This window comes from Coregonus lavaretus, assembly GCF_964263955.1.
Source record: "Coregonus lavaretus genome assembly, chromosome: 34".
NCBI classification, from domain to species: domain Eukaryota; kingdom Metazoa; phylum Chordata; class Actinopteri; order Salmoniformes; family Salmonidae; genus Coregonus; species Coregonus lavaretus.
In genome coordinates, this window is record NC_140021.1 from 14,384,776 (window position 1) to 14,514,096 (window position 129,321).

General features: G+C 43.4%; 5 protein-coding genes and 1 pseudogene across 8 annotated transcripts; 4 read left to right on the plus strand and 2 right to left on the minus strand.

Annotated features, from left to right (window-relative positions):
• Positions 1-4,246: 4,246 nt before the first annotated feature.
• LOC311109385 (E3 ubiquitin-protein ligase MARCHF6-like) lies at positions 4,247-31,552 on the plus strand. The gene is made up of 26 exons (XM_084152240.1): positions 4,247-4,611; positions 9,156-9,255; positions 10,987-11,060; positions 11,389-11,532; positions 15,039-15,111; positions 15,372-15,543; positions 15,635-15,827; positions 15,933-15,994; positions 16,110-16,142; positions 16,828-16,879; positions 17,008-17,066; positions 19,094-19,174; positions 19,735-19,803; positions 20,469-20,543; positions 21,648-21,782; positions 22,127-22,246; positions 22,510-22,610; positions 22,774-22,911; positions 28,405-28,588; positions 28,738-28,807; positions 29,170-29,351; positions 29,552-29,686; positions 29,785-29,874; positions 30,634-30,766; positions 30,851-30,986; positions 31,233-31,552. The coding sequence occupies exons 1-26, from the start codon at positions 4,593-4,595 to the stop codon at positions 31,318-31,320; spliced, it is 2,718 nt and encodes a 905-aa protein (XP_084008366.1). The 5' UTR covers positions 4,247-4,592; the 3' UTR covers positions 31,321-31,552.
• A 99-nt stretch (positions 31,553-31,651) lies between these two features.
• LOC311109391 (arylamine N-acetyltransferase, pineal gland isozyme NAT-10-like) lies at positions 31,652-32,432 on the minus strand (annotated as a pseudogene). The gene has a single exon. The product of its transcript is annotated as an arylamine N-acetyltransferase, pineal gland isozyme NAT-10-like (transcript).
• A 6,184-nt stretch (positions 32,433-38,616) lies between these two features.
• LOC311109388 (palmitoyltransferase ZDHHC20-B-like) lies at positions 38,617-49,373 on the plus strand. The gene is made up of 13 exons (XM_084152245.1): positions 38,617-38,754; positions 39,421-39,447; positions 39,750-39,844; positions 40,085-40,205; positions 40,348-40,417; positions 40,543-40,575; positions 40,678-40,798; positions 44,354-44,486; positions 44,629-44,755; positions 45,225-45,314; positions 45,509-45,609; positions 45,714-45,761; positions 45,882-49,373. Exons 1-12 carry the CDS (start codon positions 38,637-38,639, stop codon positions 45,755-45,757), a joined length of 1,080 nt encoding a protein of 359 aa, XP_084008371.1. The 5' UTR covers positions 38,617-38,636; the 3' UTR covers positions 45,758-45,761; positions 45,882-49,373.
• A 15,201-nt stretch (positions 49,374-64,574) lies between these two features.
• On the plus strand, positions 64,575-71,000 carry LOC311109390 (organic solute transporter subunit alpha-like). The gene is made up of 8 exons (XM_084152247.1): positions 64,575-64,955; positions 68,180-68,331; positions 68,546-68,619; positions 69,027-69,185; positions 69,525-69,636; positions 69,810-69,956; positions 70,201-70,306; positions 70,452-71,000. The coding sequence occupies exons 1-8, from the start codon at positions 64,886-64,888 to the stop codon at positions 70,595-70,597; spliced, it is 966 nt and encodes a 321-aa protein (XP_084008373.1). The 5' UTR covers positions 64,575-64,885; the 3' UTR covers positions 70,598-71,000.
• A 104-nt stretch (positions 71,001-71,104) lies between these two features.
• Positions 71,105-84,048, plus strand: pdk3a (pyruvate dehydrogenase kinase, isozyme 3a). The gene is made up of 11 exons (XM_084152241.1): positions 71,105-72,387; positions 75,847-75,988; positions 76,261-76,332; positions 76,725-76,909; positions 77,104-77,193; positions 78,777-78,854; positions 79,246-79,325; positions 79,405-79,506; positions 79,678-79,788; positions 79,994-80,107; positions 80,270-84,048. The coding sequence occupies exons 1-11, from the start codon at positions 72,288-72,290 to the stop codon at positions 80,417-80,419; spliced, it is 1,224 nt and encodes a 407-aa protein (XP_084008367.1). The 5' UTR covers positions 71,105-72,287; the 3' UTR covers positions 80,420-84,048.
• Positions 84,049-84,079: 31 nt separating this feature from the next.
• On the minus strand, positions 84,080-97,791 carry LOC311109387 (choline-phosphate cytidylyltransferase B-like; the record flags this gene model as incomplete). Of its 3 annotated transcripts, none has more annotated exons than XM_084152243.1 (8): positions 84,080-86,169; positions 86,357-86,545; positions 87,285-87,427; positions 87,533-87,611; positions 87,878-88,029; positions 89,534-89,650; positions 89,860-89,959; positions 94,576-94,774. In XM_084152243.1, 8 exons carry the CDS (start codon positions 94,612-94,614, stop codon positions 85,954-85,956), a joined length of 1,035 nt encoding a protein of 344 aa, XP_084008369.1. The 3 variants fall into 3 exon arrangements, with proteins under 3 accessions (XP_084008369.1, XP_084008370.1, XP_084008368.1); XM_084152244.1 differs by lacking the exon at positions 94,576-94,774 and adding an exon at positions 95,830-97,791 and having other exon boundaries at positions 85,954-86,169; XM_084152242.1 differs by having other exon boundaries at positions 85,954-86,169; positions 87,285-87,611; positions 94,576-94,614.
• Between the last annotated feature and the right edge of the window lie 31,530 nt (positions 97,792-129,321).

Consider the following 129,321-nt stretch of genomic DNA (forward strand, 5'->3'; position numbering starts at 1 on the left):
ACTCAACCCTGCACCTTAGAGGCTGCTGCCCTATATACATAGACATGGAATCACTGGCCACTTTAATAATGTTTACATACTGCTTTACTCATCTCATATGCATATACTGTATTCTATTCTACTGTATTTTAGTCAATGCCACTCTGACATTGCTCGTCCTAATATTTATATATTTCTTAATTCCATTCTTTTACTTTTAGATTTGTGTGAATTGTTAGATACTACTGCAGTGTTGGAGCAAGGAACACAAGCATTTCTCTACACCCGCAATAACATCTGCTAAATATGTGTAAGTGACCAACAAAATTTGATTTGATTTCGACAAACCATTTTTGTATGGACCTCACTTTGTGCACGGGTGCATTGTCATGCTGAAACAGGAAAGGGTCTTCCCCAAACTGTTGCCACAAAGTTGGAAGCACAGAATCGTCTAGAATGTCATAGTATGCTGTAGTGTTAAGATTTCCCTTTGTTGGAACTAAGGGGCCTAGCCCATTGGCACTATGCATTGGGGCAGGTAGTGTTCTCCTGGCATCTGCCAAACCCAGATTCGTCCGTCAGACTGCCAGATGGTGAAGCGTGATTTATCACTCCAGAGAATGCGTTTCCACTGCTTCAGAGTCGCAATCGTGGCGAGCTTTACACCACACCAGCGGACACTTGGCATTGCACATGATGATCTTAGGCTTGTTTGCGGCTGCTCGGCCATGGAAACCCATTTCATGAAGCTCCCGACGAACAGTTCTTGTGCTGACGTTGCTTCCAGAGGCAGTTTGGAACTCGGTAGTGAGTGTTGCAACCGAGGACAGACGATTTTTATGCGCTACGTGCTTCAGCACTCGGCGGTCCCATTCTGTGAGCTTGTGTGGCTTGCCACTTCGCGGCTGAGCCGTTGTTGCTCCTAGACGTTTCCACTTCACAATAACAGCACTTACAGTTGACAGGGGCAGCTCTAGCAGGGCAGAAATTTGACGAACTGACTTGTTGAAAAGGTGGCATCCTACGATGGTGCCACATTGAAAGTCACTGAGCTCTTCAGTAAGACCAATCTAATGCCTATGTTTGTCTATGGAGATTGCATGGCTGTTACTCGATTTTATACACCTGTCAGCAATGGTTGTGGCTGAAATAGCCGAATCCACTAATTAGAAGGGGTGTCCACATACTTTTGTATATATAGTGTATTTATCAGAGTTATTGACCTCACAATAAGCCATATTCGAATAATTTACATAACCTCTATTACTATGAAGTGGCAGCCGCGGAGATGGACAGTTCATGAGTGCTGAAAGTAGGCTAATTCGAGAAGGCCTAATTTATTTAAACATTCTTCATTTTAATTTGACTTTAGGCTACTAACAACAAGATAACTTTGTGTTGGAGCCTATTTCTTCATATTCAAGAAAGAAGAGGTAGGGCTACCTGTTTGACAGATGCAATTATAATCTACTATCCATAGATTTTGTCAGCCAATTCCTTCAGTTACCATGCACTTCTTAAATAGCTCCGTGTCAGTGAAGGGTTTGGTGTGTTAAGGTAAAAACAGGGCTCGAATTGAGGGGGTATGTGAGGGAATTGTGGCTTTTGCTAAAGAAAATGGCTAAAAGCATAGGCCTACCCCTTGTTTGCTTAAAAATATATATATATGCATGGACCTGATTTTATATAACGCAATCTATAATTACGCTTTAGTCCGCAATGCTTTATGCAAAAAAAAAGCTGTAATATGTTGGGGAAAGACCTGACCAATTGAAATGTTGACCTTCAACATTTCAACAGGCTATTAAATAACATACTAACTCTAAATCAGTCAGGAGCAAGCCAGGTAGCCTAAGAAGGCACGAAAATGAATTATTTTGGCTATAATATTATTATTATTTCAAGGCTATAGCCTGCCATTTAAGTAATACATTGTGAAGCATTTGTGACATGCTAAAGGCAGGCAGGAGCAACAACACATCAACAACAGGACTTCAACAACATGCCTATACATTTTGCATTTAGGCTTTATAAAATTGTAATTAAAATAATTAAATACTTACAATTAAATAATAATTAAACTAAAAATGCCATATTAGGCTATACAGTCATTATACAGTGCCTTTGAATTCACTTTTAGAAACACTAGTTTTGCCAGTCTTTGGTTTGAGGATCAAGCGGTGAGCTATTCATGCCAATTTTGTTGACTTAGCCTAGCAGATGCTCTTATATTCCCATGCCCTAATCACAGTCAACATAAATATATTGTGTAACAGCAATATCATGGAATAAAATATAATAAATTAGAAAATGATAGTTTCCCAGCTGAAAAAAGTTGCTATGTGGCTGCTGTGTTAAAAAATGAATGGCTTTTCAGATACTTCAGTTGTAACTGGTTCTGTTGCACAACATTTTTACAGTTGATAGACAACTTTAGCACTGTTGGAAACTTAGATTATCCTATTTTTTAACAATAGCCTGTATAGAAATAAAAATGTCTCTGCTGCTGCAGCATGTGCTCATTCGTTGTCATGCTCTGTTGGGGTATTATAAAATATTCTGCATTGGAAAAATACCTACTGCGTCAATACTGCAATGCGGGTTGGATTGAATTGAGCCACTAATCTTCATTTTCAATAAATGAGAATATACATTTCAACGTTTTTTTTAGCGCCACGTGGGGGATTCGAACTGACACTGCAAGTGGCAATAGATATCCGGAACTCGGCGCCTTACCAATATCAGCAAACTGTACAGAGATATTTTTTCGCGATGGAAATTATTTTATTATCAGAGCGTGCCAGTGAACTTCTGGTAAATACGCTTTAGTGAGAAAGCGTTGGGATCAGGTACAACTACGTTTACCTACCTCCAAAATGTATATTTATGACTGATAATAAGATGTTCCGACCAGATTCCAACCAGTAAAATACATATTTATCACTTCAAATGCCCACTGCGCAGTCATGATGTTTTCATCTGATTGTCAGACGATCACTTCAGAGGGCTCCTTTACTAAGCAGACCGCGCATGTTCACCCACCTGCAACATATTTCCAGCCTCCAAACAGTTGTGAATGGAAAGACACATCTGTTACACAAAACACCAAAAAGTGTAATGACATTTGGCGATTGTCATTAGGCCCGAATTAATGAGTCCACTGCTGTCCGCGCGCGTCTCGGAAGTCAGTGTTTTCGTCGAACCACATCGCATTTAGCGTAGGTAGGCTATACAACCCGTTTTCAAGTCCATTCGCTAATTTTTCATCCCTCTGACATGCGGTAATGATAAACAAGTGGTGTAATAGCCTACCGTTTTCTTGACATTTTGTTTTTAATTATTGTGATAGGCTCATGCTTTACTGGTACAGTACCCACACTATTTATTTTGCCGGGATGCCGTACCAGACCGTACCGCTTACTTTCACCCGTTTATGAGCAATTCCCCCCACCCACAACTTCTCACCTGAATGCATTTTTTATTTGAATGGCTTAGGGAATGGCTAAAATTGGGGTTTGAGAGTTACCATTTATTAAATTGAACACTTATTTGGCCACTTTATTGTTATTTTTGGCTAAAACTCTGAAACGGGGACTTTGCAGAAGAAAATGTATATTTGTTCCCTTCGCGGTTATAGTTCAGTTTAGTTTCCTTCTGCGGCTAAAGAGAATCATGTGAATGGCCAACCTGGTCACCGGCTGACTGCAAGGAACGCCCTGTTCAAATAGCCTGAGTTACGTTCGTTCCCACCCAGTCCGAAGTTCATTCCAACCAAAATGGATCTGCTTAAAATCCGCTTTTTGAGTGTAGAAAATGCAAACGTGTAATAGTCATGCAAGTCGCCTCTATCCTGTTTCAGCTGGGACACTTCCGAAGTGTACTAACCCACTGTCCCAAAAAAGGCACTGCTGAGATTCGAACTCAGGATCTCCTGTTTACTAGACAGGCGCTTTAACCAACTAAGCCACAGCGCCCGTGATGTAATCGGCTCGAAATAAGTTACTCATACTTGACCTTTGGTAATGTGAGAATTTGTTGTAAAGTATACTGTGTGCAGTTACTACATTAGATTCCGATATTAACTGTAAAGACCAGAACGGGGTAAAGTGGTGGAACAGACATTAATCTAAAGGAAAATGGGATTCAGTCACAGACATATTGGTATGATGTAGTAACATCGAAATACCTCAGGATGTCACTATCTACACGTGTCAGAAAACACACATAATATATGTAACATTACGTTACCAAACCGGAAGCTGTGACCGCGTCCAGAAAGCGGCGCACACTGTCAATGTTGTGACGGGTCAAAGAGATCTAACTAGGTACTTAATCGACGCCTTGATCGTGTTGAATTCAAAAGGTAGAGGTAACAAGCTATTGATCTCCGTTTGACAACCGCTACAACAGTGAAAAGGAACATCGATCGTGTTCTTACTGCGCGTGTCACGAAACAAGTAAAGACTGGGATTCTAGTTTTCATCAAAGTGGACACCATTTTATCAAGGATAGCTAGCTAGCCTAATCGGCTAAAAACACTGGCCTTCGCGTTCTGAATGGGTTTGCAATAGCAAACTATTGCTACAGAAGAGGGGAGAGCGTCATCCAGTAAAATGGAAACGGCAGATGAAGGTAAATGTAATTTTACACTTGAAAAATAAAAGGAGAGCCGCACACTCTAGGAGCTCAGATGCAATAATTTAATAACCTAATAACCAACGTTTCGACAGACAAGCTGTCTTCATCAGGGTATAATGACAAACACTGCGGGTCACTAGTTTATATAGTGTCAAGGACACACGCAGGTGTCTGTAATCATGGCCGGGTGTGGCCTGATAGCGTTGGTAAATTCACAGATAAACAGAACATACAAAAAACATGAATAGATAGCATACGATCATAGATACAACTTGGCTACATAGTCCCACAAACATTTACAATGAATAGCAAAATCACAAGAATGGCTTCAAATCAAAGTCTACGTTGAGACCGAAGGGAGCAAGGGTCTTTAAATTAAAGATCCAGGCAGCCTCTCGTTTTAACAATAAGTTGTCGAGGTCTCCTCCCCTCCTAGGGAGGGTGACATGTTCGATGCCGATAAAAACGTAGGGATGAAATCGAGTGTTTCGCTTCCAAAAAGTGGGCAGCGACTGGGTATGTCGAGTTTTTGCACCTAATGGTGTTACGATGCTCCGAGATTCGTACTTTTAATTCGCGCTTTAATTTTACAGTCAGTCTAATGTTACTAACGTTGCGTTAGCTAGCTAGACTACTGTTCGAGACTACCTTTTGGAGACTTTGTGGGTAACGTTAGTTTACCTTGCCAACTTCAGCACAACACATTTTTCGTCGACAGACACCCAAACAGTGACATCAGCCATCGATAATAAAATAAGTTACGAGTAGTTAGCTAACTAGATTGTTATCTAACACATTTCCCCAGTACAGAGATGAATGATGCTGCTAGCACTGACATGCTAGTTAAGCTAACTGGAGCTAGCTAGGGAGTTACTAGTTAAGTAATCAATTAAACGTAGCTAGCTATTAGCCTCCTGATGTGCTCTCATGGCATCAGTGTCAAAGCAGATGTTGCCATTTATCCTGGCAGTGTAAGGCCAGCTGAAATTAACTATCCATATGGTGCAAATTGGTTGCTACCACAGGAGGCAGTTCTTATGTGTAGGAAGCTAAGCCAGGAGCAAATCCTGTATATATATGTAGATGTGTGTGTGAATATACACTACCGTTCAAAAGTTTGGGGTCACTTAGTCCTTGTTTTCCATGAAAACATACATGAAATGAGTTTGAATAGGAAATATAGCAAAATGCATAGGAAATGTAGTCATTGACAAGGTTAGAAATAATGATTTTTAATGGAAATTATAATTGTGTCCTTCAAACTTTGCTTTCGTCAAATAATCCTCCATTTGCAGCCTTGCAGACCTTTGGCATTCTAGTTGTCAATTTGATGAGGTAATCTGAAGAGATTTCACCCCATGCTTCCTGAAGCACCTCCCACAAGTTGGATTGGCTTGATGGGCACTTCTTACATACCATATGGTCAAGCTGCTCCCACAACAGACTGTGCTGGCCACTCCATTATAGACAGAATACCAGCTGACCGCTTCTTCCCTAAATAGTTATTGTATAGTTTGGAGCTGTGCTTTGGGTCATTGTCCTGTTGTAGGAGGAAATTGGCTCCAATCAAGCGCCGTCCACAGGGTATGGCATAGCGTTGCAAAATGGAGTGATAGCCTTCCTTCTTCAAGATCCCTTTTACCCTGTACAAATCTCCCACTTTACCACCACCAAAGCACCCCCAGACCATCACATTGCCTCAACCATGCTTGACAGATGGCATCAAGCACTCCTCCAGCATCTTTTCATTTGGTCTGCGTCTCACAAATGTTCTTCTTTGTGATCCAAACACCTCAAACTTCAATTAGTCTGTCCATAACACTTTTTTCCAATCTTCCTCTGTCCAGTGTCTGTGTTCTTCTCCCATCTTTTATTTTTATTGGCCAGGCTGAGATATGTATTTTTCTTTGCAACTCTGCCTAGAAGGTCAGCATCCCGGAGTCGCCTCATAATATAATAATATGCCATTTAGAAGACTCTTTTATCCAAAGCGACTTACAGTCATGCGTGCATAATTTTTTTTGTGTATGGGTGGTCCCAAGGATCGAACCCACTACCCTGGCGTTACAAGCGCCGTGCTGTACCAGCTGAGCTACAGAGGACCACTGTTGACGTTGAGACTGGTGTTTTGCGGGTACTATTTAATGAAGCTGCCAGTTGAGGACCTGTGAGGTGTCTGTTTCTCAAACTAGACACTAATGTATTTGTCCTCTTGCTCAGTTGTGCACCGGGGCCTCCCACTCCTCTTTCTATTCTGGTTAGAGCCAGTTTGCGCTGTTCAGTGAAGGGAGTAGTACACAGCGTTGTACGAGATCTTCAGTTTCTTGGCAATTTCTCGCATGGAATAGCCTTCATTTCTCAGAACAAGAATAGACTGACGAGTTTCAGAAGAAAGTTATTTGTTTCTTGCCATTTTGATTCTGTAATTGAACCCACAATTGCTGATGCTCCAGATACTCAACTAGTCTCAAGAAGGCCAGTTTTATTGCTTCTTTAATCAGCACAACAGTTTTCAGCTGTGCTAACATAATTGCAAAAGGTTTTTTTAATGATCAATTAGCCTTTTAAAATGATAAACTTGGATTAGCAAACAACGTGCCATTGGAACACAGGACTGATGGTTGCTGATAATGGGCCTCTGTATGCCTATGTAGATATTCCATAAAAAAATCATCTGTTTCCAGCTACAATAGCCGTTTACAACATTAACAATGTCTACACTGTATTTCTGATCAATTTGATGTTATTTTAATGGACAAAAAAACAAGGACATTTCTAAGTGACCCCAAACTTTTTAACGGTAGTATGTATATACAGTGGGGAGAACAAGTATTTGATACACTGCCGATTTTGCAGGTTTTCCTACTTACAAAGCATGTAGAGGTCTGTAATTTGTATCATAGGTACACTTCAACTGTGAGAGACGGAATCTAAAACAAAAATCCAGAAAATCACATTGTATGATTTTTAAGTAATTAATTTGCATTTTATTGCATGACATAAGTATTTGATACATCAGAAAAGCAGAACATAATATTTGGTACAGAAACCTTTGTTTGCAATTACAGAGATCATACGTTTCCTGTAGGTCTTGACCCGGTTTGCACACACTGCAGCAGGGATTTTGGCCCACTCCTCCATACAGACCTTCTCCAGATCCTTCAGGTTTCGGGGCTGTCGCTGGGCAATACGGACTTTCAGCTCCTTCCAAAGATTTTCTATTGGGTTCAGGTCTGGAGACTGGCTAGGCCACTTCAGGACCTTGAGATGCTTCTTACGGAGCCACTCCTTAGTTGCCCTGGCTGTGTGTTTCGGGTTGTTGTCATGCTGGAAGAACCAGCCACGACCCATCTTCAATGCTCTTACTGAGGGAAGGAGGTTGTTGGCCAAGATCTCGCGATACATGGCCCCATCCATCCTCCCCTCAATACGGTGCAGTCATCCTGTCCCCTTTGCAGAAAAGCATCCCCAAAGAATGATGATTCCACCTCTATGCTTCACGGTTGGGACGTGTTCTTGGGGTTGTACTCATCCTTCTTCTTCCTCCAAACACGGCGAGTGGAGTTTAGACCAAAAAGCTCTATTTTTGTCTCATCAGACCACATGACCTTCTCCCATTCCTCCTCTGGATCATCCAGGTGGTCATTGGCAAACTTCAGACGGGCCTGGACATGCGCTGGCTTGAGCAGGGGGACCTTGCGTGCGCTGCAGGATTTTAATCCATGACGGCGTAGTGTGTTACTAATGGTTTTCTTTGAGACTGTGGTCCCAGCTCTCTTCAGGTCATTGACCAGGTCCTGCCGTGTAGTTCTGGGGTGATCCCTCACCTTCCTCATGATCATTGATGCCCCACGAGGTGAGATCTTGCATGGAGCCCGAGACCGAGGGTGATTGACCGTCATCTTGAACTTCTTCCATTTTCTAATAATTGCGCCAAACAGTTGTTGCCTTCTCACCAAGCTGCTTGCCTATTGTCCTGTAGCCATTCCCAGCCTTGTGCAGGTCTACAATTGTATCCATGATGTCCTTACACAGCTCTCTGGTCTTGGCCATTGTGGAGAGGTTGGAGTCTGTTTGAGTGTGTGGACAGGTGTCTTTTATACAGGTAACGAGTTCAAATAGGTGCAGTTAATACAGGTAATGAGTGGAGAACAGGAGGGCTTCTTAAAGAAAAACTAACAGGTCTGTGAGAGCCGGAATTCTTACTGGTTGGTAGGTGATCAAATACTTATGTCATGCAATAAAATGCAAATGAATTACTTAAAAATCATACAATGTGATTTTCTGGATTTTTGTTTTAGATTCCGTCTCTCACAGTTGAAGTGTACCTATGATAAAAATTACAGACCTCTACATGCTTTGTAATAAACCTACCATTTAAAATTATAGACTGATCATGTCTTTGTCAGTGGGCAAACGTACAAAATCAGCAGGGGATCAAATACTTTTTTCCCTCACTGTATATATATGTGTGTGTGTGTGTGTTTTGTTTCTCTGAACAAATGGACTAATATCTTCCTCTTTTGTCTGTTTTGTAGCAGATATATGTCGTGTGTGTCGTTCGGAGGGGACCCCAGACAAGCCCCTGTACCACCCCTGTGTCTGCACCGGCAGTATCAAGTTCATCCATCAGGAATGGTGAGTGGCTCTCTCTTTGTCTGACTCGATCACACTGTGAACTCATGTTCTGAGGAATGACATGGCTTGGGAGCATGCAGTCATCAGGAGCAATTGCAAAGAATGTAATTGAGTTGGGACCTCAAGATTGTTTTATTTATCAGGAGTCAACTTTATATAGGCCTAATATTTATAGTCCGACTATACCCCCCAACACCAGCAATAGAGAAACCTACTCACTCCTCCTCTGGCATAATGGCCATAGAAAAATAACATTTGAGTCAGTAGGAGGAAGTAACGTTAATTTGGATATATGGATATAGCATAGGGCCTAGCTTACCTAAGACTGTCCTGAGGTGATGGTTTTGGCCTGCATCCAAGTGATCACCCCACATTTTTCTCTGCTATCACAGCTGGTTTCTCTGCTATCACAGCTGGTTTCCCTGCCATGTGGGTTTAACAAAGGAAAAACAATTAGCTAGGTGTGCTGAAATAGCGCAAAGGATAGCAGGCAGTAATTTAGACTATTTTAGACTGAAGTCTAAAATAACAATGTATTTTTCCATTGAGTGAGAATGTGTAGGCTTAGCCTCGAGGCCTGCTAGTGTAATTACACACACACACACACACACACACACAGTGTGGCAACAGCTAGGGCGTAATTATTGACTTACATAACCAAGTAGTTAATTGTACAGAGCTGGGTAGTTAATGCCATGCTGCTGGTACATTTATTGGGTTGTGTGTGTGTGGCATGGCTCTGGCAAGGCTGGTTCGGGACTTAGGAGTAGAGGAATAATAATACTGTCACTATCTCACTTTCCAACCAAGGGTGCCCGAACAGAGGAGCAAACTGAAGATGTGAAAAACATTTAGGCCTAGCAATGCTTTTTGGATGACAATCAAATTGGCCTTCTAAAATAGCCTGCTTCACTGTTATTAAAATGAGAACCTGAGGGACAGAGGAGTGAAAGTTGCTGATTTGTCGTTTAGGCTATTAGCTATGAGACACAGATTAGTGATGATAAGCAGTCGGAACACTCTTGAACTACTGTGATGTGGTTTACTGCTACAGGCCCAGGTTTTGAAACGTGATAAGCCTTCAGGTTACTGCAGTCGTGGTCAAATACACACACTTAGCTTCTCTAGGTACAGATGTGCATTGAAGCACTGTGTCATCAACATCATCCCTTTTCTGAGAATATCTGCTCTGTCATTATATCACTGATCTCTAATAGCCCATGTTGGGTCAGAGTACTGGGTCACACACTATTGATTAAGCTGGATATATAGATACCATGTTACCTAGGCATAGTTAGTTACACTTGGATTTCATGGTGTTATTAACATGTAGGCCTAACTGGGCACACTGTGTGTGTGTGTGTGTCGTAAAATTTGATTCACATTACAGTTCAAACTAGTACCACAGAATCATGAATGCTAGACAGCTCAGGGTTACAGTAGCAAGTGTTGTACTCAGTCTTATAGAAGGCATTATAGGATGTTAGGCTTATGAATGAATGGACTGAGGTGTATGTATGAAAGAGTCTTGTGGTCGGTTCAGTGTGGGCTGTTCTCTCTGTCTCACTCGCGTTCAGACACGCACCACACCCCACATACCACACACACATCGCCCCATGTGAGTTGGACTGAGTTGCCCTACTTGAGTGAGAAAGCCAGTATTCCATGCCTGCTCTTGCACATGTTAATTCCTCCCCTAAAACACACCTCTCTTACCATTGTTGTTTACAGTTTGGTCCAGTGGCTGAAGCACAGCAGGAAGGAGTATTGTGAATTATGCAAGCACAGATTTGCTTTCACACCAAGTAAGTACCCGTCCGTGGCATTGACCTGTCAGTCTAAACATGTGCTCCGTTGCAAGGGGTTGACTTCAGACTGGGAAGCTCTGCCATTGAATAGTCTTAGAAAACAGGTTTCAAACTGGAACCCAAAAGGGTTATACCTGGAGCCCAAAAGGGTTATTCAAATGGTTCTCCTATGGGGACAGACGAAGAACCCTTTTAGGTTCTACATACTTTTTTTGTTGTTCTTGATAAGTAATGTCTCAACCTTATATTCTCTCTCTAAGTAAGTTTGTAACTTTGAACATGAAGTGTCTCATCCCTCTCTCTGTCCCTGCTGTCTGTGCTCCAGTCTACTCCCCAGACATGCCCCCACGCCTGCCCATCCAGGACATCTGTGCTGGCCTGCTGACCAGTGTGGGCACGGCCATACGATACTGGTTCCACTACACACTGGTGGCCTTTGCATGGCTGGGGGTGGTCCCCCTCACTGCATGTGAGTAGACTGATACACACCAAGGTGTCAACACTTTACTCTTAAGTACAGTATCACTCACATAAAAACCTGTAGACACACATTTACAGGATCAGGAGAATTAGAAGTAGACCAGTGTTGTACTCCAGTCACCCAAGTCATAGACTGTTCTCTCTGCTACCGCACGGCAAGCGGTACCGGAGCGTCAAGTCTAGGTCCAAAAGGCTCCTTAACAGCTTCTACCCCCAAGCCATAAGACTGCTGAACAAATACTAAAATGGCCACCCGGACTATTTACATTGACCCCCCCCCTTTTGTTTTTACACTGCTGCTACTCGCTGTTTATTATCTATGCATAGTCACTTTACCCCTACCTACAGTCCCAGTCAAAAGTTTGGACACACCTACTCATTGAAGGGTTTTTCTTTATTTTTACTATTTTCTACATTGTAGAATAATAGTGAAGACATCAAAACTATGAAATAACACAAATGGAATCATGTATTAACCAAAAAAGTGTTAAACTAATCAAAATATGTTATATTTTAGATTCTTCAAAGTAGCCACCCTTTGCCTTGATGACAGCTTTGCACACTCTTGGCATTCTCTCAACCAGCTTCATGATGAATGCTTTTCCAACAGTCTTGAAGGAGTTCCCACATATACTGAGCACTTGTTGGCTGCTTTTCCTTCACTCTGCGGTCCGACTCATCCCAAACCATCTCAATTCGGTTGAGGGCGGGAGATTGTGGAGGCCAGGTCATCTGATGCAGCACTCCATCACTCTCCTTCTTGGTCAAATAGCCCTTACACAGCCTGGAGGTGTGTTTTGGGTCATTGTCCTGTTGAAAAACAAATGATAGTCCTACTAAGCGCAGACCAGATGGGATGGCGTATCGCTGCAGAATGCTGTGGTAGCCATGCTGGTTAAGTGTGCCTTGAATTCTAAATACATCACTGACAGTGTCACCAGCAAAGCACCATCACACCACCACCTCCATGCTTCACGGTGGGAACCACACATGCAGAGATCATCCGTTCACCTACTCTGCGTCTCACAAAGACACAGCGGTTGGAACCAAAAATCTCACATTTGGACTCATCAGACCAAAGCACAGATTTTCACCGGTCTAATGTCCATTGCGTGTGTTTCTTGGTCCAAGCAAGTCTCTTCTTCTTATTGGTGACCTTTTAGTAGTGGTTTCTTTGCAGCAATTCGACCATGAATGCCTGATTCACACTGTCTCCTCTGAACAGTTGATGTTGATGTGTCTGTTACTTGAACTCTGTAAAGCATTTATTTGGGCTCCAATCTGAGGTGCAGTTGACTCGAATGAACTTATCCTCTGCAGCAGAGGTAACTCTGGGTCATCCTTTCCTGTGGCGGTCCTCATGAGAGCCAGTTTCATCATAGCGCTTGATGGTTTTTGCAACTGCACTTGAAGAAACTTTCAAAGTTCTTGAAAAGTTCTGTGTCTAAAAATAATGGTAGTTTCTCTTTGCTTATTTGAGCTGTTCTTGCCATAATATGGGCTATCTTCTGTATACCCCCCCCCCCTACCTTGTCACAACACAACTGATTGGATCAAACGCAATAAGAAGGAAAGTAATTCCACAAATTAACTTTTAAGAAGGCACACCTGTTAATTGAAATGCATTCCAGGTGACTACCTCATGAAGCTGGTTGAGAGAATGCCAAGAGTGTGCAATGCTGTCATCTAGGCAAAGGGTGGCTATTTTTTGGTTACTACATCATTCCATATGTGTTATTTCATAGTTTTGATGTCTTCACTATTATTCTACCATGTAGAAAATAAAGAAAACCCCTTGAATGAGTAGGGGTGTCCAAACATTTTGACTGGTACTGTATATGTACAAATTACCTCGACTAACCTGTACCCCCGCACATTGACTCGGTACCTGTACCCCCTGTATATAGCCTCGTTATTTTATTGTGTTACTTTTTATTTTACTTTTATTTTATTTAGTAAATATTTTCTTAACTCTATTTCTTGAACTGCATTGTTGGTTAAGGGCTCGTAAGTAAGCATTTCACTGTAAGGTCTACACCTGTTGTATTCGGCGCATGTGACAAATAAAATGTCATTTGTATTACAATCTGTTGTCATTTCCCAGTTCGGTAAATTCCACTGGTGTGTTTGATTATTTGTACCAAGCTTGTCATGATACAAAAATGTAACAAACGATATGATGCCAGGCTAAGTATCACAATACCGAGTAGTATCGCGATACCGCGGTGGAAAATAATCTGTGGCCTAGCATTCTGTTCGCCCTGTCCCCTGGATGCTTGTTCACGTTTTCTAAACGTTCTCCAAAAAACCTGTCATTGAAATTCACACTTCTAGTCAATTCAACACATTGAATTGAACTTCACACTGTTCAGTGTATAGTAGAATACTGCATAGAATGGCTGATTTTGCTCCTACCTGTGATTTGGCTGGAGGAATGGGAGGAAGGAATATACATCGGTGGAGGCTGCTGAAGGGAGGACGGCTCATAATAGCGTCTGGAACGGGACAAATGGAATGGCATCAAACACATAGAAACCATGTGTTTGAGACCATTCTGCTCCAGCCATTACCACAAGCATGTCCTCCCCAATTAAGGTGCCACCAACCTCCTGTGATATACATGCATAATGATCTGCATGTCATTGTGACAGTAAGAGGAAAACACTGCATGAAACCTTCTTTACTCCTCAGTTAACAGACACACACACCACTCTCTATCTCTCCCACGAACACACATACACCAATTTGTACACTATCCACTCTATTAGGACTGTGAGGAAAACATACAGGGTTACAATATCAGGGTTTCCCATACAATTATTTAGGCTGCCCCCGCCTAAACACATTTGGCTTCAGTTGTCAGTGAAGGATTTTTTTTTTTTTACCCCTTTTTCTCCCCAATTTCGTGATATCCAATTGGTAGGTAGTTTTGTCCCATTGCTGCAACTCCTGTACGGACTCGGGAGAGGCGATGGTCGAGAGCCATGCGTCCTCCGAAACACGACCCTGCCAAGCCGCACTGCTTCTTGACACACTGCTTGCTAAATCCGGAAGCCAGCCGCACCAATGTGTCGGAGGAAACACCGTACAGCTGGTGACCGTAGTCAGCGTGTATGTGCCCGGCCGCCACAAGGAGTCGCTAGAGCACGATGGGACAAGGATATCACAGCTGGCCCAACCCTCCCCTAACCTGGACGACGCTGGGCCAATTGTGCACCGCCTCAGGGGTCTCCCGGTTTGCGGGCGGCTGCGACACAGCCCGGGATGGAACCCGGATCTGTAGTGACGCCTCTAGCACTGTGATGCAGTGCCTTAGACCGCTGCACCACTCGGGAGGCCCGTCAGTTAATGTTTCATGTGTTCAAATGATTCTAAGAGGGAACTTTGCTCCTAACCAAGACTGGATTGTGGTAATTTATGTACATCTCTCTTCAGTGTGTCTTCCAATGGTGAGATGATGTCCATAGCTCCTCTCTGTCTCCCTCTTCTCTTCAGGTCGAATCTACAAGTGTCTGTTTACCGGCTCCGTGAGCTCGCTCCTGACGCTGCCATTGGACATGCTTTCCACGTGAGTTCTGATGTCATATCCTCCTCGTTCGCCATTCAGACTCTGTAACTCCTCACCCACTCCTCATATGAGATGTATTCTCCATTTCCAGTATTGTAGGTCATCAAAGAAAAACTTGCACACTGCTCTTGCTGGTATCACTTGTTTAAGCTCTCAGGGCTTTTTGATATTTTCGCATTATTCCTACCCACCTACAACAAGAACTCAGATGTGAGTGCATTTTTTAATCACATCTCTCTCTCTCCTCCCCCTCCTTGTAGAGAGAACCTGCTGGCGGACTGTCTACAGGGCTGTTTCGTAGTGACGTGTACACTGTGTGCGTTCATCAGCCTGGTGTGGCTTAGAGAGCAGATCGTCCATGGTGGCCCCCCCCTGTGGCTGGAGCACCATCAGCAGCCCCAGCCCAACGCAGCTGGACAGCAGCCCAATGAGGTAACACACACACACACACACACACACACACACAAGGTAACACGTACACACACGCACACTTACAGCCCCTGCATCCACATTCCTCCCCCAGGCTGCAGGTGTAGGTCAGGGAGCAGCTGATGACCCCCCTGCAGCCCCCCCTGCACCCGCCGCCCCCCCAGCTCACAACGAGGCAGAGCCAGAACCCCCAGACGGCCTCCCAGAACAGGGGGAGGAGCCAGAACCAAACAATGAGGAAGAGGGGGCAGCGGGTGAAGATGCGGAAGCCAACAACGGAGCTCAAGGTAGGAGACTAGGGCCAGCCCTCAGCTGATAGGTAACATATGGCAACGGCAATACTAAGTTCTATAATATGATGTCTCTATCAATCTCTCTCTGTGTGTGTGTAGATGATATGAACTGGAATGCTCTAGAATGGGACAGAGCAGCAGAGGAGCTCACCTGGGAGAGGGTAAGACTGGTTTAGTTTCAGCAATCTCCAACACATCTGTCGTGACTCAACTTCATGACACAACACTATCCATGACTATATCGATCACCTTGTAATGTCTCACTCTACCTCCCAGATGCTTGGACTGGATGGCTCCTTGGTGTTCTTAGTAAGTATTTATTTACACACCAGGCATAGAGTATTATTAACACACCTGGCATAGAGTGTTGACACCTGCTATAGGTTATTAATTACACACATTGTATAGGGTATTATTAACACACCTGGTATGGTGTATTATTGACACCTGGTGTGGGGTATTATTGACACACCTGGTATGGGGTATTAATGACACACCTGGTATGGGGCATGATTAACACACCTGGTATGGGTTATTATTAACGCACCTGGTATGGTGTATTATTGACACACCTGGTATGGGGTATTAATGACACACCTGGTATGGTGTATTATTGACACACCTGGTATGGGGTATTAATGACACACCTGGTATGGTGTATTATTAACACACCTGGTATGGTGTATTATTGACACACCTGGTATGGGGTATTAATGACACACCTGGTATGGTGTATTATTGACACACCTGGTGTGGGGTATTAATGACACACCTGGTATGGGGTATTAATGACACACCTGGTATGGGGTATTATTAATACACCTTGTATAGAGTATTATTAACACACCTGGTATATGGTATCATTAACACACCTGGTATAGAGTAGTAATACACTTAAGATGCGGTATTATTGCAGTGAAGGGGTTGTCTGTTTTTTAAGCAGTAGCACTAGAAAGTAGTGAGGTGACATTTTGCGTTGTGTGTCGTCTTCCAGGAGCATGTGTTCTGGGTTGTGTCTCTGAACACTCTCTTCATCCTGGTGTTTGGTAAGTACACTAACTTACACAAACTCCTTCTAACGTAGTACCCTTCTGAAAACGAACTAGCCTGCTACGGTGGTAGGGCTTGGTATAAGCCTGGGAGCTTTGATGAATCTTCTTGTTCTCTCTTCCAGCATTCTGTCCATACCACATTGGTCACTTCTCTGTCGTGGGACTTGGCTTTGAGGAATATGTAAGCAACAGTTTTAATCATACCTCGCCTGCCTTTCTGACAAAACGTAGAGTAATCATGATATGGAATTGTTGTGGAAAATTAGATCCCAAGATTAAGGCAGAGACTATTTAATTGTATAATAGAAAAATCTTTAATCAAGCAGCTGCAAGGGAGATCTCTGATTTAACAGGGAAAAACTCAAAGGGTAAATGGTTACATGCCCCTTATACAGTGGGGGAAAAAAGTATTTAGTCAGTCACCAATTGCAAGTTCTCCCACTTAAAAAGATGAGAGAGGCCTTTAATTTTCATCATAGGTACATGTCAACTATGACAGACAAATTGAGAAAAAAAATCCAGAAAATCACATAGGATTTTTTATGAATTTATTTGCAAATTATGGTGGAAAATAAGTATTTGGTCACCTACAAACAAGCAAGATTTCTGGCTCTCACAGACCTGTAACTTCTTCTTTAAGAGGCTCCTCTGTCCTCCACTCGTTACCTGTATTAATGGCACCTGTTTGAACTTGTTATCAGTATAAAAGACACCTGTCCACAACCTCAAAAAGTCACACTCCAAACTCCACTATGGCCAAGACCAAAGAGCTGTCAAAGGACACCAGAAACAAAATTGTAGACCTGCACCAGGCTGGGAAGACTGAATCTGCAATAGGTAAGCAGCTTGGTTTGAAGAAATCAACTGTGGGAGCAATTATTAGGAAATGGAAGACATACGAGACCACTGATAATCTCCCTCGATCTGGGGCTTCACGCAAGATCTCACCCCATGGGGTCAAAATGATCACAAGAACGGTGAGCAAAAATCCCAGAACCACACGGGGGGACCTAGTGAATGACCTGCAGAGAGCTGGGACCAAAGTAACAAAGCCTACCATCAGTAACACACTATGCCGCCAGGGACTCAAATCCTGCAGTGCCAGACGTGTCCCCCTGCTTAAGCCAGTACATGTCCAGGCCCGTCTGAAGTTTGCTAGAGTGCATTTGGATGATCCAGAAGAGGATTGGGAGAATGTCATATGGTCAGATGAAACCAAAATAGAACTTTTTGGTAAAAACTCAACTCGTCGTGTTTGGAGGACAAAGAATGCTGAGTTGCATCCAAAGAACACCATACCTACTGTGAAGCATGGGGGTGGAAACATCATGCTTTGGGGCTGTTTTTCTGCAAAGGGACCAGGACGACTGATCCGTGTAAAGGAAAGAATGAATGGGGCCATGTATCGTGAGATTTTTAGTGAAAACCTCCTTCCATCAGCAAGGGCATTGAAGATGAAACGTGGCTGGGTCTTTCGGCATGACAATGATCCCAAACACACCGCCCGGGCAACGAAGGAGTGGCTTCGTAAGAAGCATTTCAAGGTCCTGGAGTGGCCTAGCCAGTCTCCAGATCTCAACCCCATAGAAAATCTTTGGAGGGAGTTGAAAGACCGTGTTGCCCAGCGACAGCCCCAAAACATCACTGCTCTAGAGGAGATCTGCATGGAGGAATGGGCCAAAATACCAGCAACAGTGTGTGAAAACCTTGTGAAGACTTACAGAAAACGTTTGACCTGTGTCATTGCCAACAAAGGGTATTTAACAAAGTATTGAGAAACTTTTGTTATTGACCAAATACTTATTTTCCACCATAATTTGCTAATAAATTTTTAAAAAATCCTACAATGTGATTTTCTGGATTTATTTTTCTCATTTTGTCTGTCATAGTTGACGTGTACCTGTGATGAAAATTACAGGCCTCATCTTTTTAAGTGGGAGAACTTGCACAATTGGTGGCTGACTAAATACTTTTTCCCCCCACTGTATAGTGAGAGGTGACAATACAATCATATTGTTTACACTACGGTTATTTTATACAAGCAACCGTTCTAGAACACAATGGCCTTGTGTTATTGTGCAGACATACCAGGAGTCTATGAAAGGCAAAAAATCACAGTCCAACACAGAACATATCCCTTGAAGTTACAACAGCTCACCCCAAATTGTGCCACCACAGAATTATATTGAATATGTGTGTCTTCTCTAGGTTCAAGCTTCCCATTTCGAGGGCCTGATCATGACCATCGTGGGGTACATCCTGCTGGCCGTGACACTCATCCTCTGTCACGTATCCTTCCGTCTACTGATGGGGATCACTTCCTGTGACCATGCAGTGTTTCCATGGAGATCTTTCCATTGTTTTTGTGTATACAAGTATGTGTTTTAGAGGTTGGCACGGGAGTGAAAATATATTCCTGTCTTGTCCTGTAATCTTTTTTCTTGTACTTTCCCGATCCAACCACAGTTGTATAACCCCGACAACTTTCCTGTCCTGTCCCGATTTAAAAAGCACTCCTGTCCCGTGCTAATTTTAACGAGCAGAAATCAGAAATAACTTCCTCCATTAGCTGCTCGTCCTGCGTGTGAGTTTCCATAGCAAAGGCCCCATTTTTGGCTGGGTGTGCAGTGCTCAAGAAATGTAAAGGAGAACTGTTAGCTAGCTACTTTTCCTTGCCTGTCCAGATAAAGGCCTATTAGAATGTTTTAAATAGTGATTTGAAGACTGAAGAAGGTGTCTTACTGTTGGGAGGAGGGGTAGGGACTGTTGATCCTGTCCCGAACTTGACTAGAATTTCACTCCTGTTCCCGTGTCAACCTCGGTGTTTGTCCTTAAATGGTGTCTCTCAGGGATTCGCTGCTCTCGTCAGGTTCCAGAGGTCCCGCCGTCTACTAGGGGTCTGCTATATCGTTGTCAAGGTAAAATTTCGGTTTTAAATTTTGGCTTTAAATGTATTACTGTAAATCCCTCTGAAATATACACTGAGTGTACAAAACATTAGGAACACCTGCTCTTTCTATGACAGACTGACCAGGTGAAAGCTATGATCCTGTTCAATCCACTTCAGTCAGTGTGGAGGGGAGGAGACAGTTTGAAGAATGATTTTTAAGCCTTGAGACATTGATTGTGTATGTGTGCCATTCAGAGGGTGAATGGGCAAACCAGCTAGTGTCAAGAACTGCAACGCTGCTGGGTTTTTCCGTGCTCAACAGGTTCCCATGTTTATCAAGAATGGTCCACCACCCAAAGGACATCCAGACAACTTGACACAACTGTGGGAAGCATTGGAGTGAATATGGGCCAGCATCCCTGTGGAACGCTTTCAATACCTTGTAGAGTCCATGCCCTGATGAATTGAGGCTGTTCTGAGGGCAAACGGGGTGCAATTCAATATTAGGAAGGTGTTCTTAATGGTTTGTACACTCCATGTAGAACGACTTGACTTGAAGAGGAAAACTAAATGAAGGATGTAGCTCAACTTTTTAATGTAAATCTCCCTTTGACATCAATGCATGATTTATGAATTGCCTGAGTTTTCCTGCATAGTCCCTGTTGTCATGTGTGTGTTTAATTTGTTTTCCAGGTCTCTTTGCTGGTCATCGTGGAGATAGGAGTTTTCCCCCTCATCTGTGGCTGGTGGCTCGACATCTGCTCTTTAGTACTTAGACATACCTCTTTCTTTCTAATCCCTCTATCTCTTCCCCCTCTCTCTCCCCCGGTCTCTCTCCCCCCGTCTCTCTCCATCTCTCTCCCCCTGTCTCTCTCCATCTCTCTCCCCCTGTCTCTCTCCGTCTCTCTCCCCCCTGTCTCCCCCTGTCTCTCTCCCCCGTCTCTCTCCCCCCTGTCTCTCTCCCCCCTGTCTCTCTCCATCTCTCTCCCCCTCTCTCTCTCTCTATCTCTCTCCCCCTCTCTCTCTCTCTCCATCTCTCTCCCCCTCTCTCTCTCTCTCCATCTCTCTCCCCCCTCTCTCTCTCCCCCCCTCTCTCTCTCCCCCCTCTCTCTCCATCTCTCTCCCCCCTCTCTCTCTCTCTCTCCCCCCTCTCTCTCTCTCTCCCCCCTCTCTCTCTCTCTCTCTCTCTCCCCCCTCTCTCTCCATCTCTCTCCCCCTCTCGCTCTCCATCTCTCTCCCCTCTCTCCATCTCCTCCCCCCTGCCCTGTCTCTCTCCATCTCTCTCCCCCCTCTCTCTCTCCATCTCTCTCCTCCCCGTCTCTCTCATCTCTCTCCTCCCAGTCTCTCTTCATCTCTCTCCCCCGGTCTCTCTCCATCTCTCTCCCCCCTGTCTCTCTCCCCCCTGTCTCTCTCCTCTGTCTCTCTCCCCCCTGTCTCTCTCCATCTCTCTCCCCCCGTCTCTCTCCATCTCTCTCCCCCCGTCTCTCTCCTCTGTCTCTCTCTCCATCTCTCTCCCCCTCTCTCTCTCCCCCCTCTCTCCATCTCTCTCCCCCTCTCTCTCTCCCCCCTCTCTCTCTCTCTCCCCCCTCTCTCTCTCCATCTCTATCCCCCCTCTCCATCTCTCTCTCTCCCTCTCTCTCCCCCCTCTCTCTCTCCATCTCTCTCTCGCTCAATCTCTCATCTCTCTCTCCCCTCTCTCCATCTCCTCCCCCCTGCCCTGTCTCTCCATCTCTCTCTCCCCGTCTCTCTCCTCCCCGTCTCTCTCCATCTATCTCCCCCCTGTCTCTCTCCATCTCTCTCCCTTTTTATCACTCAATCGCTCCTACCTGCTTTCTTAAATAAAAACATGTATTTCTTCCATCCGTTCTGCAGGAGATGTTTGATGCGTCTCTAAAGGACAGAGAGCTGAGTTTTAAGTCTGCTCCAGGCACCACCATGTTCCTCCACTGGCTGGTGGGAATGGTCTACGTCTTCTACTTTGCATCCTTTATCCTCCTACTGAGAGAGGTAGGGAACAGGGCGACCACCCAAATGACACTCACTTCCCTTTATTGTTCAGTACGTTTGACCAGGGCCCATAGGGTTAGTGCTGCGGATCCTGGCACATGTACAGCCTAGTGCTAACAGAGTCGGCATGGGTTAGAATTCTACCATTGTTCTTCTAACTCGCAAACTCTCCTACCTTTCCTGTCTCCTCTTCACTATCCTATCTTAATAAAATACATAAACCCCCTAAAACATGTATTATTTAAAAAACAAGTAGTACACTATATAGGGAATAGGGTGACATTTCAGACATTCTCATTGGCTGCTTTGTTATAGTGTGTTGATGTGGTGCTGTATTGGGTCAGGTACTGAGGCCTGGGGTCCTGTGGTTTCTGAGAAACCTGAACGATCCAGACTTCAACCCAGTCCAGGAGATGATCCACCTACCCATCTACAGACACATCCGCAGGTTCATCCTGTCTGTGGTACGTACATCTACAGACACCTCCGCAGGTTCATCCTGTCTGTGGTACGTACATCTACAGACACCTCTGCAGGTTCATCCTGTCTGTGGTACGTACATCTACAGACACCTCCGCAGGTTCATCCTGTCTGTGGTACGATACATTGAGCACTTGGTGAACACTAAATTCCCTACATTGTTCCTAAAGAGTAGTTACATTCAGCTAGGGCTCTGCTTTGTGTGCTGATTATTGAAGGTGTATGATCTCTCCTCTCGTCCTCCTAGGTGGTGTTTGGTTCTATCGTCCTCCTGATGCTGTGGCTGCCCATCAGGATGATGAAGCTCTTCCTCCCTGCCTTCCTCCCATACAACGTCCTCCTCTACAGGTACACCCACATGGCTCAACTGTGGCCAGCAGTGGTTGCCAACCCTGGTCCTGGAGAGCTGCAGTGTGTATAAGTGTTGTATTTGGATGCAAGTGTTTCTTAACACCCTCCAGTCTCCTCTCCTCCCCCCTCCTCTATCCTCCTCCTCTCCTCTCATCTCCAGTGATGCCCCAGTCAGTGAGCTGTCTCTGGAGCTGTTGCTGCTGCAGGTGGTTCTGCCAGCTCTCCTAGAGCAGGGTCACACACGCCAGTGGCTCAAAGGTCTGGTCAGGACCTGGACTGTTATCGCTGGATACCTACTGTAAGTCTATACATGCTCCTATACAAACATATACACACTTAGACACTACTTCAGGGTTCCCCAACTGGCGGTGATTTTACATCATTGTAAAAAAATATATATATACACTGCTCAAAAAAATAAAGGGAACACTAAAATAACACATCCTAGATCTGAATGAATGAAATAAACGTATTAAATACTTTTTTCTTTACATAGTTGAATGTGCTGACAACAAAATCACACACAAATTATCAATGGAAATCAAATTTATTCAATCCATGGAGGTCTGGATTTTGAGTCACCCTCAAAATTAAAGTGGAAAACCATACTACAGGCTGATCCAACTTTGATGTAATGTCCTTAAAACAAGTCAAAATGAGGCTCCGTAGTGTGTGTGGCATCCACGTGCCTGTATGACCTCCCTACAACGCCTGGGCATGCTCCTGATGAGGTGGCGGATGGTCTCCTGAGGGATCTCCTCCCAGACCTGGACTAAAGCATCCCCCAACTCCTGGACAGTTTGTGGTGCAACGTGGCGTTGGTGGATGGAGCGAGACATGATGTCCCAGATGTGCTCAATTGGATTCAGGTCTGGGGAACGGGCGGGCCAGTCCATATCATCAATGCCTTCCTCTTGCAGGAACTGCTGACACACTCCAGCCACATGAGGTCTAGCATTGTCTTGCATTAGGAGGAACCCAGGGCCAACCGCACCAGCATATGGTCTCGCAAGGGGTCTGAGGATCTCATCTCGGTACCTAATGGCAGTCAGCCTACCTCTGGCGAGCACATGGTGGGCTGTGCGGCCCCCCAAAGAAATGCCACCCCACACCATGACTGACCCACCGCCAAACCGTTCATGCTGGAAGATGTTGCAGGCAGCAGAACGTTCTCCACGGCGTCTCCAGACTCTGTCACATCTGTCACGTGCTCAGTGTGAACCTGCTTTCATCTGTGAAGAGCACAGGGCGCCATTGGCGAATTTGCCAATCTTGGTGTTCTCTGGCAAATGCCAAACGTCCTGCACGGTGTTGGGCTGTAAGCACAACCCCCACCTGTGGACGTCGGGCCCTCATACCACCCTCATGGAGTCTGTTTCTGACCGTTTGAGCAGACACATGCACATTTGTAACCTGCTGGAGGTCATTTTGCAGGGCTCTGGCAGTGCTCCTCCTGCTCCTCCTTGCACAAAGGCGGAGGTAGCAGTCCTGCTGCTGGGTTGTTGCCCTCCTACGGCCTCCTCCACGTCTCCTGATGTACTGGCCTGTCTCCTGGTAGCGCCTCCATGCTCTGGACACTACGCTGACAGACACAGCAAACCTTCTTGCCACAGCTCGCATTGATGTGCCATCCTGGATGAGCTGCACTACCTGAGCCACTTGTGTGGGTTGTAGACTCCGTCTCATGCTACCACTAGAGTGAAAGCACCACCAGCATTCAAAAGTGACCAAAACATCAGCCAGGAAGCATAGGAACTGAGAAGTGGTCTGTGGTCACCAACTGCAAAACCAGTCCTTTATTGGGGGTGTCTTGCTAATTGCCTATAATTTCCTCCTGTTGTCTATTCCAGTTGCACAACAGCATGTGAAATGTATTGTCAATCAGTGTTGCTTCCTAAGTGGACAGTTTGATTTCACAGAAGTGTGATTGACTTGGAGTTACATTGTGTTGTTTAAGTGTTCCCTTTATTTTTTTGAGCATTGTGTGTGTGTGTGTATATATATATATATATATATATATATATATATATATATATATATATATATATATATATATATATATATATATATATATATATATATATATATATATATATATATATATATAAATAAATAAATAAATAAATAAATAAATAAATAAATAAATAAATAAATAAATAAATAAATAAATAAATTTGGACATACAGTGGGGAAAAAAAGTATTTAGTCAGCCACCAATTGTGCAAGTTCTCCCACTTAAAAAGATGAGAGAGGCCTGTAATTTTCATCATAGGTACACGTCAACTATGACAGACAAATTGAGATTTTTTCCCCCAGAAAATCACATTGTAGGATTTTTAATGAATTTATTTGCAAATTATGGTGGAAAATAAGTATTTGGTCACCTACAAACAAGCAAGATTTCTGGCTCTCACAGACCTGTAACTTCTTTTTTAAGAGGCTCCTCTGTCCTCCACTCGTTACCTGTATTAATGGCACCTGTTTGAACTTGTTATCAGTATAAAAGACACCTGTCCACAACCTCAAACAGTCACACTCCAAACTCCACTATGGCCAAGACCAAAGACCTGTCAAAGGACACCAGAAACAAAATTGTAGACCTGCACCAGGCTGGGAAGACTGAATCTGCAATAGGTAAGCAGCTTGGTTTGAAGAAATCAACTGTGGGAGCAAGTATTAGGAAATGGAAGACATACAAGACCACTGATAATCTCCCTCGATCTGGGGCTCCACACAAGATCTCACCCCATGGGGTCAAAATGATCACAAGAACGGTGAGCAAAAATCCCAGAACCACACGGGGGGACCTAGTGAATGACCTGCAGAGAGCTGGGACCAAAGTAACAAAGCCTACCATCAGTAACACACTACGCCACCAGGGACTCAAATCCTGCAGTGCCAGACGTGTCCCCCTGCTTAAGCCAGTACATGTCCAGGCCCGTCTGAAGTTTGCTAGAGTGCATTTGGATGATCCAGAAGAGGATTGGGAGAATGTCATATGGTCAGATGAAACCAAAATAGAACTTTTTGGTAAAAACTCAACTCGTCGTGTTTGGAGGACAAAGAATGCTGAGTTGCATCCAAAGAACACCATACCTACTGTGAAGCATGGGGGTGGAAACATCATGCTTTGGGGCTGTTTTTCTGCAAAGGGACCAGGACGACTGATCCGTGTAAAGGAGAATGAATGGGGCCACGTATTGTGAGATTTTGAGTGAAAACCTCTTTCCATCAGCAAGGGCATTGAAGATGAAACGTGGCTGGGTCTTTCAGCATGACGAGTTGATGACCCCACACACACCGCACGGGCAACGAAGGAGTGGCTTCGTAAGAAGCATTTCAAGGTCCTGGAGTGGCCCAGCCAGTCTCCAGATCTCAACCCCATAGAAAATCTTTGGAGGGAGTTGAAAGTCCGTGTGAAGACTTACAGAAATGTTTGACCTGTGTCATTGCCAACAAAGGGTATATAACAAAGTATTGAGAAACATTTGTTATTGACCAAATACTTATTTTCCACCATAATTTGCTAATAAATTCATTAAAAATCCTACAATGTGATTTTCTGGATTTGTTTTTCTCATTTTGTCTGTAATAGTTGATGTTTACCTATGATGAAAATTACAGGCCTCTCTCATCTTTTTAAGTGGGAGAACTTGCACAATTGGTGGCTGACTAAATACTTTTTTCCCCCACTGTAAAAGACTGTAAAAACACCAGCGAATCAGCTCCAAGTGATTTTAATTTAGGATACCTGTTCTAAAGTAATCCCACGCATAATAGAGAGAGATATATGTGATCGTTTTAGTGAAATATTATATCAGTTTGGGCTTCTTGCAGTCAATTTGCAGTCTACAAATTATTTTGAATTATGTTCTGGCCCCCTGACCATCCGCTCAAGAAAGAATCGGACCACGGCTGAATCTAGTTGATGATCCCTGCACTGCTTATTCACACTTATACACACACCCCCAAAGGGCTTTCTCATTATAGCTACAATCCATAACATGAACTACAGTGAGGGGAAAAAAGTATTTGATCCCCTGCTCATTTTGTACGTTTGCCCACTGACAAAGAAATGATCAGTCTATAATTTTAATGGTAGGTTTATTTGAACAGTGAGAGACAGAATAACAACAAAAAAGTCAAAAACAACATGTCAAGAATGTTATAAATTGATTTCATTTTAATGAGGGAAATAAGTATTTGACCCCTCTGCAAAACATGACTTAGTACTTGGTGGCAAAACCCTTGTTGGCAATCACAGAGGTCAGACGTTTCTTGTAGTTGGCCACCAGGTTTGCACACATCTCAGGAGGGATTTTGTCCCACTCCTCTTTGCAGATCTTCTCCAAGTCATTAAGGTTTCGAGGCTGACGTTTGGCAACTCGAACCTTCAGTTCCCTCCACAGGTTTTCTATGGGATTAAGGTCTGGAGACTGGCTAGGCCACTCCAGGACCTTAATGTGCTTCTTCTTGAGCCACTCCTTTGTTGCCTTGGCCGTGTGTTTTGGGTCATTGTCATGCTGGAATACCCATCCACGACCCATTTTCAATGCCCTGGCTGAGGGAAGGAGGTTCTCACCCAAGATTTGACGGTACATGGCCCCGTCCATCGTCCCTTTGATGCAGTGAAGTTGTCCTGTCCCCTTAGCAGAAAAACACCCCCAAAGCATAATGTTTCCACCTCCATGTTTAACGGTGGGGATGGTGTTCTTGGGGTCATAGACAGCATTCCTCCTCCAAACACGGTGAGTTGAGTTGATGCCATAGAGCTCCATTTTGGTCTCATCTGACCACAACACTTTCACCCAGTTCTCCTCTGAATCATTCAGATGTTCATTGGCAAACTTCAGATGGGCATGTATTTGTGCTTTCTTGAGCAGGGGGACCTTGCGGGCGCTGCAGGATTTCAGTCCTTCACGGCGTAGTGTGTTACCAATTGTTTTCTTGGTGACTATGGTCCCAGCTGCCTTGAGATCATTGACAAGATCCTCCTGTGTAGTTCTGGGCTGATTCCTCACCGTTCTCATGATCATTGCAACTCCACGAGGTGAGATCTTGCATGGAGCCCCAGGCTGAGGGAGATCCTGAGGGAGTTATTTTGTGTTTCTTCCATTTGCGAATAATCGCACCAACTGTTGTCACCTTCTCACCAAGCTGCTTGGCGACGGTCTTGTAGCCCATTTCAGCCTTGTGTAGGTCTACAATATTGTCCCTGACATCCTTGGAGAGCTCTTTGGTCTTGGCCATGGTGGGGAGTTTGGAATCTGATTGATTGCTTCTGTGGACAGTTGTCTTTTATACAGGTAACAAGCTGAGATTAGGAGCACTCCCTTTAAAAGTGTGCTCCTAATCTCAGCTCGTTACCTGTATAAAAGACACCTGGGAGCCAGAAATCTTTCTGATTGAGAGGGGGTCAAATACTTATTTCCCTCATTAAAATGCAAATCAATGTAGAATATTTTTTACATGCGTTTTTCTGGATTTTTTTGTTGTTATTCTGTCTCTCTCTGTTCAAATAAACCAACCATTAAAATTATAGACTGATCATATCTTTGTCAGTGGGCAAACGTACAAAATCAGCAGGGGATCAAATACTTTTTTCCCTCAATGTATATATTTATTAACTCTCTCTACCTCCTTCCCCTCTTCCTCCTCCCACTCTCCTGTCCGCCTCCCCCCACTCCAACACTCTCCTCCTCTCCCACTCCTACCCCTCTCCTCCTCTCCCTCTACTGTACTCCTACCCCTCTCCTGTCCCCCCCCCCCCACTCCTACCCCACTCCTCAAGAGACCTCCACTCTTACCTGCTGGGTGAACAGGAAGAGAATGAGGCCAACCAGCCTGTCAACAACAACAACAACCCTGCCCCTGTTGTGGGTGAGGGGCTTCATGCAGCCCATCAGGCCATATTACAGCAAGGTGGACCTATAGGCTTCCAACCCTACCAACGCCCTCTACGCTTCCCCTTCAGGGTGAGTTACACTACACACTTAACCCCTATACACTCCACCAACAGGGTGAGTTACACTACACATTACAGCAGGTGGACCTATAGGCTTCCAGCCCTACCACTTCAGGATAAGTCACCCCCTATAATATGTCTCTCTCCTCCTGTCTGTAGATTGTCTTGCTGATAGGCTTTATGTGTGTCACTCTGCTGGTGGCCAGCCTGGTGTGTTTGACGTTACCAGGTGAGACATGGTCATGGACATGCTCCATTTCATTGTCTATTATTTTAAAACATTTTTTGCATACAAATCGACTTAAAGGAGCAATTAGGGTTAAGTGTTTTGCTCAGGGGCACATCGACAGATGTTTCACCTTGTCGGCTTGGGGATTCAAACCAGCGACCTTTCGGTTAATGGCCCAACGCACCTAACCACTAGGCTACATGCCACACTTAACATGTTTCTTAATTTAAAAAAAAATTAGTATAATTTGATTAATCTCCATCTTTAGGAAATGTATTGTATACCTTTTTTCTAGAAGAAAGAATTACATGATAGGTATAAATCTGTTTCATAGGTACCTAAAGCCCATCTGTGTGTTGTAGTGTTTGTGGGCCGTTGGCTGATGTCGTTCTGGACAGGTAGCGCTAAGATCCATGAGCTGTATACAGCAGCGTGTGGTCTGTACGTGTGCTGGCTGTCCATCCGCGGTGCCACCGTGCTGTTGGCTTGGATGCCCCAGGGACGCACCATCATCATGATCAAAGTCCAGGAGTGGACCCTCATGGTAAGACCTACTCTCTGCTGGAACTGTATGTGGACAAATGTATAGTAGGCTGTACTAGTTATGAAGGTGGCTGGATGGATACCTTTAGGTGGCTGTATGTCCAAGGCCAAGGTGTCCATGCCAAGATATTTATGTAATATTTCAACATCCGATCATCTCTTGCCTTTTAATTTTGTGTGTGTCTATGTGTGTTTGTATAGATCCTGAAGACCCTGGTAGTAGCGTTGCTGGTGGCAGGTGTTATCCCTCTACTGCTGGGCCTGCTGTTTGAGCTGGTCATCGTTGCTCCGCTACGCGTTCCTCTGGACCAGACACCTCTCTTCTACCCCTGGCAGGTACTGACTGTGTGAGAGAGCAAGAATGTAATAGTAAAGATCACTGTATTTTAAACAGTAAGACTCCTTGTACCTTGTGTCCATCTGTGTGTGTGTAGGACTGGGCTCTGGGGGTACTCCATGCCAAAATCATTGCTGCCATCACCCTCATGGGTCCCCAGTGGTGGCTGAAGTCTGTCATAGAACAGGTGTGTTACCTTACACCACGTCATTATCCCTTAACCCAGGGGTTCCCAAACTTTTAAACTCAGACACCCTTCCAGCATTGGAGAACATCCTGCGCCCCCCCCCCCCCCCCTGCGCGCGCCACATCTATTTCTATGGGCACAAGCACTGTTCATGACACAAACTGTTCACACCGCTCTTGTTGGTAGAGAAAAAGTTTATTTACTGCAATTCTACACATTCTGTCATGGTGTACAGAGAACATTTAGCTGTTTTAAATAAAATGTTCTTCCAGTTCTATACATTTTGCCATGTCTAATGTGTATTCATGTGATATTTGAGTGACTCAAACATTACAACAAAATCTATGGGCTAAATAACCTAGCTAAAAAACATTAGCTGACATGGGCTAGTTGATCTGGACTTTTCTGACAAGTTATAAATATCTCTCTAACGTATGCAGTGACTGACATGACGAGGAAAACTGATGATGCACTACCCAATTTTGAAATTGCACCTTGTGCATTCTACCATTTTACAATTTTCAAGAGTAAGTTGAAAGCCGGACTGAGTTCCTAAAAAAGAAAACAGTGCCTTAACCTAATAGAATTTGAATTCTCAATCTCACACTGTTTGCCCAGTTTACATTGTGACTGTAATTGAACCTGTGGAAACCAATGAGACATGTCCATTCCCCCTACATGATCAATAAAGCTTTTAACGTTTTGCAACTGTGTAAAGTCACCAGTGAGTGATAACATTGCCACCTCTCTTCCTGTCAGGTGTATGCTAACGGCATCAGGAACATCGACCTCCATTTCATCATCCGTAAGCTGGCTGCCCCCGTCATCTCAGTGCTGCTGCTGTCCCTCTGTGTCCCCTACGTCATAGCAGCCGGGGTCGTACCTACCGTAGGTCAGTCACCTGTGTGTGTGTGTGTGTGTGTGTGTGTGTGTGTGTGACTCTGCTAATAACACTGTGCCCCTCCCGGTGTGTCAGGTGTGACTCCAGAGATGCAGATTCTGATGCAGAGGAGGATCTACCCATTCCTCCTGATGGTGGTGTCCATCATCGGCATTCTCTCCTTCCAGATACGACAGTTCAAACGTCTTTACGAACACATCAAGAACGACAAGTAAGCACCCACCCCTATCTCCATACCTGGCATGTTCATTCAGAGCTCCTTGTACAGGGATAGTACAACCCTGGTCCTGGGAGCTTCAGGATATGCAGGCTTTTGTTTCGGCCCAGCACTACCACACCTGATATAACTATTCAAGGTCTTGATCAGCTGCTGACACACAAGCAAACTAGGTAAGTGCTCTAGTATTGTGATTGACATGACTCTTTTCTCCTCTGTTCCCTCTTTGCCTTCCTGCAGGTACCTGGTTGGCCAGCGGCTTGTCAACTATGAACGCAAGGCTAGGGGAGCCAGCTCTGTCCCGCCCCCTAACCCTATCCCAGAGTAGTCATGTTTGTGTGAGGTCAACGCTTTTGGAAACTACCCTTCTCATGTTTTCCCTCCCTCTATCGTTCTCTCAGTGGTGTTCATACCTTGCTTTGGTTAAGTGCAACCTGAGAATTGTACATGTGTAAATACTTTGGACGCAGACTCCGTTGTCTGAAATGTAAAATACTTGGATTAATGCAATGACCATTGTACATCTTAAAGTGTATTTATTAAATCAAACTGACAATTTTCCTCTTGTTTGTGTCCTGTTGATTGTCATGTTATAAAATTGTACATAAAAAAAAGTGATAGCTTCATCTTTTGGGATAAGTGGAGATTCCAGCATGATTCCAAACTTCTCCTTTAGTATGTCAGGTATCATCGAATCCGTCAGCTCTCTGATGGTTTTAGTTAGTTCCCTCCTTCCTCTGAGGGGAACTGGGTGGTGATGAGTCTGTGGCCCATGTAGGTGAGCCTCCTGTTGGGCTTCAGGATGGAGCAAAGCGACTTACAGAAGAAGATGGAGCTAGGGGAACTCTGGTAGTCACATTTCTCTGAAGTCTTCTCTGTGTCGTGTATCCAGAGTGAACTGGTATAGCTCAGTCCAGAGCCCAGTTTCTCTCTTTTCTTCATCTTGCCACTCCAGAAAGCACATCTCTCCCACCCTCCTGTCTGATCCTGTACACTCTGTGGCCCTGCTTCTGGGGTTCGTCCTTCTCTAAGGAAATGGGGAACTCGAACCCTGACCCACCGAATACTACATCACACTGCCACCGGTGCCCCTCAAGCTTCACCATGGAGATTAAGTGGTCAAACGGCGGGCCATATCGCCCAGTGATGGCGTTAATCACCTGTCCCGCTAGGATTGTGACCTCGAATCCCATTTCTGACAAAAGCCAGGAGAACAGCCCGTTATTCTCGAAGCAGAACCCTCCGCGGCGGTGGTTAACGATTTTTATCATAGAGGTGCGGGAGTTCAAGTCCCACGCGCCCGCCGCTGTGGATGGTAAGGTTCTCGAACCGGACAGAGATCAGGTGACAGCGGTGTGCACGTTGGAGCGCGTCCAGGTTCGCCGTTGGAACTGCCGGGCCCGCGTACCCAATATGTAGAAAATACTTCTGAGGATCCATTTCTAGACTAGGGCATACATTTAACCAAATATACACATTTGTTTAGCTTTATCAAAAAGAGAACTGCTTTATCTCAATGAAGAAATCTTCGATGCCTATCCCTCGGACTTAGTGGCCTACTTACTTCATGAAATAGAATAGCCTACATCTGCAGTTCCTGTGTTTAGGGGATCCTCCTCACTACCTAGCAGTCCATACTTTTATGTTTTCCTGCCTCCTGGCGGACACAAACATTCCCACACTCAAATCAAAGTTTAGACCTATTTGTCACGCGCACATGATCCAACAAGTGTAAACCAAGGACCAATAAATAACTAATTAGCCTTTGCATGCCTTTGAAAATATCCTCATCCAGCCCTCTCACTCCATCTGAGGAGCTGGCTGGGAGTGGGGGTGATCTGGTGAGTTTATTAGAGAAATCCCAGGTCTGTTGTGCCTTGGAGCACTAAACCCCTACACTGCTCCAGGAGCACTGCTCTTCGTTTATGGTGTCAGATAGGTTAGCTACTTGGAAGGCAAAACACATTTTCCAGGGATACCAAAGATCTATTCTATTGCATTCTAAATCTAGTCCAGTCTAATCTAGTTTAGTCCAATATCCCCAATCTAGTCTAGCCAGTTAAAATGAACCTATTTATCTAAATATGGCAAAGTCAGATTTAATCACCCTTACTAATTAAAAAAAAGCATAACATAATTATAGTTAGATTGTTTAAGAAAATTGCCCACTAAAATACTCAATCAAATTGGCTGTTAAATTGGCCATTAAATTACAGATTATTGATCAGGGCAAACTCAGCGTTGTCCTCTCTTGTTTTTCAAGTTTGATGTGGGAAGAAATAGATGAAAATAAAGTTTGAGTATCTAGACTTTTGTATTTATTATGGATCCCCATTAGCTGCTGCCAAGGCAGCAGCTACTCTTCCTGGGTTCCAGCAAAATTAAGGAAGTTATACAATTTTAAAAACATTACAATACATTCACAGATTTCTCAACACACTGTGTGCCCTTAGGCCCCTACTCCACCACTACCACATATATGCAGTGCCTTACAAAAGTATTCACCCCCCTTGGCATTATTCCTATTTTGTTGCATTACAACCTGTAATTTAAATGGATTTCTATTAGGATTTCATGTAATGGACAAACACAAAATAGACCAAATTGGTGAAGTGAAATGAAAAAAATAACTTGTTTCAAAAATGTCTACTAAATAAATAATGGGAAAGTGGTGCGTGCATATGTATTCACCCCCTTTGGTATGAAGCCCCTAAATAAGATCTGGTGCAACCAATTACCTTCAGAAGTCAAATACAGTTGAAGTCGGAAGTTTACATACACCTTAGCCAAATACATTTAAACTCAGTTTTTCACAATTCCTGGCATTTAATCCTAGTAAAATTTCCCTGTCTTTGTTCAGTTAGAATCACCACTTTATTTTAAGAATGTGAAATGTCAGAATAATAGTAGAGAGAATGATTTATTTCAGCTTTTATTTCTTTCATCACATTCCCAGTGGGTCAGAAGTTTACATACACTCAATTAGTATTTGGTAGCATTGCCTTAATTGTTTAACTTGGGTCAAACGTTTCGGGTAGCCTTCCACAAGCCTCCCACAATAAGTTGGGTGAATTTTGGCCCATTCCTCCTGACAGAGCTGGTGTAACTGAGTCAGGTTTGTAGGCCTCCTTGCTCGCACACGCTTTTTCAGTTCTGCTCACACATTTTCTATAGGATTGAGGTCAGGGCTTTGTGATGGCCAATCCAATAACATTACTTTGTTGTCCTTAAGCCATTTTGCCACAACTTTGGAAGTAGGCTTGTCCATTTGGAAGACCCATTTGCGACCAAGCTTTAACTTCCTGACTGATGTCTTGAGATGTTACTTCAATATATCCACATAATTTTCCTTCCTCATGATGCCATCTATTTTGTGAAGTGCACCAGTCCCTCCTGCAGCAAAGCACCCCCACAGCATGATGCTGCCACCCCCGTGCTTCACGGTTGGGATGGTGTTCTTCGGCTTTCAAGCGTCCCCCTTTTTCCTCCAAACATAACGGTGGTCATTATGGCCAAACAGTTCTATTTTTGTTTCATCAGACCAGAGGACATTTCTCCAAAAAGTACGATCTTTGTCCCCATGTGTAGTTGCAAACCGTAGTCTGGCTTTTTTATGGCGGTTTTGGAGCAGTGGCTTCTTCCTTGCTGAGCGGCCTTTCAGGTTATGTCGATATAGGACTTGTTTTACTGTGGATATAGATACTTTTGTACCAGTTTCCTCCAGCATCTTCACAAGGTCCTTTGCTGTTGTTCTGGGATTGATTTTCACTTTTCGCACCAAAGTACGTTAATCTCTAGGAGACAGAACGCGTCTCCTTCCTAAGCGGTATGACGGCTGCGTGGTCCCATGGTGTTTATACTTGCGTACTATTGTTTGTACAGATGAACGTGGTACCTTCAGGCGTTTGGAAATTGCTCCCAAGGATGAACCAGACTTGTGGAGGTCTACAATTTTTTACTGAGGTCTTGGCTGATTTCTTTTGATTTTCCCATGATGTCAAGCAAAGAGGCACTGAGTTTGAAGGTAGGCCTTGAAATGCATCCACAGGTACACCTCCAATTGACTCAAATGATGTCAATTAGCCTATCAGAAGCTTCTAAAGCCATGACATAATTTTATGGAATTTTCCAAGCTGTTTAAACGCACAGTCAACTTAGTGTATGTAAACTTCTGACCCAAGTGAAATAATCTGTCTGTAAACAATTGTTGGAAAAATTACTTGTGTCATGCACAAAGTAGATGTCCTAACTGACTTGCCAAAACTATAGTTTGTTAACAAGAAATTTGTGGAGTGGTTGAAAAAACGAGTTTTAATAACTCCAACCTAAGTCTATGTAAAGTTCCGACTTCAACTGTAACTACTAGACATTTACACAATTGTATTTAATTCACCTTTCATGCTACACAAAGATAAATAGCATACATTTTTCTAAACTAATCCAATCTGGACTTATTGCACCCGTTACTGAAATGGTTGTTCCAGTTTAGATGGTTTAGGTAGTTGCATTTATTCATCTTTCTAACCCTGGCAGTCAATGTAAATGCAATTTTTTTAAATATCCCCAGTCAGGCTGGATTCCAATAGGAATTAGACATCACTTTGCAAGCCAGCATAATGTGACTTGATGTTGGCTTTGCGGCTGACCAGTGTATGCTGGTGACCAGCGTATGTGTTCAAAACACAACGAAGGCTGGTCTCCAGACCAAATCGAAATGCTTGTGCTTCTAGCTCCGACAGTGCAGTAATATCTAACAATTTCACAACATATACCCAATACACACAAAACTAGTAAGGAATGGGATTTAAGAATATATACATATACGGACAAGCAATGACAGAGTGGCATGGACTAAGACACAGTAGAATATTATAGAATAGAATGCAGTATATACATATGAGATGAGTAGTGCAAGATATGTAAACATTATTAAAGTGACTAGTGTTCAATTTCTTAAAGTGGCCAGTGATTTCAATAGGCAGCAGCAGCAGCCTCTAATGTGCTAGTGATGGCTATTTAACAGTCTGATGGCCTTGAGATAGAAGCTGTTTTTCATTCTCTCGGTCCCAGCTTTGATGCACCTGTACTGACCTCACCTTCTGGATGATAGCGGGGTGAACAGGCAGTGGCTCGGGTGGTTGATGTCCTTGATGATCTTTTTGGCCTTCCTGTGACATCGGGTGTTGTATGTGTCTTGGAGGGCGGGTAGTTTGCCCCCGATAATGCGTTCGGCAGACCGCACCACCCTCTGGAGAGCCCTGCGGTTGTGGGCGGTGCAGTTGCCGTACCAGGCGGTGATACAGCCCGACAGGATGCTCTCAATTGTGCATCTGTAAAAGTTTGTGAGGGTCTTAGGTGCTAAGCCGAATTTCATCAGCCTCTGCTGGTCTATGCTGTTTTTTTCAACAGGGACGTTAACTAGTCACTACATAATTTTGGTTCAGTAGGTATCAGTTTTGAGCAGTTTGATTAAGTCATAGTTAATTGTATTGTTAACATGACAAGAAAATCATATCAAAAATAAAGTGAATATTTCATTTTCAAAAGCAGATACGGCAGAGTGAATATGTATCCAAATTAAAAGAGTGATTTGTTTGTTGTACTCAGTCAATTGAAAATGTACTTAGAGTTTTGAAATATGAGCCATTTTGATGATCTGTTTTGATTGTTGTGCTAAGCGGTGTGAAAATGTTCCACAGTGATAATTTGGACATATAACATGGTTTGAACTCTTATGTACGTACATACTGTATCAAAGCCTAGTGTGAAGACCCGGTCACTCAGAACTGTGGGTGTGATATTCACATCCTAGTGTGAAGTCCCGCCCCCCTCATAAATCAACAAGGTGTGAAAGATTATTATTTAATATATATTATTATTATATTAATATTATTAATAAATATATATTATTAAAGATCGTTTGACATAAGCCACCCTACAATAACTATTAATGTGTGTGGGTTTTGTGTGGGAGTGAATGAATGTGTATATGGTGTGTGTATATATAGTGTGTGTAGGGTCAGTGTAAGATAGTCAACTAATGGTACCCGGACTATTTAGCAGTCTTATGGCTTGGGGGTAGAAGCTATCACGTATCCTGTTGGTCCGAGAGCCGATGCTCCGGTACCGTTTGCCGGACGGTAGCAGAGTGAACGGTCTATGGCTTGGGTGGCTGGAGTCTTAAGCAATTTTTCGGGCCTTCCTCTGACACCGTCTGATATAGAGGTCCTGAATGGCAGGGAGCTCGGCCCCAGTGACGTACTGGGCTGTCCGCAACACCCTCTGTAGCGCTTTGCGGTCAAGGGCGGTGCATTTGCCATACCAAGTGGTGATGCAGCCAGTCAAGATGCTCTTGATGATGCAGCTGTATAACTTTTTAAGGATCCGAGGGCCCATGCCAAATCTTTTTTTGCCTCCTGAGGGGGAAGAGGCGCTGCCGTGCCCTCTTCACGACTGTACGGGTGTGTGTGGACCATGTTAAGTCCTTAGTGATGTGGATGCCAAGGAACTTGAAGATCTCAATCCGTTCCACAACAGCCCCGTCGATGTGGATGGGGAAGTGCTCTCCCCTCTTTTTCCTATAGTCAACGATCAGCTCCTTGGTCTTACTGACGTTGAGGGAGAGGTTGTTGTCCTGGCACCATACTGCTAAGTCTCTGACCACCTCCATGTAGGCTGACTCATCACCGTCGGTGATCAGGCCTACCACCATCGTGTCATCAGCAAACTTGATGATGGTGTTGGAGTCGTGCATGGCCACGTGGGCATGGGTGAACAGGGAATACAGGAGGGGACTAAGCACACACCCCTGAGGGGCCCCCATATTGAGGGTCAGCGAGCCGGAGGTCTTGTTGCCTACCCTCAGCACCTGGGGCCGGCCCATCAGGAAGTCCAGGATCCAGTTGTAGAGGAAGGGTTCAGTACCATGGTGCCATCCTGGAGCATCAGAAGGTGTGGAGTGGGTTGAAGCCCGGTTTGAGACAAAGTTGAAAGTAGCTTGGGCTTTGCTTGTATTCACATAGATCTGCTCAGTTCAGCCTTCATTGAGTAGACAACCTCCCCACGAAGGCCTTTATAGGATGATGGCATGTCTCTGAAGACGGAGGTGAAAAGTGCATTTCAGGACATTATGTAGGTAGGCTACATGGGGAAACATTTTTCTTTTTGCAAGAAAAGGGATGTTGTCATATAATTTAACTGTCATCCAAAGTGTATTACAGTGAGTGAATAGAACTTACTTTTAGGGAATCTGAAAAGAATAGGGGTACTCATGGCAGGTTCAGTAATGTTCCTGCCTGTAAAACACACATACAGGCACACACACAAACACACACACACACTCTTCTACAGTCACTTAAACATAAATACAACTACCATAAGAAGCCATTTAACCTAATGATATAGCCTACAATAAAATAAACATTTGTTGCTCTGTTCACACTTTAGGGGCGGGAAAACAACTAGTTGGACCCCGAAACCTTGTCCTTTTTATTTGATTTGGCTGTGCAGGACAGATTTGCTTTTAGGACTGCACTTGAAGTGTGGGACACTTGAGCACTCTAACGGGAGACGAATGAAATTGCACAGGGAGTTTGGTCCGTGACGTCACGCAAACACTCCCTTCGGTTTGATGGAAGAGTAAAGATGGCGCCCACCCACGTACTGAGATGCTGTCAACGGGGCTTAGCTTGGATACCTGTGGTTTTTATCGCCCTAGTCGTATGTTGGTCCTATTATGCGTACGTCGTGGAGCTCTGCATTTGTAAGTATCACAAAAAAATGCTTTTCACTGCGAGTGTCGTTGTGTTATGGTTGATATTTGTGCTAGCTAGCTAACGTTAGCTGGTCACAGGAAGTGAATGGAGCGACTGCAGCTAGATAACAAAGGTTTGGCTAGCTAGCTTATATAGCTAGTTGGATCCTGCCCAGGTAGCGCTATAACTAGCCAAATCATATTCTCTGTAGCTACCCGTTAGCTAGCTAGCGAATTAAACTGTTCAATCTTAGCACTTCCTTCATGCACTTGGGCATTCACATCATTAAAAGCTATCATACATTAGGATAATGATAGCCTACCAACTTCAGTTATCTGTCGACATATTGCCAGATGTAGAGAACTGTTAACATTATTTTCTACCTGCAATAATGTACCTAAGTAAAAGACGAAGAAGTAAAGATAGAGAATGCTTTTCATTTGTTTCAAGTGGGCGTGGCTTCCTCTCGTCCCCTCTCCTTCTGCATTGATGTCCAAGAACTGGACAGGTGAAAGCTTGCCAGGAATGCAAGAAAAAGAATGAGCCATTCTACAATGTTTACGGCAATGTGTCTTGATGTTGCTAGCTGAATACAGTATGTCTGACACCCACAACATACACCAGATACAAACATAACATTATTTTCTCTCCTTCCCCCCCTCTTCCTCCTGCAGTCACCATCCCCAGCATAGCAGAGAAGAGTAAGTAGTGGCTATTGACTGGGATTGATTTGTACTGGTTGATTGGCTTTTACTGAAATTGGCCCATTTGCTGCTCATTGGGAGTGTTGTTCCGGACCATGGCTGAAAAGAGCTTTATTTACTGTCTGGCTGGACTGGGCTCAAGTTGGACGCACGTAAACACACATAGAGGCTCAGTGTAGACACTACTAAATTGAGCCCTTACACTTGACCTATGCATGTGCAGATAGTCAAAATATGAATATCTGCTATGTTGGAGCCAGGTGTGAATGTGTCTCTGACTCTGTCTGTGTCTCTTACAGTCATCTACATGGTGTTCTTCCATCTGTCCTTCGTCATGTTTGTGTGGTCCTACTGGAAGACCATCTTCACAAGGCCCGCCAACCCCTCCAAAGAGGTACTATGCCTTTTTAGATACCTGCCCTGAAACATCCACAATGATGTAGCTCACAGCTCCACTGGATAGATGTGTCTATGGGTAACTTTATTCCATTGACATAGGTTATGTCACAGGTGGAGGGACAATGTTGCTAAGGGACAAACCATAATTGAAGTTATTTTCCTGTGTCTGTTTTGTTCTCTCCTCTCTCTTCCCTCTCTCTCTCTTCCTCCTCTCCATCTCTCTCTCTCCTGTTAGTTCTGCTTGCCTAAAGCAGAGAAGGAGCAGTATGTGAAGGAGGAGAGACCAGAGTCGCAGCAGGAGATCCTGTGGAGGGCTGCCGCTAATCTGCCCCTCTACACACGCACCGGGGCTGGAGGTCTGTCTGTCTCTATCTGTCTTGTCTATCTATGTTTGTGTGTGTGTGTCTGTCTGTCTCCCAGTTGATTGATCCAGCCCTGGCCGTTGAGTGTGTAGCTGATCAGTTGGATTGATGTGTTGTTGATGTGTTTTTTATACAGCGATCCGCTACTGTGACCGGTGTCAGGTGATCAAACCAGACCGCTGCCACCACTGTTCTGCCTGCGACATGTGAGTCTGCTATTTCCTGTCTCCTCTCTCTTCCAGTCTTGCTTTTCCTGTTGAATGGCCTAATTCAGAATGTTTTGTTTCATTCTTCTCCCTTGTCTTTCCTTCTGGCCTCTTCCATGTATTAGGTGTGTGCTGAAGATGGACCATCATTGCCCCTGGTATGTTGTCTGTTTCCTCACATTCACAGTAGATCATACTATTCTAATGTTTAGAGGAAGTGAGGTCATAACTCAACTTATTTTTTGCCTCTCTCCTCTCAGGGTGAACAACTGTGTGGGATTCTCCAACTACAAGTTCTTTATTCTGTTCCTGTGCTACTCTCTGGTGTACTGTTTGTTCATTGCAGCCACCGTACTGCAGTATTTCATCAAGTTCTGGACAGTGAGTAATGAGCTGTGTTCGAATACCCATACTAACATACTGTATACTACGTACTTAATGAGTACATACTATATACTATTAGTTCATTTTAGTATACTGTAAACGAATGGTATCCTTTCAGTTGAGCGTACTAGCGCTTCACCTGTCTACCGGAAGTTGATGCTGTTGCTATGCAACCTCTTGCTAGCTTGTTAGCATAACAAATGACTAGCTAGACATTTTACGATTTCGGGTGTGTTTGTAAATTCAATCTGGAGTGCCAGTGCGCACAGATTGTCCATTCGTAAATTCAGAGCGTTTCGCTCTCGGCGCGCACACTGGACGCTCTGGCCGAGGAGTAGGGTTGATTCAATCGTTCTTACCTCACAACGGCAGTCAAGCACCCGAGCTAACTGGCTAACGTTGGCTAGCTTGCTAGCTGCTTCCAGACACAAATGAGAGAACACCTCACTCTGACCATTTTACTCGCCCTAGTAGAGCTGGTTAGACTATTCATGTTATCCAAAGCGTTGGTGACTGTAACTGCTGCTGGCAGCAATTTAATTATGCTTGTCTTTGCCAACATTTACTGACACCGGCCATATTCAACGGGTGTTGAGCGTTCGTAAATCCATCAGTTATTCTGCGCTCTGGCACACTCAGACGAGAGTGCTCTGAAATCGGAGTAGATAGCCAGAATTAACTATGTCCATTGAGAACTCACAACGATTATACCACTTAGCTAAGAATGATGTGAATAATAAAATCAATAAACTTTGGGTAGTTACTTAGATAGCATATACAGTGAGGGAAAAAAAGTATTTGATCCCCTGCTGAATTTGTAAGTTTGCCCACTGACTCCTCTTTGCAGATCTTCTCCAAGTCATTAAGGTTTTGAGCCTGACGTTTGGCAACTCGAACCTTCAACTCCCTCCACAGATTTTCTATGGGATTAAGGTCTGGAGACTGGCTAGGCCACTCCAGGACCTTAATGTGCTTCTTCTTGAGCCACTCCTTTGTTGCCTTGGCCGTGTGTTTTGGGTCATTGTCATGTTGGAATGACCCATTTTCAATGCCCTGGCTGAGGGAAGGAGGTTCTCACCCAAGATTTGACGTTACATGGCCCCGTCCATCGTCCCTTTGATGTGGTGAAGTTGTCCTGTCCCCTTAGCAGAAAAACACCCCCAAAGCAAAATGTTTCCACCTCCACGTTTGACGGTGGGGATGGTGTTCTTGGGGTCATAGGCAGCATTCCTCCTCCTCCAAACACGGCGAGTTGAGTTGATGCCAAAGAGCTCGATTTTGATCTCATCTGACCACAACACTTTCACCCAGTTCTCCTCTCAATCATTCAGATGTTCATTGGCAAACTTCAGACGGCCCTGTATATGTGCTTTCTTGAGCAGGGGGACCTTGCGGGCGCTGCAGGATTTCAGTCCTTCACGGCGTAGTGTGTTACCAATTGTTTTCTTGGTGACTATGGTCCCAGCTGCCTTGAGATCATTGACAAGATCCTCCCGTGTAGTTCTGGGCGGATTCCTCACCGTTCTCATGACCATTGCAACTCCACGAGGAGAAATCTTGCATGGAGCCCCAGGCCGAGGGAGATTGACAGTTATTTTGTGTTTCTTCCATTTGCGAATAATCGCACCAACTGTTGTCACCTTCTCACCAAGCTGCTTGGCGATGGTCTTGTAGCCCATCCTTGGAGAGCTCTTTGGTCTTGGCCATGGTGGAGAGTTTGGAATCTGATTGATTGATTGCTTCTGTGGACAGGTGTCTTTTTATACAGGTAACAAGCTGAGATTAGGAGCACTCCCTTTAAAAGTGTGCTCCTAATCTCAGCTCGTTACCTGTATAAAAGACACCTGGGAGCCAGAAATCTTTCTGATTGAGAGGGGGTCAAATACTTATTTCCCTCATTAAAATGCAAATCAATTTATAACATTTTTGACATGCGTTTTTCTGGATTTTTTTGTTATTCTGTCTCTCACTGTTCAAATAAACCTACCATAAAAATTGTAGACTGATCATTTCTTTGTCAGTGGGCAAATGTACAAAATCAGCAGGGGATCAAATACTTTTTTCCCTCACTGTAGTTAATATACTGCCTGGCAAGTTCGATGTATTAGTAGCCAACTAATGTTAGGACGGTAACTAGCTAACATACCGGTACATACTGTAATGCTATGCGGTTCGTAAGGATAGCGTAGCTAACAAATTGTCAGCCAACATAACGTGTAATGTAACTTATTTGAAAAGTCATTACTTTATTACATTGCTCAACATTTTCCAAACATTTGTCATAATTGATTAAAGCAATGAATTTGTATCCGCTCTCGTCGGACCTCGGCTGCATATTTTCCGTTATTTTCTTCAAATCTGAAAACGTTGTGAAGCCACGCCCATTTTCGGAAGAATTGCACAATGGTCCCTAAAATCACGGAAATAGTGTCCACTTCTTGTATAATTCCTATTTTGGTGAATTTAGTACGACATCCGGGAACTTTTGGCATACTAACTATTTCCATACTATGACCAATAAGCATGCTCTATTTACTTCACAAATAGTACAGTTCGTGCGGTTAGTATGAGTATTCGAACACAGCTATGGTCTCCCATCTCCTCCATCTCTCACATTCACTGCAGCCTGTGTTTGTTCTGGCATCCACTGCTTTAGTCTTGTTATTCCCCACCCACCCATGCATTCAGTGCTGCAGATGTTGGTTTGTGTGTGTGTGCGTGTTTTTTCCCACATGTAAGATCGATATGAAACGCTACAGTCTGTGTGTGGATGAGAAGGGTCGAAATGGTGAGTGTGGGAAATGCTACTATCTGTGTGTTGTCACCGCTTGGCTTGTTCCACATCCTGCTGCTTAGTACTCTGGCCTCAGCTGTACTGCTTCACTGTTATGCAGCTTCCTCTTTCTTTCTTCTGTCCTTCCTCTGCCTTCTCTCTCTCTCTTTTTACCTTTTGCTCTCCCTCTGACCCCCCTCTTTCCCTCACACAGACATTATTCATGTTCTCTGTTCTGTCTGCCCTCCGCGCCCCCCCTCTCTCTCTGTTCATTTCTACCATGCCTTCTCACCACCCCTGACTCTGCCACCTCCCTGCTCCTCAGTCCTCTTTTAACACACTCTCTTTCTTCCACCTGGTTTTCTCTTTCCCCCCAAATGACTCCTATTTCACCACCTCCCCCTCTCTCGCTCTACCCTACCCTCTCTCCCTCTGACCTCTCCTGGTGTCTAACAGTCTTGTCTCTGTTTGTACTAAAGCTTTGCCGGAGGAAATCGGCAGAGAACTGCCCCAAGGTAACCCAGCCTCCAAAGCCTTAGTGTTGCTGTTGCAGGGCGTGAAGTGCACCTGTGGATGATGTTGTGTGGTGGCGTTATAATATGTGTGCGTTGTCGTGTTTTGTTGTGTTGACATGGTTACCAAGGCACCCCGCGTCTTTTTCTCTCACCACCACCCCTTCCTCCATGTGGTTTTTGACATTGACACTCTCTCTCTCTCTCTCTCTCTCTCTCTCTCTCTCTCTCTCTCTCTTTCTTTCTCTTCTCCCCCTCTCCTCCCAGAATGAGCTGCCAGACACTCACGCCAAATTCCATGTCTTGTTTCTCTTTTTTGTGGCGGCCATGTTCTGCATCAGCATTCTCTCCCTCTTCAGCTATCACCTGTGGCTCGTAGGGAAGAACAGGTCCACCATAGGTAACACACACACAGTCCCTCACGCACACGCACACACAGTCCTGCAACGCACACACAGTGATACACACCCTCACTCGCTCCTCAGACACTCCACGCTCACTCACTCCCCCTCTACCCCCCCCTCTCTCTCTCCCTCCCTCAGAGGCGTTCAGGGCTCCAGTATTCAGGACAGGTTCTGATAAGAACGGTTTCTCTCTGGGCTTCGGGAAGAACATCGCCCAGGTGTTTGGAGACCAGAAGAAGTTCTGGCTGCTACCCATCTTCACCAGGTTAGAGTGAGGGATGGATGGATGGATGAAATCTTAATCAACCAGTCTCTAACCCAGAGTTTCTCTTATCTTCTCTCTCCTCTCTCACGGTGTGGTGTGTTGTGATACTGTGTGGTGTGGTGTGTTGTGATACTGTGTGGTGTGTTGTGATACTGTGTGGTGTGGTGTGTTGTGATACTGTGTGGTGTGGTGTGTTGTGATACTGTGTGGTGTGTTGTGATACTGTGTGGTGTGGTGTGTTGTGATACTGTGTGGTGTGGTGTGTTGTGATACTGTGTGATGAGTTGTGATACTGTGTGGTGTGGTGTGTTGTGATACTGTGTGGTGTGTTGTGATACTGTGTGGTGTGGTGTGTTGTGATACTGTGTGGTGTGTTGTGATACTGTGTGATGAGTTGTGATACTGTGTGGTGTGGTGTGTTGTGATACTGTGTGATGTGGTGTGTTTTATGTGTTGTGGTGTGTTACAGTCAGGGTGATGGACTGACGTTCCCATCACGGCTGGTCAACATTGACCCAGAACAGCCCACAGTCAGCCTACAGCCAGAGGCCAATAAAAGGTAATCAAATATGATCAATATATCAATCAATGTGAACAGTACCAACAAACGGTGATCAGATGTGAGATTAAGATTAAGCTGAAACCTGAGCGCTTCTATTTGACAAATATATAGTGTAACGTAAAATATTATCTAAAAATGTTCAGTAATGCATTATCAATTAGATGTTTTTAAATGAATTATTTTCTTCCCAGTATTGAAGATGTCCCGGCCAGTCCTCTCAGTGAGTCTCAGAACCATCTCCTAGGCAATGAGCAGCATGCCAACAACGTCACAGAACACCTGGAGAATGACAGTAGGTATCTGCTCACAATTGATCTGTATGTTCTGCTCAGAATGGTATTGATGGTAGCTAAGGGATAGTTTTGGTCATAAAAACCTCTGACCTCTGTGTTCTAGCTGGGAGTGAGACCATCACAATCATCATGGAGAGGGAGTCATAACAAGGTGAGCCAACCAGAGTTCTGCCCCTGACTACATCTGGCTTCTATGAGGCTGGATTTCATAAACTAAATGTATTATCTCTCTCTGTATCTTTCTCTCGCTCTCTTTCTTCTCTCTCCTCAGGAGAAGAAACCAGCCATCTAATATGATGCCTTAAGTATGCCACCATTTTTTTGTCACCATGGAAACAGTCTCCCAATGCATCCCTGTAGCTACGAAAATGTCACACTCAGCATAACCATGGAAACGGACTTTCACGCGTCACCATAGATATACCCTATAGCCTTGTCTTTTAATCATCAGCAAGTTACACACACACACAAGTATTTATGCAGTTGCACAGAAGAACCACACAAAGCCTACTGTAAACACATTTTTATTTTAGTTGACTGTGACCCGATTGTTCACCCAGGACTGATAATGGATCTCAGAATCACTTGATGATGGCAGGAATAGTAATCAATCTTCGCACTTCAGAGTGGAGACTGCCTGTGCCAAAAGCTGACAGACTGGGTGTTAAATGGACCAGGGCTGAGGAAGGACCTGAACTGGGAGAAGACTGTCTGAGCTGGGAGGTACTGGGACATAATGATTTGTACAGATTTTTCACCCAACGTTTATAAAATGGATGCTATGAAGCTGGAAGATATCACCAAGACTGATAAAACTACATGGAAGAAGCCTAATTTTGTTTACACATAATTTATGGGAGTGTTTGGTGTGTACCATCGATGGACATTACAAGGGGTGCCTAAAAGACAAAACCTGGACTATACGAAGAAGAACCATTGGAGGGGATGCTGGACTAAACCATTGCTAAAGTGAAATGGGAGTGTCCAACCGGGTTTTGATCATGTCAATGCACATGTCGCATTTGCACTCTCAAGATTAAGTTTTAATATCCATCACGTGCTGCATTCTTCATGTCCAAAAACAGATTAAGAAAGGTGTGTCCTTGAGTTGGTGTGTGTAATCAGATTTGTGAAGAGAGTGAAAGAGGGAATGCCTGCATGAGTGTGTATGTAGGCATATTTGTTGAGAGTGTGAGGATGTGCAGGCAGGTGCTTGCTGTAACTAACAGCCTAGAAGGATCAGCTTTAGGTGTTAATGAATGGATGGATTGATAGTTTGGTTTACATTCATTCACCAGCTGTGTGTCGACCCTGAAGGGGATTTAATGTGAGAGTATACAGTATATCCTCAAGCTCCTCCTCAACCAGTTCTAGCTCATGGTCACTTTATTACACGTTGATCAATGATTATTTTAACGTATCAGACACTACAACCTTGAACATCACCTTTTACGAGGGCTGCGTCTGAAATTACACCCTATTTCTCCATATAGTGTACTTTTGACTAGAGCCACGTAGGGTTAGTGGTTAAACTTGTGTGCTATATGGGGAATAGGCTGTGATTTGGGATCAGCCTGAGGTCACCATTCATTGCCAAATAAAGGGCTGACCAATCAGCTGCTCTGACCTCTGAACTGGGAGTGTTTACAACACCTGATGCCATAGAATTAGAATTCTAGTTTTAGTATTCTAGTTCTTCTAGTTCTATGCTCTCACATCATTGGCCTGTTTCATGGAAACCAAATTAAATTGCTTAGTTGTGACTTTATGTTTTTAAGGTTTTCCCATGTGTGCCCAAACCCTAGCTGTCGAGGCTGGGCCACCCTGCAGTACTGGTGCCGGCCAGCAGGTGGCAACACCTCTCAGCTGTCTAGCTCCCTTCTGTTGTACAGTACTTGTTGTTCCTCCAAAACGAGGTGCCTCACAGTTTATGTCTATAGTGGACCAGTATGTATCATATGCAGTAAGATTCCCTGTGATGTGAAAGTGTTCGGGGCTCAGTTTGTGTGAACTGTGAGGTGGTGTTGTAGTGTGTCCATGTGTCAAAACAGCTGTGATTGGAAGGTGTCAGTGACAGGGGCGGACAGAATCTGCGGTTTCCTCAACTGGTTTTAGATAAACGGAAAAGCGTTTCAAAACTTTACATTTTTTACCTCAGTTGAAGTCAAAAGTGAAGACAACCGTTGTAAAGGTATTGATATGGGCTCCCGAGTGGCGCAGTGGTCTAAGGCACTGCATTTCAGTGCGTGAGGCGTCACTACAGACTCCCTGGTTCGATTCCAGGCTCTATCACAACCGGCCGTGATTGGGAGTCCCATAGGGCGGCGCACAATTGGCCCAGCGTTGTCCGGGTTTGGCCGGTGTAGGCCTTCATTGTAAATAAGAATTTGTTCTTAACTGACTTGCCTAGTTAAATAAAGGTAAATTAAAAACAATTAAAAGATATAGGACACTCCCCGTATATTCCTCATGGCCATAGCAATGTACAAGTTTACAGACCAGAGTTTTAAAGGTGTGTGGTGGGTTAGTAGTAGACCTAGTGGTGTGTGTCATTGAGTATTGTGGCTTAAGTTCCGAATGTAATAAAGAGGGATAGTGATGGGATTTTATACAGTTATGGAAGTGTGTTCAATTCCAAATCGACCCCTAACCCCTACCTCTAGGTTCTTGTGTAAATCTGGAACGATTGGATAGGTATAAGCAATATGGTGAAAAGCTACCACCATCCAGTCCTTTTGCATCTAGACAAGTGCCCTTGGTTGAGGGGCAAGGGATCCCATTTGGAATGGTGCCTTTGAGTGTGTGGCCTTTTGAACTTCCTCTAGTTGTTCTTTCATTCTAGTTTGACCTCCTGACCCCGGCGACGGTCATTGTTTGTTGAGCTCCTCCCTCCTCATAAACCAATGAATCCAAGAGAGGATTATGTCACTCAGAATGGTAACCTTGGTTATACTGAGGTAAGGTTGCTACCGGCCAAGGGTTCTAAATTCACTCTGCTGGAACTCTGAATAGTTCTCCCTGTGTTCTACACATTGTGTTCAATAACCCAGAATGAAAATGTGGTTTCTTTCCATATGGCCACTCTATTTGCTACCTAATAGATTTACTTACAGCTACACTCTCTGAGCTACTTGATCCAGAGACTAAGAGCTCATTGTTTGACATTAACTAGAGTGCTCTTTTTTAATTTTGGGAGAATACACTTCATTAAACATACGTGGCCTTTACATGAGATTTTGATCAAAGTCTGTGTAAATAACATGGTGGCTAATGCTCATCAGCATGGAGCTCAGCTGTAAATGTGTTCATGGGGATAGATGGGAGGTTGTGGTGTTAAAACAGCCATATTATTTATTTAACTACAACTAGATCCATTTAGTTTGACCCTACAAGACTTCCCACCATTATACCTGAAGCCACAATAGTGACTCCTGTCAAAACAGAGGAAGATTTGGATCATTCTTGCTATATTTTAGGGGGGATGATTTGACTAACCCACACCCATGTGTCTTCTGCATGTACAGTGCAGATGTATTTGTACTCTGCTTATTGCAAGCTTGGATCTATAGTTTTTTTCAATGTCATGTTTTACAAAGTGTACTGTATATATATATTGATAATGTAAAAAAAAAAAAAAGGGTGTCAGCCTATCTATTTTTCTTCTCTGATTTTAATTTTTCCTGTTCCTATTTTGTGAATGAAGTACATGCCTCTATAAACTATTAACGTGAAAAAAATAACAATAAATGTTTTTTAAAACCTCCAGGCTGACCTTAATTCTCTTTGGTAAAGTCACAATTTACAGTGCATTCGGAAAGTACTCAGACCCCATTGACTTTTTCCACATTTTCTTACGTTACAGCCTTATTCTAAAATGCATTAACTGTTTTTTTCCCCTCATCAATCTACACTCAATACCCCATAATGGCGAAGTGAAAACAGGTTTTTAGAAATGTTAGCAAATTTATTAAATATAAAGAACATAAATACCTTATTCACATAAGTATTCAGACCCTTTGCTATGAGACTCGAAATTGAGTTCTGATGCATCCTGTTTCCATTGAGCATCCTTGAGATGTTTCTACAACTTGATTGAAGTCCACCTGTGGTAAATTCAATTGATTGGACATGATTTGGAAAGGCACACACCTGTCTGTATAAGGTCCCACAGTTGACAGTGCATGTCAGAGCAAGAACCAAGCCATGAGGTCGAAGGAATTGTCCGTAGAGCTCCGAGACAGGATTGTGTCGAGGCACAGATCTGGGGAAGGGCACCCAAAAATGTCTGCAGCCTCCATCATTCTTAAATGGCCAAACTGAGCAATCGGGGGAGAAGGGCCTTGGTCAGGAAGGTGACCAAGAACCTGATGGTCACTCTGACAGAGCTCCTCTGTGGAGATGGGAGAACCTTCCAGAAGGACAACCATCTCTGCTGCACTCCACCAATCAGGCCTTCATGGTAGAGTGGCCAGACAGAAGCCACTCCTCAGTAAAAGACACACGACAGCCTGCTTGGAGTTTGCCAAAAGGCACCTAAAGGACTCTCAGACCATGAGAAACAAGATTCTCTTGTCTGATGAAACCATGATTTGAACTCTTTGGCCTGAATGCCAAGCATCACGTCTGGAGGAAACCTGGCACCATCTGTACGGTGAAGCATACAGTGAGGGAAACATTTATTTGATCCCCTGCTGATTTTGTACGTTTGCCCACTGACAAAGACATGATCAGTCTATAATTTTTAATGGTAGGTTTATTTGAACAGTGAGAGACAGAATAACAACAACAAAATCCAGAAAAACGCATGTCAAAAATGTTATAAATTGATTTGCATTTTAATGAGGGAAATAAGTATTTGACCCCTCTGCAAAACATGACTTAGTACTTGGTGGAAAAACCCTTGTTGGCAATCACAGAGATCAGACGTTTCTTGTAGTTGGCCACCAGGTTTGCACACATCTCAGGAGGGATTTTGTCCCACTCCTCTTTGCAGATCTTCTCCAAGTCATTAAGGTTTTGAGGCTGATGTTTGGCAACTCGAACCTTCAGCTCCCTCCACAGATTTTCTATGGGATTAAGGTCTGGAGACTGGCTAGGCCACTCCAGGACCTTAATGTGCTTCTTCTTGAGCCACTCCTTTGTTGCCTTGGCTGTGTGTTTTGGGCCATTGTCATGCTGGAATACCCATCCACAACCCATTTTCAATGCCCTGGCTGAGGGAAGGAGGTTCTCACCCAAGATTTGACGGTACATGGCCCCGTCCATCGTCCCTTTGATGCAGTGAAGTTGTCCTGTCCCCTTAGCAGAAAAACACCCCCAAAGCAAAATGTTTCCACCTCCATGTTTGACGGAGGGGATGGTGTTCTTGGGGTCATAGGCAGCATTCCTCCTCCTCCAAACACGGTGAGTTGAGTTGATGCCAAAGAGCTCGATTTTGGTCTTATCTGACCACAACACTTTCACCCAGTTCTCCTCTGAATCATTCAGATGTTCATTGGCAAACTTCAGACGGGCCTGTATATGTGCTTTTTTTTAGCAGGGGGACCTTGCGGGCACTGCAGGATTTCAGTCCTTCACGGCGTAGTGTGTTACCAATTGTTTTCTTGGTGACTATGGTCCCAGCTGCCTTGAGATCATTGACAAGATCCACCGTGTAGTTCTGGGCTGATTCCTCACCGTTCTCATAATCATTGCAACTCCACGAGGTGAGATCTTGCATGGAGCCCCAGGCCGAGGGAGATTGACAGTTATTTTGTGTTTCTTCCATTTGCAAATAATCGCACCAACTGTTGTCACCTTCTCACCAAGCTGCTTGGCGATGGTCTTGTAGCCCATTCCAGCCTTGTGTAGGTCTACAATCTTCTCCCTGACATCCTTGGAGAGCTCTTTGGTCTTGGCCATGGTGGAGAGTTTGGAATCTGATTGATTGCTTCTGTGGACAGTTGTCTTTTATACAGGTAACAAGCTGAGATTAGGAGCACTCCCTTTAAGAGTGTGCTACTAATCTCAGCTCGTTACCTGTATAAAAGACACCTGGGAGCCAGAAATCTTTCTGATTGAGAGGGGGTCAAATACTTATTTCCCTCATTAAATTGCAAATCAATTTATAACATTTTTTACATGCGTTTTTCTGGATTTTTTTGTTGTTATTCTGTCTCTCACTGTTAAAATAAACCAACCATTAAAATTATATGCTGATCATTTATTTGTCAGTGGGCAAACGTACAAAATCAGCAGGGGATCAAATACTTTTTTCCCCTCACTGTAGCGGTGGCATTATCATGCTGTGGGGATGTTTTCAGCGGCAGGGACTGGGAGACTAGTCAGGATCGAGGGAAAGATGAACGGAGCAAAGTACATAGAGATCCTTGATGAAAACCTGCTCCAGAGCGCTTAGGACCTCAGACTGGAGCAAAGGTTCACCTTCCAACAGGACAATGACCCTAAGCACACAGCCAAGGCAACGCAGGAGTGGCTTCGGGACAAGTCTCTGAATGTCCTAGACTGGCCCGGACTTGAACCCGATAAACATCTCTGGAGAGTCTTGAAAATAGCTGTGCAGCGACGCTCCCCATCCAACCTGACAGAGCTTGAGAGGATCTGCAGAGAAAAATTTGAGAAATTCTCCAAATACAGGTGTGCCAAGCTTGTAGCGTCATACCCAAGAAGACTCGAGGCTGTAATCGCTGCCAAAGGTGCTTCAACAAAGTACTTATGTAAATGTTATATTTACATTTTTTTTTTATGTGCTAAAAATTCTAGACCTGTTTGTCATTATTGGGTATTGTGTGTAGATTGATGAGGGGGAAAAAAGCAATTTAATCAATTTTAGAATAAGACTAATGTGGGAAAAGTCAAGGGGTCTGAATACTTTCCGAATGCACTGTAGCATGGCAATGTAGTAATTTTCCTTTACAGCACTGAATTAGCATGCTACTAAACTGCACATGGTAGCTTTCCGGTGCTCTAGAGTTTTCTTGACTACTGCTCTAAAGAGATTAGAATTCTCTGGTACTTTTTAGCCAGTAGTTCTGAAAGCAATGCTCACGAGCCAAAAGTGGTCCCCAAAAATTGCTTACTACATCACATATGTGCAGATATTTGCACCACGTCATTGCTCTCTCGCTCTGTGTGTGTGTCATGTGCATCTTGCTAGCTGACACTTATATGGCGAGTGGCTGAAGCTCATTGGTTGAACTCAAATTGCTAGGGTGGCCCACGTGGGGGGAAAATGTAGAGAAAATGGCGCAGCATAGCTTCCAGAAAAAGTTGCTTTCAAACTAGGGATTTCATGGCTAATTGAGGTAAAACAGTAATTCTGCCCATAGATTATGCATGTATGAACTACACATTGACACATCCAGCCCAAAACGGGAGGTTTAAAAAATACTTAGTAGCTGCCAATGTTCCGGAGCACATATTTAAGAGGGGAAAGGTCAACAGTAGTCAGTCTTGGTATTGTAACTTTGGTTCGTCACTCTCACACACACACATACACAGAATCATTCTAATTTAAACATAATCTGCACGCACACACACACTTCCGATGGGACCCATCCCAGGTGAGTCATCACCATCCTCTCTCCAGACCTGTAACACTGTTTTACTGGCTGCTATGGTGTTACTTATCTGATGATGTTAAAGGCCCAGTGTAGTCAAAAACTTGATTTTCCTGTGTTTTATATATATATATATATCCTTACTATAAGGTTGGAATAAAACTTAGAAAATGATTATAATTCCATTTTAGTGTAAGAGCCATTTGAAAAGAACTTTGGCCTGCCTGGTGCCATCACCAATAAATTAGTTAATACACCAATAAGAGAGTTCCAAACCTCTCTGCTAATAACAGCTAGTTTTAAGTTTCCCACTCAGACCACTCCCAAACAATCCTAGCGTAATTCTTGCTTGAGAAATTGCTCTTTGCTAAGAAGCTATTTTTGTTTTCTTTTTGACCATTTTAATTTAAAACAAAAACAGTAAGGTACTTACATTTTACCCAGAAATGATTTGATATTGTGATAAAACGTCTGCATTGGACCTGTAGCCCTTTACACTCGTTACTGTATACGTGTTGAAAATGGTGCCTCAATTGGAACGTAGTGGCTGGACAGTACCATGCTATACATGACGTCAGTGCTCAAATTTATGTAGTGAGGGAAATGCTGTAAATTAAGATGAATTTATGTATTTTGAAAGATGAGATATTGAGGATTAAGATAAGTACCGCTTTGATCACAGGAGGTTGGTGGCACCTTAATAGGGGAGGACGTGCTCGTGGTAATGGCTGGAGCGGAATCAGTGGAATGGTATCAAATTCATCAAACACATGGTTTGATGTCATTCCATTCGCTCCGTTCCAGCCATTATTATGAGCCGTCCTCCCCTCAGCAGCCTCCACTGGCTTTGATGTAATCTCCAAATCATAAAACTCATGTCATATACATTGTCAACGTTTATGATCACTGTGTTTGATGTACAGTTACAAGATGACATGTTGTCATACCCTGGGTTATTCTGAACAGAATGAGCCTATGTGTGTTTATTGTGAAGAAAATTTACCAGCGCACACGCACCTCCTTTCTATGCGCACCAAAATGTCGATCTGTTTCTCTGAATTGCCTTGGAACAGTAGCGGTGCGTAGGTAAAAAGCCAGGAAAATAATGCCATATTACAACCTATGTGTTGTGATAATTGCGCTTGCTCTATAACCTGTTAGTTCATATCCCTTGCCACAAGACACAGTGGCAGAATAAATTCAACCACACCTTTGTTTCATCACAAAACTGGAAAGCAGCATCTGTCTGATGAAGTCCACAAACAAACAGTTACATGACCTACTACAGCAAGGACAACGAACACAATTGCATTCTATTGATGGCAACTTGAATGCACAGAGATACCGTGACGAGATACTGAGGCCCATTGTCGTGCCATTTATCTGCCGCCATCACCTCATGTTTCAGCATAATAATACACGGCCCCATGTCGCAAGGATCTGTACACAATTCCTGGAAGCTGAAAATGTCCCAGTTCTTCCATGGCCTGCATACTCACCACACATGTCACCAATTGAGCATGTTTGGGATGCTCTGTATCGTCGTGTACGACAGCGTGTTCCAGTTCCCGCCAATCTCCAGAAACTTCGCACAGCCATTGAAAAGTGGGACAACATTCCACAGGCCACAATCAACAGCCTGATTAACTATATGTGAAGGAGATGTGTCGCGCTGCATGAGGCAAATGGTGGTCACACTGACTGACTGGTTTTCTGATCCACACCCCTACCTTTTTTTAAAGGTATCTGTGACCAACAGATGCATATCTGTATTCCCAGTCATGTAAAATCCATAGATTAGGGCCTAATGAATTTATTTCAATTGACTGATTTCCTTATATGAACTGTAACTCAGTAAAATCTTTGAAATTGTTGCATGTTGCGTTTATATTTCAGTTCGGTGTAGCTACATATTAAATATCCATCCTCTCAAGCCAGGAGCACAATGTATGAATTTATGGTTAGATCAGAATGGCTGTTATATTCACTGGCCAGTACGGAGAATTAAATAAAAACCACAAGTCCAAATCCCTATCTCCATCTATGGCTAATTTAGGAAAGGGATTTTAGCTAGCTAGCTAGCTAGCTAGCCACTGGAGGTCAATGACACAACATTATTTTTTTGTAAATGACTTTTGGCTTGTGATTGGTGTGAAGCCAAATCCAAACTGGCTTCCCTTGACACTTTATTTTAGTGCACCAGGACCATTCACAGTTGAGCTCACTCAGTTTAGCTCAATGCTGATTGTCTATTATATATATAAATGTTTTAATATCAAGGGAAGCCAATGCTTGCTGGTTTCCCTTGCATTCAATGCTACGTGCGGCAACAATGTCATACTCTTTTTGACCAGACAGCATCAGATAGATGGCCTACACATACTGAGACAGACGGGAACTGTTTCGCTTGCTAGGATGCTTTCGCCGGTGAAATGCATTCAGCCTCTTGCCGATTGAAGGAAAATGATGAAACACAGAGAGACAAAATATCAATTATTGTCTTTTTTTCTTGGTAAATGTTTTGGGGAAGCCTGGCTTCCCTTGGCATCCATGAATACACGTCACTGCTTGTGAAAGCCTCACTGTAAGATCGTATTTTATAACTTAGCTACGAAACAACTGCTTGCTCTAGTTCCTCAACAGCACAGCTAGGAGAGCTAAAAAAAAAAGTACCTTATGGCTGAAGACTTCTTTGAGTCCTAAAATTGCATTGAAATTACTTAAGAACTGTGCACACTTTGGAGAGGTGTGTGGCCACTTGGAGACACCAGTTAGTCCTCTCACTCAAGCCCTTGTAATTATTTTGCCTTATGTTGCACCTACCCCACATTTTCCAGGAATAGTCTTATCATGTTACTGTATGTCTCCAGAGTATTTTCAGATTTCGTTATCAACAAATGCGGCGAAAGTACAGTAAATGTAAAATGCACATAAATCAACAGTGCAATGTTTGGATTCAGTCTTGTGTCAGGTGAACTGTTGTGTACTCACCTTTGGTCTAATAATTTCCCCATTATATCCAAACTGTTCCCTTTTAATTGCAACCATCGTTATGCATATGCTTTTCATATTTCTTCTGTAAGAAACATTTCAATTTAGCCCTATCCATGTAGGCCAATTCCACGAGTGTAAAGGGTTAACATCGCCATGGTTATGCCAGCTCAGGTGGGAGATAGACAGTGGAATAACATTTGGAACTGTCTGATTGTGAGTGGGGAGGAAGTGATGAAAAAGGATTGGTTTGGTGAAGTACATTTGACGCGGGCATGGCAAAGTTTCCTTTCCAGTAACGAGTGATATGGGCACGTGTAAAGACATGAGTATTGTGTGTGTGAGTGTGCATGTCTGTGTTTGTGTGTACTCTCGGGTGAATAGCCTCTGTGCTGTTGATCTGACTCACAGAGCTTCTGAAGACAGCAAACACCATTCAGTTCAATACCAAAACCCCACAAGGCCACTGTAACCACCCTATTCCGTTGCATCACACACAGACACACGTAAGCTGACACAACGCACACAAAGGCGAGAAGACTAGGAGATGAAGACACTCCAGACTATTGAGAGCCATTCTGAGTTCCCCCTCATTACCTCTTGGCTCAGTGTAGCCCTGCCATCTCCGGCCAAGTGGGTCTGGGGCAGATAAGGTGTTCCATGGGTGTGTGTGTGATCACCAGTCTCGGACACACATCTGTCTGGACTCGAGTAGGAGGATTCAGGTTTCAGTCAGTTGTACACACCCTGAGATGGGCCTGACCAGACTAGCGTGGGCTAGGGTATGTGCATGCATCCTTGCGTGTAAATCTTTGTGTTTGCACTTGCAGCTCAGAGATCCTAGATTTAGGAAAGAAAGAAAGAAAGACAGAGACTCAGAGAGGGGGAGCAAAAGAGAGAGAGAATGAGATAACGAGAGAAAGAGAGGTTTTAGTTTCATCCTCAAGTGGCGTAAGAAGCTCCAGGGGAGTTTCTAGGATTTTAATGCATTGGGGGCTTAGCCCAAAGCCAGTAGGGGGGTCAACAGCTAAATGCATGAATTTGGTGCACTATGAGAACTTCCCACCTGCCACAGCAGACACTGCCAGTACTCAATAACAATAGCTACTGTGGTCTCTACTGTGGAACACTCTCTACTCCCTGCTCTGGAACACGTCCACCCACAGTGTATTGGCAAAAAATAACATACTACTCAACAACTTCAAACATAGACTCTGACCTGTCCAATGAGCCAAACACCCTCTCTTTCTCTCTCACACACACACACACACACACACACACACACACACACACACACACACACACACACACACACAAACTGTACAGTAATTAGAATCCATAGAGCAGCTTTAATTGATACAGTCTAATGTGTGCTCACCACTCCTCTGCCTCTCTCCATCGCTTTCTCTGTGTCATCTGTTGCTGTCTCTCTTGTTTGCACTCTTCTGTTGCTGTCTCTTGGTCTTCTATGTTGCAGTCTCTTGTCTACCCTCCTCTCTCGTCCTGTCCTGGTTGTGTAAAAGTAAACAATTGTTTAAATAGTAATTTCACAGGCTTTTTCACCTCACCTGCAAATTATTTGTAAACCATGTATTACTTTTTCACTGTCTGTATTTATAATTTCTGCAAATAAAACTAATTAGAATCTATAGAGCATTTTGAATTGATACAGTCTACTGTGTGCTCAACCCACCTCTGATCTCTCTCCATCTGCCCTCTTCTGTCACTTTCTCTGTGTCTTGTCTGTTGCTGTCTATGTCTTGTCTGTTGCTGTCTGTGTCTTGTCTGTTGCTGTCTCAGGTTCTTGTTTATTACTGTCTCCTTTGTCTATGCTCTTCTGTTATGGCCTGTTCTGTTCTTCTGATGTCTCTCTCCATCATATCCTATTCTTCTGTTGCTGTCTTTGTGTCTTGTCTGGTGTGTCTCTCTCCATCACCTATTCTTCTGTTCTGTCTCTATGTCTTGTCTGGTGTCTCTCTCCGTCCTCTACTCTTCTGTTGCAGTCTCTGTGTCTTGTCTTGTGTGTGTATTTTGCAATCCAAAGCGGTCAAGGGGATACTGGGGTAGCTTAACTTGTTTTGGGCCCGTGTCTGGGTCACCTAAATAATCCTCTTACCTAACATTTGCCCCTGGTTGCTTGTGTTCTAAGTGCTCCACTGGCCTACTGTTGTCATCTGTCCTCATCCTTGGCTCATCTGCAAGGTAGCAAGTTAGAGAGCAACATGTCATTAGTTTGTTTTAAAGTTACTGTATACTGACACGACCAGGGCAACTCAAATGTAAAATTCAAGTGTCCGCATAGTAGAGCAACACAACTCAAAACATTACAGATAAGAAGCTACATAGCCCCTAGGCTATATGAATATAAAGAGACATGAGTTATAAGACCTCTATGATTCATTTAATTTAATCAGTTCTACCAGCTAATGTGAGATTTTTACATTAAATAACATTTGAGGACTCATATATTCCTGTGCCGTGAGAGGATGGAGTTAGCCATTTGAGAGAGTGGTGAATGTGCTGCTAAAAAGGCAAACCTGGAGGGCAAATCCAGGGGATTTAGGCAAACATGACCAACAAACTACTGTTCATTAATCCACTCGTTCGCAAAGAGGCATGCACCATTAGAACTCAGGCAGATAAAGAATATAAGCGTTCTGAGCTTTGATCAACGCTGGGAGCAATATTTACAGTGCATTCAGAAAGTACGCCACCGCAGTGAGGCCCCGGTCTTCGTAGCTCTCGACCCGGAATCTGCCCCTCCACCTGCCCTGCCGGAAGCATTACTGGAACCATGTCGTCCAAAAAGTTATACTTTTGAATCATCTGTCGATAGAACGTTCTTCCAAGAGTCTTGATGATCGTCCAGGTGCTTTTTGATTCAACATTTTGGACGAGATGGGTCCCATTATGCCTGGCGAAAACCAAACACTGCATTCCACAGTAAGAACATCATACCAAAGGTCAAGCATGGTGGTGGTGGTGTGATGGTTTGGGGATGCTTTGCTGCCTCAGGACCTGGACGACTTGCCTTAATAGAAGGAACCATGAATTCTGCTCTGTATCAGAGAATTCTACAGGAGAATGTCAGTCCATCCGTCTGTGAGCTGAAGCTGAAGCGCAGCTGGGTCATGCAGCAAGACAATGATCCAAAACACACCATCAAGTCTACATGAAAATTGCTAAAAAGCAACAAATTTGAAGTTTTGGAATGGCCTAGTCAAAGTCCAGACCTAATCCCAATTGAGATGTTGTGGCAGGGCTTGAAACGAGCAGTTCATGCTTGAAAACCCACACGTCACTGAGTTAAAGCAGTTCTGCATGGAAGAGTGGGACAAAATTCCTCCACAGCGACGTGAGAGACTGATCAACAACTACAGGAAGCATTTGGTTGGAGTCATTGCAGCTAAAGGTGGCACAACCAGTTATTGAGTGTAAGGGGGCAATTACTTTTTCACACAGGGGAATTGGGTGTTGCATAACTTTGTTTATGAAATAAATGAAATAAATATGTAATTGTTGTGTTATTTGTTCACTTATGTTCCCTTTATCTAATATTAGGTTTTGGTTGAAGATCTGATAACATTCAGTATCACAAATATGCAAAAGTAGAGAAAATTAGAAAGGGGGCAAATACTTTTTCATAGCACTGTATATATTATTATTTTAATTATAACAAATGTCCAAGGTCTGGACCTCGGTGTCCTCATATGTAGTTACGGCCATGAGCGCAAGTTTATGGAAACTCGTATCAGACTGAAAATAATGTAATATAAAGCCCAGATCTAACAACGCCACTGAGAAGCAAAAACAAAAGTTATCTGAGACTTTGAAGGAACCAAGGTCAGAAAGACAACAAGATTATGGTAATATTTCTGATAAAGCTATCTGGTGTGAAACAGTAGGAGATAGAGGGGGTTAGTACTATCAGCTACATAGGTGAGAGAATAATAATAGATGGAAAAAGAGTGCAATAGAAATGTAGGAATGACTTTTCTCTTCTCTCTCTCTTTCTCTTTCTCTCTCTCTCATGTTAGCAGTGCTGAATGCTGTCTTTGAGATGAGCGGAAGACAGAGAGTCAAAGGCTATGTTCCAGAATGGAGGCTGCGCTACAGTCATGTTCAATTATGAGTTCATATACTGTAACACTCTAAACTACCATAAACTAGTCAGGAATAGTATAAAAGGCATTTTCTCACATGAAATGGTAGATATATTATTATACTATCATTTGGATATGAAACAAACAGTAATGCCTCCCCCCTCCTCCCTTTCCCTCCTCCTCTCTCTCTTTCACCCCTTCCTCCTCCCTCTCTTTCACCCCCCTTTCATCATAATGTGATTAAAACCCAAAAGTAATGTGAAATGCACTCATAATTTATGACATAAATTTCATCTGGGCTTGCTAGCCAGCTAAGCTAACTGCAGACTGGGCGGAGCAATGCATTATAGGAGGTGAACTGCACCTTGGGAATTGTAGTATGCTATAGTTGAGTGCTATGCAGAAGCTTCAAAAATGACAAAAATGTGGAATTGTGCAGTATGACTAACAAAAACAATAAAACATCCAAATGTGCATCAATTCTTACAGTAGTACATAAATTATATACAAACACATAATAACTGGTTATAGAGTGGTTTAATTGTTCTTTAAGCACTGTAAAGGGCTTTATAAAAATACATTTGATTGAATGATCTACACATGTTTGCTTCTGTACCAATTAAACTAAAGAAGTTGTCACCAATAAAGGGGGGTGATTTGGAATCCTCAGACTCTCTACTAATAGGATCTAGTGTCATACCATGAAGATTTGTGTCATTAGGGTACTGTCAAAAATTGACATTCTCAATACAGGTCCTCATTATGATAAATAAAAATAATGATACAAGATAATCAGCTGTGTACTTGGCGGGCAATCATACCCATCTCATCAGCCAGGACATGGAGCTGTTTTTATCAGCCCCACCTACACCACTCTACACCTGACATACTCTCCTGGATATTGTCACACTTAATGTGCCTACTGTACAATTGTTGGACGGTGCAGATGAAATGGTAGAAAAACTGAGATGAAAAGCTCTACACTCTACTCCCCAACTGGCACTAGAGATCAACCGTCTACTCTGCTGTACTGCTAAACAATGTATTGTCATTTTGGAGTCACTTTTATTGTAAATAATAATATAATATGTTTCGGAACACTTCTACATTAATGTGGATGCTACCATGATGACGGATAATCATGAATGAATCGTGAATTATGATGAGTGAGAAAGTTTCAGAGGCATAAATATCATACCCCCCCCCCCCCAAAAAAAAAAATGGTGAGAGGTTAGCATGTTTTGGGGGGAATGATCTTTGTGCATCTGAAGAGTTTCATTCCAAAACGCTATATATCCATTTTCAGAAACCTTTTATTGTTTATAGAAATTATGAAAGAGATTGGTGTGTTTTTTCACTATCTAGTCATGGCATGGGGTTGTTCAATGATAGACATGTATTTATTTAAAATCTATCACTTGATGGTTTCATTTCAGAGAGACAAATAATCATGTTTCTTTTTGCAAAATGCTACATATCCACCTTACTCTCAGACAAATAAATAGTACTGCTAGGTTTTACACAGTTAAATGTAACAAATAATTACATTTCTTATAAAGAACTGTACAAATGATACACTTGTGACATCAACATAAAAATGAAATAAAAATTAAATACAGTAATATGAGATCTGTATGTAAAGCATTTACATTTGACATTTTATTCACTTATCCAGAGCGACTTACAGTTAGTGCATTCATCTTAAGATAACTACAGTAGGTGAGACAACCACATATCACACTCAAATATACAGGATACAAACATTCCATTCCAGCTAAACAATGGATATATAGCATTTTGCAAAAAAAACACGTTTTCATACACATTTAAAATCTATGAATAAACAAGCTGAGTACAGTAATGTTTTACATACATATGAAGGTACCCATAAGTAATAATTGTTCACAAATGTGAAAAATTGGTGGATATAGTGTTTTGGAAATAAAGTATTCATCTGTAACTTTCTCACTCATCATTATTCACGATTCATTCATGATTATCCATAATTATCCATTATCCACATTAATGTGTTCAGAAACGTGTTCTATTCTTATTTACAATAAAAGTGACTCCAAAATGACATTGGTTAGCTATTAAACAGTCTAATTGCTTGGAGATAGAAGCTGTCTCAGAGCCTGTTGGTCCGAGACCTAATGCTCCGGTACCACTTTCCTGACGGTGGCCCAGAGAACAGTCCATTGCTTGGGTGGATGAAGTCTTTGTCAATTTTCTGTCTCTTTCTCAAACACCACCTGGTATAAATGTCCTTGATGGCAGGGAGCTCGGCCCCAGTGATGTACTGGGCCGTCTGCACCACCCTTTAGTCTTGTTCTGACAGATATGTTATTGGTACAACAGATAAGATAATGTTTTGTATTGTGGAGCACATACTTATTGTCTTGTTCTAACAGATATGTCATTGGTACAGAATGAACACTAATGCTAAAAAGCTATCTGTCCTCGTACTCCTTGATTTAAGTGCAGCCTTCGACATTGTAGATAATGTTATCCTCCTGGATAGACACCAGAATTGGGTTGGCCTGTCAGGCTCAGTACTGAACTGGTTAAGGACATCTGACAAATAGAGAATATTTTGTTGCCCTAGGTGAACATGTGTCTGAAAAAGTACCGATCTCATGTGGTGTGCCTCAAGGTTCCATTTTGGGTCCTATACTGTTCAGTCTATGCGTTACCCCTTGGTAGTATTATTAGGAAACATGGTGTTAATTTTGATAGTTATACTGATCATACACAGCTGTATATCTCTGCATCACCTGACGATGTTAGCCCAATTAACACCCTGGTTGAATGTATCACTGACATAAATATATGGATGGCACAAAACTTCCTATAGCTAAACAGAGACAAAACCAAGGTTCTGGTTGTTGGTGTTAAGGCCCATAGAGAAGAACTGATGGCACATTTACATTCCCAGGCTAAAAACAGGTGTGACTCTGACGTACATTTTGAGTCTCACATCTGAAATTTGACTAAATCAGCTTTTTATCACTTAAGAAATATTGCCAAAGTGCATTGGTTTCTCTGCCAGGCCAACACTGAGAGACTAATGCATGCTTTTATCACTAGCAGACTTGATTATTGCAATGCTCTCCTTTCTGGTCTTCCCCCAAAAAAACATTGGCCAATTACCATTAATTCAGAATGCAGCAGCACATGTGATTAAGAAGACCAGAAGGAGAGCACACATAACACCTATTTTATACTCCCTGCATTGATTGCCTGTTAGTTTTAGAATTGCTTTATTGTTTTTTTTTTGCACTATGTGGCATTGCACCCAAATACATGTCTGGTATGCTTTTAAGATATGTGCCCAGTCGGTCCAACAGATCCTCTGCCACTGGCCATTTAGTTGTTTCAAAGGTCAGAACCAAAATGTTTGGTGAGGGTGCCTTCAGCCACTATGGTCCTGGCCTTTGGAACAGGCTGCTAGAGGATCAAAGGGCCTCAAAAACTGTAGACATTTTTAAGAATGTAGGATCTTAACTTGATTACTCGTTTGTTGCTGATAATTTCCCTGCAAATATGTAGTGTATTTGAGTTTTAAAAAGGCTTGTAAAGTTTGTCATTTTCACTTTCAAATGTCAGACGAAAAATGTATCAACCCCTACAAAAATGTCCATTAAATATGATCCACATAATAATTCACATTTCCTGTTGCTGCATGATTATTTTCCTGCTGTAGCATACTGGCTCAAATTAAGATTCTACATATGTAGGACAAGCCTTTCTAGCCATGTTTTTACTTAGGGTGTTTTTAACCATGCTCTCTATGTTATCCCATTCTATTTACCTTATGTATTTATTTTGTATGCATTAGTCTCTCATGTCCAGCCTACTTTTATTGTAATATTGTTTGACTATTTTAATTTGTGTCATTTTAGAGAACGTATGGTGTTTTTATCTTTCTCAATTGTATTATTTTATTTGTTAAGCGCTTTGAAATGCATCCCCTGTAAGAAATGTGCAAAATAAATACAGTTTGATTGATTGGTTTGATTGAACCACTAGAACTCAACAATAAGCCTCCTAAAATAGCATGAAAAGAGCAGGGTAGGATCAGAGAAACAGACCGCTTGATACAGCCAAAATAAAGGCTGCTACTGTACAATTTGTGATATTGTGTTTTTGCGTGATTTGGACCCGTTAATAGCGCGTATTGGTGCAGATTTCACGGAGCTCAAAATGTTTGAGCGATTCTACGCGCTGGGTGTGATTGCACAATTGGCCCTGTGGAGGGGTTCCTCGGCCTACGATTAGAGACAAAACCGTGAGTTCCCAGACAAAACCGTGAGTTCCCAGAAAGCGACCGTGCTGGGCAGAAGGCGGGTCCAATTATTTCAACATGTTTGTAGAAACCGTTGATTTCTCTCTGAGTTCGCCCGCATTTGCAGTCCAGAGGGGAACCGCAGCCGATGTCCCTTGCAGCACTCCACACATTATTTATTTTGAGATTTTCTTTCAACACTGACATTGCTGCCAACTGAATGCGTGTGGGTGGTAGAGGGACAGAGCATTGATAGACAGATAGATAGATCTTTGTTTTCGTCAACGACGCCCACTCTCTACTTGCTCCGTAGAACTTCTAACGAAGCCGACTGAGGATGGACGGGAACAGAACCAGCGACCCGAGCTGCAGGGACAGACCTCCCGTGGCCATCGACATAATTTTCCGTGAGTTGAACCACTCGTCTGGGCCTATGTTTTCTATAGGCAACTTTTTTATACTAGCCTATCCATAACGTTTCAGCTGCTCTGGGCCAAGTGCCGTTATTTTCTTCAATCTGCCGGCGGTTAGGCGTACTCTTTTTCTGACAGCTTGATTGCACCTGTCGTCATAACATAAACATGTAATTGCCACCCATGTGCCTGGGCTATTAAACACTCATTGAGGTTCGGTAACATTTTAAGCGACATTGTTACAGACTGAGCTGCATATTAATTCAGTCACATTTGAGACTGTTGGAGTCTGGAGAGATTAGCCTAACCTTTTAAAAATCGAATAATCCCTTTAATCCAATAATATAATTTAGAAACTGACACTCAGTGACTTGCTTATGATTTTTCAACTACTGTAAACTCTCCTGTGCCTGTTGCTTTCAAACTTCTGTTATGATGTAGAATTAACATACCAACATGTTTTTTAGGGTGAGGGTCAACAGTTCTACATCATACCCCTGCACTGCATCACCTGAGCTCTGAATCCAGTCTTGAAGTGTGTGTGTGTGTGTGTGTGTGTGTGTGTGGGTTGGAAAGGAGGGTGCATTTGCCTCCTTAACTGTTAAATTGTGGTAAACTAAGTTGAGGTAAGATGACCTTAGATTTTAAGAAGCAATGATTTCACAACACTACATTAAAACACATCTGTTACTGGCATCTGGAATATTACAGGGGGGACAGTTAACTTCCTACATTTTGCCAGGGGGCAAAGAGAAATGTGCAGTTCTATAGCTAATCTCATGCTATTCTACACATTTTGCCATGAGGCTGAGACAACAATTTGATTGTTTAAAGCTAAAATATAAGTGTGTTGACTGTGATAAAGGCACTGGATTATGAGCTGTCTTGTTTGCTAAATCAACAAATGAAATAGGCAGTGACATGGCGCATATAGCCATAGAACCTCAGTGACATATGCCTCAATGTGGTCATATTCGTGGCTTATTGGGGGTGTAGCGTTCAGTTAGTTATTTTTGGACACCCATCCCAAGAGAGTGAATGTCATTCCATTTAATCTGAGTGTCATTCCAGTGCACTTCTTGCTATGAATTCTATCTGAGAGTGTTTGCATGTTTAGGTATGTCTATTTTAGATTATGGGGATATTATCTATATGCATGCAGCAGCACTTAAACCATTGTGCCCTTAGGTTTATTACTGGTGATGGTTATAGAACTCACCATTGTGTTTTGTATCTCTTTGTATGTAAGGAGAGAGCAGCATTTTCTTGTTTATCTACAAAGCACTCATGCAGAAACGTACTATGTATCTATCATCATTAATTAAATTTAGGTAAAAAGACAAATAATGTCCCGTTTGGAACACTGTCTAGTAGATTGCATCTTTTTTATTTTTTGTATCTGATTGGGATGGGGGAGTGAGATGAGTGCCTACGCCGCTACCCTCATCCCATCCCTCCCCTCTCTCTTGTCTAATCATGTCCTTATGGGTCTGTCTATGCCTGTTTCACAAGCCAAGTTGCCCACTTCCATAACACATGGCTTTGTCTGATGACACATTTGTTGAAGTGTATTAGTGTATGTGTTAGTGCAGTCTTAGTTAATTGTGTGTGCGTGTCTGTGTGTGTGTTTGCATGAGTGAGTTAGTTACTCAGTCTTTGGCAGAAGGTGCTCTTTTCCAACTTTTTTTCCTTTACTACTTGTCTTGTTTTCCAGAAAACAACCATTTCTCTTTCGCTCTAACTGATCTAATCTGTTCATTACATGTTTTCCAGAAAACAACAATTTCTCTTTCCCTGAAATTGACTCACCGATTCATCATATGTTTTTCGGAACTGGAAGGTCAGAAATTAGTTCCACAGAAAGTGGTAAAGTCAATCACCAAGCCCCTAGATTGGGTAGGTGTATTGTCTCTAGAACTGGACAGGTCCTTTAGTTTCGTGGACTTGCTCTTATTGCTTTCATCAGTCTGTTTTATTTTATCACACCAGTGCAGGTGAAGAGAGCGGACACCAGGAAAGAAGGCTACTTTAGACTGTTGAAAGTTTATAGCACTATAGATTTTAACTGTCTCTCTTCCTCTCTCTGTCTTTCTCTCGATTCCTTTCTCTTTCTCTCTCTGTCTTTCTCAATTCAATTCAATTCAACTCAAAGGGCTTTATTGGCATGGGAAACATGTTTACGTTGCCAAAGCAAGTGAAATAGATAATAAACAATACAAAATGAACAGTAAACATTACACTCAAAAAAGTTCCAAAGGAATAGAGACATTTTAAAATGCCATATTATGTCTATATACAGTGTTGTAACAATGTGCAAATAGTTAAAGTACAAAAGGGAAAATAAATAAACATAAATATGGGTTGTATTTACAATGGTGTTTGTCCTTGTGGCAACAGGTCACAAATCTTGCTGCTGTGATGGCACACTGTGGTATTTCACCCAAAAGATATGGGAGTTTATCAAAATTAATTGATTTGTTTTCTAATCCTTTGTGGGCCTTTGTAATCTGAGGGAAATATGTGTCTCTAATATGGTCATACATTTGGCAGGAGGTTAGGAAGTGCAGCTCAGTTTCCACCTCATTTTGTGGGCAGTGTGCACATAGCCTGTCTTCTCTTGAGAGCCAGGTCTGCCTACAGCGGCCTTTCTCAATAGCAAGGCTATGCTCACTGAGTCTGTACATAGTCAAAACTTTCCTTAAGTTTGGGTCAGTCACAGTGGTCAGGTATTCTGCCACTATGTACTCTCTGTTTAGGGCCAAATAATATTCTAGTTTGCTCTGTTTTTTTGTTAATTGTTTCCAATGCGTCAAGTAATTATCTTTTTGTTTTCTCATTATTTGTTTGGTTCTAATTGTGTTGCTGTCCTGGGGCTCTGTTTGTGTTTGTGAACAGAGCCCCAGGACCAGCTTGCTTAGGGCACTCTTCTCCAGGTTAATCTCTCTGTAGTTGATGGCTTTGTTATGGAAGGTTTGGGAATCGCTTGTTTTTAGGTGGTTGTAGAATTTAATGTATCTTTTCTGGATTTTGATCATCTCTCTCCCTCTCTCGGTGTGTGTCTGTCTTTCTCTCTCTCTTTCTCTCTCTTTCTGCCTCTCTCTCTCTCGCTCCCCCCCCCCCCCCCCTCTCTCTCTGTCTTTCTCTCTCTCTGCCTCTCTCTCTGCCCCCCCCCCCCCCCCCCCCCCCCCCCTCTCCCTCTCCTCTCTCTCTGTCCTTAGAGTTGGACATCTTTGGTATCATCCTGTACTCTGTGCTGACCTTCATGGCAGCGGTGTCCATGCTGGTCTACATAGAGGAGTGTTGGTACATCTACCAGAAGGTTCCCTCCCACAAGAAGAGCGCCATCATCTGGGTCAACGGGGCAGCGCCGGTAAGAACATACTGATTATCAGGAGCCTTTAAAGGTCGATCTGGTACTTACTACTTTCATATCCTCTCCCTGTGACAACTCATTGTGCTACAGTACAAACACATCCTGTCAGTTTACTAGGAAATGCTAGGGCAGTAGCACGGTTAGGAAAGATGCGTTGTTAAAGTATCCAGATTAAAGCTGTATGTCTCTGCTCTATGTCTGTGTGTGTCAGGTGATCGGCACCATGTCCTGTCTGGGGATGTGGATTCCCCGAGCCACCATGTTCACTGACATGACCTCCGCCTGGTATGTCACTCATCCTTCACTCCTTTTCTCTTCTCTCTCTCTCCTTGTCTTTCGCTTTCTTTACATATCAGTTTCTCTTTCATAATGTCCGTCTCCCATCCTATCCTCTTTCCATTCCTTTCCTCTCCTCCACCTTCCATCTCTCCCTGTGTCTGTGTGTGGGTCTGGGCTTCTCTGGATCTCAGCCCCCTGCTGTGACAGGCAGGAAACTCTGTAGAGTGCAGGAAGACACATACTGTGTCAGCAAAACATACAGAGTGATACTAAAAACACTATTACAATAGTGAGTGTCTGAATTCGTGCTTGTGTAGTTCTTTCCAAACCCATCTCCCTCTGTCCATCTTTTATTCCCTCCTTCCCTCCTCGTATATTCTTAGTGTGTGTAACGTGTGTGTTTGTCTCCGCAGCTACTTTGCGATCGTAGTGTTTAAGTTTCTGGTGCTGATGATTGAGGAAGTGGGGGGTGACGAGGCATTTCTACGGCGTGCAGGGGAAAACAAACTGAGGATCAGTACTGGTCCCTGCTGCTGCTGCTGCCCCTGTCTACCCCATGTTAACATCACACGGTAACACATGCACACACGCTTACACAAACACGTACACACACACACTGTTCAGGATCAAATGTAATTCATAGCAAGACCTGTTTCTTGGTTGTGTCAGAGTCCAGCTACTATGTTAGTAGTAAAACACTAGCTGGATTTGTTTAGGCTCTGGCAGGTTGAATGTACCCACTCCCCCTGGCTCTGTATGGGCCCCTCCATGTCTCACAGCACATCTGACATTATCACTCCAAATACGTCCCCTATAGGCATGGCCTATAACAACATTTTAGAAATATGTACAAATAATTATAATTTTCAGTATTAAATATTTGTTGAATCTTTTCCTCTGGTTTTCCCCAGACGGAGTCTGTTCCTGCTGAAGTTGGGATCGTTCCAGTTCGCTGTGCTAAAGATCGTCTTCACCATACTGTCAATCATCCTCTGGACCAATGACAACTTCGACATCGCAGACGTGAGTGTGGGGCGTCAACACACACATACATACAATCACACACACATATGAACAGTCACACACATACACACTCATAAGCACACACCAAATTGTGCTTCAAAGGAAGAGAACACGTTCTCAATACACACAGACACACACTCCCAACACTGTGTGTGTGTGTGTGTGTGTTCCAGATGGCGATAACGGGAGCAGCTATCTGGATTAACCCAGGTGTGGGGGTTCTGACCATCATAGCACTGTGGCCTGTAGCCATCATGTTCATGCACCTCAGGATCACGCTGCGCAGCCTCAAGATCATCCCCAAATATGCCATGTACCAGGTAAGATTACACACATGCCATGTAAGTGAGCCAATCTGAGGAAAGATGTACAGTAAGGCCCTCTTCAACCAATCAGAGGTCAGTTAATTAATTCCCTGAAATGACAGCAGTTGCAGCAAATGATAACTTGTGTTTACCTGTTTACTCCTGCAGAGTGCTGTCCTTTTTGTGTTTACCTATGATATGTTGATGTGTTTTACCTATGATATGTTGATGTGTTTTACCCGTGATGCTGTGCGTGTAGTTGGTACTGGTGCTGAGTCAGCTCCAGTCGGCCATCATCAACATCCTGGCTTTGAACGGAACCATCGCCTGCACCCCGCCATACTCCTCACAGGCCAGGGGATACTGTGAGTCTCTCTCCTTATCTCCATCCATCCCTTCATCACTATATCCCTTATTACAAACACACACAAACGCTACTGCTCTCAGGCAAGCACATAACTTAAGTAACCTATCCTCCCTTCCTCTCTCTCTCTCTCTCTCCATCTGTAGTGATGAGTCAACAGTTGTTGATCCTGGAGATGTTCATCATCACCTTGGTAACCCGCCTGTTGTACCGCCGCCAGTATGACCCACTCCCTGATGACGAGCATGACGATGAACACACCAAGAGGGTTCTACCGGCTCTAACAGCGTGAGGGCGAGAGAGACTGTATCTGTGCGTGTGAATGTGCATGTATTAGAGACAGTGTGTATGTGTGGTTTTGTTAGAAAGGGAGAGAGTGTGTGTATGCGCGAGTGTGTGTTCAAGAGAAAGAGTATGTGTGTATGTTATGTTACACTGAGGTCTGCAGTAAGAATTTAATCAGTCATGTCATTTTCTTGGTGAGCAACACTGTGAAGATTGATCAGAACTCATAATCCCTCAGCCAGTGTGTTTGGATGTGATAGTGTTGCTATTATGTGACTGTAATCTAAGAATCATTTCAGAAATGTATTTTTCCTCACAAGTTGTATATTTTGCCATAGCCATGGTGAACCTTATAGTGTATCATCATGATCAATTTATAATATATCAATTTTTAAACATTTGTTCTAGGATTTGTGTTTTGTCATTTGTTTTTTTCATAGGCATGCAAACACACACACTTACACACACACAGGTATTGGTTATGGGTTCTCTGTAGCTCAACTGGTAGAGCATGGCGCTTGTAACGCCAGGGTAGTGGGTTTGATCCCCGGGACCACCCATACACAAAAAATGTATGCACGCATGACTGTAAGTCTCTTTGGATAAAAGCGTCTGCTAAATGGCATATTATTATTATGGGTATGTTTGGCAGACTGTATTTGTAAAGAACCCTGTATTTGTTGTAGTGGCAAACTTGCTCCACTTGGTGACAGTAGGAAACAATGGGTTCGCTTGGCAGAGTGACACTGGGCAGTAGCCTACATTGATAACATTTGGATAAGGTCATTCTATCATAATCATGATCAACACAGACACACAACTCTTTATTCTCTCCTCCTCCTATCCTCTTTAGACCTTAAACTTGTGGAATCTGAGTTATCACAACCCAGATGCACTCTGCAGATAAGGTTTAGTTTAGAACTCCAGGTGAACATACCAAAGTAACTAGCAAATGGCAGGCACAAATTGAAACTTCAAATAATTGTTATAATTTGTATTATTGTAAAGGATAATTAGTAGATTACTTTGAATTTATGTTCCAAGCTCTACCACTTTCTAGTCAAGGCTACTGTATCCACAGGTGTTCTATGTAGGCTAGTTATGTTGCTGATCTGTTGCCCTCTCCATAACTTATTCAAGGTTAACTGATGTTTATGATAGACTATACACAAAAAAAAAAACGATGGATCAGTTACATGCGGTTTGGCATCAGTTATCAAGGATACACGGTGACTGCTCCCGTTCCAAGCAACATTGTTTAATTCTATCCAATTAACCGACCTGTCAAACCGCTACAGACCCGCCCCTTTCTGGCAGACAGACCAGCCCTTCAATCGCTATCTCCCATTTTCTCTTTTCCGGGTTTGACAGAGCAAGTGTCGACCAATCACCGTTAAACATCAACAGAGTCGGAGTCATGCGCGGTTGAGTCGGGGCTCGCGACAGTACGTACTATGCAACTATGTTGCGTCGAAGCTATTCCGGAAAATAGAAGCGCTATATTTTGTATGATTTAGCAACAGTAACATTTGAGTTATATCGTCCAGTGATTTGCAGGTCTAGACAGAGAGAAACGTCAAATGAAGACGTTGTCTGGGGAGGATGCACATCGCTGTCAGTGTCATTGGATGTGGTGGAGTGTTTTTAATTTAACCATCATCATTCCGGAACGACATCTACAATAGCAACTTTTCACAATGAGGCTGTTTACGGTTTTATTGAAAAACACAAAAAAAATTGAATATTATTCAAGATTTTCACCGTCGCCTCTCTCCATCAAGCAATTTTTGGAATTTGGTAAGTAGCCTAGACTAGGCCTACACTGTCTTTGTGATGGGCTGTCACTGTCAATGTGTTTTAATTTTAGGCTGTTGTCTATTATTCTGTAATATTAATGAAATCCTGACGAACAAAAATAAGGCAATGTGAATCTCTGAAGGTGAACATCCTTGGAAGTGTTGTTTTTATTCCCTTGAATACTGTCAAAATGATTTTCTAGACGTTTTTCAAGAAGTAAATGCTGAGTATAGGTTAGTAACATGCTCCACTATGTGATTTCTGCTAAATCATCAGTTTCTGACTGCTAAGTAACAATTTAGTTAATGAAGTCAAAAGGAAAGAGTTCTGTTTCTTTCTCTCTATATCTCTCCCTCTCTTTCATAAAGATAGATAGGCTACACTCACAGGTGTACAGAGGGCTGTTTATTACTAGTTGAACAGGTCTACAGTAATAACAGCTCATGTCTTGTTGTGTCACTGGAACAGTTAATAATCCTGTTTGTGTGTGTGTGCGGTACATCCGTGTGTGCCTACTTGCCTGCGTAACTGTCTGCCTATTTTCTGACTGTGTTCAGCCTCTTTGCCTATTTGAGCTTTTCTTATCAAATTAGCCCGCTTCGGCCCAGCATTAGTCGCCTTGGGCACCTCTCCCTGGAGGTTAAACAAACATTACTCATTGCTGTTTCAGAACACACATTGAAGTCTCTATGGATAGACTGTATGTAAGTGAGAGAGAGTGAAAGAAAGATGCTGGGACGTGCCTATAGTCAAACACACAGCAGCTCCGGTATTTCCAGCATTGATCTCATTGTAACCGTGGTGGGATGTCCAGTTGTTCACATCAGTATGTCACAGAGGGGTGTCCAGGGGCGGCCTGTTCAATAGGGCGATATGGGCGACGCACTGCCAAACGGGAAAAGGAAGGGATTTTTTTTCTAATCAATTATATCACGGCAACAGTAGTTATCAGTGTTGTAATCTATACGTCTGATCTGCCACAGTGCCACACTGCCACTAAATGTCGAATCAGGCTAAAGTCGTGCTTCAAATGGCTCCCCCCCCCTTTTGGGGCGATTTCAGTCAGGTTGAAAATCGCCCAGAAGTCTGTCATAGACTCCCATGTAAAATCTATTTTTTTCAAATTTCAGAGCCTTCAATACAATCTCAATGGGTGTCTGTGGGCTTGCACTTACGCGCTTTCGTCATACGTTACGTAACCATGAACGTAACTGAGAAAAGAGCGGATTGTTTGAAAGAAGTTCCTTTTTGTCGGCGAACAAATGAAGATAAATTGGCAACGAAACAATTAGGACCTCCCAGACCAAATTTAATAATTCAACAGGTTTCTACTAAAGGCGGAAAGTCCTACACCCGAGGATTTTCCAAAAATTGGTACGAACGAAAAAAGACATTGCCACTCACTCAACTGGATGAGGGATACAGGCTAGCTGTCCGCCGCCACAACGATGAGGTTAGTGTTGATAATCACAAGTTTACTGGAGAACTGAGACCAAGTAGAGACTTTGGACAGGGTGGATATGGTATAATAAAGGCAGTTTATTCAGAGGTAAAGATATCTGGAATCGCGTTCACGGACCCGTTCGTCAAACTCTTAGGGAGCTATAAATTAAGCCCCATTACTTACCATATCAGATAAGAGAAATTGCTGCAGCTACATATATTTTACATCCTGGCCCTACATAGTTCACTATTTGCATCACTTACCAAAATATTACATGTGGTCATATATGCTTGGAAAGTGGAGATGCCATAGAACGTCAAAAAAGTAAACATTGCTGGAGACACATTGCCGTTTTGGAGAAGACATCGCGTTTGCTAGCGAAGAGATTTGTTGTGGCAAATGAACTTGGGCTGGGAATTGCCAGGAACCTCACGATAAGATATATGCATCAGCATTGCGAGTCTCATGATTCTATACGTATTGCGATTCGATACTGTGATTTTATTGCGCACCATATGTCTGTTGCAGAGGGATCAGAAAGCCATGAGAACGAGTTTTGATCAGTCATGGAAATAAAAGTGCTGAAAACAAATTGGCTCCCAATGTGAAAAGATTGAGAACAAGCTATGAAGGAACAATAATGGTGTTTTGGTGCAGGTACAGCCAACTAGCGCTAAAATATTGCGATATTGTCAATACAGTATATCGTAAAGTATCACTATGTAACTCGATTTCTTTCACCCCAATCCCTCAAATTAACGGTAAATAACTGAATTGTTTGCCCCACATTTAGCTAAGATGATTAGCTAGCCAGCTAAAATGTTTTATTTAGTTAGCAGTCGCATCTACAATAGTTTACTGTCAATAACATGTCTCCAAAAATGACGTGGTGTCTCCAATTGTGTTGACATTTTACAATTGCGATGCGCATCCATGAGTATCCACTTTCTGTAGCTCAGCTGGTAGAGCATGGTGCTTGTAACGCCAAGGTAGTGGGTTCGATCCCCGGGACCACCCATACACAAAAATGTATGCACGCATGACTGTAAGTCGCTTTGGATAAAAGTGTCTGCTAAATGGCATATTATTATTATTATTATTATTATTATTATCTGAAGAGAGCCCCGAAACATTGTGTGCAGACATTTTATGCAATAAATGAAGTAGGTTGAATCTAGTAGTTCTGATCTTCTGATTGGTCCTGATGAGTTGGGCGAGGTCCCCTCCAGGCTACTGTCACTGTTGCATTGGCTCTGAGTCGGGTTCTCTGTCTTCAAATGTTCAGCCTAAGAGAGGGGATTTTTGTGTGTGTGTGTGTGTGTGTGTGTTTAACAGTGATGATGTGTGTGTGTGTGTGTGTGTGTGTTTAACAGTGATGATGTGTGTGTGTGTGTGTTTGTGTGTGTGTGTGTGTCCTCAGAGCAAGAACTCGTGAGTTGGAAGAACTGAGAGGCCTATGGCGTGGGTGTTGTCCTTGGCCACCTGCTGACAAGGCTGACAAGATAGGACCCTTTTGTCCATTGTTATTGGATAGGAACAGAACTTATAACCAGCTCCTGACCTAAATAGATCTTAGCACAACATTTTACTCAACATATCATATTCCATATTCACTATAACAAATATATTTACTACGACATTAGCAAGAACCGCCACATCCTCAGCCGGCTAATCCAGTGTGTGAAGTTTTGCGGAGTGTTTGAGTTAGCTTTGCGAGGCAAAGATGAAACTGAGGGCTCCACCAACCCTGGTAAGCCAACACTTTTGAGATCAGTCAATAAATGCTTCTGGTATTGACTTATATGCTGCCCCTGTCTTCATGTTGTTGCTGGACATATCTTTTTTAAAATGTGTGTAGGTCACCTAAATCATCAGAAAAATTGCCCCTCCTGAGAATTTTTTCAGGAGCCGCCACTGGGGGTGTCTTATGGTAGAATGCCATTTGCTTTTTAGAGTGCATTTCCCAGTCAACTTTTAAAAGACTCCCTCGCTTCCCCTCCCACCTCCTCCTCTAGGTCGGGACAATGCGTGTGAGAAGACGTCCTTTATGTTCCTGAGGAAGGAGCTGCCGGTGAGGCTGGCTAACACCATGAGAGAGGTCAACCTGCTGCCTGATAACCTTCTCAGTCAGCCCTCAATCAAACTGGTGCAGAAATGGTGAGACATTAGCCAGTCTGTTTGTGCTATCATGCCAACCCCTTGTCACTTATTGTCATGCCAAACACTTGACGATGAGCAAAGGAGTTGGAAAAAGCACAAACAGATCTGGGATCAGGATAGTGAGACATGAGTCATAACACATAAACATGCCAGTGACATCAGCACAAACATGCAATTTACATACCCCAAACTTATTGAATGAACTCTGTGGGTATGCGGTGTGTGTGTGTGTGTGTGTGTGTGTCTGTCTGTGTGTGTTTTCCCCTCAGGTACATGCAGAGTTTTGTGGAGCTGTTGGGGTATGAGAACAGAAAACCAGAGGACCCTCAGGCCCTCAATGAGTGAGTATGGAGGACAATGTTTTTTTCTAGATGTTTTATTCCTTGTTGGTTCAACAGATCAATCAGCTGATGTTGAACTAAAGACAACAGGGAGGTAGAATAGTGTGAGAACCTGAGAGGGGGATGAGTGGAGCTATGAAGAGGTGGAGGGGTAGACGTAGCTTACTGCTAACCGCCTGTGTCCTTGTCTTCAAACTCACCTGATGCTAAACTCCTGGACTTACATGTCCAGATAATATATTTATATTTATACCATAATAGTGTTCACACCATGTGAGAGCGATTTAGATAGGAACCACTGATAACAACCCCAGCTGACAACTGAGGTATTTTATTACCACCTCCCTTTTTCTCCTCTGCCATCTCCTCCTTTCTCTCCATCTCTCTCTCAGTTTCCTTGAGTTGTTGATAGAGATCCGTAACCGTCATAATGACGTGGTCCCTACCATGGCCCAGGGAGTGATAGAGTATAAGGAGAAGTTTGGCTTCGACCCCTTCATCAGCAGTAACATACAGTACTTTCTGGACCGCTTCTACACCAACCGCATATCCTTCCGAATGCTCATCAACCAACACAGTGAGAGCACACACACACACAGATGTGTATATACACACACACACACACACAATACACTCTGACACACATTTACAACACATTAATACACACGTCCACTGGACGATGTTTAAGATATGTGGACTGTGTGTGTGTGTAAAGGTGTTATGTCTTTGTTGGAGCTATGGTATCCATAATGTTCATGTCTGTCTCCTCAGCTCTCCTGTTCGGGAACGACACTAACCCAGCCCACCCCAAACATATCGGCAGCATAGACCCCACCTGCAGCGTGGCTGAGGTAGTCAAAGGTGAGGGGTGTGTCTTTGTCTCACTCACTGTGTTTTTCAGAAGCAGTGGTAACAAATCAAATTGTATTTGTCACATGCTTGGTAAACAACAGGTGTAGACTAACAGTGAAATGCTTACTTCCGGGTCCTTTCCAACAATGCAGACGGAAAGAACATAGAGAAATAATAGAAAGGTAAAATACGTCATAATAGATACACAATGAGTAATGATAACTTGGCAAATACAAGGGGGTACCAGTACCGAGTCCATGTACAGTGGTACGAGGTAATTGAGGTAGATACACTATATATACATAAGTATGTGAACACCCCTACAAATTAGTGGAGTCAGCTTTTTCAGCCACACCCGTTGCTGACAGGTGTATAAAATCGTGCACACAGCCATGCAATCTCCACAGACAAACATTGGCAGTAGAATGGCCTTACTTGAGAGCTCAGTGACTTTCAACGTGGCACTGTCATAGGATCCCACCTTTCCAACAAGTCAGTTCGTCAAATTTCTGCCCTGCTAGAGCTGCCCCTGTCAACTGTAAGTGCTGTTATTGTAAAGTGGAAACGTCTAGGAGTAACAACGGCTCAGCTGCGAAGTGGTAGGCCACACAAGCTCACAGAACGGGACCGGCGAGTGCTGAAGCGCATAGTGCGTAAAAATCGTCTGTCTTCGGTTGCAACACTCACTACCGAGTTCCAAACTGCCTCTGGAAGCAACGTCAGCACAATAACTGTTAGTCGGGAGCTTCATGAATTAGGTTTCCATGGCAGAGCCTAAGATCACCATGCGCTATGCCAAGCGTTGGCTGGAGTGGTGTAAAGCTCGCCGTCATTGGACTCTGGAGCAGTGGAAACGCGTTCTCTGGAGTGATGAATCATGCTTCACCATCTGGCAGTCCGACAGACGTATCTGGGTTTGGCAGATGCAAGGAGAACGCTATCTGCCTGAATGCATAGTGCCAACTGTAAAGTTTGGTAGAGTAGGAATAATGGTCTGGGGCTGTTTTACATGGTTCGGGCTAGGCCCCTTTGTTCCAGTAAAGGTCAATCTTAACGCTACAGCATACAATGACCTTCTAGACGATTCTGTGCTTCCAACTTTGTGGCAACAGTTTGGGGAAGGCCCTTTCCGGTCTCAGCATGACAATGTCCCCATGCACAAAGCGAGGTCCATACAGAAATGGTTCGTTGAGATTGGTGTGGAATAACTTGACTGGCCTGCACAGAGCCCTGACCTCAACCGCATCGAACACCTTTGGGATGAATTGGACTACCCTCTGTAGCGTCTTGCGGTTGGATGCCAAGCAGTTGCCATACGAAGCGGTGATGCAGCAACTGTATCACTTTTTGAGGATTTGAGGGCCCATGCCAAATCTTTTCAGCCTCCTTGGGTTAACCAAACCCAACTCTAACCCTAACCTCAACAGTGATGATGGCAGTTTTCTGAAGCGAAACAAGTCATCTCTCTCCCCTTAGCCCCTTCCTATTTTTCCTCTCTCATCACCACCCCTAAATGGTTCTGCTTTTCTTAGGTAGTTGTGTGCATGCATGCATGCATCTGTCCATCATGTGACTTTGCCTTCCTGTTTCAGATGCCTATGAGACAGCCAAGATGCTGTGTGAACAGTACTACCTTGCTGCCCCTGCACTCCAGATCCAAGAGTTCAACAGTAAGACATCTTCCCTGTTTTACGACATCTCTGATCCCCCTCCATGTTGTCTAATGTACAGTAAACACACACAGAAACTCTTTACCTTTCTTCACTCTCTGATATCTTTGATCTCGATCTGCTGTCTAAACACATACGCTTTATCTTTGTGGTTTCTTAACATCTCTGATCCCTCTCTGTGTGAGAGATAAAGGAGCTCCACCTTTAAAGAGACGTGTTGTGTGTTGTAACCACAGGACTGCTTCTATTTAGAGACGGTGGTTGCAGAGGCCAGATTTTGTCCTGCTGTGATTAAAATGCAGAGAGTGCATCTCACTAACTCCAGCCGTGTGTGTGTGTGTGTGTGTGTGTGTGTGTGTGAGATGTCTTATTTTCTCTCCCTGTGTCCCAGTGAAACAAGACAAAGACAAGTCGATCCAGGCTGTGTATGTTCCCTCTCACCTCTTCCACATGCTGTTTGAACTCTTCAAGGTGTGACGCACACGCACGCAAATACACATACACAATGCACGATCATCATCATACTAATAAAACTGACCGTTGTGTGTAGAACTCTATGCGGGCCACCGTGGAGCTCCATGAGGACAGTAAGGAGGGCTTACCTCCGGTGAAGGCCAAAGTCACACTGGGAAAAGAGGACCTGTCCATAAAGGTAACACACACACCTGCCAATACTAAGACATGCCATCTTTGAGTGGGATGTATGATAAATGCTTCATAAATTGTTATATTTACTATCATCTTTTACCCATTGTGTCAAATGTACAGTAGTGACATATCCTCTTTCTCTTCCTTTCCTCTCTCTTTTATCTATCTCTGTCAGATCAGTGATAGGGGTGGAGGTGTACCTCTGAGGAAGATCGATCGTCTGTTTAACTACATGTACTCTACTGCCCCCACGCCCAGCCTAGAACCCTCCAGCACTGTTCCACTGGTACACACACACATACGCATTGTTCCCCATATTTCTCAGGTTTTCTGACTCATCATTCTGAAGCCAGTAATAGATGCCAGTGTTTTTATGCAGTGATTGTAAACAACTACTTCTGAGAAGTGGTTGCCCTTATACCACACTCTCCCCCTCTTGTCTGCTATCTCTTTCTCCACGCTTTCTCTTCCTCCTCCCTCCGTCCCTCCAGGCAGGTTTTGGCTATGGTCTGCCCATCTCCAGGTTATATGCCAGGTATTTTCAGGGAGACCTGAAGCTCTACTCCATGGAAGGGGTGGGCACTGATGCTGTCATTTATCTCAAGGTAGGAGGGGCTTTTCTCACACCACTAATCATTTTGATGTTACTCTGTGATTTTCAGGCTCTGATATACCTCTGCTCTGTAATACTATTCACTATCAACATTTATAGCAACATCACTCCATCCCTTTTCATTGGTTCCTCTTTTGTCCCGCCCCCAATCCAGGCTCTGTCCAGTGAGTCGTTCGAGCGCCTGCCCGTCTTTAATAAGTCGGCATGGCGACACTACCAGACCAGCCCTGAGGCAGACGATTGGAGCAACCCAAGCAAAGAGCCACGAGACACCAGCAAATCAAATTACAAGGCCAACCGATAACTCTGCCCTAAAACTCTTCCCCCGCCCACCTGCCTGGCACACTGAACTCTGCCCCTTCAATGATCCCCTCGCTACCAAAATCATAATGGGTTGAACTTCAGCTGCCGCTGCCACACAACTCCCTCTGCAGTCATTGATGTTGTCCCAGGGTGGACTTTAGAACAGGATTTTAGCCCCACCCCCTGACTCCTCTGATTGGTTATTTGGTCAGTTGTTCCTCTTCACAATCTGTTCTAAGTGGGACTGCAGCGATCAGATTGGACAGACAGTCAGTTTGAGATGGATGAGGTTGAGTTCAGTCACTCTTTCCTTCTATCTCCTATATTCAGCTTTACTGACCACAGCACCCCTTGTGGTTCTCTCCAGCCACTGCAGCTAGAGGCTCGGTCTTTGTGCTGGGAAAGGTATCTGTTCTGCTCTCTCTGTGTCCACGGTTTGTTCAGTCAAACATAATAGAACCTCTGTTTCGCTCTTCTCTCCCCTACAAAGCAGCAGGCTGTGACAGGCTGAGGATTTGGGTTTCAGACCCGACAGAGAAAAGGACCTCCTTTTTTCCCTTGAGGACACAGTTTTGAATGGGCACTAATCTCGTCCACCAGCCGAACTCTCTGTCGAACCGTCTGGTCTCACAGCGCCTCAGAATGGAACTTGAATGGGAGACTATGGCAGGAGCGGCGAAAACAGCCGTCTGTTTTAATTGGCTGATCTCTGTCCATCACCATCTAGCGCAACCCTTAGAACCTACCACAGCTACATTGTGGACTTCAAAGCGCAAGTGATTTAAACAAGGAAGTGAGTTCAGAAAATCTGAAAGTACGCATATTGGAAATAGTTTTCACATATTAACTTTATATGCCCAAAATCAGAATCAATTGGGCTTCCCAAAAATAATATGGTTTATGTAATTGAACATTTATTTTGATTGACGATTTTTACAACTTTGCAAAGTCCCAGCTAATAAAACTGTGGCAGGCTCTCACGCCCTCTCGGTTTCTACTAGCTTCCATAGCCACAAAGTCAGATTCCACAGCAACAAAGTCAACATTGTCTACAAAAATGAGCTTTTTGGTCTTCATTTAAGGTTAGGGTTAAGCATAAGGTTAGCAGTTTGCTTAAGGTCTCATTTTTAAGAAGAGACATTTTAGATATAGGCAGGGTTAATGACTTTGTGGCTGTGTTAACTAGTGAGGACCCTCTCCCGCCTCGAATTAAAGCCACGCCTCATAGTCGTGTGATTCGCTTAGAAGTTGACTTGATTAGTATGTCACTCGGTAAATCCACACCCCCTAAGTTTCAAACAGTCCCACCCTATTACGGTCCCTGCTATCAGGAATCCAAAGACGTTCCTACCCCTTTGAAGTTTAAATGTAAAATGGTTTAGGTAAGGGTTAAGGCAGGGGCGCAACTCTCACTGGGGATTCTGAAATTGCATTTTCTTCCCCCCAGTTTTATAATTGGAATGTGATACAAAACGAGCCTTTAGGACCATGCGGACGTCCCCGAGTTGTCGGGTAGGCTGTTTGGAGTGTTTATCTGACTGGATATAGGGTTTAGGGTAGGGACATCCCAAGGATCCCAGATAGCACTGACCACCCCCGTTACCAGGCTGTAGGCGCCAGTAATTCGAGCCGGGACACGACTGGCACGAGGTTAATTGGGCACAAATGGGGTCAGTGTGGGCCGTAGTCATAGTTACGATTGGTACGGTTACAGTGGCGCGCGCCAATGCCAAGTTATAGAAAATAGTTGCAGTGAATAACTATGCCTATATGAACGATGGGATCAAGCTTTAAACTAACTACAGATCATTATTATGCATTACGTATGTTATATTGTATATTACAGAAAGAATCAGGAACAAACCGATGTATCTTTTTTATTATTCCATTATCTCAGAAAGAGAGGGAGACTTGGAACTCTGAGGAGTTAAAGAAAAAGTATTGCATGTCAAATGCCCTGATGGCTATAGTTTCATTTCAACTCCATTCCAAAAGGGAGATTTCGTTTTTATTATATTTTAAATGTATTGTGACGTGTTGGTTTGACAGGAGAACATAGTGAAATAGTCATCCTCAAACTTTCCCCCAGATCTTAACCAGCGATACTGATCCTCCCGAACCCTTTGAAAGGTCAGAGACAGCCCACCTAGCAGTCTTGCCCCCTTTCTAAAAACCTCTGGCATCAAGTTGTTTCTATTGAACAAATTGGTGCCGCATTTAGGAGGTAATCTATAGGAAGCATTGATCTGAGCCTCAAAGAAAATGATGTTTTTAGGACGCTAATGTTAACTACAGATGGTTCACCATGTGAGCCTTGTCTTTCATGTAGTTTATTGCTTATAAACCTCACCAGCATTACATGTGTTACTGTTAACCCTCCCTGCTCCTTCCACACCCTGATAAGACCATGCAAAGGCTAAATTACCAATCCTAAAGATGGCTACATTATGTTAGCCTTGTTTGTCCACCTGTGGCACCATCAACCCTGCAAAGCAATATGAACATTCTCACGTTAACCAAGACTATCGCTAACAATGTGGTATTCACTAAACCTTCTGTCTTCTGAACATTGAACGAGCTTGAACATCAACTGGAGTATTTTGAATGGTTTTCCAATAAGACATGTAATGGTTGTCATTGGTTGAAGTGTGTGAATAATGCTCTTCAAGGATGGAAGGGAATGGATTAAATTAATATTTGTATCTAAGTGTCCAGAAGAATCTGGGGTGTTGTAGTGGTGTTACAAAGTGGCCATTTTGAAACTCCATTGTTTGTGCCGGAGTATGGACCTGTTAATGGCGCTTTAGGGAACAAATATATTGTATTCCTGGAACAAGGGTTATTTTGCATAGGAACAGGGTTGTGTTTTGATCATTTGTTTTTTACTTCAATTTTTTAGCTGGATGATGATTATTTCTGAGGGCTCTTTCCGCCCTCTTTTGATTTTAAAGGTCACAAGCTACAGTATACACATACTTTGTTTTTCTTCATCAATGTCTTCATATGAGGATTACATTTCATTCAGGCCTCTCTAATAAGGATCAATTGTCTTAGTTAACTCTGGGATAATATTACCTTGTTTGTTTGTGTTTCTAGTTATCCTCATTCGCTGGTTTATGAAAAGTGGGCCAAACTTGGACCAATCATGGAGCTCAGATCAGCTGACATCATCCATTCTCAGTTTTCAGCAAAACCTGAACTAACTCATTCCAGCACTGCCAAGGAGGCACCTAAAATGAGTTCAAGTAGGCTTAGCTGTAGATAAGGTAGTGAATCCTTCCTTACCTTTATGTACCTCTAAGGTGTTAGTAGCTTATATTGTATATACAGTATGGTAATATATTGAACTGGTGTGAAGTGATTACTCATGTATCCTTACTGTATCTCTGATGTAAGGAGATGACTGTGCACTTTGTTTGAGCTCCTCCCTGTAGAGAAAGATTGTGCAAATGTATGCAGCCCATCTTATCATAAACCAGTCACTTTTGTATGTATACATGTGGAACAGTAGCGGCTAGCTTAGACAGTAGACACGGTGAAATACAACAATATAGAGGTATTCAGCATGAGATCAAGCTTGCAATACCTACTGTCAATTTTCCAAACCTACAATAAAGAGAACAAAAAACGGACATTGTACGTCTGTTCTATGCATGCGTGCATCCAAGTCTGTATCTGTTGGAAAAAGAGAGATTGAGAGGAAACAATCACCAAGCTGCTTCTCTTTCAATGACTTTCATTTTCTATTTATTTACATATTACGCCATTAGGAATTATACATTAGAAAATAAGACCATACAAACAGAAAGACACATTCCCAATCTTGTACACACAGTGCAGGGTTACATATAATGAATACGGGACAAGAACGTCTCTAAGGTGGATCAGGAGGTGTGTGGTAGGAAGTGATCTCGTGGGTTTCCGCTGTGGAACAGTTGTGGCCTATGATGTGTCATAGGGAGAGACATCAAGTTGAAGAACAGTTGTGTGTCATGTGACTAGCTGGGCGAGAGAGCAAGAGGAGAGCACAATGATTCTACTACAACAGGGCGGGCCAAGCTTATCCACAAAGGGCCAGTGTGGGTGCAAGCTTTTATTCCAGCCACCTGATTCTAGGGCCACACCAGCCCTTTGTGGATGACACTGACCATCCCTGTACTATACAACCTTTGCTCTCTCATTTCTAATAAGGACGGCTTCTGAATAAGCTGTCACAATTGTACATTCTAAAAGCAAATAAATTGACAGATCAGTTTCTCCAATTGAAAGCACTGTTTACAAGAGACAGGCCGGCCAGGCGGCCATATTGGGAAAGCGGGAGGGGGGAGGGACAAGTGTTCTGTTCGTTATGCAATCACCAATCACGTACTAAGTTCCATGGTGTTAACATTGTTGAAACGTAACATCCATTCATTTATGCAGTCGCTATGTAGTCTCGGATATCCCAGACCTATGCTGGAACATTGTTAACACTGTGGGAGGCAACTCTTCTGCCTAGGGAGACTAGTAGCTATGGAAAATCATCTGGTACAGAATTATTTGTGATTCAGTGGGGTGCATCTCAATAGTCTAAAGTGGCCTCTTGTCTCCCAGGAAGGCTGCAGTCACACTATTACTCCACTAGAGGACAGTGTTTCTCTGTTAAATCTACAAACTAGGCCACAGTCAGTATGCACCACATTACAGAATGATGCAGTTAGAAACAGAATGCATAGGGCAGACACAGACTATTCTCTTACTGTATAGTATAGAGAACTGTGTCTGTTTGTCTATAAATTCAGTCTCTATCTGGAGAGTTCTGTAATGGTGTAGGTCTACTCACCAGGGTTGGGGCCATTTAAATTCCAATCAATTCAGAAAGTACACTGAAATTCCAATTCTCTTCAATTAGGAACATTTCAAATTGGAATTTGGTTTACTTTCTGAATTGACTGGAATCAAAATGGAATTGACCCCAACCCTGCTACTCACGTAATATCACAATGCAAATAGTCACACTGCAGACGATTGCTGTAAAATTGCATCTATCATGTTTATCCTAGTTTTTCTCTAAAATATGACAATAACATGAGATTTAAAAACAAAAAGAAAGGATAGAGAAAAAGGAGGACATAAAATGGAGTGATATGATCAACAGGCAATCTTTTATTTACCGTCTCTGTCAGACCTGAGCAATCGAAAACAGGTCTGTCGCATCATCTTCTGTTCTCTACACTCCCGTCTGCTTCGTTGCCCAGGCAACAGAGACTGTGATGGCTTCTTCGTGCTACAGCACTACACTACATTTCCCATGTCTTGCATATCTACAACTTCCTTCAGCATCCAGTCATTGCTGCCAGTGTGTGGAAGGGGATGTCGGAGAGAGAGAGTGTGTGTGTGTGTGTGTGTGTATGTGTGCGTGTGACAGCACCTTTCAGGCAGTATGTGAGTGTGTGGTCTTAAGTGTGCGTGTGTGTGTGTGTGTGTATGCATGGCATCAGCTGTTAGGCGTGTGTATATGCGTGGTGTCAGGTGTCTGTCCCACAGTCCAGGCCCCTATTTCTCATTCTCATCTTCCTCACTCATGCTACTGAAAGAGGCGGATGCCCCTTTGGGTGAGGAAGGGGAGGCTGGTCGGGGGTGAAGCCAGCGAGAAGGGGGAGACGGGGAACGAGACAGAGAAAGTTGCCGGGGGGGACTGTTGCTAGGTGATCCGTGGGGTGATAGGGCGTAGGAGATCATCCGACCACTACGCTCACTAAACACCTGTTTCTGTTAAGAAACAGAGATAAAGAGGTTTGTGAGAGAACTATCACTTCAAAGACTAGGACTAGGCTAGAGGTAGAAGCTAAACACAGTTTAGGTTCATAGATCAGATTTGCAAACAAAGAAGTGAAATGTCAGATGAGTGATTGTAATATGTCCATGAGTGGAGCATTAGAGACAGGCTTTAGCTTACCCACGTTCCATCTGGGCCAAACAGTTCCAGGAAGTTACCGATGAACTCCCGTGATTTCTCCTCCCACTTCTGTATGAGGTCATGGCTCTTCTCCTCCACGCGGTAGACAAAGTGTTTACTCTTCTCCTCCACCGTTTTCACTTTCTCCTTCATACGGTCCACCTGGTTCTGCAGGCGGTACTTCTTCTCCTGAGGTTGGAGGAAGGTTGTAGAAAGGTTGTAGGAACGTAACTGACATTCAGGTAACTGCCAACATAAAGAAAACACCAACATAGTGTCTTAAAAGGGCGTTGGGCCACCACGATCCAAAACAGCTTCAATGCGCCTTGGCATATATTCTACAAGTGTCTGGAACTCTATTGGAGGGATGTGACACCATTGTTCAACAAGAAATTCCATAATTTGGTGTTTTGTTGATGGTAGTGGAAAAAGTTGTCTCGGGCGCCGCTCCAGAAGCTCCCATAAGTGTACAATTGAGTTGAGATCTGGTGACTGAGGCGGCCATAGCATATCGTGAAACATCAGAAAGTTGAGCAGTCTTCGTCACTGAAGCTCCTGCCAAACGTGCCCCAACAATCATCTCTCTTTCGAAGTCACCAAGATCTCGTCTTCTTGCCATGGTAGCCAAAATAATTGGCAACAGTGCCTGCTCAGCATTTTTATACATGACCCTAAGCATGATGGGATGTTAATTGCACACCTGTGTGCAAGCACCTGCTTTCAATATACTTTGTATTCCTCATTTACTCAGGTGTTTCCTTTATTTTGGCAGTTACCTGTATGTCTCTCAACAAATACACAGACAGAACATACTGTATGTCTGTCTGTGTGTGTGTTCGTTGAAAGACATCAGTTACGTTCCCAGTGAACCGAGTACACGCACACACGTTATTTTGAAGGTAGACACCACACAGACACACACACTTACATTGATGAAGCTGACATTGAGCTCTTTAGCGGTGTAGCCTCGCTGTAGATTGCGTCTAGCGTAGAGGTCGTAGTCTCGTACAATACGAGTGATCAGGTCAGAGGTCGAGATACCCTCCGTCCGCTGAGTTGGCACAAACATGCCTGGAACACACATACACATATTATAAATACATACATGGACGAACATGAACACGCACACAGGAACACATACACTGATCATAAATACAGCTTCACACACACACTCACCTGCCTCCTTGATGTGTTTGTAGACGTCCTCAGTTCCTGCTGAGGAGTATGGGATATCATCATGAGCCACAAAATCGATCTGAGAAACAATCAGAACACAAGACAAGAATCTATACACAATCTATAGCCAATATATACACAATCTCTACGCAATCTCTACACGATATGTACACAATCTCTACAGTCCATACACAGTCTCTACACACAGCATGGGAGAAACAAAATGAAAACACATGCTGATAAACTGACACACAGAAAAGAGACATGCCTGCATCATATATACTCTCTATACACACACACACACACACACAGAGAGAGCTTTGATGGGAATAGACAAACACACACCTTGTGCTTTTCCAGGAAGTCCTGTGTGAGCGTCCATGGTGCGTCTCGGACCACTTCGTCGACATAGCGACAGTGTCTCAGAGCCTCGTACCTCTCATCCTCCGTCATCACAGTGAAACCCTTATACTTATGGGTCAGCTCATCACTACACACTGACACGCACACAGACAAACAAACACACACACGAAACATAGTCACAAAGGCACAAAGAAACAGATAGCAAAACATGTATGAGTTATTCATATAAAGGGTCATTATAACCACATGTGTGTGTGTGTATTTGTGTACATACAGTTGAAGTCGGAAGTTTACATACACTTTAAGTTGGGTGAATTTTGGCCCATTCCTCCTGACAGAGCTGGTGTAACTGAGTCAGGTTTGTAGGCCTCCTTGCTCGCACACGCTTTTTCATTTCTGCCCACAAATGTTCTATAGGATTGAGGTCAGGACTTTGTGATGGCCACTCCAATACCTTGACTTTGTTGTCCTTAAGCCATTTTGCCAGAACTTTGGAAGTATACTTGGGGTCATTGTCCATTTGGAAGACCCATTTGCGACCAAGCTTTAACTTCCTGACTGATCTCTTGAGATGTTGCTTCAATATATCCACATAATTTTCCTTCCTCATGATGCCATCTATTTTGTGAAGTGCACCTGTCCCTCCTACAGCAAAGCACCCCCACAGCATGATGCTGCCACCCCCTTGCTTCACGGTTGGGATGGTGTTCTTCGACTTGCAAGAGACCCCCTTTTTCCTCCAAACATAATGGTCATTATGGCCAAACAGTTCTATTTTTGTTTCATCAGACCAGAGGATTTTTCTCCAAAAAGTATGATCTTTGTCCCCATGTGCAGTTGCAAACCTTAGTCTGGCTTTTTTTAATGGCGATTTTGGAGCAGTGGCTTCTTCCTTGCTGAGCGACCTTTCAGGTTATGTCGATATAGGACTCGTTTTACTGTGGATATAGATGCTTTTGTACCTGTTTCCTCCAGCATCTTCACAAGGTCCTTTGCTGTTGTTCTGGGATTGATTTGCACTTTTCGCACCAAAGTACGTTCATCTGTAGGAGACAGAACGCGTCTCCTTCCTGAGCGGTATGACGGCTGGTGGTCCCATAGTGTTTATACTTGCGTACTATTGTTTGTACAGATTAACGTGGTACCTTCAGGCGTTTGGAAATTGCTCCCAAGGATGAACCAGACTTGTGGAGGTCTTGGCTGATTTCTTTAGATTTTCCCATGATGTCAAGCAAAGAGGCACTGAGTTTGAAGGTAGGCCTTGAAATACATCCACAGGTACACCTCCTATTGACTCAAATTATGTCAATTAGCCTATCAGAAGCTTCTAAAGCCATGACATCATTTTCTGGAATTTACCAAGCTGTTTAAAGGCACAGTCAATTTAGTGCATGTAAACTTCTGACCCACTGGAATTGTGATACAGTGAATTATAAGTGAAATAATCTGTCTGTAAACAATTGCTGGAAAAATTACTTGTGTCATGCACAAAGTAGATGTCCTAACCGACTTGCCAAAACTATAGTTTGTTAACAAGAAATGTGTGGAGTGGTTGAAAAACTAGTTTGAATGACTCCAACCTAAGTGTATGTAAACTTCCAACTTCAACTGTATCTACATGTGTGTATGTGTGCATACCTCCCACTATGAGGTATGCGTTGGGGAAGAGGTTCTTCGCCTGCATCAGGGCTCTGGCATGGCCGGAGTGGAACAGATCAAATATCCCATCTGCATATACACGTACTGGGCGGTCTACTGGAGAAGACAGACAGAGTTTACATCTAACACATAACACCATCAGGAGAGGAGAGAAGCAGAAAAGTGAGTGAATGTGAGGAGGAGAGGAAAAGAAGAAGAGACGTCTATGAGTGAAGATGCTGAGGATGGGAGGAAGAGAGGATGAAGAATAAGGATGAGAGGAGGGATGAAGAGTGCCGTGTAACAGAGGACGAGAGGAGGTATACCTGGGGTCCCTCTGCGGGCTTGAGCAATGGAGAGTCTCTCATGAGGGGCGTGGCACTCACAGCTGGTGTCCTTAGCAAAGATAGCAGGCTCAGTCAGCATCTGAGAGAGGGAGGAGAGAGATTTAACTGTTAAGTACTTTTTTGGTTCAGCATAATGGCGCTAACAACGGCATACTAAAACAGCACGCATCAAATTCAAACCCCTACAAAACTCTTTCACTCCTTTCAACAAACAAGTCACCTCATTCAAGTTCTTGGGAGTATGGCTAGACGATACACTGTCCTTCTCTCAGCACATATCAAAGCTGCAGGCTAAGGTTAAATCTAGACTTGGTTTCCTCGATCATAATATCGCTCCTCTTTCACCCCAGCTGCCAAACTAACCCTGATTCAGATGACCATCCTACCCATGCTAGATTACGGAGACGTAATTTATAGATCGGCAGGTTAGGGTGCTCTCGAGCGGCTAAATGTTCTTTACCATTCGGACATCAGATTTGCCACCAATGCTCCTTATAGGACACATCACTGCACTCTATACTCCTCTGTAAACTGGTCATCTCTGTATACCCGTCGCAAGACCCACTGGTTGATGCTTATTTATAGGGCTCACTCCCCCCTATCTGAGATACCTACTGCAGCCCTCATCCACCACATACAACACCCGTTCTGCCAGTCACATTCTGTTAAAGGTCCCCAAAGCACACACATCCCTGGGTCGCTCCTCTCTTCAGTTCGCTGCAGCTAGCGACTGGAATGAGCTGCAAAAAACACTCAAACTGGCCAGTTTTTATCTCCATCTCTTCATTCAAAGACTCAATCATGGACACTCTTACTGACAGTTGTGGCTGCTTCACGTGATGTATTGTTGTCTCTACCTTCTTGCCTTTGTGCTGTTGTCTGTGCCCAATAATATTTGTACCATGTTGTGCTGCTGCCATGTTGTGTTGCTACCATGTTGTTGTCATGTGTTGCTGCCATGCTATGTTATTGTCTTAGGTCTCTCTTTATGTAGTGTTGTGGTGTCTCTTGTCGTGATGTGTGTATTGTCCTATATTTTTATTTTTAATCCCAGCCCACGTCCCCGCAGGAGGCTTTTTGCCTTTTTGTAGGCCGTCATTGTAAATAAGAATTTGTTCTTAACTGACTTGCCTAGTTAAAAAAAGGTTAAATAAATAAATAAAAAATGGTATGGAGTGTCAGAGACACAACATGATAGAAGAGCGTGTCAAAGAGGGAAGAAAAGGAGTGAGATAATGTGACAAAACCAGAAAAAATAGAATTTGAGAGGGGGATGAATAGAGGAACAGGAGATGCAGAGAGGGAAAGCGACAGAGGAAGAGAGGAGAGAAGGAAAGTTGAATGACATTCATGTCCCCTTCTTGATAGTCATCCCATGTCTCTCTCCGGCATAATTCCAGTAATTAGATTATTGATCAGGGCTGATATCTATTCTCTATCACAACTATTGATTACATGATGAGGGGACAAGCAGCACTCAGTGCTATTGATCCGCTACTGGCTAAAATGGAACTTCATCCCTCCCCCTACTAACACCTCATTTTCCATCTCTCTCTCTTTGTCTAGAGGGATAGAGAAAGAGGAATTGGAACATGCATGACTTCCTGTTCCCAGTGACTTCATGGATCCACTCCCAAACACACGAGAAACCTGAGAGACATAATGGAGACTACAGCGCATTCGGAAAGTATTCAGACCCCTTGACTTTTTCAACATTTTGTTACGACAGCCTTATTCTGAAATGGATTAAATAAATAAAAATCCTAATCAATCTACACACAATATCCCATAATGACAAAGCAAAAACAGGTTTTAGAAATGTTTGCATATGTATTAAAAATAAAAAACAGAAATACCTTATTTACATAAGTATTCAGACCCATTGCTATGAGACTCGAAATGGAGCTGAGGTGCATCCTGTTTCCATTGATCATCCTTGAGATGTTTCTACAACTTGAATGGAGTCCACCTGTGGTAAATTCAATTGATTATACATGATTTGGAAAGGCACACACCTGTCTATATAAGGTCCCACAGTTGACAGTGCATGTCAGAGCAAAAACCAAGCCATGGGGTCAAAGGAATTGTCCGTAGAACTTTGAGACAGGATTGTGTCGAGGCACAGATCTGGGGAAGGGTACCAAAAATGTCTGCAGCATTGAAGGTCCCCAAGAATACAGTGTCCTCCATCATTCTTAAATGGAAGAAGTTTAGAACCACCAAGACTCTTCTTAGAGCTGGTCGCCCGGCCAAACTGAGCAAACGGGGAGAGAAGGGCCTTGGTCTGGGAGGTGACCAAGAATCCTATGGTCCCTCTGATAGAGCTCCAGAGTTCCTCTGTGGAGATGGGAGAACCTTCCAGAAGGACAACCATCTCTGCAGCACTCCACCAATCAGGCCTTTATGGTAGAGTGGCCAGACAGAAGCCACTCCTCAGTAAAAGGCACATGACAGCCTGCTTGGAGTTTGCCAAAAGGCACCTAAAGGACTCTCAGACCATGAGAAACAAGATTCTCTGGTCTGATGAAACCAATATTTAACTATTTTACCTGAATGCCAAGCATCACATCTGGAGGAAACCTGGCACCATCCCTATGTTGAAGCATGGGGGTGGCAGCATCATGCTGTGGGGATGTTTTTCAGCAGCAGGGACTGGGAGACTAGTCAGGATTGAGGCAAAGATGAATGGCGCAAAGCACAGGGAGATCCTTGATCAAATATCCCATCTGCATATACACGTACTGGGCGGTCTACTGGAGAAGACAGACAGAGTTTACATCTAACACATAACAGACTGGGGCAAAGGTTCACCTTTCAACAGGACAATGACCCTAAGCACACAGCCAAGACAACGCAGGAGTGGCTTCGAGACAAGTCTCTGAATGTCCTTGAGTGACCCAGCCAGAGGCCGGACTTAAACCTGATCTAACATATCTGGAGAGACCTGAAAATAGCTGTGCAGCAACGCTCCCCATCCAACCTGACAGAGCTTAAGAGGATCTGCAGAGAAGAATGGGAGAAACTCCCCAAATACAGGTGTGCCAAGCTTGTAGTGTCATACCCAAGAAGACTCTAGGCTGTAATCACTGCCAAAGGTGCTTCAACAAAGTACTGAGTAAAGGGTCTGCATACTTACGTAAATGTGATATTTCTGGGGGTTTTTGGTACCCTTCCCCAGATTTGTGCCTCGACACAATCTTGTCTCTGGGCTCTACGGACAATTCCTTCGACGTCATGGCTTGGTTTTTGCTGACATGCACTGTCAACTGTGGGACCTTATATAGACAGGTGTGTGCCTTTCCAAATCCTGTCCAATGAATTGAATTTACCACAGGTGGACTCCAATCAAGTTGTAGAAACATCTCAAGCATGATCAATGGAAACAGGATGCACCTGAGCTCAATTTAGAGTCTCATAGCAAAGGGTCTGAATGCTTATGTAAATAAGGTATTTCTGTTTTTTTTGCAAAAAATATCTAAAAACTGTTTTTGCTTTGTCATTATGGGGTATTGTGTTTAGATTGATGAGGGGAAAAAAACAATTTAATCCATTTTAGAATAAGGCTGTGTTTAACAACAAAATTTGGAAGAGAGAGAGAGAGAGTGCAACTGAACAGTAACCATTATCACAAAACACACAGCGCAGTCTCCTCTAGAGGGCCACATAGAAACCAAGGTTTCTTGATTTCTAGGGATAGATAGGATCTTAGATTAAATAAGAATCGTTGTTCTTATTAATACTTTTGTCTACATTTGTCATCCATAACACTAAATATTTAAAGGCAGTTCCACCTGTACATATTCCATTGGGATAAGGGCTGAGGAAGAACAGAAAGGAGGTGGAGATAAAATCATAACATCATCAGATGGTCTTGTGAGCTCCCAACCCCATAGTAACAGATGGGGCAGAAAGGAACAGTGAGGAGGACACACTGAGGTAACGTTTCTCCCACAATCCACTGCAAGGTGAGAAGGGGGAGGAGCCCAGTGTGGACAAAGGGCAGGCGGCGGCCTCGGACGATCGACAGATCAGAGTGACCGCAGCGAATGTGCTCACTAAAGCCCTGAAACTGGCGCAAGCAGAGAACATCTGGTGTAAGAAGGATTAACTAACAAAAAAAACACACTAAAAACGTCAGCTAAAAAAACAACCAGAACGCTGTGATGGTAGCACACGGGAGGAAAGAAAGAGAGGGAGCGAGGCACAGGGATATGGGAACAGAGAGGAAGATATGATGAAGAGAAGGAGAGAGGCACAGGGATATGGGAACAGAGAGGAAGATATGATGAAGAGAAGGAGAGAGGCACAGGGATATGGGAACAGAGAGGAAGATATGATGAAGAGAAGGAGAGAGGCACAGGGAATAAAAGGGAATGACAAGGACAGAGAGAGAAAGAGAGACTGAATGGAGCTGGCATGGAGCTAGCATCGCCCCTCTGTATCCTTGCGCTTTTGTGTCCTCATCAGGAGATCTATGCCAGGCTGCCTATACCCACACATACACACACCCCTGCCAATACTGCGAAACACACCCAACCTCCCACCCTCCACACAGACACACACAGTCCATTCAGCATTCAGAGCATCCCGCAATGACACACACAGACAGTGGATCTGTTTCATAACAACAAGCAGACTAGCCAGCCTCTCCCTCTTTCTCTCCTTCACACACGAACACACACAAACACACCCTACCGTGCGCGGATGGGGGCAGGTGTGCTCGAGCTCCTCCATGTTTCCCCTAAAGGCTCATGGGATACGGCGGCTGAACCCCCTGTCTGTGACTCAGCATCAGTGAGATGATCCCCCCCTCTCTCTCTCTCTCTCTCTCTCTCTCTCTCTCTCTCTCTCTCTCTCTCTCTCTATTTCTCTCTTCCTCGCTCTGCCTTTGTCCCCTCCCTCTTCACTTCCCTGTGTATCCCCACCCACTCTGCCCTCCTCTCTCCTTCCCTCTATTCCACCTCTTCCATCCATCTCTCCTCCCCCTCTCCTCCTCTCTTTGGCAGAGTGATCCCTCACTCACAGACCAGCAGCCAAGCACCTCCAAACTCTAGCCATGGCGACGACAAAAATGAGAGAGAGCTCCAATCAGAGCACAGATCCCACTGTCTCATTTGCATGGAGGACAAGGATTGGCTGAGCTGGCTTGGACCATCAGTGAAGTATGGCATTGAGCATCAGTGTCTAGGAGGCTGTATCTCAATAGTCTACAGTTGCTCTCCTCTCCTCTGAAAACACAATATAGGTGAAAGTAATATGATACATGCACATTGAGGTTCCTCCCTGTGCTGTGTCCCAACAGTCTTAACCGGCTTCTGTTTCTTGTCCCCTTTCCTCTTTGAGGATAGGTGAAAGCAGAAGGCTTTTACAGCAGAAGACACCTATCCAGTGCTTTTGGAGATCAGTTGTTATGGCGAAAGGAGGAGAGGAGAGGACACATTTAAGAATATACAAGGAACAGTATCTGTTTTCTACTGAATTACACTGATACACGGAATAGAGAAGACATTCTATCTATATGAAGCAGCAGGAACAGGACATGGAAGTGGATCTTGCTGAACTTTACACTTCTCTCTCCTGTCTCTATCTTTACTTCTCTCTACCCTAGAGCATCCTCTCACTTTCTTTCTTTCTTTCTTTCAGTCTCACTTTCAACCACTTTATGTAAGAGTCTCCTAGACTTTTAATCTTTAAATAAAAGTTCAAAAACATATAGGAAACCATCTCATAGTCAGAGACAACTTTAGTTGTCTTGGGTTGAATTTCATGATCCATGCTTACCTCACCACAGCCACAAAAAGTAACCTGGGAGAAAATACCTGATAGCCTACTTAATTTCTAACATGAGGATTGCCCAAGCCCATTATCTCGTGCCATAAAGGTCCAGACATCTTGTCATAGTACACTTAGGCTATAGGTAAGTAGTACATAGTTGGTTGGCTGACTTACCGTGCCCGATTCCCTCTTATGTCCGACCGCAACGGGTGCAACAGGATCGCATGCATAATCGTGCGTTCCATTGCTTGTACGCCCCACCATCTTGAGAGATCCGTATCTGTCCGTCGTCAGTCAACCATTGAGTATGTAAAAACGGTCCTGGCTTTCCCCTTCCCTCGTTCCACCCGTCGCCAACAGGCAGCGAGACCCGGACACTGACACACAGCGTGCAAGTGTCGCGGACCAAACGGAGAGCCAGACCACGCGCACGAGCCTCAGGAAACACCAGCCAACATAGAAGATTAGGGTTAGGCATCCAGGTCGGCGTGCGCGTTTTTAAAAACCGCTGGCGGGGTCGGGACCGCACGCATGACCGACCACACATCACATGCATGACCGACCACTCCGGGGGACAGCAGGGACATAGGCCTAGTTCACCAACAATGTCCAATTGGTGGGTCATGTTCCGCCACCAAGTGGGCTGAACAAACGAGTAGGCTGTGTCCAGGTTACTAAAGTTTGTGGCCAAATTAGGTTGTCTCTTGAAAAAACACTACACAGTAAAATCGCCCGTGTTAAATTAGCAGTGTCCAAAGTGATTCACTCCCCTAGATTTGGGGTTAGTGCAATCCTAGATCCTTGGGACGTCCCTACCACAAACCCTAACCCCTACCCTAACCTTAACCATAACCCTTACCTACACATAACCTTAACCCTTACCCTTACCAGTTAAAATGTCAACTTCAATGAGGTGACGTCAGAGTTGGGACGTCTCAAGGATTCCAAATAGCAAGGACACTAGATTTCGTTGAACATCCTGCAGTATCAAACGACCCCTAGTGTGGATGTAGATAACCTCTAGTTATGGTGTAATTTTTAAAACTCTAATTAGTTTAAGAAATATCACAAGTCAGCCCACAAATTTCCGTTGCTGCCTTCAAGATTCTCATAAATGCCATTATGAGGCATCACCTTGCAGCGAGGTAGGCCTTGATCATGACTCTTAGTTCCATTCCATTACACATAAGTGCATTTGAAAAGTATTCAGACCCCTTGACTTTTTCCACATTTTGTTACATTACAGCTTTATTCTAAAATGGATTAAATTGTTTTTTTTTCTTATTCTCATCGATCTACACACAATACCACATAATCACAAAGCAAAAATAGGTTTTTAGAAATGTTCGCACATTTATTAAAAACAAACAACTGAAATATCACATTTATGTACAGTACCAGTCAAACGTTTGGACACACCTACTCATTCAAGGGCTTTTCTTTATTTGTACTATTTTCAACTTTGTAGAATAATAGTGAAAACATCAAAACTATGAAATAACACATATGGAATCTTGTAGTGACCAAAAAAGTGTGAAACAAATCAGAAAATATATTTTATATTTGAGATTCTTCAAATAGCCACCCTTTGCCTTGATGACAGCTTTGCACACTCTTTTAAAAACATTTTTTTTTTTTTAATTTATGTATTTTTTTAATGTATTTTTTTAGGGGGAATGGATCAGCTTAATATTGCAGATAGATTGTATCTTCTATCAATGTAATTGTCTGCATCACTTCCAATCCCCCATGTTTTTTTATTTTTATATATATATATATATACTCCCCTTTATTACCTTTCAACCCCACCATCCTTTCCCTACTTGGAGTAAATTAGTGAACAACAATGCCCAGGCCTCTACTTCCGGTCTATACTTACTATCTACACCTTATGAACAGAGTTAATTTTACAATAATTCTATTATATATATATTGTTTATTTTTTATTTTTTATTGCTCCTGAACTTCTTCTACTCTCAACCTCTCCGATCATTTTCATGATGTCCATCCGGTTTGCTTCTATATGCCATATCTTTCTAACTTTGCTCTTTCCCAAAAGCTCCCAACATACAACCTATATACTTATTATGGACACAGTATGCTTACATTATTAGCTATCTTTGTTATTATTTGTTGTTATTTGTTATTAGTCCCATCCTTCAACTCTATTCAATACCTCCCATCTATCTCTTAACACCATCCATATAGGATTTCTATTTGCCATATATATTTCAACCGTACTGTGATGTTTTACAAAAGTTCTGAACCTTTCTATTCTCATTGCTTCTACAGATTGTGAATTAAAAATAAACATTTTTGCTAAAAGTATTATTATATTATTGATTGATTGACTATGACTTTTCAGATCACCCAGTAATGCTATCTGCAAGGTTAGTTCCAGGTAAATATTGCAATCCTTTAGCCATTCCTGGACCTGTGTCCAAAAACAAGCTACAAATGGACAGAACCAAAACAAATGATCTAATGATTCTGTCTCTTCACAGCAAAATCTGCAGAGCTGGGAAGATTGTTTCCCCCATATAAATAACATTCTATTGGTAGCAAGAATTTTATATAATAATTTAAATTGAAAGATTCTAATTTTTGAATCCGGTTTCGTTTTGCATGTCAGTTCATAAACACTACGATCGGTACGTCAAAGATCTCTTCCCAACTATTTTGCAATCTATATGGGACGGCTGTCAATCCTTTGGTCCTTAAGTGAAACTGATATACTTTTTTATTTATCACAGTTTTCCTTAACCAATTATGTTCTTTAATGCAAGGCCGACAGACAAGTTCCTTACTTTCTCCCCCTTCCACTTTCCTCTTCCACTTTTGCGGTAAGGCTGCAATTATTTGGTTGTAATTTTGGGTAGAGCAGACATTTCCATATGTTTTTGTCAGCTGCATGTGCGACATAACTCCACCAGTCCTACCGATGATATCATTTACGAAGATTATACCTTTTTTAAACATTCTGTCAAAAAAGAAAGGTTTTTTGTCAATTAGTATATTTGAATTTAACCACAATATTTGTTGCATTATTTGTTCTGTCGTTTCTGGAGGATTAAATTGAAATTGCAACCAACTTTCTATGGCTTGTTTTAGAAATAGTGACATTTGGGAGATTATTTCCTTTTCAAGTAACTGAAAGTGAGAGGTTGTAATCTGAATAAAGGGAAAAAGGCCTTTCTTGAACATTGGGTGAGACAATTTTACTAATTTGCTTGAGAACCAGTTCGGATTTAAGTATAACTTTTGTATGACTGAAGCTTTTAGTGATAGGTCTAATGCTTTAATATTTAATAATTTCTGTCCTCCGAATTCATATTCATTTTATAAATATGCTCTTTTAATTTTGTCTGGCTTGCCGTTCCAAATAAAATTGAATACTTTTTTCTCATATAATTTAAAGAACTGTTCGCTAGGCGTAGGCAAGACCATAAGCAAATAGGTAAACTGGGATAATACTAAAGAGTTAATCAGGGTGATTTTTCCACAAATTGACAGGTATTTTCCTTTCCATGGTGGTAAGATCTTATCTATTTTTGCTAACTTTCTATTAAAATTTATTGAAGTGAGATCATTTATTTCCTTTGGGCTATGTATTCCGAGTATATCCACATCACCATCAGACCATTTTATTGGTAAACTACATGGTAATGTAAAAATTGTATTTTTTAGTGATCCAATACGTAATATAGTACATTTGTCATAATTTGGTTGTAATCCAGAGAGGTTAGAAAATGTATCTAGATCCTCTATGAGGCTGTGGAGGGATTCTAGTTGTGGATTTAAAAGAAAACATGAATCATCAGCGTACAATGACACCTTTGTTTTTAAGCCCTGTATTTCTAATCCTCTGATATTATTATTGGATCTGATTTTAATAGCTAACATCTCGATGGCCACAATAAATAGATATGCCGATAGTGGACAACCTTGTTCCACTCCTCTTGACAGTTTAAAACTTTATGAGAAATAGCCATTATTTACTATTTTACACCTAGGGTTACTATACATGATTTTGACCCATTTTATAAGAGATTCTCCTAAACTGAAATGCTCCAGGCATTTATATATAAACCCCAGTCGAACTTTATCAAATGCCTTTTCGAAGTCTGCTATGAATAGCAGGCCTGGTTTCCCATATTTTCCATAGTGTTCTATTGTTTCCAATACTTGCCTTATATTATCTCCAATGTATCTTCCATGTAAAAAACCTGTCTGATTAGAATGAATAATATCCGACAATACCTTTTTAATTCTATGCGCTATACATTTTGCTAGGATTTTTGCATCACAACACTGAAGTGTAAGGGGCCTCCAATTTTGTAAATGGACTGGATCTTTATATTTTCCACTTGTATCCTGTTTCAGTAATAATGAGATCAGACCTTCTTCTTGAGTGTCAGATAATCTACCATTTACATAGGAGTGGTTAAAACATGCTAATAACGGTCCTCTTAGTATATCAAAAAAGGTTTGGTATACCTCGACTGGTATGCCATCCAACCCTGGAGTTTTCCCAGACTTAAAGTCTTTAATTGGATCCAGAAGTTCCTCCTCTGTAATTTCACCTTCACATGAGTCTTTCTGTGTGGCTGTTAATTTGACATTATCAATAGAAAAAAAATCTCTACAATTAGCTTCAGTTAGAGGAGATGGAGGCGACTGAAAATAAAACATATGCTTAAAGTCCTCTGTAGCTCAGCTGGTAGAGCACGGCGCTTGTAACGCCAAGGTAGTGGGTTCGATCCCCGGGACCACCCATACACAAAAATGTATGCACGCACGACTGTAAGTCGCTTTGGATAAAAGCGTCTGCTAAATGGCATATAAATACTTTGTTTCTTCCTTCAAAATATAATTTGGTGAATTATGGGTGACTCCGTCAATTGTAACCAGTTTCATTAAGTTATTTTTTGGTAGCATTCCTATGTTGAAGATTAAAAAAGAATTTTGTGCATTTTTCCCCATATTCCATCCAGTTTGCTTTATTTTTATAATATATTACACTTGATCTTTCTTGAATAAGTTTCTCAATTTCTTTGTGTTTTTCCTCTAATTTATTCTGAGCCTCTATGTTACAATTTTTATTGCCATCTATCTGTTCTGTTAGACTTTCTATTTCCTTTCTTAGTATAAACTCTTTTGACCTAAATTGCTTTTCTTTTCGAGATGAGTACTGAATTGCATGGCCTCTAAAGGCACATTTAAAGGTGTCCCATACAATAAGGGGATTCGCTGTACCTATGTTATGTTGGAAAAAGTCAGTTATAAATTCATTTTGATCTAATTATAAATACATTATCATCCAATAGGCTTTGATAAAATTTCCAATATCCTCGCCCACGTGGAAATTCAGTAAGAGTAATGTATATGCCTATTATATGATGGTCCGACCGCATTCTGTCCCCTATCAACACTTTTTTTTACTTTTGGTGCCAACGAGAATGAGATAAGAAAGAAGTCAAGACGACTAGCTTGATTCAGTCTCCGCCATGTATATCTCACTAGATCAGTATATTTAAGCCTCCATATATCTACTAGTTCTAATGTATCCATGACATTCACAATTTCCTTAAGAGCATGTGGGTGATTGTTTATGGTGTGATTTCCTTTACGGTCCATTGAGCTATTTAAAACAGTATTATAATTCCCCACCATAATAATATTGTCTTGAGTTGCTTGCAGGCTTGATAATTTATTATATATATTGTCAAATAATTGTGGATCATCATTATTTGGTCCGTAAAGGTTAATGAGCCATATCTGTTTATGGTCCAATAACATATTTAAAATAATCCATCTACCTTGTGTATCTTTTTGTACAATTTGCACATTCGGATCGAAATTACTATTAATTAATATCATCACCCCTTTTGAATTTCTTTGCCCATAGGAGAAGTATATTCCCCCCCCCCCCATTCTTTTTTCCACGCTAATTCATCTCGAATTGTTGAATGAGTTTCCTATATACAATAGATATTATATTCCTTCTCTTTGAGCCATGTAAATATTGTTATTCTTTTGTTATTATCAGCTAAGCCATTACAATTATAACTGGCTATACTTATTTCACCATACACCATAATGAGATTCAAGTTTCAAGTCTATTTATCATTATATATGTTTGTAAATTTACCAATAAAAAATAGCGTAATGATTGAGTGTCCATATAGCTGTACCGTGATATTTGCACTGCTACGGAGCAACCCTTCAATTGTTCTCCACTAATTCCCCCGCTAAAGCCCCTCCCCTTCCCAAGTTGAGCCATCATCCCAGTGATCAGCATCCCACCCACGTCCCTCCGCATCCCTAAGGCCCCGAGAGGCCAGGACCCATCCATCGAAAACAGCACACAGTACCACCCACAAAACAGAAGCAGATTAACCACCAAAAGCATTTCCAATGCTTTCACCTCTATATATATAACTATTTTTTTTAAATTATGCATATCCTATTTTCCATCATTATCAATTAATATGCGTAATAATGTCGGCAGTTCACGCGTAGGATTCTAACATATAACCCGGATTGCCATTGTATTACATTTAATTAATTGACAAGCAATTATTATCCTAGCAAATAATTCCCGAGTTCCATCCCATACCCTCCCCCCCAACATCCCCACCCCCCCACAACAGATGCCAGACAAGCACACACGCACATACTCACATTCTCCAACACACTCAACCCCCCTCCTCCACAATCCACCATAAAATCAGATACTCAACGGCTGTTATATCCCAGAGCCCAACTCGAGAAATAACTTGATTTACGAGTGCACATACAGTTAAAGCTGATTGAGAAAGCATGCAGATTGAGCAGAAATTGATAACAATGTGAGATTTGATTAATCTACTTAATCTATGTCAAGTCCTAGGTGATGGAGATCAGATCCACCCTCTTCACCTGAGACACAAACACTCTGATCCCCTGTTGTACAGTGGGGAAAAAAGTATTTAGTCAGCCACCAATTGTGCAAGTTCTCCCACTTAAAATGATGAGAGAGGCCTGTAATTTTCATCATAGGTATATGTCAACTATGACAGACAAAATGAGATTTTTTTTCTCCAGAAAATCACATTGTAGGATTTTTTATGAATTTATTTGCAAATTATGGTGGAAAATAAGTATTTGGTCAATAACAAAAGTTTCTCAATACTTTGTTATATACCCTTTGTTGGCAATGACACAGGTCAAATGTTTTCTGTAAGTCTTCACAAGGTTTTCACACACTGTTGCTGGTATTTTGGCCCATTCCTCCATGCAGATCTCCTCTAGAGCAGTGATGTTTTGGGGCTGTCGCTGGGCAACACGGACTTTCAACTCCCTCCAAAGATTTTCTTTGGGGTTGAGATCTGGAGACTGGCTAGGCCACTCCAGGACCTTGAAATGCTTCTTACGAAGCCACTCCTTCGTTGCCCGGGAGGTGTGTTTGGGATCATTGTCATGCTAAAAGACCCAGCCACGTTTCATCTTCAATGCCCTCGCTGATGGAAGGAGGTTTTCACTCAAAATCTCACGATACATGGCCCCATTCATTCTTTCCTTTATGACCATATGACATTCTCCCAAACTTCAGACGGGCCTGGACGTGTACTGGCTTAAGCAGGGGGACACGTCTGGCAATGCAGGATTTGAGTCCCTGGCGGAGTAGTGTGTTACTGATGGTAGGCTTTGTTACTTTGGTCCCAGCTCTCTGCAGGTCATTCACTAGGTCCCCCCGTGTGGTTCTGGGATTTTTGCTCACCGTTCTTGTGATCATTTTGACCCCACGGGGTGAGATCTTGCGTGGAGCCCCAGATCGAGGGAGATAATCAGTGGTCTTGTATGTCTTCCATTTCCTAATAATTGCTCCCACAGTTGATTTCTTCAAACCAAGCTGCTTACCTATTGCAGATTCAGTCTTCCCAGCCTGGTGCAGGTCTACAATTTTGTTTCTGGTGTCCTTTGACAGCTCTTTGGTCTTGACCATAGTGGAGTTTGGAGTGTGACGGTTTGAGGTTGTGGACAGGTGTCTTTTATACTGATAACAAGTTCAAACAGGTGCCATTAATACAGGTAACGAGTGGAGGACAGAGGAGCCTCTTAAATAAGTTGTTACAGGTCTGTGAGAGCCAGAAATATTGCTTGTTTGTAGGTGACCAAATACTTATTTTCCACCATAATTTGCAAATAAATTCATTAAAAATCCTACAATGTGATTTTCTGGATTTTATTTTCTCAATTTGTCTGTCATAGTTGACGTGTACCTATGATGAAAATGACAGGCCTCTCTCATCTTTTTAAGTGGGAGAACTTGCACAATTGGTGGCTGACTAAATACTTTTTTCCCCACTGTAACCATTTCCCCAAGCATCTCCATGCGGTCAGACCTTTGATTATTTTGTGCCACCTGGGCTACAATGATAAACCCCCTCTCTGATTGTCCAAGTGTGACCCCCTCCCCATGGGTTACTGCAGTCAGTGTTGCCAGCACTGCCACTACTTGGGTGGGCGTACCCCACCGGAATCCCCACCGGCTAGGTAAAAGGTCGTCAAGGTTCTCATTAGCAGCTTTGAGAATTTCCTTGTATATTATGCTCTCCCATCAGGGGGCTCTGGCTTTGTAGGACCAACCCTGCCAGGCAGGCTCAGAATCTTGAGGGGGCGGTGCTGCTCAAGTAGGTCTCTGACCGCATTTATTTATCTGTTTAGGCTGCATATTCACAGCAGGTCCATAAAAGAGATGGGAACTTCTCTTTGGTGTATGGGTCGCTCAGGTCGGTGTCCAGGTTATAGGGTTAGGGATCTTTCCATCATGATAGGACAATGAAAAATTAGATTAGATGTATACTATATTTAAAAATGTATATCCCTCATCTACACAAAATTGAAAGCTCTCTCTCACTACCCCTGCTCATAGACCCCCGGTCGGCTCTGGGATATGCAACCATTTCCCCTCTCACTCACTTAACGCCGCACCTTTTCAAACACAAAAATGCACACCACATGGTTGACTGGGGAAGAAATGGGCCGAGCGTGCAAACGCACCCGCATCCACATCTGCCGCAAGGGGGAAAGGACGCCAGAGAGAACACAGGACCAACCACAACAACCATCCGCCAAAACAACAACCTCCCGCCAAAAAAGCCATGTTCTAATTATTTGTATTTAAATATGTATTATTCTGCTTATTATATCGTTTTATCCTTTTATAAAATACTATACTTACTATAAATGTTATTTAATATTACAATCCCTATCATTGCTAGTATCAGGTGCTCCAATATTTGACTCCTCTATTACAACTTTTAGAATAGCCATGGAGTAGTCTTTGTGTCTCTGAACATTTGGTTGTCAATATATAGTTTATCCACCACTAGTGCAACACGTTTCCCTTTTAATCTGTTTTCCTTGAAGATTGGATACAGAACTTTGCGCCTTTCTACAATCTCCCTCGGGAACTGATCATTCATGCCTATTTTCGTGCCAGCAAGTCTTTTTCCTAGGCTTTTCACCATAGCTTTATCCTTAAAAAAAGCAAATTTGGCAACGATTGGGCGCTCATATTTCTGTCCTCTTTTTCCGAAACGATGTACACGTTCGAGTTGGATTTTATCGACAGCCTCGAGTGGGATTTGTAGCACTGTATGCAGGAAGTCCTTCATAATATTCTCTGTTATTTCTCCCTCCTTTTCCTGACTACCCGTAAGTGCTAGATTTTCCCTCATCTATCTAGTTTGGATGTCTAGTAAGGCTTCTCTCAGAAGATTGTTCTCCTTTTTTAGTTCCCTAACGTCCATTTCCATTTTGGAGACTGTCACTTTTAATTCTTTGGTTTCTTTCTCCATTACCAAAGCTTTTTCGTCACTCATTTGAAGACTCGCTTTCAACTCTTTTACGTCTTTACTGACCAATTCTAGTATGCCCAATTTGTCATTTATCGACTTCAACAGGTCGCTTTCCACACTTACCATACCCAGTGGTGAAAAGCATATATCATCTGTATCAGTCGATGAGTCGCGTTTCCTTTTGGGGATCGGCTCTCCCACGCTTGTCTTCAGTCATGTTTGGGTGTTGCGTGTTGTTGTAATATTTGTCGATATATTTCTCTAGCCTTATGATCTGTTTTGTGTTATTATCCAGATTGAATTATATTAACTGCGAATATATGAAATGCTAATATTTAGTCTAACTTACTGATTTTGAATATTATGTTTTTATCTTGAGGTGTTTCGTACCGATTTCTATTCAATACGCCATCTTGTCTACGCGTGCCCCGCCTCTACCTCCATAACTTACTACCTCCGTAGCTTTGCACACTCTTGGCATTCTCTCAACCAGCTTCACCTGGAATGCTTTTCCAACAGTCTTGAAGGAGTTTCCACATATGCTGAGCACTTGTTGGCTGCTTTTCCTTCACTCTGCGGTCCGACTCATCCCAAACTATCTCAATTGGGTTGAGGTCGGGGGATTGTGGAGGCCAGGTCATCTGATGCAGTACTCCATCACTCTCCTTGTAAAATAGCCCTTACACAGCCTGGAGGTGTGTTGGGTCATTGTCCTGTTGAAAAGCAAATGATAGTCCCACTAAGCCCAAACCAGATGGGATGGCGTATCGCTGCAGAATGCTGTGGTAGCCACGCTGGTTACGTGTGCCTTGAATTCTAAATACATCACAGACAGTGTCACCAGCAAAGCACCCCCACACCATAACAACTCCTCCTCCATGCTTTACGGTGGGAAATACAAATGCGGGGATCATCCGTTCACCGACACCGCGTCTCACAAAGACACGGCGGTTGGAACCTAAAATAGTTTGGTATTCCAATTAAATGTACTTCATATTCGATTGTCAGATTTATTGTACTACATTTTTTGGAAACATTTGTTAAAAGTCACTAGCTAGCCTATAGCTAGAGGGGTTAGTTAGCTAGCTTGATTGACTCTTGCTCAATATTTTTTCCATGAAAGGTTTTTAGACCAATGTCTCTGAGGGAAATGATTAGCTCGTCAAGCTAGCGAGCTAATGCTTCTAAAATAATATGTCATTGATTTTGAGTGTTGTGCAGGTGATTCATGCCAGCCACCATCTAGCGTTAGCTTGCTAGCTACCATAGCTAACTGCTGTGCCACCACTTGCAGCGTGCTCTCGGCTGCTTAGCTAGCTAGCTCGCTCGCTCACTGCTGACAACGACTGGGTACACCATTTTCTGTGCTTAGCTAGCCAACAATACCTGATGCTAATGCTATGGTTTGTTCTTTCAATTTAATCTCCTTCTATGTAGCAGACTAATCTGATAAAGGAGAGAGGGCACAGGCTAGTTTGAGCAGCAGCGACAATTCTATCAGCAAAGGGAGTAACAAAACTGCCGTTATCACTTGTTTGTAGGCTATGTTCCCACCATGATCTCACACACCTGCTAAACTGCCACGTAAACAAAGGTTAAAAAAGCTGGGACCCAACTCTTGTTCGTTGGGCTCTTAACGCTGCACTGTTAAGTGGATTGTTAACTGCTCCAGATTTGCAAATCGTATTATAAAAAGTTGTTGTTTTGAAGAATCTGCAGTCTCTCTTCCTTTTGATTAGAATTTCCACGACAAGCGCTCATCGCTCTGTTTTTCAGGTGCGTGCGGGCATTAATGTTCTCTGTGCGTGGCCAGAAAAAGTAGACCATTTATTTAGTGTTATTGATCAGCTGATGATGGTCGCCAATATCACTAGACAACTAGCCTACAGCTGACCAGGCTGGAGAATTACACCGCAGCCAACATTGTGCAGAGACTTGGAGAAGTTGCCGACGCATAAGATATCCCAGGAGGTAAAAGGGTCGCTGTGGTACAAGACAACACCGCAAACATGGTTTTGTGTGCAGGTATACTGGGGCAGGAAGAGGAATGGGCAAATGTTAAAGAAGTCAGATGTGCTGGGCACACCTTACAGCTGTGCATAAATGGCGCTCTCAAACAAGAACAAATCTGTCACACTGTGTCTGCAGCCAGAGACCTCTTGGTTCATTTTAAGAAGGGAGCAAAAGCCAGAAACAGAAACAACAAATGGTGGTCGAATATATGATCCAAAAGACATTTCCACAAGGTGGAACTCTTCTCAGACCACATTAGAGCGTCTGCTAGAACAGAGATGGCCCCTAACACCAGTGCTCTCCGACCCCAACTACACCGGGAAAAATGACGCAACCTTGATCTCACCACAGCGCAATGGAACATGGCAGAGGACATTTAGAATGTGCTGAAGCCTATGGTCACTCTGACTGAGCTGCAGTCCAAGGAGGACAAAACATCCTCATCTACAACCATGCCCATGCTGGCCAACCTCAAACGCCGCCACTTGGCCGCAGTGGAGGATGACAGCCCCACCATTAAGAGTCTTAAAACAAAGCTGGTGGAGGAAACTGACTGAAGATGGCAGCTCAACGGCCGAATATTTGAGAATAGTCTATATGTCCAAGCATCAGACATAGATCCCCGCTTCAAGTTGGCTTCAATCTTTGAAGATGCAAAACGTGAAGAAGCGTACATCAACATGTCCCAGCTAGCTGACCGTTTGAGTGCGGTGCAGCCAGAGGAGCCAGGGCCCGCTGAGGCAGATGAGACGGCTCTACATCCACGGATGAAGAGGAGGAACCCGCACCAAAAAAAAAGACAATGGACAAGGAGCGGGAGATTGAGATGCTCATGTGTGGAGATGAGGGAGAGAAAGATTATCAAGGTGATAGCGAAAACTAAATGAAGGATTATCTCCAAGATAGAATGAAAGTCGACCCTGGACCACTAGCTTGGTGGGGGAAAAATTAGGACAGGTATTCGAAGCTGGCCAGAGCAGCGAGATACCTCCTCTCCATCCCGTCACCTCCACTCCATCAGAGCGGATCTTTTCCAAGGCAGGGTTTATAGTCAATAAAACGAGGAGCTGCTTTCTGCCCAAAAATGTTGACAAGCTGGTGTTCCTGTCTCATAACGTGAAAAGATTGGGGAAGTATGTGGCAGTCCAGCCAGTCCAATACAGTTTTTTATTTTTATTTTTTAAATTTTTTAGTCATTTAGCTGACACTCTTATCCATAGCGACTTACAGTTAGTGAGTGCATACATTTTCATACTGGCCCCCCGTGGGAATCGAACCCATGCTCTACCCATGCTCTACCAACTGAGCTACACGGGGCCAGTTGACAGATAGAGAGAAGATTAAGCAATTATGCAGGCTGCTGCTAAATGTTTGGAATGGTACAAGACCTGAAGACAGCTGTGACCACTACATGCATTGGGTGGGAGACAAAGACCCTTGCTGATGTCAAACCTCACATCACCCATGCAGAAAGACAGATCAGGTCGAATAACTCCAAGACTGGTGCTAAACTACAAGCTGCACAGTTGATGTTTTTCACTGGAGGAGGAGGATACCGTGGAAGTGGAGGTCAAGGATGAGGAGGAGGTAGAGGAAGGGGAAGAGGCAGAGGGCGAGGAGCGTAATGCGCCACTGGAGGGAGAGACTGGAGCTGCTACAACTGTGGCAAGCCAGGACATTTTGCAAGGGACTATCCTGGTGATGGAGATGACCAGGGTGAATGGTCAGGACCACCTGAAGATGTAAGGGTTGGAAATCCCTTTGGTGGGCAAATAACATATGATGAGGTGGAAACAGAAGAAGACTCTGAAGAAGAATGTTTTCTTTAATCAGGTATTTTTTCATACAGTATATGAACTGTTCCCACACACACACATAACACACGCACGCATGCACACATACTTGTTTATATGGTTTATGAGGTCAATCAGTTTCTAACATGGTTTATGGGGACCCACCTTTCCCATGGTCCTATAAATAACATTTTATTTTTTATGTAGAAGACACATCTGACTTCAGATTTGTTCATAGGATCATATTGAAATAACATACTTGAAAACACACACACACGCTCAGGTTGTACAACGCATTTAACACAACAGTTGTTTGGCACAAAATATTTACACAACCGTTGTGTCAAATGCTTTATATATCAGTGGTACAACCTGAGTGCGTACGTGGGCCATTAAGGGAAAAAAGACACTGAGTATTCAAGTTGTAACTTCAATAAGCTTGAGATTTGTAAAGTCATATATTGGTTGGTGGTGACATATTACTTACTTTTGTTTTAGCTAGCGGAGCATTGGGCCTCAGCAGCCTCCTAGTGGAGCATTGGGCCTCAGCAGCCTCCTAGTGGAGCATTGGGCCTCAGCAGCCTCCTAGTGGAGCATTGGGCCTCAGCAGCATTGAGGGTTCAGCCTCCTCGTGGAGCATAGGGCCTCAGCAGCATTGAGGGTTCAGCCTCCTCGTGGAGCATTGGGCCTCAGCAGCATTGAGGGTTCAGCCTCCTAGTGGAGCATAGGGCCTCAACAGCCTCCTAGTGGAGCATAGGGCCTCAGTAGTCTCCTAGTGGAGCATAGGGCCTCAGTAGCCTCCAAGTGGAGCATAGGGCCTCAGTAGCCTCCTCAGTAGCCTCCTGCCCCACCACGACAGCGTATAGTCAGGTCCAATTATTGGCACCCTTGATAAAGATGTGCTCAGTGGCATCATTAACTTCACCCAGCACCAGGACATTTTAGCCCAAAACCTGGTTCCCTCTGCCAGATGGCTGACACTTGGCCGCAAGTGGATCTTCCAGCAAGAAAACAACCCCAAGCACACATCAAAATCCACAAAGAAATGGTTAATTAACAATAAAATTGCAATGGCCATCTCAGTCTCCGGATTTGAACCCCACTGAAAAACTGTGGTTTGAAGTGAAGAGGGCAGTCCATAAGTGCAGACGAAGAATATCAAAGATCTGGAAAGATTCTGCATGGATGAATGGTCTAAGATCCCTCCCAACGTGTTCTCCAATCTGTAGCTCAGTTGGTAGAGCATGGCGCTTGCAACGCAAGGGTTGTGGGTTCGTTTCCCACAGGGGGCCAGTATGAAAAATGTATGCACTCACTAATTGTAAGTCGCTCTGGATAAGAGCGTCTACTAAATGACTAAAATGTCAACAACAAAAAAAACATTTTAAGAAAAGGCTCAGTGCCGTTCTCCTTGCAAGGTGAGGTATTGAAAACAGGGGTGCCTTTTAAACAAAATATTTTTCTCTAAGCAATTATATTAATCTAAAATAATTGTCACATACTTTTGAGCATACAATATAGCTCAGTATTTGTATTATTTATTTTATACATTATTTTTCGCTCATCTTTTATCAAGGTGCCAATAATTTTGGACCTGACTGTAAGTCCAGCTCCAGTAGGGTTAAAAATATGTTGTGCCAGGGGTGTTGATAAACCTTAAAGAGATTGTTGAGCTTGGATGAGACAATAATAGCAGATAAGCACAGTCTTTTCTGGTTGCAGAACACCATTATCAGGTCGCTATTCCTCTAGCAAGTCCAGAAAGATTGCAGGCATTCTGCACCTGGCGAGATGGTTTCGGGTAAAAAACTAAATTATACAGTTTTGCAGAAGAGGTTGTGGAAGGAGAATCTCAACAAGCCCAGGGGCTAGAAAGAGCGGTAGCTGAAATAAAGGCTAAATGTAATGCAAATATTGTAGTATATTTAAGCAATAAGGCCCGAGGAGGTTTGGTATATGGCCAGTATACCACGGCTAAGGTCTGTTCTTATGCACGACGCAACGCAGAGTGCCTGGATACAGCCCTTAGCCGTGGTATATTGGCCATGTACCACAACCCTCCGAGGTGCCTTATTGCTATTATAAACTTGTTACCAATGTAATTAGAAGAGTAAAAATAAAAGTTTTGTCATACCCGTATAAACTTGGTGGTTCGAGCCCTGAATACTGATTGGCTGAAAGCTGTGGTATATCAGACCGTATACCATGGGTATGACAAAACATTTATTTTTACTGCTCTAATTATGTTGGTAACCAGTTTATAATAGCAATAAGCCACCTCGGGGGTTTGTGATATATGGCGTAGCGTCTTGTCTAAGAACAGCCCTTATCCATGTTATATTGGCCATATACCACACCCCCTCTGGCCTTATTGCTTAAATATACCATGGCTTTCAGCCAATCAGCATTCAGGGCTGGAACCACCCAGTTTATAATCTCCATTATTAATATAGCCTATATTTGTGACTTTATAAGTGTATTTAGATCACATCGATAAAATGACAGGATATCTTGTGGTAAACAGGGTCTTTGAAGTCATTGTTTCCTTTTTTGGTAATGTAAAAAGGAATAGAATTCACAAATTTCTACAAATTGTCCAAATTAAGGCATGATCATTGTTACGGTGAGGGTGTAGGGTGTACCTTTTTTGGTAATGTACACCCTACACCCTCACCCCAACAATAATCATGCTTTAATTTGGAGAATTTGTAGAAATGTGTGAATGCTACAGTGGGGAAAAAAAGCATTTAGTCAGCCACCAATTGTGCAAGTTCTCCCACTTAAAAAGATGAGAGAGGCCTGTAATTTTCATCATAGGTACACGTCAACTATGACAGACAAAATGAGATTAAAAAATCCAGAAAATCACATTGTAGGATTTTTAATGAATTTATTTGCAAATTATGGTGGAAAATAAGTATTTGGTCAATAACAAAAGTTTCTCAATACTTTGTTATATACCCTTTGTTGGCAATGACACAGGTCAAACGTTTTCTGTAAGTCTTCACAAGGTTTTCACACACTGTTGCTGGTATTTTGGCCCATTCCTCCATGCAGATCTCCTCTAGAGCAGTGATGTTTTGGGGCTGTCGCTGGGCAACACGGACTTTCAACTCCCTCCAAATATTTTCTATGGGGTTGAGATCTGGAGACTGGCTAGGCCACTCCAGGACCTTGAAATGCTTCTTACGAAGCCACTCCTTCGTTGCCCGGACGGTGTGTTTGGGATCATTGTCATGCTGAAAGACCCAGCCACGTTTCATCTTCAATGCCCTTGCTGATGGAAGGAGGTTTTCACTCAAAATCTCACGATACATGACCCCATTCATTCTTTCCTTTACACGGATCAGTCGTCCTGGTCCCTTTGCAGAAAAACACCCCCAAAGCATGATGTTTCCACCCCCAAGTTTCACAGTAGGTATGGTGTTCTTTGGATGCAACTCAGCATTCTTTGTCCTCCAAACACGACGAGTTGAGTTTTTACCAAAAAGTTCTATTTTGGTTTCATCTGACCATATGACATTCTCCCAATCCTCTTCTGGATCATCCAAATGCACTCTAGCAAACTTCAGACGGGCCTGGACATGTACTGGCTTAAGCAGGGGGACACGTCTGGCACTGCAGGATTTGAGTTCCTGGCGGCGTAGTGTGTTACTGATGGTAGGCTTTGTTACTTTGGTCCCAGCTCTCTGCAGGTCATTCACTAGGTCCCCCCGTGTGGTTCTGGGATTTTTGCTCACCGTTCTTGTGATCATTTTGACCCCACGGGGTGAGATCTTGCGTGGAGCCCCAGATCGAGGGAGATTATCAGTGGTCTTGTATGTCTTCCATTTCCTAATAATTGCTCCCACAGTTGATTTCTTCAAACCAAGCTGCTTACCTATTGCAGATTCAGTCTTCCCAGCCTGGTGCAGGTCTACAATTTTGTTTCTGGTGTCCTTTGACAGCTCTTTGGTCTTGGCCATAGTGGAGTTTGGAGTGTGACTGATTGAGGTTGTGGACAGGTGTCTTTTATACTGATAACAAGTTCAAACAGGTGCCATTAATACAGGTAACGAGTGGAGGACAGAGGAGCATCTTAAAGAAGAAGTTACAGGTCTGTGAGAGCCAGAAATCTTGCTTGTTTGTAGGTGACCAAATACTTATTTTCCACCATAATTTGCAAATAAATTAATTAAAGATCCTACAATGTGATTTTCTGGATTTTTTTTCCTCAATTTGTCTGTCATACTTGACGTGTACCTATGATGAAAATTACAGGCCTCTCTCATCTTTTTAAGTGGGAGAACTTGCACAATTGGTGGCTGACTAAATACTTTTTCCCCCACTGTATTCCTTTTTACATTACCAATAAAGGTAACAATTTGACTTCAAAGACCCTGTTTACCACAATATCCTTTTATCGACGTGATCTAAATACACTTATAAAGTCACAAATACAGGCTATATTCTATTTGAACATATTCTTAGTTAGATAAGGTAAAATTATATTTTAGCCTTCATTTATAATTTTTCTTTACAGACTTATATTGTCACTATATCTGTCAAATAACAAAATAATATTGTACTTGACAGGCTACTGTGGAATTGTAATTGTCATAATAACATTAACCTTTTTTACAATAGACTGCCAGTGTGAGAAATGGAAACACCGCTGTTTCTGGCGCTAATTTCTCGGCCGGAACTTAATTAAGAAACATGATTAAGAAACATCATGAACACAGTCTGAATGGTTCTACAGGCAGCTGTAGAACACTGGAACAATGCTGTAATACTGGAGCTAAGGTGGCTGACAGTTTGTCCACCGATTGGATGCTGGAAGACATCGGCCACAAGCTTGACCCAAGACAGCTTGGATGCGAAAAGGTAAGGTCAACGACAGATGTCTTGGTCAGCCTCCTGGACATGATGTAAAATCCACTGATGCAAGACCATTATACAGGGGGGAGAACAAGTATTTGATACACTGCCGATTTTGCAGGTTTTCCTACTTACAAAGCATGTAGAGGTCTGTCATTTTTATCATAGGTACACTTCAACTGTGAGAGACGGAATCTAAAACAACAATCCAGAAAATCACATTGTATGATTTTTAAGTAATTAATTTGCATTTTATTGCATGACATAAGTATTTGATACATCAGAAAAGCAGAACTTAATATTTGGTACAGAAACCTTTGTTTGCAATTACAGATATCATACGTTTCCTGTAGGTCTTGACCAGGTTTGCACACACTGCAGCAGGGATTTTGGCCCACTCCTCCATACAGACCTTCTCCAGATCCTTCAGGTTTCGGGGCTGTCGCTGGGCAATACGGACTTTCAGCTCCCTCCAAAGATTTTCTATTGGGTTTAGGTCTGGAGACTGGCTAGGCCACTCCAGGACCTTGAGATGCTTCTTATGGAGCCACTCCTTAGTTGCCCTGGCTGTGCGTTTCTTGTCGTTGTCATGCTGGAAGACCCAGCCACGACCCATCTTCAATGCTCTTACTGAGGGAAGGAGGTTGTTGGCCAAGATCTCGCGATACATGGCCCCATCTATCCTCCCCTCAATACGGTGCAGTCGTCCTGTCCCCTTTGCAGAAAAGCATCCCCAAAGAATGATGTTTCCACCTCCATGCTTCACGGTTGGGATGGTGTTCTTGAGACCAAAAAGCTCTATTTTTGTCTCATCAGACCACATGACCTTCTCCCATTCCTCCTCTGGATCATCCAGATGGTCATTGGCAAACTTCAGACGGGCCTGGACATGCGCTGGTTTGAGCAGGGGGACCTTGCGTGCGCTGCAGGATTTTAATCCATGACGGCGTAGTGTGTTACTAATGGTTTTCTTTGAGACTGTGGTCCCAGCTCTCTTCAGGTCATTGACCAGGTCCTGCCGTGTAGTTCTGGGCTGATCCCTCACCTTCCTCATGATCATTGATGCCCCACGAGGTGAGATCTTGCATGGAGCCCCAGACCGAGGCTGATTGACCGTCATCTTGAACATCTTCCATTTTCTTCCAGTTGTTGCCTTCTCACCAAGCTGCTTGCCTATTGTCCTGTAGCCCATCCCAGCCGGTCTACAATTTTATCCCTGATGTCCTTACACAGCTCTCTGGTCTTGGCCATTGTGGAGAGGTTGGAGTCTGTTTGATTGAGTGTGTGGACAGGTGTCTTTTATACAGGTAACGAGTTCAAACAGGTGCAGTTAATACAGGTAATGAGTGGAAAACAGGAGGGCTTCTTAAAGAAAAACTAACAGGTCTGTGAGAGCCAGAATTCTTACTGGTTGGTAGGTGATCAAATACTTATGTCATGCAATAAAATGCAAATTAATTACTTAAAAATCATAAAATGTGATTTTTGTTCTAGATTCCGTCTCTCACAGTTGAAGTGTACCTATGATAAAAATTACAGACCTCTACATGCTTTGTAAGTAGGAAAACCTGCAAAATCGGCAGTGTATCAAATACTTGTTCTCCCCATTGATGGCATTGCAGAGTGCATTAGGGTGGGGCAGCTCTCCAGCCTTCAACATGGTCTAGAAAAGGTGTGCTCCTAGGTAGATGAGCACTCCATGCAGCTCAACCCAAACAAGTGCAAAGTCCTGCATGTTTGCTTTACAAACAACCCACCCCCTTTGGGACCCCTGTACCTAAATGGACACACTCTGCAAACAACATCTGATATTAATCTGCTGGGATCCAGGATGACCTGAGGTAGACCAGCAGGTGGAAAAGGGCAACAACAAACTCTTTGTGGTTCTCTGTGGCTCAGTTGGTAGAACATGCCCATAAGGCATGCAACACCAGGATCGTGGGTTCCATTCCAAAACCCGGCCTGGTCAACATCTACACCACCAACTTTGGGCCTGTACTAGAATACAGTGCCCCTGCATGGCACTACTATCTCACCTCAACCATGACTGGACAATTGGAGTGAATACAGAAGCGAGCATGGTGGAATATCCTTGGACCATTATACAGTAGCTACACACTAGCACACTCAACCCTCAACCTCTGCCCACTGACTGAGAGAAGAACCCAACAGTCTGCCTCCAGTCTGCCCATCATCTCCTCAACCTCTACCCACTGATTGAGAGAAGAACCCAACAGTCTGCCTCCAGTTTGCCCATCATCTCCTCCTGACAACAGGAACTTCCTACCACAGCCAATCACCACAACCTCTGGAAGAAAAACACACCACTCACACAAACTCAGACCAGTCAGAGCAAGAACTGAACGATCTCAAAGATCATCCATCCCCTACATGACTCAATTATTGAATGGTAACTCAAAACAACATCCACAACAATAGTTCCCTAAACATATGTTGCATGTATGTTCCTTTTTATTTTAATTTAAGTTTTTATCATGCAGTTCAGAGTTCAATTCTATTCTACCATGTGAATTAATTAAATGAATTTGAACTTGTAATATCTAATGAAAAATAAGGACAAAGCCCTAGTCATGTCTAATAGATACAGTATGTCACTTTGTAATTTTGGACATGAATTTATAACATAATATAATACAAAATAAACTTGCGTCAAGGCAACGTGTGGAACTGCTGTCATATCATATATTTTGTTAGGGAGCAGGGCCCGGGATTTTACAGTAGTATGAAGGCATGTATGGCAGAAAGAGTCTCTGGTTACCATGGAGATGATCTGATTCACTGACTGAAAGTCTCATAAAAAAGAGATCGCATTTATTTTGGTAGATCACAAACTAGAACGTCTACATTCAAGATAGGATAAACAAATTGATTCAGAAGATAATAAAACACGTTTCTATTACTTTCTAGCATGTCAAGCTAAATTTGTCAGAAACGGCGACAGTAAAATGCGGTAGGCGAAGTCACACGCAGGACACGGAGCTACTGGAAATCGTACTTTAATAAAAGTCGCCAGTGAAATGAACAGTCTCCAAACAACGGAGAAAACTAACAACCGGTACACTGTCGATGACACAAAACAATAACACACAACACACAATGCACGACAGAGGGTTAAATAGGGAATACAATACAACATAATGGGAAACAGGTGTACACAATCAGACACAACAAGTCAAACACCGAAACATAGATCGGTGGCAGCTAGTACTCCGGGGACGACGAACGCCGAAGCCTGCCCGAGTAGGGAGGAGGAGCAGCCTCGGCTGAATCCGTGACAGTACCCCCCCCCCTTGACGCGCGGCTCCAGCCGTGCGCCGACCCCGGCCTCGGGGACGGCCAGGAGGACGCGGAGCAGGGCGAGTCGGATGACTCCGGTGGAAGTCCCTCAACAAGGAGGGATCTAGAATGTCCCTCCTGGGGACCCAGCACCGTTCCTCCGGACCGTACCCCTCCCACTCCACGAGATACTGCAGGCCCCCCGTCCGACGCCTCGAATCCAAGATGGACCGGACTGAGTACGCCGGAGCCCCCTCGATGTCCAGCGGGGGCGGAGGAGCCTCTCGTACCTCATTCTCCTGGAGTGGACCAGCTACCACCGGCCTGAGGAGAGATACATGGAACGAGGGGTTAATGCGATAATACCTGGGCAGTTGTAACCTATAACATACCTCGTTCAATCTCCTCAGGACTTTAAAGGGCCCCACAAACCGCCAACCCAGCTTCCAGCAGGGCAGGCGAAGGGGCAGGTTTCGGGTCGAGAGCCAGACCCGGTCTCCTGGTGCATACACCGGAGCCTTACTGCGGTGACGATCGGCGCTCTCCTTTTGCCGCCTGATGGCACGCTGCAAATGAATGTGCGCAGCATTCTACGTCTCCTCCGAGCTCCGAAACCACTCGTCCACCGCAGGGGCCTCGATCTTGCTCTGATGCCAAGGTGCCAGAACCGGCTGGTAACCTAACACACACTGGAAAGGTGTCAGGTTAGTAGATGAATGACGGAGGGAGTTCTGGGCTATCTCTGCCCAGGGAATATATCCCGACCACTCCCCCTGCCGGTCCTGGCAATATGACCTCAGAAACCTACCCACATCCTGGTTAACTCTCTCCACCTGCCCATTACTTTCGGGGTGAAAACCTGAGGTAAGGCTAATCGAGACCCCCAGACGTTCCATAAATGCCCTCCAGACCCTAGAGGTGAACTGGGGACCCCGATCAGACACTATATCCTCAGGCACCCCATAGTGCCGGAAGACGTGTGTAAACAGGGCCTCAGCAGTTTGTAGGGCAGTTGGGAGACCTGGCAGGGGAATGAGGCGGCAGGCCTTAGAAAACCGATCCACAACTACCAATATCGTAGTGTTTCCCTGAGAGGGGGGAAGGTCCGTCACAAAATCCACCGATATGTGAGACCACGGCCGTTGTGGAACGGGTAGGGGTTGTAACTTCCCCCTGGGCAGATGTCTAGGCGCCTTACACTGGGCGCACACCGAGCAGGAGGAAACATAAACCCTCACGTCCTTGGCTAAGGTTGGCCACCAGTATTTCTCACTAAGGCAGTGCACTGTCCGACCAATACCTGGATGACCAGAGGAGGGTGACGTGTGAGCCCAGTATATCAACCGGTCGCGAACCTCAAGCGGCACGTACCTCCGACCCTCTGGACACTGTGGAGGAGTAGGGTCGGAACGTAATGCCCGCTCGATTTCCGCATCCACCTCCCACACCACCGGTGCCACTAAACACGACTCCGGGAGTATGGGAGTGGGCTCAATGGACCTCTCCTCGGTGTCATATAGTCGGGACAGGGCATCTGCCTTAGCGTTCTGGGACCCTGGTATATATGTGAGCTTAAATACAAAGTGGGAAAGGAACATCGACCACCTTGCCTGGCGAGGATTCAACCTCCTCGCTGCCCGGATGTACTCCAGGTTACGATGGTCAGTCAGAATGAGAAAAGGGTGTTTAGCCCCCTCAAGCCAATGTCTCCACACCTTCAGGGCTTGAACCACAGCCAGCAGCTCCCTATCCCCCACGTCATAATTGCGCTCCGCCGGACTGAGCTTCTTAGAATAGAAAGCACAGGGGCGGAGTTTAGGTGGCGTACCCGAGCGCTGAGACAGCACAGCGCCGATCCCAGCCTCGGAAGCGTCCACCTCCACCTGGAATGCCAAAGAGGGATCCGGATGCGCCAGCACCGGAGCCGAGGTAAACAGGTCCTTCAAGCGTTTAAACGCCATATCAGCCTCAGCTGACCACTGCAGGCGCACCGGACCACACTTTAGCAGAGAGGTAATGGGAGCCGCTACCTGTCCAAAGCCCCGGATAAACCTCCGGTAGTAGTTGGCAAAACCCAAGAAACGCTGCACTTCCTTTACCGTGGTCGGGGTCTGCCAATTACGCATGGCAGAAATGCGGTCAACCTCCATCTCTACCCCTGACGCGGACAACCGATGTCCCAGGAAGGAGATGGACTCCTGAAAGAGCAGACATTTCTCCGCCTTCGCATACAGGTCATGTTCCAACAGTCTACCAAGCACTCGACGCACCAGGGACACATGCTCGGCTCGTGTAGCAGAATAGATTAGGATGTCATCAATATATACCACAACACCCTGTCCATGCAAGTCCCGAAAAATCTCGTCCACAAATGATTGGAAGACTGAAGGAGCATTCATTAACCCGTATGACATGACGAGGTACTCATAGTGACCCGAGGTGGTACTAAATGCTGTCTTCCACTCATCTCCCTCCCTAATGCGCACCAGATTGTACGCGCTCCTGAGATCTAATTGTGTGAAGAATCGCGCCCCGTGTAATGACTCCGTCATGCTAGCAATCAGAGGAAGAGGATAGCTGTATTTGATGGTGATCTGATTTAGACCACGGTAATCAATACACGTGCGTAAACCCCCATCCTTCTTCTTCACAAAAAAGAAACTTGAGGAAGCAGGGGAAGTAGACGGCTGCATGTAACCCTGTCTCAAAGATTCGGTGACGTAGGTTTCCATAGCGGCCGTCTCCTCCTGAGATAGAGGGTACACGTGACTACGTGGAAGCGCAGCGCCTACCTGGAGGTCTATCGCACAATCTCCCTGTCGATGAGGTGGTAATTGAGTCGCCTTCCTCTTACTGAAGGCGAGAGCCAAATCGGCGTACTCAGGTGGAATATGCAAGGCGGGAACTTGGTTCGGGCTTTCCACCGTCGTTGCCCCTACGGAAACGCCTAAACACCACCCAGTACACTGATCAGACCATCCCTGGAGAGCTCTCTGCTGCCATGAAATGTTGGGGTCATGAGCGGTTAACCAGGGAAGCCCCAACACCACGGGAAACGCAGGAGAATCAATCAAATACAACCGTACATCTCCTCATGACCCTCCTGCGTTCTCATCCGGAGAGGCGCCGTGACCTCCCTGATCAACCCAGACCCCAATGTGCGGCTATCTAGGGCATGAATGGGGAAGGGCACATCAACAGGCACGATAGGAATCCCTAACTTATAGGTGAACTGACGATCAATGAAATTCCCAGCTGCGCCTGAATCGACTAGCGCAGGGGTGTCAAACGTACGGCCCGCGGGCCGGATCAGGCCCGCAAACGGGTTTAATCCGGCCCGCGAGATGATTTATAAATTATATAAATAAAATAAAAAAATGTTTTTGTTTTTTTTGTTTTTGTAAAGTATAAAAATGTGCTGCAATTTTTCAATAAAATAAACTGCTGTTCCAATTGCGTCCACTGGATGGCGCAACAGCAATTGTGTTAAGCAAGCAAACTGTTTATACCGGGGCAGAGCAAGTAGGTCAAGCACGTGCAGCCAATGAGCTACTTTGTTTTGCCCGCGATATTTATTACGGCTTCTACTTTTAACATTATGTGCTTTGGCACCCTCATTGCCCCAATATGTCTCTGTCAAAAAAGAGAAAAGTGGACGCAGAGTGCAGAGTGTTCAAAGAAAAATGGTCATCCTATTTATTCACGGAATTGAATGGGAAAGCTGTATGTTTGGTGTGTTCAGAGCATGTTGCAGTGCTGAAAGAATATAACCTTCGTCGCCACTATGTGAGTCTTCATGCCGACAAATATGACAACTTTCAAGGACAGCGGAGATGAGAGAAGGTGAATGAACTGTTGGCGGGTCTGAAGAAACAGCAGTCTGTGTTTACTCACAGCCGAGACATCAGTGACGCTGCAGTGAAAGCTAGCTACCTCATTGCTAATGAAATCGCAGTGGCTTCAAAACCATTTAGTGAGGGTGAATTTGTAAAAACATGCATGATGAAGGCAGCGGAGATTGTGTGCCCTGAAAAGCGGCAGGCTTTTGCAAATATCAGCCTGACAAGAAACACAGTTGCAGACAGGATTTCCGATCTTTCAGTGGATTTGGACAGCCAGTTGAAGCAAAAAGTAAAGTCATTTATTGCGTTTTCGGTTGCAATTGATGAAAGCATGGACATTACAGATGTTGCACAACTGGCCATTTTCATCCGCGGAGTTGATGACACATTGACCGTCACCGAGGAGTTCGTGGAGTTGGTGCCGATGACAGATACAACGACAGCAGCTGATATTTTTACAGCACTCGTCGGCGCGCTGGACAGGGTCGGAGTGGACTGGTCCCGCGCTGTCAGCCTGGCTACAGATGGTGCGCCCTCAATGATCGGGAAAAAACCAGGCGTTGTGACAAAGTTCAGAGAGAAAGTGCAATCTTCAAATGGAGGACGTGATTTTTTGACTTTTCACTGTATTTTGCACCAGGAGGCTTTGTGTTGCAAGTCATTAAAGATGGATAACGTCATGAAGGTGGTCATCCAAACTGTTAATTTCATCCGATCCAGAAGCCTGAATCACCGTCAGTTTGACAGCCTTCTCAGAGAGAAAGACCACATCTATGGCCTGCCATACCACACTGAGGTAAGATGGTTAAGCCGAGGTGCTGTGCTGAGGCGTTTCTTTGATTTACGAGAAGAAATTGAACAGTTCATGGAAGAAAAGGGCAAACCAGTGTTAGAATTTCATTCCGCAGAATGGATGCAGGACCTTGCATTTATGGTGGATGTTACAGAGCACCTGAATAACTTGAACAAACAGCTGCAAGGGCGCAACAAAGTTGTCACGCAGTATTATGACAGCATACGTTCTTTCAAGTTGAAGCTGTCATTGTGGGAGACGCAACTTGCCGGTGGTGATGCAGCTCACTTCCCCTGTCTGAAAAATGTGTGCGCAACCCAACATGTGGCAGACATGAAGCGGTTCAAAGATAAAATAACGGGACTGTTACGGGAGTTTGAGCAACGCTTTCAGATTTATGTTTATGTTTTTATGTTGATGTGCTATTGTTTTTAATTGATTTTATTTGTATATTTAACCTATTCTTGACTCTGTGGTTCTTGCACTTGTTTGGGGAACAGGATTTCATTATTTTTATCTACATTTCTGCCTGAGAAATGACACCCTGATATAGTTCTGTGATCTGTGATATACTTCTGTGAATCACTGAGGCATTGTGTGTTTGTGTGTTCTTTGTCCTCAGAACTTTCAAATAACTTGAGGTGTTTTATGATTAATAGTGATGTTGTGCTTTTGGACACTGTCCTCAGGCTCCAGCTTTATGTTTATATGTTTTTATGTTGATGTGCTATTGTTTTTAATTGATTGTATTTTATTTGTATATTTAACCTATTCTTGACTCTGTGGTTCTTGCACTTGTTTGGGGAACAGGATTTCATTATTTTTATCTACATTTCTGCCTGAGAAATGACACCCTGATATAGTTCTGTGATCTGTGAAACAGTTCTGTTAATCACTGAGACATTGTGTGTTTGTGTGTTCTTTTTCTTTAGAATTTTCAAATAAACTTGACGTGTTTTATGATTAATAGTGATGTTGTGCTTGTACTATTTTGGACACACTGTCCTCAGGCTCCAGCTTTATGTTGTATGTTGATCGTATTAAAACAAAGAAAACAATCTGAAGTTCTTGTTTTTAAGTTATATATACCATGATTTTTCCGGTCCGGCCCACTTGGGAATAGATTTTCCTCCATGTGGCCCCTGAGCTAAAATGAGTTTGACACCTTCGACGAAGGTTATATTCTTTCAGCACTGCAACATGCTCTGAACACACCAAACATACAGCTTTCCCATTCAATTCCGTGAATAAATAGGATGACCATTTTTCTTTGAACACTCTGCACTCTGCGTCCACTTTTCTCTTTTTTGACAGAGACATATTGGGGCAATGAGGGTGCCAAAGCACATAATGTTAAAAGTAGAAGCCGTAATAAATATCGCGGGCAAAACAAAGTAGCTCATTGGCTGCACGTGCTTGACCTACTTGCTCTGCCCCGGTATAAACAGTTTGCTTGCTTAACACAATTGCTATTGCGCCATCCAGTGGACGCAATTGGAACAGCAGTTTATTTTATTGAAAAATTGCAGCACATTTTTATACTTTACAAAAAAAAAAAAAAAAAAAAATTTTTATTTTATTTATTTATTTTATAAATCATCTCGCGGGCCGGATTAAACCCGTTTGCGGGCCTGATCCGGCCCGCGGGCCGTACGTTTGACACCCCTGCCCTAGGCACAACCGATCCTGCTGACTCCATGATGGTGTGTTATTCTGTCAGGAACGGCGACAGTGAAATGCGGTAGGCGAAGTCACACGCAGGACACGGAGCTACTGGAAATCGTACTTTAATAAAAGTCGCCAGTGAAATGAACAGTCTCCAAACAACGGAGAAAACTAACAACTGGTACACTGTCGATGACACAAAACAAGAACACACAACACACAATGCACGACAGAGGGTTAAATAGGGAATACAATACAACATAATGGGAAACAGGTGTACACAATCAGACACAACAAGTCAAACACCGAAACATAGATCGGTGGCAGCTAGTACTCCGGGGACGACGAACGCTGAAGCCTGTCCGAGCAGGGAGGAGGAGCAGCCTCGGCTGAATCCGTGACAAAATTACAGAGTAGGTAGCTATCTAGCCCGCTAGCTTTGTAGCCATTGATTGTGCACCTTCCATTGTTTAGCTAAGTAGCTAGCTATTTATACACCTAGCTAACTGGTTGATGTTTTCCTTTTGCAATCAGGGCAGATGAAAGCAACATTCACCTCCACAAATGCTGTTTACATTGATATCCATACTGAATGAAGCACTTAAGTGACCTCATGGGCACCCTTAACTTAAAAATATTTTGTGCACCTGACTTAAAGTTAAGGAAACTAAGGGAAAAGATAAGGGGAAAATTGACTTAAGATGTTTTATGCAACGTATAGGCGTATAGTAACGGGCACTGCCTAGCAACCATCAATAGCCTATCCTATACAGTGCATTCGGAAAGTACTCAGACCCCTTCCCTTTTTCCACATTTTGTTACGTTACAGCCTTATTCTAAAATGGATGAAATAAAAAAAATCCTCATCAATCTACACACAATACCCCATTATGACAAAGCAAAAACTGGTTTTTAGACATTTTTGCAAATGTATTACAAATAAAAACAGAAATACCTTATTTACATATGATTTCAGACCCTTTGCTATGAGACTCGAAATTAGGCTCAGGTGCATCCTGTTTCCATTGATCATCCTTGAGATGTTTCTACAACTTGATTGGAGTCCACCTGTGGTAAATTCAATTGATTGGACATGATTTGGAAAGGCACACAGCTGTCTATATAAGGTCCCACAGTTGACAGTGCATGGCAGAGCAAAAACCAAGCCATGAGGTCGAAGGAATTGTTCATAGAGCTCAGAGACAGGATTGTGTCGAGGCACAAAAACATTTATGCAGCATTGAAGGTCCCCAAGAACACAGTGGCCTCCATCATTCTTAAATGGAAGAAGTTTGGAACCACCAAGACTCTTCCTAGAGCTGGCCGCCCAGCCAAACTGTGCAATCGGGGGAGAATGGCCTCGGTCAGGGAGGTGACCAAGAACCCGATGGTCACTCTGACAGAGCTCCAGAGTTCCTCTGTGGAGATGGGAGAACCTTCCAGAAGGTCAACCATCTCTGCAGCACTCCACCAATCAGGCCTTTATGGTAGAGTGGCCAGACGGAAGCCACTCCTCAGTAAAAGGCACATGACAGCCCTCTTGGAGTTTGTCAAAAGGCACCTAAAGGACTAAAGGATTCTCTGGTCTGATGAAACCAAGATTGAACTCTTTGGCCTGAATGCGAAGTGTCACATTTGGAGGAAACCTGGCACCATCTCTACAGTGAAGCATGGTGGTGGCGGCATCATGCTGTGGGGATGTTTTTCAGCAGCAGGGACTGGGAGACTAGTCAGGATCAAGGGAAAGATGAATGGAGCAATGTACAGAGAGATCCTTGATGAAAACCTGTTCCAGAGATCTCAGGACCTCAGACTGGGACGAAGGTTCACCTTCCAACAGGATAATGACCCTAAACACAACCACTACAACGCAGGAGTGGCTTCGGGACAAGTCTCTGAATGTCCTTAAGTGGCACAGCCAGAGTCCGGACTTGAACCCGATCGAACATCTCTGGAGAGACCTGAAAATAGCTGTGCAGCGACGCTTCCCATCAAACCTGACAGAGCTTGAGAGGATCTGCAGAGAAGAATGGGAGAAACTCCCCAAATACAGGTGTGCCAAGCTTGTAGCGTCATACCCAATAAGACTCAAGGCTGTAATCGCTGCCAAAGGTGCTTCAACAAAGCACTGAGTAAAGGGTCTGAATACCTATGTAAATGTAATATTTCAGTATTTGTTTTTGTTTTTATGCAAAATATTCTAAAAAAGTTGTTGCTTTGTCATTATGGGGTATTGTGTGTAGCTTGATGAGGGGAAAAAACGATTTAATCAATTTTAGAATAAGGCTGTAACGTAACAAAATGTGGAAAGAGTCAAGTGGCCTGAATACTTTCCGAATGCGCTGTATTTGTATAGGCCACATTTTGAATGCATTTGGATTTTGGATTGTATGTTACACAACTTGCAATTGTGGTCTGATTAGGAGTGTTGAAATGTACACTACCAATCAAAAGGTTGGACACACCTACTCATTCAAGGGTTTTTATTTATTTTTACTATTTTTTACATTGTAGAATAATAGTGAAGACATCAAAACTATGAAATAACACATATGGAATAATGTACTAACCAAAAAAGTGTTAAACAAATCAAAATACAGTGAGGGAAAAAAGTATTTGATCCCCTGCTGATTTTGTACGTTTCCCCACTGACAAAGAAATGATCAGTCTATAATTTTAATGGTTGGTTTATTTTAACAGTGAGAGACAGAATAACAATTTAAAAAATCCAGAAAAACGCATTTCAAAAATGTTATAAATTGATTTGCATTTTAATGAGGGAAATAAGTATTTGACCCCCTCTCAATCAGAAAGATTTCTGGCTCCCAGATGTCTTTTATACAGGTAACGAGCTGAGATTAGGAGCACACTCTTAAAGGGAGTGCTCCTAATCTCAGTTTGTTACCTGTAAAAAAAGACACCTGTCCACAGAAGCAATCAATCAATCAGATTCCAAACTCTCCACCATGGCCAAGACCAAAGAGCTCTCCAAGGATGTCAGGGACAAGATTGTAGACCTACATAAGGCTGGAATGGGCTACAAGACCATCACCAATCAGCTTGGTGAGAAGGTGACAACAGTTGGTACGATTATTCGCAAATGGAAGACCACAAAATAACTGTCAATCTCCCTCGGCCTGGGGCTCCATGCAAGATCTCACCTCGTGGAGTTGCAATGATCATGAGAACGGTGAGGAATCAGCCCAGAACTACACAGGAGGATCTTGTCAATGATCTCAAGGCAGCTGGGACCATAGTCACCAAGTAAACAATTGGTAACACACTACGCCGTGAATGACTGAAATCCTGCAGCGCCCGCAAGGTCCCCCTGCTCAAGAAAGCACATATACAGGCCCATCTGAAGTTTGCCAATGAACATCTGAATGATTCAGAGGAGAAGTGGGTGAAAGTGTTGTGGTCAGATGAGACCAAAATCGAGCTCTTTGGCATCAACTCAACTCGGCGTGTTTGGAGGAGGAGGAATGCTGCCTATGACCCCAAGAACACCATCCCCACCGTCAAACATGGAGGTGGAAACATTATGCTTTGGGGGTGTTTTTCTGCTAAGGGGACAGGACAACTTCACCGCATCAAAGGGACGATGGACGGGGCCATGTACCGTCAAATCTTGGGTGAGAACCTCCTTCCCTCAGCCAGGGCATTAAAAATGGGTTGTGGATGGGTATTCCAGCATGACAATGACCCAAAACACGGCCAAGGCAACAAAGGAATGGCTCAAGAAGAAGCACATTAAGGTCCTGGAGTGGCCTAGCCAGTCTCCAGACCTTAATCCCATAGAAAATCTGTGGAAGGAGCTGAAGGTTTGAGTTGCCAAACGTCAGCCTCGAAACCTTAATGACTTGGAGAAGATCTGCAAAGAGGAGTGGGACAAAATCCCTCCTGAGATGTGTGCAAACCTGGTGGCCAACTACAAGAAACGTCTGACCTCTGTGATTGCCAACAAGGGTTTTGACACCAAGTACTAAGTCATGTTTTGCAGAGAGGTCAAATACTTATTTCCCTCATTAAAATGCAAATCAATTCATAAAATTTTTGACATGCGTTTTTCTGTTCAAATAAACCTACCATTAAAATTATAGACTGATCATTTCTTTGTCAGTGGGCAAACGTACAAAATCAGCAGGGGATTATATTTTTTCCCTCACTGTATATTTTATAGTTGAGAATCTTCAAATGGCCACCCTTTGTCTTGATGACAGCTTTGCACACTCTTGGCATTCTCTCAACCAGCTTCACCTGGAATGCTTTTCCAACAGACTTTTCGGAGTTCCCATATATGCTGAGCACTTGTTGGCTGCTTTTCCTTCACTCTGCGGTCCGACTCATCCCAAATCATCTCAATTGGGTTGAGGTTGGGGGATTGTGGAGGCCAGGTCATCTGATGCAGCACTTCATCACTCTCCTTCTTGGTCAAATAGCCCTTACACAGCCTGGAGGTGTGTTGGGTCATTGTCCGGTTGAAAATCAAATGATAGTCCCACTAAGCCCAAACCAGATGGGATGGCGTATCGCTGTAGAATGCTGTGGTAGCCATGCTGGTTAAGTGTGCCTTGAATTCTAAATACATCACAGACAGTGTCACCAGCAAAGCACCCCCACACCATAACACCTCCTCCTCCATGCTTTACGGTGGGAAATACACATGCGGAGATCTTCCGTTCACCCACACCGCGTCTCACAAAGACACAGAGGTTGGAACCAAAAATCTCAAATTTGGACAAATTTCCACCAGTCTAATGTCCATTGCTCGTGTTTCTTGGCGCAAGCAGGTATCTTCCTCTTATTGGTGTCCTTTAGTAGTGGTTTCTTTGCAGCAATTCGACCATGAAGGCCTGATTCACACAGTCCCCTCTGAACAGTTGATGTTGAGATGTGTCTGTTACTTGAACTTTGAAGCATTTATTTGGGCTGCAATTTCTGAGGCTGGTAACTCTAATGAACTTATCCTCTGCAGCAGAGTTAACTCTGGGTCTTCCTTTCCTGTCGCGGTCCTCATGAGAGACAGTTTCATCATAGCGCTCAATGGTTTTTGCGACTGCACTTGAAGAAACTTTCAAAGTTCTTGAAATTTTCCGGAGTGACTGGCCTTAATGTCTTAAAGTAATGACGGACTGTCGTTTCTCTTTGCTTATTTGAGCTGTTCTTGCCGTAATATGGACTTGGTCTTTTACCAAATAGGGCTATCTTCTGTATACCCCCCTACCTTGTCACAACACAACTGTTATTTAATAGTTTTGATGTCTTCACTATTATTCTACAATGTAGAAAATAGTAAAAATAAAGAAAAACCCTTGAATGAGTAGGTGTGTCCAAACTTTTGACTGGTACTGTATGTGAGCAAAATGTTGCTGTGACTTTTTCATTGTGTTTAGATGAGTGAACTTGTTCTCCTTTTCTTCAAGGAACATTATTTTGACCCTCGAACTGGAGATGGTTACTTGTCGTGGAAAATAAAAAATAATCCAGAGGAATTCTGCTTAATCTGAGAAACAACCATTTAGCCAGTCATTCAGCGGCGGCCCGACAGCTGCGAGAGA

Bases quoted from the DNA above. Each gene is read 5' to 3' on its own strand.
- LOC311109388 (XM_084152245.1), top strand. From the start codon at position 38,637: ATGGCGCCCACCCACGTACTGAGATGCTGTCAACGGGGCTTAGCTTGG. The intron at 44,487-44,628 runs GTAACACACACA...TCCCTCCCTCAG, and splicing joins GAAGAACAGGTCCACCATAG to AGGCGTTCAGGGCTCCAGTA. The intron at 45,610-45,713 runs GTAGGTATCTGC...TCTGTGTTCTAG, and splicing joins AGAACACCTGGAGAATGACA to CTGGGAGTGAGACCATCACA.
- pdk3a (XM_084152241.1), top strand. From the start codon at position 72,288: ATGAGGCTGTTTACGGTTTTATTGAAAAACACAAAAAAAATTGAATAT. The intron at 78,855-79,245 runs GTAAGACATCTT...CCTGTGTCCCAG, and splicing joins CCAGATCCAAGAGTTCAACA to TGAAACAAGACAAAGACAAG. The intron at 79,507-79,677 runs GTAACACACACA...TATCTCTGTCAG, and splicing joins AAGAGGACCTGTCCATAAAG to ATCAGTGATAGGGGTGGAGG.
- LOC311109390 (XM_084152247.1), top strand. From the start codon at position 64,886: ATGGACGGGAACAGAACCAGCGACCCGAGCTGCAGGGACAGACCTCCC. The intron at 64,956-68,179 runs GTGAGTTGAACC...CTCTGTCCTTAG, and splicing joins GGCCATCGACATAATTTTCC to AGTTGGACATCTTTGGTATC. The intron at 69,186-69,524 runs GTAACACATGCA...GGTTTTCCCCAG, and splicing joins CCCCATGTTAACATCACACG to ACGGAGTCTGTTCCTGCTGA.
- LOC311109385 (XM_084152240.1), top strand. The intron at 29,875-30,633 runs GTGTGTTACCTT...TCTTCCTGTCAG, and splicing joins TGAAGTCTGTCATAGAACAG to GTGTATGCTAACGGCATCAG. The intron at 30,987-31,232 runs GTAAGCACCCAC...GCCTTCCTGCAG, and splicing joins GAACACATCAAGAACGACAA to GTACCTGGTTGGCCAGCGGC.